General features: G+C 45.7%; 3 protein-coding genes and 1 long non-coding RNA gene across 7 annotated transcripts; 1 reads left to right on the top strand and 3 right to left on the bottom strand.

Moving 5' to 3' along the window:
• Positions 1-6,980: 6,980 nt before the first annotated feature.
• On the bottom strand, positions 6,981-21,355 carry LOC143770518 (FXYD domain-containing ion transport regulator 3-like). Its single transcript, XM_077260200.1, has 8 exons — positions 21,210-21,355; positions 12,070-12,131; positions 11,603-11,644; positions 11,113-11,133; positions 10,948-11,022; positions 9,259-9,292; positions 8,787-8,827; positions 6,981-7,426 (listed from the first exon to the last, which is right to left on the bottom strand). Exons 1-8 carry the CDS (start codon positions 21,338-21,340, stop codon positions 7,407-7,409), a joined length of 426 nt encoding a protein of 141 aa, XP_077116315.1. The 5' UTR covers positions 21,341-21,355; the 3' UTR covers positions 6,981-7,406.
• Positions 21,356-53,947: 32,592 nt separating this feature from the next.
• On the bottom strand, positions 53,948-92,764 carry HPN (hepsin). Of its 2 annotated transcripts, XM_077260190.1 has the most exons (15): positions 92,668-92,764; positions 91,224-91,297; positions 73,369-73,442; positions 72,524-72,604; positions 72,009-72,107; positions 71,647-71,688; positions 69,185-69,314; positions 68,875-68,997; positions 59,177-59,217; positions 58,452-58,617; positions 58,177-58,367; positions 56,781-56,876; positions 56,556-56,698; positions 56,134-56,298; positions 54,553-55,888 (listed from the first exon to the last, which is right to left on the bottom strand). In XM_077260190.1, the coding sequence occupies exons 4-15, from the start codon at positions 72,537-72,539 to the stop codon at positions 55,850-55,852; spliced, it is 1,251 nt and encodes a 416-aa protein (XP_077116305.1). In that variant the 5' UTR covers positions 72,540-72,604; positions 73,369-73,442; positions 91,224-91,297; positions 92,668-92,764; the 3' UTR covers positions 54,553-55,849. The 2 variants fall into 2 exon arrangements, with proteins under 2 accessions (XP_077116304.1, XP_077116305.1); XM_077260189.1 differs by lacking the exons at positions 91,224-91,297; positions 92,668-92,764 and adding an exon at positions 74,957-75,035 and having other exon boundaries at positions 53,948-55,888.
• LOC143770513 (uncharacterized) lies at positions 77,754-79,026 on the top strand. The gene is made up of 3 exons (XR_013214651.1): positions 77,754-77,885; positions 78,135-78,188; positions 79,008-79,026. It is a non-coding gene; the product is annotated as an uncharacterized LOC143770513 (long non-coding RNA).
• Positions 92,765-93,823: 1,059 nt separating the features above from the next.
• Positions 93,824-115,327, bottom strand: LOC143770511 (uncharacterized). Of its 3 annotated transcripts, XM_077260188.1 has the most exons (6): positions 115,015-115,327; positions 109,129-109,166; positions 100,675-101,036; positions 100,177-100,255; positions 97,274-97,346; positions 93,825-94,298 (listed from the first exon to the last, which is right to left on the bottom strand). In XM_077260188.1, exons 2-5 carry the CDS (start codon positions 109,149-109,151, stop codon positions 97,286-97,288), a joined length of 525 nt encoding a protein of 174 aa, XP_077116303.1. In that variant the 5' UTR covers positions 109,152-109,166; positions 115,015-115,327; the 3' UTR covers positions 93,825-94,298; positions 97,274-97,285. The 3 variants fall into 3 exon arrangements, 2 of the variants coding, with proteins under 2 accessions (XP_077116301.1, XP_077116303.1); XM_077260186.1 differs by lacking the exons at positions 109,129-109,166; positions 115,015-115,327 and adding an exon at positions 101,611-103,849 and having other exon boundaries at positions 93,824-94,298; XR_013214650.1 differs by lacking the exon at positions 109,129-109,166 and having other exon boundaries at positions 115,015-115,326.
• Between the last annotated feature and the right edge of the window lie 28,852 nt (positions 115,328-144,179).

The raw sequence follows: 144,179 nt of genomic DNA, 5'->3' as shown, positions 1-144,179 counted from the left end.
ACAGCAGAGCCACGTAGTATATTGCCCAGCCACGTAGTATATTGGCCAGTGACGTAGTATATTGCCCAGCCACGTAGTGTATTGCCCAGCCACGTATTATATTGCCCAGCCACGTATGTAGTATATTGCCCAGCCACGTAGTATATTGCCCAGCCACGTAGTATATTGCCCAGCCACGTAGTTTATTGCCCAGCCACGTAGTATATTGCACAGCCACGTAGTATATTGGCCAGTCACGTAGTATATTGCCAAGCCATGTATGTCACAGGTTAAAAAATAAACATATGCTCACCTTCCGAGGGCCCCTTTTAGTTCTGTTGCTTGTGTTCGGTGCAGGCGGCAGCTTCCGGTCCCAGGGTGTGATGACGTTGTGGTCACATGACCGTGACATCATGGCAGGTCCTTCTCGCGCAGGACTTGTGATGACGTCGCGGTCACATGACCGTGACGTCATGGCAGGTCCTTGTCGCATACCATCCTTAGCACCGGAACCTGCCGCTTGCACAGAGATGTCACCGGAGCGTCGCGAGGAGCGGGAAAGGCGGCGGAAGGTGAGTATATAATGATTTTTTATTTTTTTTATTATTTTTAACATTAGATGTCTTTACTATTGAGGCTGCATAGGCAGTGAATAACAGGTGTGGATGGGTGGATGATGGTGGTGATGGTGCGGTGCAGTAAATAACGAGGACACCAGGTTGCAGTCTCTTTACCTCTTTACTGACGATCTCTGGGTCCTCAGTCCGGAATACGGTTCACCAGGCTGCGCAAGTCCGGCCGGTCCAATGGCACCTCCAGAGTTCTCTTCACAGGTGGAAATCGGTGCCTTCCTACTAGCGCTATGTGTTGTGGTCCTTCCCTGCTGTGCTTACGGAAAGTCCCCCACAACTGTTGTGTCTGTTTCTTAAGTTCCCTCACAACTCGATTAGATGATGTTCTGCTAATCCTCCGTCCCTCCCTGGTGTTCTGGTCGGGACGGCACCCGTTTGACGGGTAGGCTCGGAGCTCTTCCGGGACCCTAGAGTCGCCCCTCTCCACAAGTTGCCCCCCAAGACTGCATAGGTGATATGTGTTAGACAGCCCACCTTAGACTGACTGTCCTGCCGCTGTTTGGAGTATTGCTTGAAGCTGAATGTTATTCTACTCCCTCGGCGTTCCGGCCACCGGTAGTGCGCCTCAGTAGGATGTTGCTTCGGTCTTACAGCACGACTCCTACTGGTATTTCTCCTTTGCGTGATCTCGTTTCTCACTCAGCACAATCTATCTTTCTTCTAATCCTTTCTTGGGCACCGCCGCTACCCGGAGCAGGCACGGTCCCGTTACGTTCGTTCTTGTTGCCAAGCCCCTGTCAGGATCCCACCCCTGACAGAGACCCTACTGTATCTTCCCCTACAACACCCTCTGCCACAAGGTGTTGCCTGGTTCCAACCCAGTCAGCTTTCTGATCTAACTTCCTGCCTGACCCCCAGTTTACCCACTATGGTGGGGAGTGGCCTAATGAATAGCACCCTTAGCTCCCCCCGGAGGCCCAGCTGTGAAATGTCTTGGTGTCTGTGATACCTGATCAGATGAACTCCTTCAGTGCCATCGGACACACCATAGCTCCCCATAGTGGCGGAGCCACAGTACTGCAACAACCAGGACTCTGGGGCGCTGCACTCCCCCCTGGTTAAACACAGTACTCCGGGACTGGGAAGAAAACAACAATACAAGTTAGCAAAAAGACATACAGTTTTGTTGAGTGCAATAACAATAAGTATACTTGAACAGGCTTCCCTTTATGGGAGGTAAGGACACTTGAACGTTACAAACATGGTTAAATATCATAGCAACATGCTATAAATAACTCTTCTTACCCAACCGGGTATTATACTAAGTGCAAAATTGTTGAACAATAATTTAACATTGCCTTTAAGGACATACACTCTGAATCCACTAAAGACCTTCCTATAATCACATTATAAGGTAATTTAACTTTTTCATTCTCCTTCTTTAGATCTGCAGGACCGCCTGTACTATCGGCACCAGACCTTCTGCCTCTCCTTTCGGTTACAGGACCGCCCCGTTCAGCCAGGGCCTACTGCCTTTTCAACTACTATACACAGTATAGAACATAACATTACTTTCAGTTTAAGAGCACTGAGCCATCTCTACATGACTCCTATGAGGACTCAGGGTTTACCTTCTATCCTAACTATCTATCAACATTATCAAAACATTTTCTATCGAACATTAAGCCTTCTCATTATCTTTCTTTCTATCATGCATGCTGGACACCACGTCTATCCCTACGGGCCCACTGCATCCTTCTTCTATCTTTCACCTTTTTCTTCTCAGAGAACATCATCAGTATTTCTTCACAATTAACTAATTAAATACATATAACTTTCTCATGTAAACATTATCATCTCTTTCTTTGGTCAAGACATTATTGCTTCCTATCTTAAAGCAATATCACGGTTTAAGCGCAACAAATGAACATCCCCTTTAAGAGGGGACCAAGTCTCTATGAGGTAGCACGCCTTCTCAAGCTACCAGTCCATACTCAGCAAAAGTTCCAGTGTGGTATCTTCACAAAGAGTCCTTCTTTAAGTAAAACCAGTAGGGAGCGCCTTTAATAAGGTGCAAACTATGTACAAGAAGTTCGGATCATGCACTGTTCATGATTTCAGCAGTTCTTTTTAACTAGAAACTTGTGCAAAACTTTAGAAAAACAAACAATTGGGATCCCAGGTCCACAGAAGGATCCCCTTAAGAGTTATCCCTGGACGGGTTCAGCAGCAAAAAATCAGGAACCAAACAGTTAAAAACTATGTACATCTTTAAAGCATTATGCTTACTCGTTCTTCGGTAGCCCCCACCGAGGCTTTACCTGGCAGGTGGCCCTCTGCGGCCCAGGCAGGTCGGTCTCCAAGTTCACTTCCGCGGCCAGGTGCACCCCGTGGGTTCGGGTCTCCTGCACGACCAGGTCGTGCGCTGCAATGAGGGTCTGTGTGGGCCGATGAATAATGCTGGCAGCAGCAGCAGCGGCAGCAGCGGCTTCAGCGGCAAGCTCCTCCCCCTCGGTGCGGGATACCGCCAGAACGGCGGTGCAGCGCTGCATGTCCCGAGCCCACCATCCGCTCCCCTTTAGGTGCCGACGGTAGGTGACTACATCCCCCGGCTTCAGGAAGGACTTGGCGCCGTCTCCACTCAGGCAGGGCTCCACTTCCTCCCGGGTGATGCGGACTCTTAGGGCGGTCCCGATCTCCTGCACGAAGCCCTTTCCCCTCTGGGGCAGGTATACAACCACCACGCCCCACTTCGGCAAGGAGCCCTCCAGCAGCTCACCTCGCGCCTCCCGCTCCACTTCACGCTGGAACTCTGCGATTAGATGGTTCCGATATTCCCCCCAGGGGAAGGGCCCAAGGTCATGCCCCCCCGGTGCATTGGTGCTAGACGGCGGGGACATCGGGGCGCCACCGGTCGCAGCAGTGACCGGGTCGTGTGCAGAAGTGAGGTGGCCATCCCGGGGATCGCGGCACTGGGTACCTCCACTTGCGGTAGCCCCTCCTGGGGAAGGCGTATGAGTAGGGGACCGTCCAGGCCCGGGATGCTCCAGCGGCAGCTCCCAAGGATCCAAATCCTCCAGCGGAGGCATGTCAGAATAATCCGCTGGTGACGGGGGTCGATGCGGAGCCATCCTTTTCTGTAGGCCTGTCCTGGTCTCCAGTTCCACCTCATCTGAGTCATAGTTTCGTTTCTTCGGTCTTCGCCCGCCATAGAAGATTAAGAGGCGGATCTCTCCTGTCGACGGGCCCGCCCTTAGGATGCAGCAATATTTAGACTGGGCGGCCATTACCCTTCGCGCTCTTGAGCTTGTCTACGCCCACTCCACGCCCCTCTTCTTCTCCGGCGCTCTCCTCAGCGCTGTAATGGCGGTGGATTTTGGCGGCAAGTGGCGCAGCACAGTCCTTGCAATAAAGTACAGTCCAAGCACAGTAAATCACAGTTCCAAGGCACACATGACCTGATCCTTCAGGCTTAAGTAAATCCTGTTCGTGACGCCAAGTTGCGGCGCCCCCACTGCCGCAGGGCCGAGGGGTTCCCGGTACCGGGCCTCCGAGTCTCTGCTCTGGGGTTGTCACGGCGGCTAGGCCCCGGTCCGTGACCCTGCTGTGGGGCGCTCAGTGAATAACAGGTGTGGATGGGTGGATAATGGTGGTGATGGTGCGGTGCGGTGCAGTAAATAACGAGGACACCAGGTTGCAGTCTCTTTACCTCTTTACTGACGATCTCTGGGTCCTCAGTCCGGAATACGGTTCACCAGGCTGCGCAAGTCCGGCCGGTCCAATGGCACCTCCAGAGTTCTCTTCACAGGTGGAAATCGGTGCCTTCCTACTAGCGCTATGTGTTGTGGTCCTTCCCTGCTGTGCTTACGGAAAGTCCCCCACAACTGTTGTGTCTGTTTCTTAAGTTCCCTCACAACTCGATTAGATGATGTTCTGCTAATCCTCCGTCCCTCCCTGGTGTTCTGGTCGGGACGGCACCCGTTTGACGGGTAGGCTCGGAGCTCTTCCGGGACCCTAGAGTCGCCCCTCTCCACAAGTTGCCCCCCAAGACTGCATAGGTGATATGTGTTAGACAGCCCGCCTTAGACTGACTGTCCTGCCGCTGTTTGGAGTATTGCTTGAAGCTGAATGTTATTCTACTCCCTCGGCGTTCCGGCCACCGGTAGTGCGCCTCAGTAGGATGTTGCTTCGGTCTTACAGCACGACTCCTACTGGTATTTCTCCTTTGCGTGATCTCGTTTCTCACTCAGCACAATCTCTCTCTCTTCTAATCCTTTCTTGGGCACCGCCGCTACCCGGAGCAGGCACGGTCCCGTTACGTTCGTTCTTGTTGCCAAGCCCCTGTCAGGATCCCACCCCTGACAGAGACCCTACTGTATCTTCCCCTACAACACCCTCTGCCACAAGGTGTTGCCTGGTTCCAACCCAGTCAGCTTTCTGATCTAACTTCCTGCCTGACCCCCAGTTTACCCACTATGGTGGGGAGTGGCCTAATGAATAGCACCCTTAGCTCCCCCCGGAGGCCCAGCTGTGAAATGTCTTGGTGTCTGTGATACCTGATCAGATGAACTCCTTCAGTGCCATCGGACACACCATAGCTCCCCATAGTGGCGGAGCCACAGTACTGCAACGACCAGGACTCTGGGGCGCTATATATATATATATATATATATATATATATATATATATATATATATATATATATATATATATATATATATATATATATATATATATATATATATACACATACATACATACATACATATATATATCACACACACACACACATACATACACACATATATACATATACATACACACACACAGTGGGTATGGAAAGTATTCAGACCCCTTGAAATTTTTACACTTTCATTGCAGCAGTTTGGCAAATTCAAAAAAAGTTCATTGTTTTTCACATTAATGTACACTCAGCACCCCGTCCTGACTAAAAAAAAAAAAAAAAATAAATCGTTTTGCGATGGTTCTACTCCTCCATTGGAGGCCAGCTGTGTGTAATTAAACTGATAGGACTTGGTTTGGAAAGGCGCACACCTGTCTATATAAGACCTCACAGCTCACAGTGCATGTCAGACCAAAGGAGAATCATGAGGTCAAAGGACCTGGCCAAGGAGCTCAGAGACAGAATTGTGGCAAGGCACAGATCTGGCCCAGGTTACAACAGAATTTCTGCAGTACTCAAGGTTCCTAAGAGCACAGTGGCCTCCATAATCGTTAAATCGAAGAAGTTTGGGACCACCAGAAGTCTTCCTAGACCTGGACGTCCAGCCAAACTGAGCAATCGTGGCCTTGGTGAGAGGTAATGAAGAACCCCAAGATCACTGTGGCTGAGCTCCAGAGATGGGAGAAGGGAGAAAGTTCCACAAAGTCAACTATCACTGCAGCCCTCCACCAGTCAGGCCTTTCTGGCAGAGTGGCTCGACGGAAACCTCTCCTCCAATTGAAAGCCCGCATAGAGTTTGCTAAAAAACACATGAAGGACTCCCAGACTATGAGAAATAAGATTCTCTGGTCTGATGAGACGAAGATAGACCTTTCTGGTGATAATTCTAAGCGGTTTGTGTGGAGAAAACCAGGCGGCACTGCTCATGTCCTGCCCAATACAATCCCTACAGTGAAACATGGTGGAGGCAGCATCATGCTATGGGGGTGTTTATCAGCTGCAGGGACAGGATGACTGGTTGTCATTGAAGGAAACATGAATGTGGCCAAGTACAGAGATATCCTGGATGAAAACCTCTTCCAGAGTGCTCTGGAACTCAGACTTGGCCGAAAGTTCACCTTCCAACAAGACAATGACCCTAAGCACTCAGCTAAAATAACAAAAGAGCGGCTTCAGAACAACTCTGACCATTCTTGACTGGGTCACCCAGAACCCTGCCCTAAACCCAATGGAGCATCTCTGGAGAGACCTGAAAATGGCGTCCACCAACGTTCACCATCCAACCTGACAGAACTGGAGAGGATCTGCAAGGAAGAATGGCCAAGGATCTGCAAATCCAGGGGAGGAAAAACTTGTTGCATCATTCACAAGAAGACTCATGGCTGTAGTAGCTCAAAAGGTGCGTCTCCTCAATACTGAGCAAAGGGTCTGAAGGGTCTTTCAGTTTTTCTTTTTTAATAAATTAGCAAAAAAATGTCTACATTTCTGTTTTTATCAGTCAAGATGGGGTGCAGAGTGCATATTAATGGGAAAAAAAATCTAACTTTATAGAATTTACCAAATGGCTGCAATGAAACAAAGAGTGAAAAATTTAAAGGGGTCTGAATACTTTCCGTACCCACTGTATATGTCTATGATTTTTTTAATACACACATTTTTATACATACACACATTGTGAGGAATGTAGCACAAGAAATAGTGAGAAACAAGAGACAAAATAAAAGTTGCAATTTCACACAAATATATATAATTAGAAGTTGTTTAATAAACAAACAGGAAGCAGATACAAATAAGGCAGTTTTCAGTTTTATTTACATTTTTTCTATTTAAAATATTTTTTTCTACAGTATCAATTTCAGGACATATATTTTAGTATTTAGCATTTTATTTCTGCTTTTGCTGCTCATTTTCTCAGATTTTGAAGCGTTTTGTCTTGTCCAAATATTAATAATGACCCCCCACCTCTCTGACTACATGAACAAAAAGCCTCAAACTGTGAGAAAACAAAACATTTTTATTGGATTAGCCGCCAAACACATTAAAGAAAAAGTGTTTATGTAACAAAAAGAAGGAGAAAGGCGACCGGGCGAGACGCAGTCGGGATCTTACGGCTTGGAAAAGATTAGGGGAAAAAAAAATTAAAAATCCTCCTCAGTTTGGATGATGGGTGTTCAGCAGCGACTGGCGCTCCCTGAAAGATAGAGGTGACAACGATCAGATATCAAGAGCAGAAAGTGTCAATACGAAATGTAAAGTCACCGTATTTCATTAACCCTGGACTAAGGGAACTTCAGAAAAATTCTATTAAAGTAGAATTTAGATTTAATTTTTCAGACATGTTTTGGGAGATTCAGACAAAATGCCCCTAAGAAAAAGTTGTGCAGGGAAAAAAAAAAATAACATTCCTCTAGTGCCACCTATGGGTAGCTAATCCAAAGTCTTTATACGACCCTTTAAGCCTTAATCCGTGCCTCGAAACACCTATCGCATCTCTGGTTTGGCTCTTCAAATATTTCTGTCCAGACCCCTACTCTCCTCTCCAATAAAGATCAGCAGAGCGTTGACCCATTAACCTTTCCCTCTGTTTTTTAATCAGCCAAAACGTCTTTTCTGTTACTTGGGACGTTAGAGCTTTATTTTTCCTGATGGAGCGGTCCTAGAAATCCCACCTATATATTAATATCCGGCTGTCTGCAGTCACCACTAGGGGGAGCTTCCCGAATACGGTTTATACATTAAAGTCAATAATAAAACTGTATGCACTCATCTCCCTCTAGTGGTGACTGTGACAGCTGCAATAACTTGCAACTTTGTGTCATTGCACAGAATTTCGATCTCTGGATCAGGAAAACAGAACACCTGCTCCTATAAAAAAGAAATTTGATTTATTTGAAGGGTGGACATTAGCTTTCACTAGGGGTTTAAGGACCCTTAATGTGTGGCTTGTGGCTCTCTGTGCAGCAAGTGCTCGAAGACAAGAGAGCAGCAAGCCATTGGCTTTCAATACTGTAGTCTCCGATCTCTTTAGACATGCAGCCTACATAATGAAGGGGATGAGAACGTATTGTCAGCAGGTCAGTACAGGGGAGCAATGGAGTCATCATTAATACTTTTAAACAGGCACTCTGGGGGCATTATTATAGGGGTACAGACGGGCCTTGTACTATTTCTATGCACAGACTGTCTCACGACCATCTATCAGGGCTGACTGTAGTTAAAGGTCACCTTATATCAGCCAAGATAATCATCTTTAAAGTGATTAACAAAATGAACCTTAAATTCATTATTAAAGTAAATATTTTAGACCCATTCAGGCTGTTGTATTTACTATGAAAAAAACAAGTCAGAATAGCTGCATAACCCATATATTGGGATGTGTATTTAATAGTTGTACGCAGCAGGAAAATAAATTTGAGAATCAACATTTATACATTTTTGCAGTAAGTACATCAGCTCCATCAGGTCTAAAACATATTGACTTTTCTACGGAGTTTGCAGTGAAAGAATCCACTAAATGTATCATAATCCACCATATAAATAAAACTCATCACCTGGAGTAATAAGCTGCGGGTCTTGGGATCTTCTCATTTGTCTGCAAGAAGAAAACAGAGATGCCCAATCAATGAATGAAGAGCGACCAACCATAAAACAAGATGACCGAAGAAGAGGGGCTACATGAGGATCCTGGTTTGGGATGCCCCCCAAAATGAAACAACCTTAGCAATGCTAAGTCTACGCATGATGGGTTCTGGGGGTCTCCGTATGTGGAGACCCTGCATCTCAGTCGGGTTCGTGTAGACCAAGGTCAAGGTTTGTTGGTGGCCAAATCTAAGTGACATCCATTGGCACCAGCAGTAGATGTGGCCCCGGGGCAGGTGGTCCTTCTCAGTGGGGGGGTGGGTAACAATGCCAGGTCTGGAAGCCTGAATACAATGTTTCCTCATCCCAACACTTGACTTTTGTATCCGTTTTGCCCCATTCTAAAGACCGACCCCACCATCGGCGAACAGCACAGAAACTTACTCCTTCTGGTTGAATTTACACCGGCATTTTCCACCTAAAGAAGAAAAGGATTAAAAAAAGTCAGATTATAAGAAATCGGTGCAGGAAATCAAAGATCTAAGAAAATGACAACAATTAGGAACATGTGAGGAGGCCGCTGAGCAGGGCAGGTGCAGGGGGCAATGTGCGCTCTCATAACAGGTCCCCAATGGAGATCGGAGGCCGCAGTGTTTACAATGTAACAGTCAGAGACCAAGAGGACGAACCCCCGCCGGACAAGACAGCCCAGCAAGGAGCCTAGTCATCAGTGCATGAAATGTCAGCGGCTCCGCTACATCCTGTACAGAAATCCTAAAGCAGAACAGATAGAAAAAGTAAAATGTCCACTAGTAAAAGGATATGTGATCAGTATATTGTTCTGTTACACAGCTCAAGATCCTCTGTATACACAATTACATAAGAATCTATGCCTGCTGCCACAAGGGGGCGCTCACCGCACACATTTATAATGGAGATCGGCCTGTATACAGAGAGCTCCCCCTAGTGGTAGCTGCAGACAGGATTTATCATGTATCTCTGTATACAGGGAGCTCCCCCTAGTGGTGACCGCAGACAGGATGTTATGTATCTCTGTATACAGGGAGCTCCCCCTAGTGGTGACTGCAGACAGGATCTTATCATGTATCTCTGTATACAGGGAGCTCCCCCTACTGGTGACTGCAGACAGGATCTTATCATGTATCTCTGTATACAGGGAGCTCCCCCTAGTGGTGACTGCAGACAGGATCTTATCGTGTATCTCTGTATATAGGGAGCTCCCCCTAGTGGTGGCTGCAGACAGGATCTTATCATGTATCTCTGTATACGGGGAGCTCCCACTAGTGGTGGCTGCAGACAGGATCTTATCATGTATCTCTGTATACGGGGAGCTCCCCCTACTGGTGACTGCAGACAGGATCTTATCATGTATCTCTGTATACAGGGAGCTCCCCCTAGTGGTAGCTACAGACAGAATCTTATCATGTATCTCTGTATACAGGGAGCTCCCCCTAGTGGTGGCTGCAGACAGGATCTTATCGTGTATCTCTGTATGCAGGTAGCTCCCCCTAGTGGTGGCTGCAGACAGGATCTTATGCATCTCTGTATACAGGGAGCTCCCCCTAGTGGTGGCTACAGTTAGGATCCTATGTATCTCTGTATACAGGGAGCTCCCCCTAGTGGACAATGCAGACAGGATCTTATCACGCATCTCTATACAGGGAGCTCCCCCTAGTAGTGGCTGCAGAAGATTTGGTGCAGTGAGACATACTATATATATATATATATATATATATTTTTTTTTTTTTAATTTATTAACCAGTGAATCAGAACAGAACATTAGATCTATTGTGAAGAACTTACACAAGTTAAAAAAAAAAAAATACTGAATCCTGCAGTTCTTGATGTACTAAAACTATGTATTTTTAGTTATATGGAGAATTCCATATAAATATTGTACACAATTAGAAAAATTGGCCATTTTCTTACATTAATGATGTCATGTCCCCCCCACGTCTGGAATTGCAGCCATGAAATACATAACCTGGATGTTTTGGGAGTGGTTTTTGTAGAAAGCAGACATTTTCCTATGCCTGGACTCCTTCTTTAATGTTTTATCAAGATAATGATGATATAAAAAATGATAATTACGGTTAACTTTGGACGACTCACTTATTAAAATGATGATTCCCATAGCGCACAACACTCCGGCCATAATGAGTCCGGCGATCTGCAGAGACTTGTAATCTAAGTGGAAAACCCAAGGATTAATCGACAGCCGATTAACAGGCAATTAGCAGCTCTGGGTTCCTGGAATGGGAGAGAATAGAAGCTTACCGTACTCAAATGGATTTCTCTCTAAAAACAGAAAAAAATAAAATAAAATAAATTACAAGAAAAGTTCCATAAGAAATATGAAACCGTTCATTATTTTATCATCTACCCCTAATCCAGAATATTAGAATTCAGTTGTTTAAAAGACCCCGTGAACTTCAGAATTGGGACCCTTGTAGTATCTGCCGGTGGTCCGTCCAATTCTGCCCTTAGCAATAGATAAAGCTTTGGTTTGGGGGAAATATTTGACTCTCATGAATCTGCACTGGAACTAAACTCCTAGAAACTCCAAATCGTTCTGACATTGTTGCAGAAGTCGATGTAAAGTATCATTTTATGTTGTTACAACTTTTCTTTACAGGTTTTTTTTTTTAAAAAAACAAACAAACAAAAAAACCTGGTAAATATTTTGAGTTGACGCAAAGAGTTGGCATTTTTACAACGTGGCCTCATTTCGGAGGACTTTATGTACTTGCACTTTGGAGACACTGACCTGGGGGTTCTGCACCTGACGTAGCGAGGAGAAGAGGCGCAGCTGAAACAGGAGGAGGAACAGATCAGATAAACAATGAATTAGACGACTCGGAATCTGGTAAAACAGGATGGGACGACCCGCGGCTTTATGGCTGCGCTACAAGTTAAAGAGAGAAATTGGAGTTTTTGGAGTAAATGTCACAAAAAAGTGTTTTTTTTATGTTGGCTTCTTGACATACTGCACCAATGACCATTGGGGAATGGTCGTATTCGACCATCGGGGTAATATGTGTATATTATGCCTGTGCTCCAGTGTTAGTCAGGTCTCTAAATTGTTCCACTTCTCTCCAGGACTCGCATCTTCCCACCCATTTATTTCCATTTTACACAAGTAATTTGGTCACTTGGATATTTAGGTTCCCGCCACATTGGGAAGGAAGTGAAAATTTTAGTATTTTTTTTCTTTCTCACCAGTTTCATACTTACAGGCCAACATCAGAAACAAAGCGACACAGACGTCCGGCATCTTCAGGTCAGGAGATTCCACCCTGCCAGGAGCGAAGCGGAGAGAGTGAGCGGAGGCGCCTTGTAATATGGAGGGACGTAAACTCCCAATGTGACACATTCCTTTAAAGTGCACCTTTGATTTTACCCTTGTCCCTCTTGGTTTTCGTCCCCTTCTAAACATTCTAAACATTGAGGTCATTGGAACTAGCATGGAGGGTGGGAGGTGTCCGGGGAACATGGGGGCCCCTAATGGGGGGAGATTCAGGACTGAAGCTGGAGTGTAAGAAGTTTTAGACGGCGCAGATGAACTTTAGGGGGAACATCACTTAAAAGACAACTTGTTCTGGACCGTGGCCAAATATCTGCAGCGATCAGAGGGGAAGAAAAATCTCTTGCCCGACGCTTCTCACCATTCTTGCTGTACCAGATATTGCAGCTCAACAGCAATTATTTTAATAAGCTGCAATACCAGACAGAACCTGCAGACAGGGGTGGCGCTGTTTCCTAATCCTGGGCAATCCCTTGTAGGAAAGGGGGCATGGAGAAAATCATAGGACTCACGTCCCCCCGCCACGGTGGGCATTTTATTCCATTTTTGCACAGTCTTGGCCGACAGTCAAGATATGACACAGCTGAAACATGTGCAACCAATTGATGAAGCAGAACCGAGGCGATACCATCGAGGGGTCAGGCGCAGTTCAGACAGATACTGACTCATCCAGAATATTCTGTGCAGGGTTCTCTTCTAGAAAGGGAACAGTCGGTGGCAGCCATCCAGAGAGCAATAGCTGCAGTGCCCAGGGAAGGATGTCAGCGATCGCCTATTCCCTGCAGGAGGGAACAATACAAAATAAATAAGGCCGACCTGCAGTACCGGACACATCCTGTGGGCAAAGGTGGGCGCTATTGGAAGTTATGTTTTTCTAATCCTATCAGTCTACATCATTTCTAATGGCGCCGTTTCAAAAATTATATTTATTTTTTTTTACTTTTCGAGGCACAGATAAGTCTTAGATGTTTTATGATCTGCCTTCCAGGGGGGCCAAAATTCTTTAGAGTAACGGAAGCGGCCGGAGAGGGACATGGGGTTGCTGCGGTAACACTGGCAAACGAATTAATAATGCACGGAGGAAGGAGAATAAGAAAGGAAACCGGCAAGTTCTGGATAAAGATGAATGAAAGACAAAGTTCTGCAGAGATGGACAACATTAGTATACAAGGCGGAAAGCGGACGGGACGTTGGGGGAGGGGGAACATGGCGGCACGCCAACTAGCAGAATGAGAACAAAACTTCTAAGAACAGAACTAATCGCCCCTATTGGGTTTCCGGAGAACCCGAATGACAAGTGACGAATTCCTGAACAAAGCTCTGAGCCACAAAGACGGATACAGGGCACCAGGAACTAGTACTCCCAGCAAGGCCCCTGGAACTACTACTCCCAGCAAGTATCGCCCCAGTGCCCCTAAGGGAGTCCTAATCTTCTGTATAATCCTAGTTTCTGATATCGGGATTACGCAGGATTACCGGAGATGTAACGAGTCTGTCTGCTGCTGTGTCCTCGCCTTGTGCAAACTTGTATCTATTGCAACATTGTTACCATTTATTGGGGCTGGTGCAGACTGGTTATGACTGGAGCCGCCACGATAATTGGTGTAAGGCAATAGGGGTTAATAAAGTATAGCAGCAGAAGAGAAAACATCAACATGCCTCCGAACGGTTAAGAATGGCTTTTGAGTACTTTAAGATGTTCCCATAGCTGGTGCCCTTTAAAGTGATATCATCACCACAAAATATAAATCAACTTAGCAACTTTCAAACTAGTAAAACAAACAAAAAATAAATTGTTTTTTAGTCTCCAACTTCTTGTTCTAGGAAATGCACATCATTATTAGAAGCAATAGCCTGACTGACCCTACAGTCTGTATAGAAGCATCTAATGAGCGTGTGCAACACCTCTATATACAGTAGATAACAGGATCCATCATTCACAATAGGTGATGTCACAGCTGACCTCCTCCTGTACAATGACTGATAACACCTCTATATACAGTAGATATCACAGGATCCACCATACACAATAGGTGATGTCACAGCTCACCTCCTCCTCCTGTACAATGACTGATAACACCTCTATATACAGTAGATATCACAGGATCCACCATACACAATAGGTGATGTCACAGCTCACCTCCTCCTCCTGTACAATGACTGATAACACCTCTATATACAGTAGATAACACAGGATCCACCATTCACAATAGGTGATGTCACAGCTCACCTCCTCCTCCTGTACAATGACTGATAACACCTCTATATACAGTATATAACACAGGATCCACCATTCACAATAGGTGATGTCACAGCTCACCTCCTCCTCCTCCTGTACAATGACTGATAACACCTCTATATACAGTAGATAACAGGATCCACCATTCACACTAGGTGATGTCACAGCTCACCTCCTCCTCTTCCTGTACAATGACTGATAACACCTCTATATACAGTATATAACACAGGATCCACCATTCACAATAGGTGATGTCACAGCTCACCTCCTCCTCCTCCTCCTGTACAATGACTGATAACACCTCTATATACAGTAGATAACAGGATCCACCATTCACACTAGGTGATGTCACAGCTCACCTCCTCCTCCTCTTCCTGTACAGTGACTGATAACACCTCTATATACAGTAGATAACACAGGATCCACCATTCACAATAGGTGATGTCACAGCTCACCTCCTCCTGTACAATGACTGATAACACCTCTATATACAGTAGATAACACAGGATCCACCATTCACAATAGGTGATGTCACAGCTCACCTCCTCCTGTACAATGACTGATAACACCTCTATATACAGTAGATAACACAGGATCCACCATTCACAATAGGTGATGTCACAGCTCACCTCCTCCTCCTGTACAATGACTGATAACACCTCTATATACAGTAAAAAAAAAAAAAAAAGTTTCAGTAATAATATAGCAGCTTTATACACTTAGGCTAGGGTCACATTGCGTTATGTGACCGCGTTTAACGGACTACGTTACACTGCGGCATAACGCGGTGTTAACGTAGTCCGTTAACGCCGCCATAGCCTGTAATGGAGAACGCGTCGCTAGCGCCCGCCCACATTGGGCGTGCGCTAGCGATGTGGCGTCATTTGAGTGACGGACCTCGGACGCTGCTCGCGCCCGAGGTCCGTTCCTTGCTAGTGCAGATCGGACCCTAGAGAAGCATTGCGTTAGCGCAATCCGCTAGCGCTATGCGCTTAACGGATTGCCCTAACGCAATGTGACCCTAGCCTTAGCCTGGATACTGACTGCGCGTCAACTAATATGTTGGGCCATGAATTGACCTCCCGATACCCCGGGCACCCCCCTGCATGTCTCCCCTTCCTCCAGCCCTGAGCCCTTTATTTCCAGGATCGGACACACAATATCTCCTTGCAGTAATTGAACACGGCGGCGTTCCGTGTCGCTGCCTCATACACATGAAATGCCGCAGGTAGCGGAGCCGGACACCTGTCCTAGGAAAACAGATGCCGACACATTGTAACAATTCTATTCTCTCTGCAAACATCTGAACAAGCAACAGAGAAGTGAAACCAGACACAGCGCCCCATAGACTCATCAGGAAGCACAGCAACAAGACGTCTAAAATAGAAGAGAGACTACAACCCCCAGCAGGACAGGGAGGAGATGACAGGAGGTGCGGTCCCTCTATAACACTGAGGACTAAAACAGATATGTCTCATCACCAACAGCGGAATCATGGATTTATGCTACATGTGTATATGGCCAAAGATGCACAGCACCAGCTAAGCTAGGTGACAGCACCAGCAGAAAAGTGAGTGCAGCTCTGGAGGATAATACAGGAGGTAACTCAGGATCAGTAATGTAATGTATGTACACAGTGACTGCACCAGCAGAATAGTGAGTGCAGCTCTGGAGTATAATACAGGATGTAACTCAGGATCAGTAATGTAATGTATGTACACAGTGACCACACCAGCAGAATAGTGAGTGCAGCTCTGGGGTATAATACAGGATTAACTCAGGATCAGTAATGTAATGTATGTACACAGTGACTGCACCAGCAGAATAGTGAGTGCAGCTCTGGAGTATAATACAGGATGTAACTCAGGATCAGTAATGTAATGTATGTACACAGTGACTGCACCAGCAGAACAGTGAGTGCAGCTCTGGGGTATAATACAGGATGTAACTCAGGATCAGTAATGTAATGTATGTACACAGTGACTGCACCAGCAGAATAGTGAGTGCAGCTCTGGAGTATAATACAGGATGTAACTCAGGATCAGTAATGTAATGTATGTACACAGTGACTGCACCAGCAGAATAGTGAGTGCAGCTCTGGAGTATAATACAGGATGTAACTCAGGATCAGTAATGTAATGTATGTACACAGTGACTGCACCAGCAGAACAGTGAGTGCAGCTCTGGGGTATAATACAGGATGTAACTCAGGATCAGTAATGTAATGTATGTACACAGAGACTGCACCAGCAGAACAGTGAGCGCAGCTCTTGAGTATAATACAGGATGTAACTCAGGATCAGTAATGTAATGTATGTACACAGTGACTGCACCAGCAGAATAGTGAGTGCAGCTCTGGAGTATAATACAGGATGTAACTCAGGATCAGTAATGTAATGTATGTACACAGTGACTGCACCAGCAGAATAGTGAGTGCCGCTCTGGAGTATAATACAGGATGTAACTCAGGATCAGTAATGTAATGTACACAGTGACTGCACCAGCAGAATAGTGAGTGCAGCTCTGGGGAATAATACAGGATACATAACTCAGGATCAGTAATGTATGTACACAGTGACTGCACCAGCAGAATAGTGAGTGCAGCTCTGGAGTATAATACAGGATGTAGCTCAGGATCAGTAATGTAATGTATGTACACAGTGACTGCACCAGCAGAATAGTGAGTGCAGCTCTGGAGTATAATACAGGATGTAACTCAGGATCAGTAATGTAATGTATGTACACAGTGACTGCACCAGCAGAATAGTGAGTGCAGCTCTGGAGTATAATACAGGATGTAGCTCAGGATCAGTAATGTAATGTATGTACACAGTGACTGCACCAGCAGAATAGTGAGTGCAGCTCTGGAGTATAATACAGGATGTAACTCAGGATCAGTAATGTAATGTACAGTGACTGCACCAGCAGAATAGTGAGTGCAGCTCTGGGGAATAATACAGGATACATAACTCAGGATCAGTAATGTATGTACACAGTGACTGCACCAGCAGAATAGTGAGTGCAGCTCTGGGGAATAATACAGGATGTAAGTCAGGATCAGTAATGTATGTACACAGTGACTGCACCAGCAGAATAGTGAGTGCAGCTCTGGGGAATAATACAGGATACATAACTCAGGATCAGTAATGTATGTACACAGTGACTGCACCAGCAGAATAGTGAGTGCAGCTCTGGGGAATAATACAGGATGTAAGTCAGGATCAGTAATGTATGTACACAGTGACTGCACCAGCAGAATAGTGAGTGCAGCTCTGGAGTATAATACAGGATGTAACTCAGGATCAGTAATGTAATGTATGTACACAGTGACTGCACCAGCAGAATAGTGAGTGCAGCTCTGGAGGATAATACAGGATGTGTATATTCTTTTACCACACTTTATAGTTCTCTCTGATCTTTAAGAGCCTGTTGAATTGCTGGAGAGGACTGAGGACAGCTCTGGAGGAAGCAGTGAGGGGGACACAGGCGGGGGCAGGTGACCCTTTCTCAGATGCCCAGTGTCCGTGGAGACGTTGCTCTCTGCCGATCAGTCGCCGCTTTGTTGAAGTTTCAGGACAGGATTTGGCATTTTCGGTTCTCGCCCCAGATAGATTTACAGTAGGAACATTCACTTTCCTCGTCTGATGGCGATCAGAGACCCCCGCACCTCGAGCTGGGGCAGACGGGGTGTCATTATTAGGTTTGGCAGTATTGGGGGGACACGGACATTTCTGAGGGGAATAGGACGACTCCTCTCATCAGATCTCTCCTGACTTTGAAGGGGCAATGTAAGCAATTCCCCACTGGTTTTATGGCCGATGTGTTCGGCCTCTAAGGGGTTAAATAATAAGGAATAGAGAACAATGTGAGGACACGTCTGCAGCGGAGGACGAGCGCGACACACCCAGCGCCAAATCCTGCAGGTGACGCCGAGAGAAGAAGGGTCTATGGGACCCCGGGAAAGAGGCCGCTGTATCTAAGCCACAGTGACTGCTGCGTATCTAATCCCATCATGTGTGATACTGGGAAGCAGATCCGCATGAAATTATTTGTGAGGTCCCCCTGGGTGCAGCCGGAGCGGGGGGGGGGGGGGGGGGGGGGTTCAGACACATGGTGCAGCTCCCCTCCATCCCCCCCCCCCCCCTTCATCACCCCAGACAGCAGGGCTGCAGACAGATAAGAAGCTGCTGACCCGGCTCATCTCCGCCACTTATCAGCAGGGTCCAGAGGCCGCTTAGCCCCCCCCAGACAGAAGATGAGGGGCTCAGCAGTGCGGCCCCCCCTTGTGACTCCAGCACAGATCTAAAGGGGGCTCCTACCCAGAACCAGGTCCAGACGGGGGCGAAACAGCAAAGACTGTCACTGGACCGAGTCGGAGAGCAACCGCCCCAGCGGACAGCACCCCTCCAGCGGACAGGACCCCTCCAGCGGACAGGACCCCCTCCCCCCAGCGTCATGCATTTGTTCTCAATGGGGGCGATAAACCAGCAATACAGGATGGGGCGCAGCACAGAGCATCACATCAGGAACCTACAGGGTGGGCTCAGATACACCAGCTCAGTCAGCACAGAGCACCCTACAATGTGGGCTCAGATACACCAGCTCAGCACCCTACGGGGTGGGCTCGGATACACCAGCTCCGCACACAGCACCCTATGGGGTGGGCTCAGATACACGAGCTCCGCACACAGCACCCTACGGGGTGGGCTCGGATACACCAGCTCAGTCAGCACACAGGACCCTACAATGTGGGCTCAGATACACCAGCTCACCACACAGCACCCTACGGGGTGGGCTCAGATACACCAGCTCAGCACACAGCACCCTACGGGTGGGCTCAGATACATGAGCTCAGCACACTACGGGGTGGGCTCAGATACACGAGCTCAGCACACAGCACCCTACGGGGTGGGCTCAGATACACCAGCTCAGCACACAGCACCCTACGGGGTGGGCTCAGATACACCAGCTCAGCACACAGCACCCTACGGGGTGGGCTCAGATACACCAGCTCCGCACACAGCACCCTACGGGGTGGGCTCAGATACACGAGCTCAGCACACAGCACCCTACGGGTGGGCTCAGATACACGAGCTCAGCACACAGCACCCTACGGGGTGGGCTCGGATACACCAGCTCAGCGCACAGCACCCTACAATGTGGGCTCGGATACACCAGCTCCGCACACAGCACCCTACGGGGTGGACTCAGATACACCAGCTCAGCACACAGCACCCTGCAGGGTGGGCTCAGATACACCAGCTCAGCACCCTACGGGGTGGGCTCGGATGCACCAGCTCAGCATACAGGACCCTACGGGGTGGGCTCAGATACACGAGCTCAGCACACAGCACCCTACGGGGTGGGCTCAGATACACCAGCTCCGCGCACAGCACCCTACGGGGTGGGCTCGGATACACGAGCTCAGCGCACAGCACCCTACGGGGTGGGCTCAGATACACGAGCTCAGCACACAGCACCCTACAGGGTGGGCTCAGATACACGAGCTCAGTCAGCACACAGCACCCTGCAGGGTGGGCTCAGATACACCAGCTCAGCACCCTACGGGGTGGGCTCGGATGCACCAGCTCAGCATACAGGACCCTACGGGGTGGGCTCAGATACACGAGCTCAGCACACAGCACCCTACGGGGTGGGCTCAGATACACCAGCTCCGCGCACAGCACCCTACGGGGTGGGCTCGGATACACGAGCTCAGCACACAGCACCCTACAGGGTGAGCTCAGATACACGAGCTCAGTCAGCACACAGCACCCTACAATGTGGGCTCAGATACACCAGCTCAGCACACAGCACCCTACGGGGTGGGCTCAGATACACCAGCTCAGTCAGCACACAGCACCCTACAATGTGGGCTCAGATACACCAGCTCCGCACACAGCACCCTACAGGGTGGGCTCAGATACACCAGCTCCGCACACAGCACCCTACAGGGTGGGCTCAGATACACCAGCTCAGCGCACAGTACCCTACAGGGTGGGCTCGGATACACCAGCTCCACACACAGCACCCTACGGGGTGGGCTCGGATACACCAGCTCAGCACACAGCACCCTACAGGGTGGGCTCAGATACACCAGCTCAGCACACAGCACCCTACGGGTGGGCTCAGATACACCAGCTCAGCATACAGCACCCTACGGGGTGGGCTCGGATACACCAGCTCAGCACTGTACCCCACAGGACAGGATTAGATGCAGTGGGTACAGTCTAACACAGATTGCGACGGGGATCTGCACAGTATGAGGGTCCGCTCCTCCATCTGACTGGTGGGCACAGATCCCTACAGACATTTTCTGCAGCCACAGAGCATTAACCCCTTCACTGTGCGGCTCCTGAATCCAACGTCCCAGAAAATCATCCTAAACCTTCATCCTGAGGAAACAACTCAGTTCTCAGGGTGAAATAAAGCCGGAGACAAGTGAGCAGGAACCGCAGGAGCCCAACACCCTGGGATAGCCCAACACCCTGGGATAGCCCAACACCCTGGGATAGCCCAACACCCTGGGATAGCCCAACACCCTGGGATAGCCCAACACCCTGGGATAGCCCAACACCCTGGGATAGCCCAACACCCTGGGATAGCCCAACACCCTGGGATAGCCCAACACCCTGGGATAGCCCAACACCCTGGGATAGCCCAACACCCTGGGATAGCCCAACACCCTGGGATAGCCCAACACCCTGGGATAGCCCAACACCCTGGGATAGCCCAACACCCTGGGATAGCCCAACACCCTGGGATAGCCCAACACCCTGGGATAGCCCAACACCCTGGGATAACCGTGCAGTGTGCACAGCGCGGACTCACCTGGGAGGAGATGAGCGGAGGTGGCAGCAGCGGTGGCCGAGGAGCAGCTCCAGACTGAGGCAGCGCCGCCCGGTGCAGGTGTGAACAAGCCCCGCAGCCGCCCCTCCCTGCCGGCGCCCCGCCCCCCGCATTAACCCCCGCGCCGCGGCCGCATCTCTGCGCTCATCTCCAAACCTTCTCACAGCTGAGGCTTTGTTACAATTGGATCAAGCGTCCTCTCTGCCCGGACTGATACATTGTAACAAACTGCACAGATGATTGTTTAGACTCGATACAATTGTAGCAAACCCTCAGCTGTGATAAGTCCAATCACACTGAGCTTTTCTGCCGTTTTTCCATGCGCTTTTGGTGCATTTTGGACCATTTTGATCTACGCTGTGATTGAAGGGATTGACATGTTGTGACTTAAAAAAAAAAAGTTTTTTTTTTCAAAATATTAAATATAAAAAAAACACAAATTGCATCAAACCGCGTGTTTTTAGCAATAACACAAAAACAATACAAATATAAAAACGCACTGTGTGAACAATCAGTTTTTGGTAAGTTTTTTTTTTACGCTGCGCATTTTTTAAAAACCCAAGAGACCTATTTTAGCCAATGGGTGCAGAAAATGGGCAACGTGAAAGGCTCGTCGTTAAGGATCTGTCTGCGTTCACACTCGTGTCAGCGGGGAACTTTCTTCCATCACTTTAGGACCTGGAGATTTTGGAAAAATTGCAGCAAAACAAACCCCACTCCCCTGTGTGTTTTGTCCTTAGAGGGTAAATATTGACTTTTAAAAAACGCAACACGTGCACAAAAATCGCGGAATGCATTATAAATGATGGGATGCATAATGGATGCGTTTTTTAAGAGTTTTTATAGCGAAAAAAGCGCGAAAAATCCTGAACGTGTGCACGCAGCCTTAGGATTTTGCTGTGTCCAGTAGGTGGCGCTAGAGGCCCCATATGGAGGGTCCTGAGAAGGTGGGGTGTGGAGTTCAATCGCACTGGGGCCCTGGACACCTGGGGGCCCAAAGTCCCTTTAGCCTATATACAAGACTTAAGGCCCCGTCTCACTTAGCGACGCTAAAGCGATCCCGACAACGATACGACCTGTCAGGGATCGTTGCTGCGTCGCTATGTGGTCGCTGGTGAGATGTCAAACAGTGAGATCTTACTAACGATCGCAGCTGCGATCTCACTGTTTGACATCTCACCAGCGACCTGTAGCGACCTGTACAACGATCTCACATGGGAGCTATTATGACGATTCAGTGTCTGAGTTGTCAACGAGGTCGTTGGTAAGGTGTCAAACACAGCGATGTGTGCTACCCAGCGGGACCTCAACGATCAAAAAAAGGTCCAGGCCATTCCGACACGACCAGCGATCTCACAGCAGGGGCCTGGTCGCTGCTACGTGTCACACAAAGCGAGATCGCTACTGAGGTCGCTGTTGCGTCACGAAACTTGTGACTCAGCAGCGATCTCGCTAGCGATCTCGCTTAGTGAGACGGGGGCTTTAATTGGGGGCCCCGCTGGAGCTTTTGCATTGGGGTCCACGAGCTTCATACTCAGAAGTATGACTGTGGCTGTGCGTTGGCGGTGATCACGGTGCGGCACAGTTTTGGGGGGGGCACTATCCCGAGGGCACCGTACCTCACCGTCATACACACCCACACCTGGCACTGCTGTACGTACACGGTGTGCTCGCGGCACACCCACACCGCGCCGTCCGGACATGCCCACGATAATGAGTCTTCAAAATGAAGAACAGAGAAAATGGGGGGTTTCAGGATTTATGACCCCGGTATCACCGACCAAACAGGGTCCATAGTGCAAGTTATGGGGGGCAGTCATAGAGGAAGGTAGAAGAAGCCCCCCATTATCAGTGCAGGCTGCAACAATGGGACCCAGGGAGATCCTGAGACATTTCCATCCAGTGACTGATAGCAGCTTCCACTGGTCCTCCTCCTCCTGTTTGTTTCTCCTCCTCCTGTTTGTTTCTCCTCTTTGATGGTCTGAGAGTCATTGTATGCAGCCCCCAGACGGAGTGCGAGCTCCTCTGCTATTGTTGTAAGGGATCATTAGATTATATGGAGGGAAAATCCCAAACAATGACCCCCCCCCCCAAGGTGACCCCCTGATGGATCCGCAGATTATCATCTGATGGGACAGTAAACGCTGGTGACAGGCATCCATGTAGCATCCGAATCACCGTCCACATCAGCACCCACAAAATGAGGGCATCCATGGATGATGCACTGTTATGGGGGATCTGTGGATGACGCACTGTTATGGGGGATCTGTGGAGGACGCACTGTTATGGAGATCTGTGGATGACGCACTGTTATGGGAGATCTGTGGATGACGCTCTGTTATGGGGGATCTGTGGATGACGCACTGTTATGGGGGATCTGTGGATGACGCACTGTTATGGGGATCTGTGGATGACGCACTGTTATGGGGGATCTGTGGAGGACGCACTGTTATGGGGGATCTGTGGATGACGCACTGTTATGGAGATCTGTGGATGACGCACTGTTATGGGAGATCTGTGGATGACGCTCTGTTATGGGGGATCTGTGGATGACGCACTGTTATGGGGGATCTGTGAATGACGCACTGTTATGGGGGATCTGTGGAGGACGCACTGTTATGGGGGATCTGTGGATGACGCACTGTTATGGGGGATCTGTGGAGGACGCACTGTTATGGGGGATCTGTGGATGACGCACTGTTATGGGGGATCTGTGGAGGACGCACTGTTATGGGGTATCTGTGGAGGACGCACTGTTATGGGGGATCTGTGGATGACGCACTGTTATGGGAGATCTGTGGATGACGCACTGTTATGGTGGATCTGTGGATGACGCACTGTTATGGGGGATCTGTGGATGACGCACTGTTATGGGGGATCTGTGGATGACGCACTGTTATGAGGGATATGTGGAGGACGCACTGTTATGGGGGATCTGTGGATGACGCGCTGTTATGGGAGATCTGTGGATGACGCACTGTTATGGGGGATCTGTGGAGGACGCACTGTTATGGGGGATCTGTGGAGGATGCACTGTTATGGGGGATCTGTGGATGACGCACTGTTATGGGGGATCTGTGGATGACGCACTGTTATGGGGGATCTGTGGATGACGCACTGTTATGGGGGATCTGTGGAGGACGCACTGTTATGGGGGATCTGTGGAGGACGCACTGTTATGGGGGATCTGTGGATGATGCACTGTTATGGGGGATCTGGGGATGAGGCACTGTTATGGGGGATCTCTGGATGATGCACTGTTATGGGGGATCTGTGGATGACGCACTGTTATGGGGGATCTGTGGATGACGCACTGTTATGGGGGATCTGTGGATGACGCACTGTTATGGGGGATCTATGGATGATGCACTGTTATGGAGAATCTGTGGATGACGCACTGTCATGGGGGATCTGTGGATGACGCGCTGTTATGGGGGATCTATGGATGATGCACTGTTATGGAGGATCTGTGGGTGATGCACTGTTATGGGGGATCTGTGGATGACGCACTGTTATGGGGGATCTATGGATGATGCACTGTTATGGAGGATCTGTGGGTGATGCACTGTTATGGGGGACCTGTGGATGACGCACTGTTATGGGGTATCTGTGAATGACGCACTATTATGGGGGATCTGTGGATGACGCACTGTTATGGGGGATCTGTGGATGACGCACTGTTATGGGGGATCTGTGGATGACGCACTGTTATGGGTAATCTGTGAGTGACGCACTGTTATGGGGGATCTGTGGATGACACACTGTTATGGGGATCTGTGGATGACACACTGTTATGGGGGATCTGTGGATGACGCACTGTTATGGGGGATCTGTGGATGATGCACTGTTATGGGGGATCTGTGGATAACGCACTGTTATGGGGATCTGAGGTTGACGCACTGTTATGGGGGATCTGTGGATGACGCACTGTTATGGGGATCTGTGGATGATGCACTGTTATGGGGATCTGTGGATGACGCACTGTTATGGGGGATCTGTGGATGATGCACTGTTATGGGGATCTGTGGATGACACACTGTTATGGGGATCTGTGGATGACGCACTGTTATGGGGGATCTGTGGATGACGCACTGTTATGGGGATCTGTGGATGACGCTCTGTTGTGGGGATCTGCAGGCTGTATGTGGAACACTTTGGATCTCTGGCAGTATATGAGGGGGGTCTTGGTGCTGTGCGAGCGGCAGACCCTCTTCTCTCTCTCAGTATCGGTGCGCTCAGTGTCAGTCTGCTGCTGCTAAGCTTCCTTCCTGCTGTGTCTGATCTCTTCTGGATTGCTCAGGTTACCTTTTATTTATGGACTATTTGATTTTCTTTGTGGTATTTTGCTTCCCACTGATTTCGGCTCTGTATCCACCCAGATCTGGTCGTCTCCTGTTCCCGGAGCCCGGGGCAACCTGTGTGATAACTGGAAGAGTCAGTTGTGGTATCCTTAGTGCAGCGATGGCGCAGCTGTCACCTCAGGAACAATCTGTTACGTTATTTGTTCTACATGGAATTTAAAGTAAAGTTTTATGGCCCATTATTCACCCACCCTAATTGTGTAAGGAAAGGGCACAAATACAGTACAGTAAAGAATCCATAGTGTCACTACTCGTACAGTAAAGAATCCATAGTCGCACTGCTCGTACAGTAAAGAATCCATACAGTCAATGCTCGTTCAGTAAAGAATCCATAGTCTCACTGCTCGTACAGTAAAGAGTCCGTAGTGTCACTGCTCGTACAGGAGAGAATCCATAGTGTCACTGCTCATACAGTAAAGAATCCATGGTGTCACTGCTCGTACAGTAGAGAATCCATAGTGTCACTGCTCGTACAGTAAAGAATCCATAGTCTCACTGCTCGTACAGTAAATAATCCATAGTGTCACTGCTTGTACAGTAGAGAATCCATAGTGTCACTGCTCGTACAGTAAAGAATCCATAGAGTCACTGCTCATACAGTAGAGAATCCATAGTGTCGCTGCTCGTACAATAAAGAATCCATAGAGTCACTGCTCGTACAGTAAAAAATCCATAGTCACTGCTTGTACAGTAAAGTATCCATAGTGTCACTGCTCGTACAGTACAGAATCCATAGAGTCACTGCTCGTACAGTGAAGAATCCATAGTGTCACTGCTCCTACAGTAAAGAATCCATAGTGTCACTGCTCGTACAGTAGAGAATCCATAGTGTCACTGCTCGTACAGTAAAGAATCCATAGAGTTACTGCTCATTCAGTAAGGAATCCATAGTCTCACTGCTCTTACAGTAAAGAATCCATAGAGTCACTGCTCTTACATTAAAGAATCCATAGTGTCACTCCTCGAACAGTAAAGAATCCGTAGTGTCACTGATTATACAGTAAAGAATCAATAGTGTCTCTGCTCGTACAGTAATGAATCCATAGTCTCACTGCTCGTACAGTAAAGAATCCATAGAGTCACTGCTCCTACAGTAAAGAATCCATAGAGTCACGGCTCGTACAGTAGAGAATCCATAGTGTCACTGCTCGTACAGTAAAGAATCCATAGAGTTACTGCTCATACAGTAAGGAATCCATAGTCTCACTGCTCTTACAGTAAAGAATCCATAGAGTCACTGCTCGTACTGTAAAGAATCCATAGTGTCACTGCTTGTACAGAAAATAATCCATAGTCTCACTGCTCTTACATTAAAGAATCCATAGTGTCACTCCTCGAACAGTAAAGAATCCGTAGTGTCACTGCTCGTACAGTAAAGAAACCATAGAGTCACTGCTCATACAGGAAAGAATCCATGTTCTCACTGCTCTTACAGAAAAGAATCCATAGAGTCACTGCTCTTACAGTAAAGAATCCATAGTGTCACTGCTCGTACAGTAAAGAATCCATAGTGTCTCTGCTCGTACAGTAAAGAATCCATAGTCTCACTGCCCTTACAGTAAAGAATCCGTAGTGTCACACCTCAAAGAGTAAAGAATTCGTAGTGCCACTGATCGTACAGTAAAGAATCCATAGTCTCACTGCTCATACCGTAAAGAATCCATAGTCTCACTGTTCATATAGTAAAGAATCCGTAGTTTCACTGCTCGTACAGTAAAGAATCCATAGTCTCACTGTTCATATAGTAAAGAATCCGTAATGTCACTGCTCGTACAGTAAAGAATCCATAGTGTCACTGATCGTACAGTAAAGAATCCGTAATGTCACTGCTCGTACAGTAAAGAATCCAGTCTCACAGTTCATATAGTAGAGAATCCATAGTCTCACTGGTCGTACAGTAAAGAATCCGTAGTCTCACTGATCGTACAGTAAAGAATCCGTAGCGTCACTGTTCATATAGTAAAGAATCCGTAATGTCACTGCTCGTACAGTAAAGAATCCGTAATGTCACTGCTCGTACAGTAAAGAATCCAGTCTCACAGTTCATATAGTAGAGAATCCATAGTCTCACTGGTCGTACAGTAAAGAATCCGTAGTCTCACTGATCGTACAGTAAAGAATCCGTAGCGTCACTGTTCATATAGTAAAGAATCCGTAATGTCACTGCTCGTACAGTAAAGAATCCAGTCTCACAGTTCATATAGTAGAGAATCCATAGTCTCACTGGTCGTACAGTAAAGAATCCGTAGTCTCACTGATCGTACAGTAATGAATCCATAGTGTCACTGATCGTACAGTAATGAATCCGTAGTTTCACTGCTCTTATAGTAAAGAATCCGTAATGTCACTGCTCTTACAGTAAAGAATCCAGTCTCACAGTTCATATAGTAGAGAATCCATAGTCTCACTGGTCGTACAGTAAAGAATCCATATTGTCACTGCTCGTACAGTAAAGAATCCATAGAGTCACGGCTCGTACAGTAGAGAATCCATAGTGTCACTGCTCGTACAGTAAAGAATCCATAGAGTTACTGCTCATACAGTAAGGAATCCATAGTCTCACTGCTCTTACAGTAAAGAATCCATAGAGTCACTGCTCGTACTGTAAAGAATCCATAGTGTCACTGCTTGTACAGAAAATAATCCATAGTCTCACTGCTCTTACATTAAAGAATCCATAGTGTCACTCCTCGAACAGTAAAGAATCCGTAGTGTCACTGCTCGTACAGTAAAGAAACCATAGAGTCACTGCTCATACAGGAAAGAATCCATGTTCTCACTGCTCTTACAGAAAAGAATCCATAGAGTCACTGCTCTTACAGTAAAGAATCCATAGTGTCACTGCTCGTACAGTAAAGAATCCATAGTGTCTCTGCTCGTACAGTAAAGAATCCATAGTCTCACTGCCCTTACAGTAAAGAATCCGTAGTGTCACACCTCAAAGAGTAAAGAATTCGTAGTGCCACTGATCGTACAGTAAAGAATCCATAGTCTCACTGCTCATACCGTAAAGAATCCATAGTCTCACTGTTCATATAGTAAAGAATCCGTAGTTTCACTGCTCGTACAGTAAAGAATCCATAGTCTCACTGTTCATATAGTAAAGAATCCGTAATGTCACTGCTCGTACAGTAAAGAATCCATAGTGTCACTGATCGTACAGTAAAGAATCCGTAATGTCACTGCTCGTACAGTAAAGAATCCAGTCTCACAGTTCATATAGTAGAGAATCCATAGTCTCACTGGTCGTACAGTAAAGAATCCGTAGTCTCACTGATCGTACAGTAAAGAATCCGTAGCGTCACTGTTCATATAGTAAAGAATCCGTAATGTCACTGCTCGTACAGTAAAGAATCCGTAATGTCACTGCTCGTACAGTAAAGAATCCAGTCTCACAGTTCATATAGTAGAGAATCCATAGTCTCACTGGTCGTACAGTAAAGAATCCGTAGTCTCACTGATCGTACAGTAAAGAATCCGTAGCGTCACTGTTCATATAGTAAAGAATCCGTAATGTCACTGCTCGTACAGTAAAGAATCCAGTCTCACAGTTCATATAGTAGAGAATCCATAGTCTCACTGGTCGTACAGTAAAGAATCCGTAGTCTCACTGATCGTACAGTAATGAATCCATAGTGTCACTGATCGTACAGTAATGAATCCGTAGTTTCACTACTCTTATAGTAAAGAATCCGTAATGTCACTGCTCTTACAGTAAAGAATCCAGTCTCACAGTTCATATAGTAGAGAATCCATAGTCTCACTGGTCGTACAGTAAAGAATCCATATTGTCACTGCTCGTACAGTAAAGAATCCATAGAGTCACGGCTCGTACAGTAGAGAATCCATAGTGTCACTGCTCGTACAGTAAAGAATCCATAGAGTTACTGCTCATACAGTAAGGAATCCATAGTCTCACTGCTCTTACAGTAAAGAATCCATAGAGTCACTGCTCGTACTGTAAAGAATCCATAGTGTCACTGCTTGTACAGAAAATAATCCATAGTCTCACTGCTCTTACATTAAAGAATCCATAGTGTCACTCCTCGAACAGTAAAGAATCCGTAGTGTCACTGCTCGTACAGTAAAGAAACCATAGAGTCACTGCTCATACAGGAAAGAATCCATGTTCTCACTGCTCTTACAGAAAAGAATCCATAGAGTCACTGCTCTTACAGTAAAGAATCCATAGTGTCACTGCTCGTACAGTAAAGAATCCATAGTGTCTCTGCTCGTACAGTAAAGAATCCATAGTCTCACTGCCCTTACAGTAAAGAATCCGTAGTGTCACACCTCAAAGAGTAAAGAATTCGTAGTGCCACTGATCGTACAGTAAAGAATCCATAGTCTCACTGCTCATACCGTAAAGAATCCATAGTCTCACTGTTCATATAGTAAAGAATCCGTAGTTTCACTGCTCGTACAGTAAAGAATCCATAGTCTCACTGTTCATATAGTAAAGAATCCGTAATGTCACTGCTCGTACAGTAAAGAATCCATAGTGTCACTGATCGTACAGTAAAGAATCCGTAATGTCACTGCTCGTACAGTAAAGAATCCAGTCTCACAGTTCATATAGTAGAGAATCCATAGTCTCACTGGTCGTACAGTAAAGAATCCGTAGTCTCACTGATCGTACAGTAAAGAATCCGTAGCGTCACTGTTCATATAGTAAAGAATCCGTAATGTCACTGCTCGTACAGTAAAGAATCCAGTCTCACAGTTCATATAGTAGAGAATCCATAGTCTCACTGGTCGTACAGTAAAGAATCCGTAGTCTCACTGATCGTACAGTAATGAATCCATAGTGTCACTGATCGTACAGTAATGAATCCGTAGTTTCACTGCTCTTAAAGTAAAGAATCCGTAATGTCACTGCTCTTACAGTAAAGAATCCAGTCTCACAGTTCATATAGTAGAGAATCCATAGTCTCACTGGTCGTACAGTAAAGAATCCATAGTGTCACTGATCGTACAGTAATGAATCCGTAGTTTCACTGCTCTTATAGTAAAGAATCCGTAATGTCACTGCTCTTACAGTAAAGAATCCGTAGCGTCACTGCTAGTAAAGAATCCGTAGTCCCACTGTTCATATAGTAAAGAACCTGTATTGTTATTGCTCGTACAGTAAAGAATCCATGGTGTCACTGATTGTACAGTAAAGAATCCATAGTGTCACTGCTCATGCAGTAAAGTATCCGTAGTGTCACTGCTCATGCAGTAAAGTATCCGCAATGTCACACTGCTCTTACAGTATAGAATCCATAGTCTCACAGTCCATATAGTAAAGAATCCATAGTGTCACTGCTCATATAGTAAAGAATCCGTAGTCTCAATGCTCATACAGTAAAGAATCCGTAATGTCACTGTTCATATAGTACAGAATCCATAGTGTCACTGCTCGTATGGTAAAGAATCCGTAGTGTCACTGTTCATATATTAAAGAATCCATAGTGTCACTGCTTGTACAGTAAACAATCCGTAGTGTCACTGTTCAAATAGTAGAGAATCCGTAGTGTCACTGCTCGTACAGAAAAGAGTCTGTAGTGTCACTGTTCATATAGTAAAGAATCCGTAACATCACTGCTCGTACAGTAAAGAGTCCATTGTGTCAATGTTCATATAGTAAAGAATACATAACGTCACTGCTCATACAGTAAAGAATCCATAGTGTCACTGCTAGTACAGTAAAGAGTCCGTAGTGTCACTGCTCATACAGTAAAGAATCCATAGTGTCACTGCTAGTACAGTAAAGAGTCCGTAGTGTCACTGTTCATATAGTAAAGAATCCGGAACGTCACTGCTCGTACAGTAAAGAGTCCGTAGTGTCGCTGTTCATATAGTAAAGAATCCGTAGTGTCACTGCTCGTACAGTAAAGAATCCATAGTGTCTCTGCTCGTACAGTAAAGAATCCATAGTGTTACTCCTCGTACAGTAAAGAGATCGTTATGTCACTGTTCATATAGTAAAGAATCCGTAACGTCACTGCTCGTACAGTAAAGAGTCCGTAGTGTGACTGTTCGTATAGAAAAGAATCCGTAATATCACTGTTCATACAGTAAAGAATCTGTAGTGTCACTGTTCATATAGTAAAGAATCCGTAGTGTCACTACTCGTACAGTACGGAATCCGTAGTGTCACTGTTCATATAGTAAAGAATCCGAAGTGTCACTGTTCATATAGTAAAGAATCCATAGTGTTACTGCTTGTACAGTAAAGAGTCCGTAGTGTCACTGTTCATATAGTAAAGAATCCATAGTGTCACTGCTTGTACAGTAAAGAATTCGTAATGTCACTGCTCTTACAGTATAGAATCCATAGTCTCACAGTCCATATAGTAAAGAACCCGTAATGTTACTGCTCATACAGTAAAGAATCCAAAGTGTCACTGATTGTACAGTAAAGTATCCGTAGTGTCACTCCTCTTATAGTAAAGAATCTGTAATGTCACTGCTCTTACAGTAAAGAATCCATAGTGTCACTGCTCATATAGTAAAAATCCGTAGTCTCACTGTTCATATAGTGAAGAATCCGTAGTCTCAATGCTCGTACAGTAAAGAATCTGTAATGTCACTGTTCATATAGTACAGAATCCATAGTGTCACTGTTCGTATGGTAAAGAATCCATAGTGTCACTGCTCGTATAGTTAAGAATCCTTAGTCTCACTGATCATATAGTAGAGAATCCGTAGTGTCACTGCTCGTACAGTAAAGAGTCCATAGTGTCACTGTTCATATAGTAAAGAATCCGTAACGTCACTGCTCGTACAGTAAAGAGTCCATTGTGTCACTGTTCATATAGTAAAGAATCCGTTACATCACTGATCTTACAATAAAGAATCCATAGTGTCACTGCTCGTACAGTAAAGAGTCCGTAGTGTCACTGTTCATATAGTAAAGAAGCTGTAGTGTCACTGCTCGTACAGTAAAGAATCCATAGTGTCACTGCTAGTACAGTAAAGAGTCCGTAGTGTCACTGTTCATATAGTAAAGAATCCGGAACGTCACTGCTCGTACAGTAAAGAGTCCGTAGTGTCACTATTCATATAGTAAAGAATCCGTAACGTCACTACTCGTACAGTAAAGAGTCCGTAGTCTCACTGTTCATATAGTAAAGAATCCGTAATATCACTGTTCGTACAGTAAAGAATCTGTAGTGTCACTGTTCATATAGTAAAGAATCCGTAGTGTCACTACTCGTACAGTAAGGAATCCGTAGTGTCACTGTGCATATAGTAAAGAATCCGTAGTGTCACTGTTCATATAGTAAAGAATCCATAACGTTATTGCTCGTACAGTAAAGAATCCATAGTGTCACTTTACGTACAGTAAAGAGTCCGTAGTGTCACTGTTCATATAGTAAAGAATCCGTAACGTCACTGTTCGTACAGTAAAAATCCATAGTGTCACTGTTCATATAGTAAAAATCCGTAACGTCACTGCTCGTACAGTAAAGAGTCCGTAGTGTCACTGTTCATATAGTAAAGAATCCATAACGTCACTGCTCGTACAGTAAATAATCCATAGTCTCAATGCTCGTACAGTAAAGAATCTGTAATGTCACTGTTCATATAGTACAGAATCCATAGTGTCACTGCTCGTATGGTAAAGAATCCATAGTGTCACTGTTCATATAGTAAAGAATCCGTAACGTCACTGCTCGTACAGTAAAGAGTCCGTAGTGTCACTATTCATATAGTAAAGAATCCGTAACGTCACTGTTCGTACAGTAAAAATCCATAGTGTCACTGTTCATATAGTAAAAATCCGTAACGTCACTGCTCGTACAGTAAAGAGTCCGTAGTGTCACTGTTCATATAGTAAAGAATCCATAACGTCACTGCTCGTACAGTAAATAATCCATAGTCTCAATGCTCGTACAGTAAAGAATCTGTAATGTCACTGTTCATATAGTACAGAATCCATAGTGTCACTGCTCGTATGGTAAAGAATCCATAGTGTCACTGTTCATATAGTAAAGAATCCGGAACGTCACTGCTCGTACAGTAAAGAGTCCGTAGTGTCACTATTCATATAGTAAAGAATCCGTAACGTCACTGTTCGTACAGTAAAAATCCATAGTGTCACTGTTCATATAGTAAAAATCCGTAACGTCACTGCTCGTACAGTAAAGAGTCCGTAGTGTCACTGTTCATATAGTAAAGAATCCATAACGTCACTGCTCGTACAGTAAATAATCCATAGTCTCAATGCTCGTACAGTAAAGAATCTGTAATGTCACTGTTCATATAGTACAGAATCCATAGTGTCACTGCTCGTATGGTAAAGAATCCATAGTGTCACTGTTCATATAGTAAAGAATCCGTAACGTCACTGCTCGTACAGTAAGAGTCCATTGTGTCACTGTTAATATAGTAAAGAATCCGTTACGTCACTAATCGTACAGTAAAGAATCCATAGTGTCACTGCTCGTACAGTAAAGAATCCATAGTGTCACTGCTAGTACAGTAAAGAGTCCGTAGTGTCCCTGTTCATATAGTAAAGAATCCGGAATGTCACTGCTCGTACACTAAAGAGTCCGTAGTGTCACTGTTCATATAGTAAAGAATCCGTAACATCACTGCTCGTACAGTAAAGAATCCATAGTGTCACTGCTCGTGCAGTAAAGAATCCATAGTGTCACTCCTCGTACAGTAAAGAGTCCGTAGTGTCACTGTTCATATAGTAAAGAATCCATAACGTCACTGCTTGTAAAGAGTCCGTTGTGTCACTGTTCATATAGTAAAGAATCCGTAACGTCACTAGTCGTACAAAAAAGAGTCTGTAGTGTCACTGTTAATATAGTAAAGAATCCGTAATATCACTGTTCGTACAGTAAAGAATCTGTAGTGTCACTATTCGTACAGTAAGGAATCCGTAGTGTCACTGTTCGTATAGTAAAGAATCCTTAGTGTCACTGTGCATATAGTAAAGAATCCGTAGTGTCACTGTTCATATAGTAAAGAATCCATAACATTACTGCTCATACAGTAAAGAATCCATAGTGTCACTATAAGTACAGTAAAGAGTCCGTAGTGTCACTGTTCATATAATAAAGAATTTATAACGTCACTGCTCGTACAGTAAATAATCCATAGTCTCATTTTTCATATAGTAAGGAATCCGTAGTGTCACTGCTTGTACAGTAAAGAATCTGTAATGTCACTGTTCATATAGTAAAGAATCTGTAGTGTCACTGTTCATATAGTAAAGAATCCATAATGTCACTGCTCGTGCAGTAAAGAATCCGTAGTGTCACTGTTCATATAGTAAAGAATCCGTAGTGTCACTACTCGTACAGTAAAGAATCCGTAGTGTCACTGTTCATATAGTAAAGAATCTGTAGTGTCACTGTTCATATAGTAAAGAATCTGTAGTGTCACTGTTCATATAGTAAAGAATCCATAGTGTCACTGCTCGTACAGTAAAGAGTCCGTAGTGTCACTGTTCATATAGTAAAGAATCCATAACGTCACTGATCGTACAGTAAAGAGTCCCTAGTGTCACTGTTCATACAGTAAAGAATCCGTAACGTCTCTGTTCGTACAGTAAAAATCCATAGTGTCACTGTTCATTTAGTAAAGAATCCGTATCGTCAGTGCTCGTACAGTAAAGAGTCCGTAGTGTCACTGTTCATATAGTAAAGAATCCATAGTGTCACTGCTCATACAGTAAAGACTCCGTAGTGTCACTGTTCATATAGTAAAAAATCCATCACGTCACTGCTCGTACAGTAAAGAATCCGTAGTGTCACTGTTCGTATAGTAAAGAATCCGTAATGTCACTGATCGTACAGTAAAGAGTCCGTAGTCTCAATGTTCATATAGTAAAGAATCCGTAACGTCGCTGTTCGTACAGTAAAGAGTCCGTAGTGTCACTGTTCATATAGTAAAGAATCCGTAATGTCACTGCTCGTACAGTAAAGAATCCGTAGTGTCACTGTTCATATAGTAAAGAATCCGTCACGTTACTGCTCGTACAGAAAAGAATCCATAGTGTAATTGCTCGTACAGTAAAGAATCCGTAGTGTCACTGTTCATATAGTAAAGAATCCGTAGTGTTACTGTTCATATAGTAAAGAATCCATAGTGAAACTGCTCGTACAGTAAAGAGTCCGTAGTGTCACGGTTCATATAGTAAAGAATCCATAACGTCACTGCTCGTACAGTAAAGAATCCGTAGTCTCACTGTCCATATAATAAAGAATCTGGAACGTCACTGCTCGTACAGTAAAGAATCCATAATGTCACTGTTCATATAGTAAAGAATCCATAACGTCACTGCTTGTACAGTAAAGAGTCCATAGTGTCACTGGTCATATAGTAAAGAATCCATAGTGTAACTGCTCGTACAGTAAAGAGTCCGTAGTGTAACTGCTCGTACAGTAAAGAGTCCGTAGTGTCACTGTTCATATAGTAAAGAATCCATAACGTCACTGCTTGTGCAGTAAAGAGTCCATAGTGTCACTGTTCATATAGTAAAGAATTCATAGTGTCACTGTTCGTACAGTAAAGAGTCCGTAGTGTCACTGTTCATATAGTAAAGAATCCGTAACGTCACTGTTCGTACAGTAAAAATCCGTAGTGTTACTGTTCTTCTAGTAAAGAATCTGTAAATTCACTGCTCGTACAGTAAAGAGTCCGTCGTGTCACTGTTCATATATTAAAGAATCCATAGTGTCACTGCTTGTACAGTAAACAATCTGTAGTGTCACTGTTCAAATAGTAAAGAATCCATAGTCTCACTGCTCGTACAGTTAAGAATCCTTAGTCTCACTGTACATATAATAGAGAATCCGTAGTGTCACTGCTCGTACAGTAAAGAGTCCATTGTGTCAATGTTCATATAGTAAAGAAGCCGTAGTGTCACTGCTCGTACAGTAAAGAATCCATAGTGTCACTGCTAGTACAGTAAAGAGTCCATAGTGTCACTGTTCATATAGTAAAGAATCCGTAACATCACTGCTCGTACAGTAAAGAGTCCGTAGTGTCACTGCTCATATAGTAAAGAATCCGTAATGTCACTGCTCGTACAGTAAAGAATCCATAGTGTCACTGCTCGTACAGTAAAGAATCCATAGTGTCACTGTTCATATAGTAAAGAATCCGTAATGTCACTGCTCGTACAGTAAAGAATTTGGAACGTCACTGCTCGTACAGTAAAGAGTCCGTAGTGTCACTGTTCATATAGTAAAGAATCCGTAACATCACTGCTGGTACAGTAAAGAGTCCGTAGTGTCACTGTTCATATAGTAAAGAATCCGTAATGTCACTGCTCGTACAGTAAAGAATCCGTAATGTCACTGCTCGTACAGTAAAGAGTCCGTAGTGTCACTGCTCATATAGTAAAGAATCCGTAATGTCACTGCTCGTACAGTAAAGAATCCATAGTGTCACTGCTCGTACAGTAAAGAATCCATAGTGTCACTGTTCATATAGTAAAGAATCCGTAATGTCACTGCTCGCACAGTAAAGAATTCGGAACGTCACTGCTCGTACAGTAAAGAGTCCGTAGTGTCACTGTTCATATAGTAAAGAATCCGTAACATCACTGCTGGTACAGTAAAGAGTCCGTAGTGTCACTGTTCATATAGTAAAGAATCCGTAATGTCAATGCTCGTACAGTAAAGAATCCGTAACGTCACTGCTCGTACAGTAAAGAATCCGTAACGTCACTGCTCGTACAGTAAAGAGTCCGTAGTGTCACTGTTCATATAGTGAAGAATCCGTAATGTCACTGCTCGTACAGTAAAGAATTCGGAACGTCACTGCTCGTACAGTAAAGAGTCCGTATTGTCACTGTTCATATAGTAAACAATCCGTAATATCACTGCTGGTACAGTAAAGACTCCGTAGTGTCACTGTTCATATAGTAAAGAATCCGTAATGTCACTGCTCGTACAGTAAAGAATCCGTAACATCACTGCTCGTACAGTAAAGAATCCGTAATGTCACTGCTCGTACAGTAAAGAGTCCGTAGTGTCACTGTTCATATCGTAAAGAATCCGTAACGTCACTGTTCGTTCAGTAAAGAATCTGTAGTGTCATTGTTCATATAGTAAAGAATCTGCAGTGTCACTGTTCATATAGTAAAGAATTTATAGTGTCACTGCTCGTACAGTAAAGAGTCCGTAGCGCCACTGTTCATATAGTAAAGAATCCATAACGTCACTCCTCGTACAGTAAAGAATCCATAGTGTCACTGTTCATATAGTAAAGAGTCCGTAGTATCACTGTTCATATAGTAAAGAATCCGTTTTGTCTGTTCGTACAGTAAAAATCCATAGTGTCACTGTTAATATAGTAAAGAATCCGTGTCGTCACTGCTCGTACAGTAAAGAGTCCGTAGTGTCACTGTTCATATATTAAAGAATCCATAATGTCACTGCTCATACAGTAAAGAATCCGTAGTGTCACTGTTCATATAGTAAAGAATCCATCACGTCACTGCTCGTACAGTAAAGAATCCGTAGTGTTACTGTTCGTATAGTAAAGAATCCGTAATGTCACTGATCGTACAGTAAAGTGTCCATAGTCTCACTGTTCATATAGTAAAGAATCCGTAACGTCGCTGTTCGTACAGTAAAGAGTCCGTAGTGTCACTTTTCATATAGTAAAGAATCCGTAATGTCACTGCTCGTACAGTAAAGAATTCGTAGTGTCACTGTTCATATAGTAAAGAATCCGTCACGTTACTGCTCGTACAGAAAAGAATCCATAGTGTAATTGCTCGTACAGTAAAGAATCCGTAGTGTCACTGTTCATATAGTAAATAATCCGTAGTGTCACTGTTCATATAGTAAAGAATCCATAGTGTAACTGCTCGTACAGTAAAGAGTCCGTAGTGTCACTGTTCATATAGTAAATAATCCGTAGTGTCACTGTTCATATAGTAAAGAATCCATAACGTCACTGTTCGTACAGTAAAGAATCCATAGTCTCACTGTCCATATAATAAAGAATCCGGAACGTCACTGCTCATACAGTAAAGAATCTATAATGTCACTGTTCATATAGTAAATAATCCATAACGTCACTGCTGGTACAGTAAAGAGTCCGTAGTGTAACTGCTCGTTCAGTAAAGAGTCCGTAGTGTAACTGCTCGTTCAGTAAAGAGTCCGTAGTGTCACTGTTCATATAGTAAAGAATCCATAACGTCACTGCTTGTGCAGTTAGAGTCCATAGTGTCACTGTTCATATAGTTAAGAATCCATAGTGTAACTGCTCGTACAGTAAAGAGTCCGTAGTGTCACTGTTCATATAGTAAAGAATCCATAACGTCACTGTTCGTACAGTAAAGAATCCATAGTCTCACTGTCCATATAATAAAGAATCCGGAACGTCACTGTTCATGTAGTAAAGAATCAATAACATCACTGATCGTACAGTAAAGAATCCATAGTGTCACTGTTCGTACAGTAAAGAGTCCGTAGTGTCACTGTTCATATAGTAAAAATGTCAGTATCTAGTCCTGGAATCTGTTTCTCTTGCCCTTAGACTTGCCCTTAGTTAACATGGATCTTGATGTTTCACGTCGGCCATCTTGCTTCCTGCCACAGTTGTATATAAAGCCAGCACCTGCTCTGTTTCATTGCTTGTGTATTATGTTTTGGACCTTGTTCCTCTGCAGTCCCAAGCCTGGATTTACAATCCCTATGGGTCCTTTCCTAACGGCGGAGTCCTCTGCCAACCTGCACGTCTGGATCCCTGCCTGCTGACCAAGTGATTGCTAACACCTGACTTCAGAAACCTCTGCCTGACCACACCTGCGGTGAAGTAAGAACTCCAGCCAGCTAGTGTGTTCCTCTGCTCTGCAAGAGACTGTGTCTTGTGCACTCATTGCTCAGTGACTTTGCATGCTGTGCCGCAGAATATCAGCTCTGCTATTACTGTTTATTAGATTGACTGAACATTTATCTGGACTTACATGCTATATTGCATTCAGATCACAAATACAATCTTGCTTGTGAAAACCATTGTGTCTGCAGTCTCTTTGACCTAGCCACTGGTGTCCAGTTGTATCCACTAGTATCGTGACAGGATACACAAGCCTAAAAAATGGATGCCGCTGGGTCAGAGACTTTAGAGGTGCGTGTTAAGAAGCTAAATAATATCACTGCCACTGTACACGCTGAAGTGCAGACATGGAAGAGCAGAATAGAAGGCCTAGAGGGGCAGACTAAATATGATATTCAAGTGCTCAGTCAGACCCTTCAGGAATTGCGTGGTCGAGTTGCGGCTCTGGAGGCACAATCTCAGACTTCTGTTCCTGCCATCCCCAAACTACCGCCATTTAGGTTTGGTGGCGACCGAGACAAATACCGTGGGTTTCTGAACCAGTGTCGTTTATACTTTGCTGCACATGTCACACAGTTTCCTACGGACCGATCCAAAGTATTGACTATTATCATGTTGCTGACTAACAAGGCTCTTGCCTGGGCAAACCCTCTGATAGAATCGCAGGATGCATGTCTCAATGACTTTAATATGTTTATTGCCGCCATGGGGCAGATGTTTGATGATCCGAACCGTTGCCTTACAGCGGAGACGGCCCTGCTGAATTTGCGTCAAGGTAAACGCCCAGTGACTGAGTATGCTATGGACTTTAGAAGGTGGGCTCAGGATACCACCTGGAATAGTGCGGCAAAGTACTCAATATTTAAGAAGGGGTTGTCCAGTTCTATCAAGGACGAGCTTGCACGTGCGGAGGCTCCCACTGCTCTAGGAGATTTCATCAATCACTGTATTCGCCTAGACGCTCGCATCTCCGAACGAAAACTAGAAAGGTGGACTGAGATGAACCGCAGCAATAAATCGCTTCTTCCTTTTCTTCCTAAGGAGATTCCAGACTCAAGTCCTCAGGAGTCCGCACCCGAACCGATGCAGGTAAATTCCCTACGAAGTCGAGTAAGTGACGAACGGAAGGAATTTCGTTTCAAGGAGAATTTATGTTTTTACTGCGGGAAGTCAGGACATTTTATTATCAACTGCCCCAGTCGTTCTCGCAGGACAACCGCAGCCGTGGTAGAACGCGACTTCTCTGAATCATACTCCGTGACTTCCGAATCAGGGCCACCCGAAATTGCAGCAACTGTTCCGGATTATGACTTTTCAGATATGAACTCTGTTACATCCGAAACTGTACTACCCATCAATGCTGTTATTCTATCTTCTGCAGTTTCATACCCTGTCAATAAAAGAAAAGACTCACATTGTTACCTCCCTATCAAGATCTGGATTGACTCCCATTGGGTGAACAGTTCCGCCATGATAGACTCTGGGGCCAGCGGTAACTTCATGGACACTTCTTTTGCTAAGAAATATGGAATCCGATCACAGAGAAGAGTATCTTCAATTCTGATGGAGACTGTGGATGGATCCCCATTGACCTCGGGGCCAGTAGACCAGCAGACTGAATCACTGAAGGTCATCATGGGAGATGATCACCAGGAGAAATTGCCCTTCCTTCTGATTTCCTCTCCACATTTTCCTATTATCTTGGGTTTACCCTGGTTGCAGGCTCAAAATCCCATCATTGACTGGGAGACTAAGAGATTGCGCTTCCCAGCTAAGGAGGTAATTTCTGGGAATTCAATTGATCCATCTCCGGGCGACCCATCATCGGACCTAAGGTTACCGACAGTTTATAAAGAATTTTCGGATGTGTGCGATAAAAAGAATGCAGACAAATTGCCACCACACCGCTCTTATGACTGCCCAATCGAGCTTCTGCCTGCTGCTACCATTCCTTTTGGAAATATTTATCCATTGTCCGGTCCTGAGCTCAAGACTCTCAAAGAATATATCGACGAGAACCTGTCTAAGGGGTTCATACGCCCCTCGCCCTCTCCAGCTGGTGCACCCATTTTTTTCGTTAAAAAGAAGGATGGATCTCTCAGACCCTGTGTTGATTACCGGGAAATTAACAAGGTAACCATCAAGAACCGCTACCCCCTGCCATTAATTCCGGAGCTTCTCGAGAGAGTTCGGCAGGCCAAGGTCTTTTCAAAATTGGACCTACGCGGGGCATACAATTTAGTCCGTATAAGACCTGGAGACGAATGGAAAACAGCATTTAGGTCTCGATATGGGCACTTTGAGTATTTGGTCATGCCATTTGGACTTTGCAATGCCCCAGCAACTTTCCAACACCTAGTAAATGATATTTTTAGAGACATTCTTGATATTTTTGTCGTAATCTATTTGGATGACATTCTGATTTTTTTTCTAGCTCCATGGAGGAACATCAGCAACATGTCAAGACTGTCTTGCAGCGTTTGAGGGAACATCATCTGTACATCAAGCTGGGGAAGTGTGAATTTCACAAGTCAGAGATCCAATTCCTAGGTTATGTAATTTCTCCACAGGGTCTGAGTATGGATAACAGCAAGATCAGGGCGATTCAGGAGTGGCCAATCCCCAAGAACGTCAAGGAAGTCCAACGTTTCATCGGATTTGCTAACTTCTACAGACGTTTCATCAAGAACTTCTCTGACATCGTCTCGCCCATCACCCGGTTGACACAGAAGAAGACAGCATTTATTTGGTCCCCTCAAGCCCAAGAAGCATTCTCTCGGCTTAAGACCAAGTTCACGTCAGCACCAGTACTGATCCATCCTGACCCGGAACTCGCCTTCATTATTGAAGTAGATGCCTCAAACTGTGCCGTCGGGGCTATACTGTCCCAAAGAACAGGTGAGAAGAATTTACTTCATCCTTGTGCTTTTCTTTCCAAGCGACTGTCTCCTGCCGAAAAGAACTATGATGTAGGAAATAAAGAATTACTGGCTATCATCGCCGCCTTCAAGGAGTGGAGACATCTTTTGCAAGGAGCTTCACAGCCGATCGTTGTCCTCGCGGATCACCGCAACCTTGAGTTCATCAGGTCAGCAAGATGCCTGACCCCACGGCAGGCCCGTTGGAGTCTTTTCCTCAACCAATTCAATTTTACAATCTCTTATAGACCAGGTTCTCGCAATGGAAAAGCAGATGCTCTATCCCGGATGTACTCTACTGACACTGTTCCAGATGCTCCACCTAAGACCATACTTTCTGATTGCAATTTTGTAGGTGTCATTCATAACCAAGATTTGTTGCAGGTCATCAAAGAAGCTTACAACTCTGATCTTTTCCTGTCTCAGCCATCTGATGAGGTAAGCCTTCTTTTTAGGAATGGAGTTTGGACCCGGGAACGGCGCCTCTACATTCCTGAAGCCGTGAGGTTAAGAGTGTTGAGAATGGTTCATGACTCTAAGGTTGCAGGGCACAGAGGAATTCAGAAGACTCAAGAATTCTTATCTCGCTTCTTCTGGTGGCCAGGTTTTCGGAAGGATGTTCAGAAGTACGTTTCATCTTGCGAGGTATGTGCCAAATTCAAGGTCCCACGTACCTCCCCTACTGGTCTGTTACAGCCTTTGCCGGTGCCGTCTCGCCCGTGGGGATCCATTTCTATGGACTTTATTGTAGAACTGCCCCTTTCCGAGGGAAAGAGTACAATTTTGGTGGTGGTCGATCGCCTGACCAAGGCGGCCAATTTCATCCCTTGTTCCGGTTTACCCTCTGCAAAGGACACTGCTGATCTAATTATCCAGAACATCTTTCGTCTGCACGGGGTTCCGGATGAAGTGGTTTCAGACCGTGGAGTTCAATTTACTTCAAAGTTTTGGCGAAGTTTTTGTTCGGCATTAGGCATAGAAGTTAACTTATCTTCTGCTTTCCACCCACAGTCCAACGGGCAGACAGAGCGTACCAATCAAACACTGGAGCAATACCTTCGCTGCTACATTTGCCATTTGCAAGATGATTGGGTAAGGCTACTCCCATTGGCTGAATTTTCTTATAACAACTCCCAGAGTGCCTCCACCAAGCAGTCTCCATTCTACGCTAACCTGGGATATCACCCTAGCATTCTTCCCAGATTACCGGTAGATACATCTTTACCAGCAGTTGCCGACAGGATCTCTTCACTTCAACAGAACCTTGAACTTCTGAAAGAGACTTTGGGTTCTGCACAAGATAGGTACAAGAATGCAGCTGACAGATTTCGCAAACCAACACCAAAATTTAAGGTAGGAGATTTAGTCTGGTTATCCACAAAGAATTTAAAGATGAAGATCCCTTCTCCTAAGTTGGGACAGAAGTACATTGGTCCTTATAGGATCAGTGGTCTGGTAGGTGCTGTTGCATGTCGCTTAAAACTCTCAAGAACAATGAAGATACATCCTGTCTTTCATACTTCCCTACTAAAGGCTGTAGCACCAAATCCTTTTCCAGGACGTTCATCTCCTCCTCCCGATCCCGTTCTTGTGGATGGTCAAGAGCAGTTAATCGTTGAGAGGATTCTGGATTCAAGAATCTACAGAAATCGATTGCAGTATCTGATTAAATGGCAAGGCTATTCTTCAGAGGAGAATTCCTGGGAACCCGTGAACAATATTAACGCCTCCCGACTGATTGAGCAGTTCCATCAAAGGTACCCTGGCAAACCTGGTTTTGGGTCGTCCGGAGGCCGTTCTTGAGGTGGGAGTAATGTCAGTATCTAGTCCTGGAATCTGTTTCTCTTGCCCTTAGACTTGCCCTTAGTTAACATGGATCTTGATGTTTCACGTCGGCCATCTTGCTTCCTGCCACAGTTGTATATAAAGCCAGCACCTGCTCTGTTTCATTGCTTGTGTATTATGTTTTGGACCTTGTTCCTCTGCAGTCCCAAGCCTGGACTTACTATCCCTGTGGGTCCTTTCCTAACGGCGGAGTCCTCTGCCAACCTGCACGTCTGGATCCCTGCCTGCTGACCAAGTGATTGCTAACACCTGACTTCAGAAACCTCTGCCTGACCACACCTGCGGTGAAGTAAGAACTCCAGCCAGCTAGTGTGTTCCTCTGCTCTGCAAGAGACTGTGTCTTGTGCACTCATTGCTCAGTGACTTTGCATGCTGTGCCGCAGAATATCAGCTCTGCTATTACTGTTTATCAGATTGACTGAACATTTATCTGGACTTACATGCTATATTGCATTCAGATCACAAATACAATCTTGCTTGTGAAAACCATTGTGTCTGCAGTCTCTTTGACCTAGCCACTGGTGTCCAGTTGTATCCACTAGTATCATGACAAAAGAATCCGTAACGTCACTGTTCGTACAGTAAAAATCCGTAGTGTTACTGTTCTTCTAGTAAAGAATCCGTAAATTCACTGCTTGTACAGTAAAGAGTCCGTCGTGTCACTGTTCATATATTAAAGAATCCATAGTGTCACTGCTTGTACAGTAAACAATCCGTAGTGTCACTGTTCAAATAGTAAAGAATCCATAGTGTCACTGCTAGTACAGAAAAGAATCCATGGTGTCACTCATCGTACAGTAAAGAGTACGTAGTGTCACTGTTCATATAGTAAAGAATCCGTAATGTCACTGCTCGTGCAGTAAAGAATTCGGAACGTCACTGCTCGTGCAGTAAAGAATTCGGAACGTCACTGCTGGTACAGTAAAGAGTCCGTAGTGTCACTGTTCATATAGTAAAGAATCCATAACGTCACTGCTCGTACAGTAAAGAGTCCGTAGTGTCACTGTTCATATAGTAAAGAATCCATAGTGTAACTGCTTTTACAGTAAAGAGTCCGTAGTATCACTGTTCATATAGTAAAGAATCCATAACATCACTGCTCGTACAGTAAAGAATCCATAGTGTCACTGTTCGTACAGTAAAGAGTCCGTAGTGTCACTGTTCATATAGTAAAGAATCCGTAACATCACTTCTCGTACAGTAAAGAGTCCGTAGTGTCACTGTTCATATAGTAAAGAATCCGTAATGTCACTGCTCGTACAGTAAAGAATCCGTAACATCACTGCTCGTACAGTAAAGAATCCGTAACGTCACTGCTCGTACAGTAAAGAGTCCGTCGTCTCACTGTTCATATAGTAAAGAATCCATAACATCACTGCTCGTACAGTAAAGAATCCATAGTGTCACTGTTCGTACAGTAAAGAGTCCGTAGTGTCACTGTTCATATAGTAAAGAATCCATAGTGTAACTGCTTTTACAGTAAAGAGTCCGTAGTATCACTGTTCATATAGTAAAGAATCCATAACATCACTGCTCGTACAGTAAAGAATCCATAGTGTCACTGTTCGTACAGTAAAGAGTCCGTAGTGTCACTGTTCATATAGTAAAGAATCCGTAATGTCACTGCTCGTACAGTAAAGAATCCGTAACATCACTGCTCGTACAGTAAAGAATCCGTAACGTCACTGCTCGTACAGTAAAGAGTCCGTCGTCTCACTGTTCATATAGTAAAGAATCCGTAACGTCACTGCTCATGCAGTAAAGAATCCATAATATCACTGTTCATATAGTAAAGAATCCATCACGTCACTGCTCGTACAGTAAAGAATCCGTAGTGTCACTGTTCATATAGTAAAGAATCCGTAATGTCACTGCTCGTACAGTAAAGAGTCCGTAGTGTCACTGTTCATATAGTAAAGAGTCCGTAACATCACTGCTTGTACAGTAAAGAATCCATAGTGTAATTGCTCGTACAGTAAAGAGTCCGTCGTCTCACTGTTCATATAGTAAAGAATCCATAAAGTCACTGCTCGTGCAGTAAAGAATCCATAATATCACTGTTCATATAGTAAAGAATCCATCATGTCACTGCTCATACAGTAAAGAATCCGTAGTGTCACTGTTCATATAGTAAAGAATCCGTCACGTCACTGCTCGTACAGAAAAGAATCCATAGTGTAATTGCTCGTACAGTAAAGAATCCGTAGTGTCACTCTTCATATAGTAAAGAATCCATAGTGTCTCTGATCGTACAGTAAAGAGTCCGTAGTGTCACTGTTCATATAGTAAAGAATCTGTAACGTCACTGCTCGTACAGTAAAGAGTCCGTAGTGTCACTGTTCATATAGTAAAGAATCCATAACGTCACTGCTCGTACAGTAAAGAATCCATAGTGTCACTGTTCGTACAGTAAAGAGTCCATAGTGTCACTGTTCATATAGTAAAGAATCCATAACGTCACTGCTCGTACAGTAAAGAGTCCGTAGTGTCACTGTTCGTACAGTAAAGAGTCCATAGTGTCACTGTTCATATAGTAAAGAATCCATAGTGTCACTGCTTGTACAGTAAACAATCCGTAGTGTCACTGTTCAAATAGTAAAGAATCCATAGTGTCACTGCTAGTACAGTAAAGAATCCATAGTGTCACTCATCGTACAGTAAAGAGTCCGTAGTGTCACTGTTCATATAGTAAAGAATCCGTAACATCACTTCTCGTACAGTAAAGAGTCCGTAGTGTCACTGTTCATATAGTAAAGAATCCGTAACATCACTTCTCGTACAGTAAAGAGTCCATAGTGTCACTGTTCATATAGTAAAGAATCCATAGTGTCACTGCTTGTACAGTAAACAATCCGTAGTGTCACTGTTCAAATAGTAAAGAATCCATAGTGTCACTGCTAGTACAGTAAAGAATCCATAGTGTCACTGTTCGTACAGTAAAGAGTCCGTAGTGTCACTGTTCATATAGTAAAGAATCCGTAACATCACTTCTCGTACAGTAAAGAGTCCGTAGTGTCACTGTTCATATAGTAAAGAATCCGTAATGTCACTGCTCGTACAGTAAAGAATCCGTAACGTCACTGCTCGTACAGTAAAGAATCCGTAACGTCACTGCTCGTACAGTAAAGAGTCCGTCGTCTCACTGTTCATATAGTAAAGAATCCGTAACGTCACTGCTCGTACTGTAAAGTGTCCGTAGTCTCACTGTTCATATAGTAAAGAATCCGTCACGTCACTGCTCGTACAGAAAAGAATCCATAGTGTAATTGCTCGTACAGTAAAGAATCCGGAGTGTCACTGTTCATATAGTAAAGAATCCGTAGTGTCAATGTTCATATAGTAAAGAATCCATAGTGTAACTGCTCGTATAGTAAAGAGTCTGTAGTGTCACTGTTCATATAGTAAAGAATCCATAACGTCACTGCTCGTATAGTAAAGAATCCATAGTGTATCTGATCGTACAGTAAAGAGTCCGTAGTGTCACTGTTCATATAGTAAAGAATCCGTAACATCACTGTTCGTAGAGTAAAAATCCATAGTGTCACTGTTCATATAGTAAAGAATCCATAACGTTACCGCTTGTGCAGTTAAGAGTCCATAGTGTCACTGTTCATATAGTAAAGAATCCATAGTGTAACTGCTTTTACAGTAAAGAGTCCGTAGTATCACTGTTCATATAGTAAAGAATCCATAACATCACTGCTCGTACAGTAAAGAATCCATAGTGTCACTGTTCGTACAGTAAAGAGTCCGTAGTGTCACTGTTCGTACAGTAAAGAGTCCATAGTGTCACTGTTCATATAGTAAAGAATCCATAGTGTCACTGCTTGTACAGTAAACAATCCGTAGTGTCACTGTTCAAATAGTAAAGAATCCATAGTGTCACTGCTAGTACAGTAAATAATCCATAGTGTCACTCATCGTACAGTAAAGAGTCCGTAGTGTCACTGTTCATATAGTAAAGAATCCGTAACATCACTTCTCGTACAGTAAAGAGTCCGTAGTGTCACTGTTCATATAGTAAAGAATCCGTAATGTCACTGCTCGTACAGTAAAGAATCCGTAACGTCACTGCTCGTACAGTAAAGAATCCGTAACGTCACTGCTCGTACTGTAAAGAGTCCGTCGTCTCACTGTTCATATAGTAAAGAATCCGTAACGTCACTGCTCGTACTGTAAAGTGTCCGTAGTATCACTGTTCATATAGTAAAGAATCCATAATGTCACTGCTCGTGCAGTAAAGAATCCATAATATCACTGTTCATATAGTAAAGAATCCATCACGTCACTGCTCGTACAGTAAAGAATCCGTAGTGTCACTCTTCATATAGTAAAGAATCCATAGTGTCTCTGATCGTACAGTAAAGAGTCCGTAGTGTCACTGTTCATATAGTAAAGAATCCGTAACGTCACTGTTCGTACAGTAAAAATCCATAGTGTCACTGTTCATATAGTAAAGAATCTGTAACGTCACTGCTCGTACAGTAAAGAGTCCGTAGTGTCACTGTTCATATAGTAAAGAGTCCGTAGTGTCACTGTTCATATAGTAAAGAATCCGTAACGTCACGGCTCGTACAGTAAAGAGTCCATTGTGTCAATGTTCATATAGTAAAGAAGCCGTAGTGTCACTGCTCGTACAGTAAAGAATCCATAGTGTCACTGTTCATATAGTAAATAATCCATAACGTCACTGCTCGTGCAGTAAAGAATCCATAGTGTCACTGTTCATATAGTAAAGAATCCGTATCGTCAGTGCTCGTACAGTAAAGAGTCCGTAGTGTCACTGTTCATATAGTAAAGAGTCCGTAACGTCACTGCTTGTACAATAAAGAGTCCGTAGTGTCACTGTTTATATAGTACAGGGGCAGCACGGTGGCACAGTTGTTAGCACTGCAGCCTTGCAGCGCTGGAGTCCTGGGTTCAAACCCCACCAAGGACAACATCTGCAAAGAGTTTGTATGTTCTCTCCGTGTTTGCGTGCGTTTCCTTCAGGTTCTCTGGTTTCCTCCCACATTCCAAAGACATACTGATAGGGAATTTAGATTGTGAGCCCCATCGGGGACAGTGATGATAATGTGTGCAAACTGTAAAGCGCTGCGGAATATGTTAGCGCTATATAAAAATAAAGATTATTAGTAAAGAATCCATAGTGTCACTGCTCATACAGTAAAGAGGCCATAGTGTCACTGCTTGTACAGTAAAGAGTCCGTAGTGTCACTGTACATATAGTAAAGAATCCATAGTGTCACTGCTCTTACAGTAAAGAATCCATAGTGTCACTGCTCTTACAGTAAAGAATCCATAGTGTCACTGCTCATACAGTAAAGAGGCCATAGTGTCACTGCTTGTACAGTAAAGAGTCCGTAGTGTCACTGTACATATAGTAAAGAATCCATAGTGTCACTGCTCGTACAGTAAAGAATCCATAGTGTCACTGCTCTTACAGTAAAGAATCCATAGTGTCACTGCTCGTACAGTAATTTTCCTTTGGAATCTGAGACCCATCCGCGATCTTACTAGCAGCTCTTTGCCTCCTCCATGCTTTAGGCCACGTTCACGTGTTCAGTATTTTACATCAGTATTTGTAATCCAAGACCAGGAGAGGAACAATCAGAGAATAATAGAAACTTTTCACCACTTCTGCATTTATCACCTCTCCTGGTTTGTGTTACAAATACTGATGTACAACACTGACCCAATTCTGAACATGTGAACGGGGCCTTATGAGCTGGGAAACATCTGCAGCAAAAACGCATGTGAAATAACAAAAATGCTGCAAAAAGGCGCATATTTTACACTGCGTTTCCTGCCAAGAGATGCAGAAATGTCTGCAGCAAATACGTAACGTGTGCACAGACCCTAAAGGTGAAATTCTGCAATCTGAAATGTGGCTACGCACACACACCGGCTCACCTCGTACCACAGGAAAATTAGACGAGGCGCACGCAAGCAGGGTGGGGCAGTAACACAAACTTGTCAAATACGTACAAATCAACTCCCTACTACACTGGAACCAAATACAGACACATGTGACACATCAGGGACTTGATGTCCAATCATAATACTTTTAATTTGTTGATATTATTAATAAACCTCATAAAATAGATTATTAGATTAGCAAATCAGCAAAATAGATTCTGTCCAGCAGGTGGTGTTAGAGAGATATGAAGATTGACAATTACGGTAAATAAAAAACAAAAAGGTTTTTGGAATGCAGCTGTGGATGTGACTAGAGTTCAAAAAATAAAGTTTCTGAAAAGTCTCTGTCCACAGGATTAAGTCTAGAAAACTCTGCTAAGTATTTATGTAGTTTTTTGAAACTAACAAATAGCTGAGGTGAGAGGCGTCCCCACCTTCAGGACTTGTTCTAGATCGTCGGACACTTTGGTATAAAGATAATTGATAATGTTACAATGTTTCTAGGTCATTTTTTGGTTATATAAACAATGTATCTGTTTTTGAAATGTTCTCTGTGATGTTGCCCTCTTGTGGCCACGAGCTGTAGGTGCAAGCACCAATCTTCTATAATGCCACATTGTGTCCTTATTTAACCATTGGAAATCTGCAACCCCCATACACAGGAGTGTATAAAGTTACATTAGTGCCCCCTATGTACCATGTGCCACAATATTGTCTTCAAGAATGGGGGCTACCCCCTCTGTACCCCCAATTGTCATAGATCCTCATGGTTCTGCAGGACCACAAAGGTCAATATGATGTTCCGCCCGTATCTGTAGGACCAGGGAAGACATAGAAGTCAAGGGCACGGGAAAAAGTTTTATTTTTAAACTGTACATTTATTAGAAGTTCAGGACATTCATAGTTACTAAGTATCGACCCATGACAGTGTGAATTACAGAGTGGATATGAGCACAGTCTGGATCACGGACCGACACGGAAAAATCAGTATCGTGCGAGGACGTATAAAACTTATACCCCACGCTCCAATCACATCCAAAGCTGCACTCACAATTCTGCTGCCTGCTTGGAATCCATCTCTGTCCTTCGTTCCGGCTCAGCTTGCGTTCTGGTTCATTTTTGCATCTTTCACAGTGAATAAGTTGGCAGGAGGTTCCAGCAGAGAGACATGAGGCTACGAAGAAGCCAGCGGTTTTTCAAATGCAGCTCTGGATGTGACTAGAGTCTAACAAGTTTTATACGTAGATTGTAAATTGCTACATATAGAGGAGCATACATTATAACAAGGGCAGTATACATTGTATCAACATGGACTTAATACAGCCTTAGGCCGGTTTCACATGTCAGTGGCTCCAGTACGTGAGGTGACAGTTTCCTCACGTACCGGAGCCACTGACACACGTAGACACATTAAAATCAATGCATCTGTGCAGATGTCATTGATTTTTTGCGGACCGTGTCTCCGTGTGCCAAACACGGAGACATGTCAGTGTTCGTGGGAGCGCACGGATTACACGGACCCATTAAAGTCAATGGGTCCGTGTAAAACACGTACCGCACACGGACGTTCTCCGTGTGCCGTGCAGGAGACAGCGCTTACAGTAAGCGCTGTCCCCCCCACATGGTGCTGAAGCCGCGATTCATATCTTCTGTGCAGCAGCGTTTGCTGTAAAGAAGATATGAATAATCCATTTTTTTAGTGGTATTTCGTGTTTAAAATAAAGCTCCATGTCCCCACCCCCTGTGCGCCCCCCCGCTGTTCTGAAAATACTCACCCAGCTCCCTCGTTGGCTGTTGCTGCTTCCTGTCCTGGCCGCACCTTCTACTGTATGCGGTCACGTGGGGCCGCCGATTACAGTCATGAATATGCGGCTCCACCTCCCATAGGGGTGGAGCCGCATATTCATTACTGTAAATGAGCGGCCCCACGTGACCGCATACAGGAGAAGCTGCGGCCGGGACAGGACACTGCGAGGGAGGCGGGTGAGTATTTTCAGAACAGCGGGGGGGGGGGGGGGGGCGCACAGGGGGTGGGGACATGGAGCTTTATTTTAAACACGAAATACCACTAAAAAAATGGATTATTCATATCTTCTTTACAGCAAACGCTGCTGCGCAGAAGATATGAATCGCGGCTTCAGCACGATGCAGGGGACAGCGCTAAACTTTAGCGCTGTCTCTCCTGCACGGTCCGTGTGGTACCCAGGCGGCACACGGCTGCCACACGTGTGCCACACGGATGGCCTACGTGAGCTCACGGACACACGGATAACTCCGGTACCGATTTTTTCCGGTACCGGAATTATCTGGACATGTGAGACTGGCCTTAGGCCCGGTGCAGTGACACATTGAACCAAAAGCATAAAGAGGTCCTCCAGAATTAATTTGATACCAGATTATCGAAGATCTGACTCTCTGCACCCCCGGCTGATCAAATGGGGCTCATTTCTGTAAAAACAAGCAAAGACACCAACAAAGTACAAAACAGTGCTCGTTAAAAAATAACTGGGTGATTATGGCCAAACAATCTGACATCCTCTGGACAGTTCATCAAGTCATCTTCCTGGAGAAACCCTCAACTTTCCTTTATACAAATCATAATGAGGCACCACTATCTCCTTGATTTTCTTGCACCATTTCAGCCATATGAAGGACTATCTTCTGTATTCGTGTAAGGTTACTTCTGCTTCAGGATAACTCAACTAGAAGAAGACATTTTTCTTTCCAAATCAATAAAGTGCTTCAATTGGTTGGCGCAGTGCTCATCCCATAGATTCTACCTGGGAAATTGCGATTGCACTGGAGATCCCAGGACTGTGGCAGGAACCTAGGTGTTGGAGCAGGATGGAGCAGGAGACATAGATTGGTCAGAAGGCACCATGCTCACCTACAAAATATCATCATTGCCTACAAGACCTCAACGAGAGATAGATCCAAGAAATCACAGCACGCTTTTCTCCATTCAAGACCAAGACAACCCATGTCTGCCCAAATTCAAGTCCCCCACAGGCTTCATATGGCTGACCAAGTTCAATACCATCCATGCATGATGTAGTCCAAGGCCACCTATGTCTTACCAAGTTCAGGATCACCCATGTCTCACCTAGTCCAAGACCACCTTTTTCTGACCATGCCCAAGATCACCCATGTCTAACCAATACCTTCTATGTCAGACAAAGTTCAAGACCACAAATATCAGACCAGAAATGCCTGACCAAGTTCAAGACTATACATGTCTGACCAAGTACAAGTCCACCCATGGCTGACCTAGCTCAAGGCTACACATGGGTGACCAAGTACAAGACCATCCATGCATGATCTAGTCCAGGGCTACCCACGTCTTACCAAATTCATGATCACCCATGTTTCACCTAGTCCAAGACCACCCCTGTATTACCTAGTCCAAGACTAACCATATCTGACCAAGTTCAAGGCCGCTCATCTCTGACCTGATCCAAGACCACCCCTGTGTGACCAAGTTCAAGGCCACGCATGTCTGGCCTAGCCCAAGGCCACCCATGTCTGACCAAGCCTAAGGCCACCCATATCTGACCTAGCCCAAGCCCGTGTCTGTCTGACCTAGCCCAAAGTCACCCATGTCTGACCTAACAAAAGGCCACTCATATCTGACCTAGCCCAAGGCTAACCATGTCTGACTTAGCCTAAGACCATCCATGTCTGACCTAGCCCAAGGCCACACATATCTGACCTAGCCCAAGGCCACCAATGTCTGGCCGAGCCCAAGGCCACACATATCTGACCTAGCCCAAGGCCACCAATGTCTGGCCTAGCCCAAGGCCACCCATATCTGACCTAGCCCAAGGCCACCCATGTCTGGCCTAGCCCAAGGCCACCCATATCTGACTTAGCCCAAGGCCACCCATGTCTGACCTAGCCCAAGGCAACCCATATCTGACCTAGCCCAAGGCCACCCATATCTGACGTAGAACAAGGACACCAATTTCTGACCTAGCTCAATACTACCCATGTCTGACCTAGTCCAAGACCACCTGTTTATGACCTATCCCAAGATCACCCATGTCTAACCAAAACCACCTATGTCAGACCAAGTTCAAGACCACCCATATGTGGCCAAGTCCAAGTCAACCAATGTCCACTCTAAGACTATCCATCAAACGACAGCTATTCTTGTTCTATTTCTTATAGTTTAAGACATTTGTTGATGAAACATCTCCTTCCATGATGACCCAAATAAACAGTGGCCATTGGATCTGAGATTATTCTTGGATCTGATCCAATGTTTAGGCAGAATAGACAGAGGATACAATTAAGGTCAAATTCAATAGATTCACAAAAAGCATAAAATACCAGTTTGTTGAGAAATTCCAAATGTCAGTAATAGTTTTTCAAACCCTAAGTCCAAGACCATCTACCAGAAAACATCCATTTTGTATCTCTGCCTCGTTGTTTCAGGCAGAACAGGGAGCTGTTAGAATTAATGTGAAGTCTAATACGTTCAACATAAATGTAAAATATGAGTTTATCTAAACATTCTCAAAGTCAGCAATAGTTTTTTCCATACTTGTAGCATTGATGACCACAAAACCTGCATAGGAAAATAGTTTTCTAGAGAAGTGGTCCTGTTGAAAAAGAAGGTCAAAAAGGTTTGATTGAACATACCCATGAAATCAACTGGAAGCATCTAAATTGGCTATAAGAAGAGCCAGGTAGTCCCAGTCCACAGTGACACAACTGAGTTGACCACAGTCAACCACTTCACTTCATCGTCTTTCTCAACCAATATGTCCAATCAATTCACTCAACCATTGGCCAGTAGATAAGTCAAAGCCAATTATGACCCAACTCAAGTCATAGACTATCCATCAGACCATAAGAGTTTCTTGAGATCCAACCACCCAGTTCAGTCCAGTCCAGTCCAGTCCAGTAGATAAGGGAAAGCCAATTATGACCCAACTCCAGTCACAGACTATCCATCAGACCATAAGAGTTTCTTGAGATCCAAGCACTCAGTTCAGTCCAGTCCAGTAGCTAAGTCAAAGCCAATTATGACCCAACTCAAGTCACAGACTATCCATCAGACCTTAAGGGTTTCCTGAGATCCAACTACCCAGTTCAGTCCAGTCCAGTAGATAAGTCAAAGCCAATTATGACCCAACTCAAGTCATAGACTATCCATCAGACCATAAGGGTTCCTTGAGATCCAACCACCCAGTTCTGTCCAGTCCAGTAGATAAGTCAAAGCCAATTATGACCCAACTCAAGTCACAGACTATCCATCAGATGTTAAGGGTTTCTTGAGATCCAACCACCCAGTTCATTCAACCATCTTGAGTCAAGGCAGAAGATGCCACTGTCTGGATACAATCACATTCGTTTTGTAGCCTTCTCATCTACATCAAGGCAAAGTTCTCGTACAAAGTTCTTGAAGAAGGTCAACTACAGATGAGTAATATTGGAAAAAGTAATGAACCTTACTGAAAGGAACACTATAGAAGTACTAAAGTATCCTCAGCTCCAAAGGTAAAGTGTATATGTGCTTTCCGATACACTGGAAAATGATGGCGGTGGTGGCTCGACGGGTAATCAAACTCCTGAGTTCTGCGATTCTAATTTCGTAACATTGTAGCAGCGTATAGAGTTTTTACTCAATCTCATCATGGCATAACATGGGGTAATAGACATGGTGGGCTGGTGGTCATTGCCCCCACTAAAAGTTTGTCAGATGATGCAAAAAAAAAAAAAAAGGTCGTCCTATACCAGAATGGTCTTGTCTCGCCAATCCATAGATCTTCATGAGTTTTCATTGCATTTCGAAGATTCCAGTGTCTCCTGATTTGGTCTAAAATTTTGGGAAGAAGATCAAAACAAAGTTAACGAAAATGCTTTCAACTTCAGATAATCTGGTCCTTCTGGGATTTTTAGTTGATGGGTCTTCATGTCTAAATGTGGTGGGCATCACAACCAAAAGTTAGAAAGTACCCACCAGAACACTGGATTATGGACCCACTGGATATTTCCAAAAATATTCAACACCTACAGATAACTTAGATGTTACATAAAATAAACCACCGCCAAGTTACTGACCTTCATGGCTCTGTAAATCCAGCTTTGGTACTGGTCCACTTTGGCATATACGCCGGGCTTGTTTGGCAAAGCACAGCCTATTCCCCAGCTGACAATTCCACATAGACGCCATCTTGAAGTGCGGGAGATGGTGTCTTCACAAACGAAAGGGCCTCCGCTGTCTCCCTGCATAAATATGTCCATGATAGGAACACAAGGAAAACAAATATATGAGGCCTATATGACACAGATGAAAGGAGAGGGAGGAAGGGGATGCAGCTGCAGAATCACCTCTGTGAGAAAGGAGGATGAAGATCTGACATCTGATTGGCTTACAGCACACAGCATAACTCTGACATCACACCAGGTAGAACTTGCTCATCTACATACAATATATACACCATTGTATCCAAGGAATACAGGAGTATAAGAGGGTCACCTACCTGACAGGCGTCAATCCCCCCGTCAGAATATCCAGCGCAGAACATCTTCCCCGTGATCTGATTGTTGTAATACTCTGGCTGGTTGCAGACGGCATTACTTATTATCGGCACCGATGCTTCCTGCAGAATGTCCGACTGCTGACCTGAATAGAAAGAGGAATGATCTGTAAGCGAGAGATGAGAAGAGTATATACAGTATATACAGAGTGTACACACATCACTCACCATAATACTGCGTGTTACCCCATCCAGTCACTGTGCACACCTTGCCATCTACAATCTGCTGCCCCAAAGCAGGGAGACAAGCTGGCTGTATGTATTCTAGAAAAGCACAGGATGGCATACTGTTATACAAAGCAAAATTAAAGAGCTGCGCTCACTGTTCTGCTGGTGCAGTCACTGTGTACATACATACATTACTGATCCTGAGTTACATCCTGTATTATACCCCAGAGCTGCACTCACTATTCTGCTGGTGCAGTCACTGTGTACATACATTACATTACTGATCCTGAGTTACATCCTGTATTATACTCCAGAGCTGCACTCACTATTCTGCGGGTGCAGTCACTGTGTACATACATTACATTACTGATCCTGAGTTACATCCTGTATTATACCCCAGAGCTGCACTCACTATTCTGCTGGTGCAGTCACTGTGTACATACATTACATTACTGATCCTGAGTTACCTTCTGTATTATACCCCAGAGCTGCACTCACTATTCTGCTGGTGCAGTTACTGTGTACATACATTACTGATCCTGAGTTACCTCCTGTATTATACTCCAGATCTGCACTCACTATTCTGCTGGTGCAGTCACTGTGTACATACATTACATTACTGATCCTGAGTTACATCCTGTATTATACCCCAGAGCTGCACTCACTATTCTGCTGGTGCAGTCACTGTGTACATACATTACATTACTGATCCTGAGTTACATCCTGTATTATACCCCAGAGCTGCACTCTCTATTCTGCTGGTGCAGTCACTGTGTACATACATTACTGATCCTGAGTTACATCCTGTATTATACCCCAGAGCTGCACTCACTATTCTGCTGGTGCAGTCACTGTGTACATACATTACTGATCCTGAGTTACATCCTGTATTATACCCCAGAGCTGCACTCACTATTCTGCTGGTGCAGTCACTGTATACATACATTACACTACTGATCCTGAGTTACCTCCTGTATTATACCCCAGAGCTGCACTCACTATTCTGCTGGTGCAGTCACTATGTACATACATTACATTACTGATCCTGAGTTACATCCTGTATTATACCCCAGAGCTGCACTCACTATTCTGCTGGTGTAGTCACTGTGTACATACATTACACTACTGATCCTGAGTTACCTCCTGTATTATACCCCAGAGCTGCACTCACTATTCTGCTGGTGCAGTCACTATGTACATACATTACATTACTGATCCTGAGTTACATCCTGAATTATACTCCAGAGCTGCACTCACTATTCTGCTGATGCAGTCACTCTGTACATACATATATTGACACATTTCTCATTTTTGTTGGTTTTTCGTGGATCCAGGGCTTTTCTCATCCTTCCTGACTTGGTGACGGTTTCTCGCAGGTCGTAGTGCTCAGTGTTACCTGTGAGTGTGAGTGGGGTCAGCAGATGCACCAGGGCGATGTCATTGCTGTTTTCCTCACTGTCTGTGTATATGAAGGGTAAGTATCCGGCGTGGTATATCACACTCTTCACACTGTGCACAAATCCGCGGGGCGAGAGATGCGAGACGCCCCCCGCAAACACGGTCCACAGACTCACCACACGGTTTCTCCTGAGGATACAGAGATGTACAGTGATCATCTCCTGCCCTGAATTCTCATGTCGCTGTTCTCCGTGCCGTGGTCCGGTCACTTACTCTGGGAAGCAGTGGGCAGCGGTGAGGACCCACTCACTGGAGATCAACGAGCCACCACAGAGATGGGTGCCATCATATCTCAAGCTGACCTGCCACGGCCACTGGCCTAGGGCGGCGTCCTGCCCCCCCACGATTCTGTCCACGGCCATCTTCCTCCGTCCACAATCTGCAGAGAGGTCACAATTGAGGAGATCACCCTTGAAAAGTCTCCCCCCTCCCTCAGCTGCTTTTTCCTACATATTTTCCATTTCTGGTCCTCACAACTGGACTATTCTCTGCCTGGTTTACAAGTTGATACATTGTAACAAACTGTTTATATTTGGAATTGTATCCAAATAAAACACATTCCTGCCCAGACACATATTACAATGTATCAGTCTGCAGTCCTGGGTGTTTATATCACAGAGGATTGTCCACAGTGGATACATTTGTAGCTGCCAGAAATATAAGGATCCGCACAGATTATTAACCTCTGGGAGTAAAAGGAATTCTCCATTCATTTACATCAAACAGAAATATTACAAATGTAAAAAGAATGCAAACAATGCAAAACATCATTCTGCAAAATTCCTCTAAGTGAAGATATTCTCTTCTTATTACAGTAAATATTTTGTATCTAAATGTTAAAACTTTGATGATTTAAATGTTATCTGGACTTTCATCTGATCAAAGCTAAAACCCTCTGTGTACCAAGACCGGGTACAGGTGACTTATCAGGACATTACCTTGACACTGAACAGAGAGAAACTGACCACTCGGACACTCACTGTGGAGGAAGAAAAAAAAGCAGAATTAATTTCTATGAATCACTCTACAGACTGGAACATTGTAATATATTAAGATTTGGGGTTTCTGCATGACAGCCCTTGTGGGAGAGGTCCAGTAACTGACCAGCTTATTCTGCTTGTTGTGACACTGTCATGAGGTTTATCTCCAGCCACCACTAGGGGGAGCTCACTACATGCTGATTTATACAGCCACCACTAGAGGGAGCTCATTATATACAGATGTATACAGCCACCACTAGGAGAAGCGCACTACATACAGATTTATACAGCCACCACTGGGGGACATCACTACATACAGATTTATACAGCCACAGCTAGAGGGATCTCACAACATACAGATTTATACAGCATCACTAGAGGGAGCTCACTACATACAGATTTATACAGCCACCACTAGGAGCCTGTAGTCTGTGGAGGAAGGTGCTGGTTTGTTTGCTCCAGGAGAGTAACCAGTTTTTTTCACCCAGTAATTTCCCCCCTCTCTGACCCAGGAAAGAGAGGGGTGTAGTGGATGGACTGTGGGGCTGAGTCCCCGTCTCCCACCCCTCGGTCTAAGCCGGCGAGGGGTGGGAGCTCATTGCTACCGGCAAAGAGGGTCACCAGATCCGGCAAGGCCCAAAACATGGAGGAGCCCAGGAAGACCCAGGAGGGCTGCAAAGCCCCTAAGGCTGAGGCGAGGGCCACTGCGGTGTCTCCTCCCGGAGGTGAGCGGAGTACTCGCAGAGGTGCAGCGGCGGCGGTGCAGAAGGATTGGGGCACTAGGGCCGCACGGGAGCCGGTTACCAGCTATGGCTCCCGCGTCCATGCGTACCTCAGCGAGTATGATGAGGCTGGGAAGACCATCAGGAGACTCCGGGAGGAGCTGAAGGAGTTGAGGCAAGCTGCAAGCAGAGCCTCCCGCACAGAGAAGTCTGCCCTGACAGCCAGGATATCCAGCCTGGGGATATGCATTGAGGGCATGGAAGCCCGGAGAGCGGCAATATTAAACAACAGCGGGCCCTTCCGGGAAAAACTGGAAAACGAGGACCGATTCCACAACATGGCTGCTGCAAAGGAGCCAGGGGGGTCTCGGCGTCCGACCCAGGTGGAGGAGGTGGACCATGAGGAGATGGAGGAGGCGCCGTACCCACCTGGGGGCTTGGTAAGTGATCTCCAGGCCACACACAGCGGGATAGATCCAGTGCAGGTCCCACTCCCATCAGACAACAGCATTTCAGAGGATGATGGGGGTGATGCGGATGATAGCAGCAGCGATAACAGCAGTAGTGGGGGTTGCCTCGTCTTGCAGCAGATCCGTCAGCTGGAGTCCCCAGTAAATTATGCCCACCTGAAGTTTGGGGATGAGGTCTGCGGGGACGAGGCAACCAGGAGGGGGAAAAAGAAAAGCAAAAAAAGGAAGAAAACATCGGAGGAGAGGTTGGTGTTTGTCCCCCTTCCTGGGACCCCCCGGTCCCGCTGTGTGGAGCCCGCTACCCACCCCGGCCCGGGACCTGCAGTGGGTCCGGTGCGAGGGAGCGGGGAGAGTACAAGTCGTATGGCGCAGGTCGCCGTCTCTGCTGGCAGTAGCAGAGGGGGCGAGAGTGGGCATGCGGCTGCAGAGCCGGACAGTGTGCATGGTCTGGAGTGTGGCCCTGTGGCGGGCGGTAATAAAATCTGTGGAGGTGTCCAGGCCCGATCCTCTGTGGAAACGGGGGACGGCCTGGTGCCTGCTGCACCTGCTGGCGCTCGGGGGGTGGAGGCTGTGGGTACCTTACCGGTGGTCACCGCTCCCCGCAGTGTTAGCGGTGTGCTGTCAGCCGGGGCCGCATCATCGGCGGCGTGTGCTGTGGTGTCGGGGTCCCCCACATGCAGATCCGATGCTGGGTCAAAATCCGGGACCCCGGCACCGCTTATCATCTCGGGTGCAGCTGTAATGGCTGCGGTAATGCCGGACCGGATCGCACCCTCGCCGGAGGGGGTCGCACCGCCGGGGTCCTCTGCATGTGTGTCACCTGTATCTGCGGGGGACCCGGCGGTGAAATGCACACAGGAGCGTGGAGATGGTCTGCAGGAGAGGCTGGAGCAACAGTCTGCAGCTGCCAGCACATGCTCTGCTGAAAAGCAGGGTGTGGTAATCAAACCCTGCAGTATCGATCTTAAAGGGGCAGCTGCACTGCAAATAGCAACAACCCCAGCAGAAAGCAGAAAAAAAAATGCTAACAAAAATGTAAATGTACATAAGAATGGAATTGGTGCAAGTGGTGTGAATAGTGTCTGTGATAATGGTGACGGGTCAGGGGTGGTTTCTGCTGGAGGTATGGTTGGTGTGAATGGTGCCAGTGCGGTGATTTCTACCAGTGAAAATGGTGAGGCTGAGGTAAGTGAGGTGGAGATGGTTGACTGTGAGGTTGAGGGTTCAGGGAATATAGGGGCTGGTCCATCGTCCCCCTCACCTGCAGCCGCCATTAGTTATGCGGCTGCTGCCGCTGGGGTTCCACAGGGGTCTTCCTCATCTCCGAACCCAGGGAATGAAGCTTTTCGCCGCTGTTTCCTGGAGGCCCTCAAAAAAGGTGAGCGGACGATCAATGTAGAGGGAAGAGAGGTGGCGTTGTCCTACTGGCTAGATAAGTTTGGTCTAGCTGCCTTCCAAGAGAAAAAGGGGGGGGAGACCGTGTGGTCCCTCCCGACAGCCGGGCAGGGGGTCTCCAGGAGAAATGTGGTTCGTCTTCGCTGGAGGGGCGATGAGGCGTGTCCATCCAGGACAAATGTAGTGAAGCTCCTCATGAAGATGGACTTCAGAGCTATTGACATCTTTGCTCTGATACATCCTTTTGGGACCTCCACCTTTGATATCAGCTTTGTTCGGCCAGAGGGCTTGGAGCTCTTTTGGTCGAATTATGAGCTGGTAAAAGAGGAGCCCGGCTGGCGAGGGTTCGCCGTGGAAGCAATTTCTCGCCAAAGTGGGCCAAAGAAAGTGACCGTTTTAACATGTAATGAGTCTCTTTCTGGCGTTGACATAATGACCTGGTTGAGCCGGTACGGCGAGGTTGTGGAGGTCCCTAAGAAGAACCGGGACGATTTTGGTATCTGGTCAGGAGGCTGGACCTTCATGGTAAAGTTGAAGCGTTCAGGTGGCACTGTCACCCACATCCCTTCCTCGGCTTTCCTGGGAAGGGATCGGATTCTGGTCTTCTACCAGGGGCAGCCGAAGGTATGCCACAGGTGCGGTGATCCTCGCCACTTCAGCGCGGGCTGCAAGGTGCAGAAATGTGCCTTGTGTGGCGAGGTGGGTCACCTCGCCGCATCCTGTGGTGTCATTCGATGTCACCTGTGTGGTGATCTAGGTCACCCGTTCAGCCGCTGCCCTCGTTCCTTCTCTAATGCCATGGCCGGCCGGGCGGAGGGGAGCCGTGAGGAAGTTCCTGGCGGTGCAACTTCTGCAGAGGTTGGAGGTGGCAGCGGGGGAGGAGCTGAGGGGCCGATGAGGAATGGCAGGGCGAGGGGCCCCTCTTACCAGCGGAGGCAGGCAAGGCGTCAGGAGGGCAGGGGGCAGGAGGAGCCTCGGGAAACTGGGGTAATGGCTGCCCCCTCCTCCGAGGCGACAGCTCATGTCACTGAGGCCCCGGGGGAGGAAGCGGTGAATGAGGAGATCAGACGGATGGAGAATGAGGAAGTGGCTGATCTCTCAGATGCCTCTCAATATGAAAGTTTTGATGAGGATGGAGGGGAACAGCCAAAAGAAATGGGTGACAAGGGTACCAAGAGTGCCAAGAGTGCCAAAAGTAAAAAAAAGAAGAAAAAAGGTGGAAAATCTTCTTCCCTGACCAAGGTGCCTAAGGAAGGTCCCACCGACTCCCCTCTGATCCCCCTCTCCAATCGGTTCCAAGCCCTTGACGATCCTGCTGAGACGGGAGTCGGGGGTGAGGTTCCGGAGGTAACATCGGGAGGGCCTTTGGGAGGCGGGGGAGTCCCTTCTCCAGGGGGTGTGTCTTCCTCGGGAGGTAGGGACGACCCTGGGTCCGGAGATGAGAAAGAGGTGGGAGGGATGGATACCTCTGTCTCTCTGAAAAGAAGAGGGGGGGCTTCATCGTCCGGAGATGAGCGGGCTAAGAAAAAGGGTGGGGGGAAGAAAAAGGCCATCTAACTTGATCACTCATGATGGCGGCACCCACCCCGTTGACTCTAGCGACCATTAATGTTGCTAGTATAAAGTCTGATGCGGCTAGATTTGCGGCCTTTGATTTTCTCACCCGATTTGAGGCTGAAATTTTGTTTTTGCAGGAGACCAGGCTTACCGATATGGGGGCCATACGCAAGGCGAAGAGCGAGTGGAGGTGCGGGTCTTCGTACTGGTCTCTTGCGGCCGAGCCGTGTAGCGGGGTGGCAGTCCTTTTTAAGACTGCATCGGTTGAATGCCGGAGAGTTATCGAGGTAGAAATGGGGAGGTGCCTGGTCTTAGACGTCTTCATGAGGGGACAGGAGCTTCGGCTCATTAACATCTATGGTCCGCAGTCAAAGTGGGACCGTAAATGTCTCTTCCTGAAGATTAAGCCCTATCTTTTTACGAGTCGGCAGGTGGTCTTTGGAGGTGACTTTAACACTGTCACAAGGCTTCGTGATAGGGGAGGCTCCATTGACCGGCTGGCTTATGATAGTAATACTCTTAATAGCATAGCTAGTGAGGCTCGCCTGGTGGATGTCCACATCCGGCACACCCCAGGTCACTGTGGTTTCACCTTTCATAGAGGTAATTGTAGGTCTAGGATAGACAGGTTTTTTTTAAAGGAGGATGCCATCTCTTCAGCAGTGTCCGCTGTTGAGGTGGAGTTCTCCGATCACTGTCTGATTTCTTTTTCTCTGAATGTTTCAGAAACCCCTCGGATGGGAAGGGGACTATGGAAGCTGAATTCGTCCCTCTTGGAAGAAGCAGAGATAAGACAATCCTTTGAGGACTTTCTTCAGAGCCAGGTACCGCTTTTGGATCTCTGTAGCGATAAGTCAGAGTGGTGGGAGATGTTCAAGGATCGGGTTGCGAGTTTCTTCCGCCGGCTCTCGAGCCTCAGGAGCCTGAGCAGGTACCGCCTGTATCAGGAACTGAGGAGGAAACTCGAACATCTCGTCTCGGCTGGAGGTGACCGTGAGGAGATCTCCAGAGTGAAGTCTTTACTCAAGAGGTGTCAGTACGATAGGCACACATCTTTGGTTTTTGAGAGGGATTTCGGGAGGTACCGCTCGCCTGACCCCTACAGAAACTGTAAGATGTCAGTGAGTTGTAAGGTGGTGACAGGTTTGGTCGACGATACGGGTTCCCTGAACAGATCCAAATCAGGGATCCTGGAGGTGATCAGATCTTTCTACTCACACCTCTTGGGGAAGAGGGATCTGGATCGGAACGTGATGTCGGCTTTCCTGGCCGAGGCCATCCCTGAGCCAGGAGATGACCCCTCGCTTCACGTTTTGACAGAACCAATCAGGGAAGAGGAAGTGCGACTGGCCATTGATGGGCTTCGGCCTAAGAAATCGCCAGGTCCGGATGGCTTAACATCCGAGTTTTATAAGACCTTTAGGGACTCCTTGGTCCCTCTCTTGACTGAGGTGTTTAACGAGTGTCTCTCCTCGGGCGCTCTTTCCCAGTCAATGAGGCAGTCTGCCCTGATTATCCTGTCAAAGGGTAAGGACCCGTCCCGTATTGAGAATTGGCGTCCCATAGCGCTTCTCAATACGGACCGGAAGGTTCTGGCAAAGGTGCTGTTCAAACGGCTGGTGAAGTTTGCACCCCGGCTCCTTTCGGGGGCCCAGCACTGCTCTGTTCCAGGCCGCAGTACGTTTAGTGCTGTGCTCGGTGTCCGAGAGGCAGTGGAGCAGGGCAGGGCAGGTCACTGGAAGGGGTACTTGCTGTCCTTAGACCAGGCGAAGGCTTTTGATCGGGTTAACCATGAGTACCTCTGGTCCGTCCTTCTGAGGTACGGTCTGCCTGGGGGGTTTGTAAATTGGCTAAAGATCTTGTACGCGGGGGCAGAGACTTTCCCGCTCGTGAATGGTTGGTCTGGCCGCCCTTTTGAGGTTGGGTCTGGGGTCCGCCAGGGCTGTCCATTGAGCCCGCTGTTATACGTGTTCGCGATAGATCCCCTTTTAAGGAGGATTGAGCGTGGGCCGTTGGCGGGAGTCAGGATGGACCAGGTGGCCCCGGAAGCCACTCTGAGGGTGGTAGCGTATGCCGATGACGTCTCCCTTTTCGTGTCCTCGGGTGAAGAGGCGGAGTGGGTCATGTCTGAGGTTGATCGCTACTCGGAGGCTTCTGGGTCCAGAATTAATCAGGAAAAGTGTGAGAGTCTCTGGCTGGGAGGGGGTGACCCTAGTTTTGGTCTCCCGGACACTCTTCCAGAGCCCCAGGCATCGGCAAAAATCCTAGGCATCGAATTTGGCCCTGGGGACTACCCCCAGCAAAATTGGGAGGGCAGACTTAAGATCGCCGCCCAGAAGGTGGACCAATGGAAGGGTTGGTCTTTGACCCTGAGGGAAAGGGTTAGCCTGGTTAAGGGTTTTTTGCTACCCTTGTTAATATACCTGGGCAGTGTCTGCATGTTGCCAGAGCCGCTCTGGACACGGGTCTACAGCCTGTTTTTCCAGATGTTATGGGGAAATAGGCTGAACCTAGTCAAGCGGGAGGTCACGTACCGCACGAGGAGACTAGGAGGGTTGGGTATGGTCAACCCAGTGGTGTTTCTAATAAACACTTTTGTCAAGACTAACATCGCCAACCTCTGGTCAGAGAGGGCTCCTCCGTGGGTATTCTCCTGCAGGGGATGGCTTCGACCCTTCTTCCAGGAATGGGAGACAGGAGGGCAAGTGAAGGACCTGCGCACACCGCACGGGCATCTCCCGGCTTACGCTACCCCGGTTCTGAAGGTGATCCGCCGGTGGGGTCTGGGAATGTGGGAGATCAGGACCATGTCGAGGAAATTCCTTGACAGGAGGGTCCTGTTGACCCATTTCCAGAAGCCTCTGGTGCTCAAAGATTGCCCAAGTCGGGATCTGGAGGGTGGGCTGAGGTTATTGAATTCTACACGGGTCCCCTTGAAGTTTTGGGACTTGGCTTGGCGCTGCTTCCATGGGAAACTGTATGTAAGGGACAACCTGAAGTGTAGGAACTCCGATGATCGGGGTTGTCCCCATGAGGGGTGTTGCGACACGCTGGAAAGCATGGAGCACTTCCTCCTTCAGTGTCCTTTTAATACAGGGGTCTACAACAGGGTGGGTGCTTCCATAGGCTGGCCTCGGCTGGCACACCTTTCCTATGCGGAGTGGGCGTATGGGGCCTTCGGATCCCTGGGTGGCCGAGATCGGGGCACTTTATTTCTAGTCAGTTTAGTGGTCAGGTTTTACACGTGGAACGCACGGTGCTTAGTGTCAACTCAGCAGAAAATCCTCCCCAGGGACGAGGTTGTTAGGAACATTCTGGGTGGCCTGGTGAAGGTGCGCTCTCTGGAGTATGACAGGCTGGGTGCAGCGAGGGCCTCTCTTCTCTGGAGAGGGTTCTCATTTAATGTACCTAGGGCTTAGATAAGCAGGTAAATGATAGGGACAGGTAGATAGCTTCAGTAGGGACAGGTAGATAGGTAGGGACAGGATAGGGACAGCCCAGGGACAGTTAGGTAGGCACGCGGTGAGTTAGGTAGGGTCGTAGGGTCAGGCAGGGAGAGACAGGGAAAGGTAGGCAGATAAATAGGGGCAGATGTCTAGACAGGTAGGGACGGCTGGTAGGGTAAGGATTGTTAGGGTAGAAGCCTGTCATCTCCGGTTTCCCGGTGGCGGGCTGGGGCTTTTCACTATCAGATTTTTGTTTTGCAGAAGTGAATTATTGATATAGGGCTTACAGGCACCAATCCTGGCTCTGGGTAAGTGTTGTATATAGAGTTATGTAGCATTGTATTGTAATGTGATGATCCTGTCTTGTAGGCAAGAGGATATAAGTTCCTTGGTGAGCTAATTTTTGTATTGTGTGGGTTTGGTGGTAGGTTGTTTATAGTTGTGTTTGCTGTGTAAAAAAAAAAAAAAATGTGTGTATGTGTATATATATATATATATATATATATATATATATATATATATATATATATATATATGTATGTATATATATATATATATATATATATATATATATATATATATATATATATATATATGTGTGTATGTTAAAAAAAAAAAAAAAAAAAATTATAAAATAGATAAAAAGGAAAAAAAATGTGTTTTGTGTGATTTAGATAGATGTGTTTAAGCCAGGTGGCTATAATGTTTCTTTTTGGGCGATGGACCAGAGTTTTCTTTGTCAGGTTTGGTATGAAGTGTGTATGTGCGTGTGTATTAATAAAATGTTTCTTCTCTCCTTGGGTGATGTAACCTGGGGAGGAGGAGATCTGGATGGATAAAAAGTGAAAAGACGAGTAAAGGACGGAAAACAACATAAGAAAGAAAGATGGAGGAAGCTTCTCTGAGAAAGAAGAAGGCAGTTTTGTTTTCTTTTGCGGGGTTGCTTTGACTGGGGGCAGTTATGCTGGACTTGGACTTTGCTTTGGACTGGGGGGGGTGGTAATGTTGGACTCGGACAGTTGCTTTTGCTGGGGTTTTGATTTGTGCTATTTATTGATTGTAAGTTTTGTATTTTTATAATAAAAGAGTTCACTACATGCTGATTTATACAGCCACCACTAGAGGGAGCTCATTATATACAGATGTATACAGCCACCACTAGGAGAAGCTCACTACATACAGATTTATACAGCCACCACTGGGGGACATCACTACATACAGATTTATACAGCCACAGCTAGAGGGATCTCACAACATACAGATTTATACAGCATCACTAGAGGGAGCTCACTACATACAGATTTATACAGCCACCACTGGGGGACATCACTACATACAGATATATACAGCCACCACTAGAGGGATCTCACAACATACAGATTTATACAGCATCACTAGAGGGAGCTCACTACATACAGATTTATACAGCCACCACTGGGGGACATCACTACATACAGATTTATACAGCCACCACTAGAGGGATCTCACAACATACAGATTTATACAGCATCACTAGAGGGAGCCCACTACATACAGATTTATACAGCCACCACTAGAGGGAGCTCATTATATACAGATGTATACAGCCACCACTAGGAGAAGCTCACTACATACAGATTTATACAGCCACCACTGGGGGACATCACTATATACAAATATATACAGCCACAGCTAGAGGGATCTCACAACATACAGATTTATACAGCCACCACTAGAGGGTCCTCACTACATACAGATTTATACAGCCACCACTAGGGGAGCTCACTACATACAGATTTATACAGCCACCACTAGAGGGAGCTCACTACATACAGATTTATACAGCCACCACTAGGGGAGCTCACTACATACAGATTTATACAGCCACCAAGAGAGGGATCTCACAACATACAGATTTGCGGTGAGCTCCCCCTAGTGTAGACTACAGGGAGTCAGAAATAAATTACTTATCAGGTCACAAAAAGCAAATCTTTAAACACAGATATTTTAGGACTTTCTTAGAGGACATTGAAACCAAAGAGGTTTTGTGACTATATCCTTAGCTGATAGATATTATAGGCACTTACCACACGGTCAGCACATCATGAAGTCTTTTGGCACTGCCTAATAGCGATCTCTGCACACAGTAGTACCCTGATGTGCCGTTCGTTCCTGCCACCTCCACTCGAAGCACCTGGTGGCTCATAGACCTAAGAAGACAATAGAGAGACTGATATAACATGCACCAAAATTCCTATGTATTGTAATTGATACAGTGTTGCAACAATATCAAACAGGGCCATAAATACAAATATGGGACCCCATAATAACATCTCTAGTAACATTACCCTCTATATAAAGTTTGGAAAAACTTTTGACTTGGAGAAATCTTTGTACCTGATGAAGCCCATATCTTCACAGCTTAGCGCGGCCACTGCTGCGTTCACCAAGGAAGAGCAAACCAGCCGCCATGTTTGTTCTTTCTCATCGTACACAGTGAGCCGATGATCGGGAGAGTTCACCTGGACTAAAACATTGAATAAAAAAATTGCCTTAATGAGACCCACAAAAAATCTTGTCTGGAGTCATTAATTTTGTAGCTATATCCATACAGTAAAGGGCTCTAACAACCACCTAGTCGGTTTCATGACAAAAATGTGAATACTTTTGTCGCTGTGTGAACACAAATATCTTGTAGTGATGGAAATTGATGTATAGGTAAATAATATATTACATGTTCAGAAGCAGCAGCATGGAGGACATTATACAACAGTACTAAGCAGTGTAGCTGTAAATCTAAAACTGGTGTGAGATAAAACACTAACTAGAGAGTGACAACAGCATGCATGATGTTATACTGAGCGGTGTAGTTGTAGATAGTATCAACAGCAAGGAGAACGTTATATGACAGTACTGAGCAGTGTAGCTGTGAATGTAGCACTGTAATGAGATAGACCACTAACTAGATAGTAACAACAATGTGGAGGACATTATATAGTAGTACTGAGCAGTGTAGCTGTGAATGTAGCACTGTGATGAGATAGACCACTAACTAGATAGTAACAACAATGTGGAGGACATTATATAGTAGTACTGAGCAGTGCAGCTCTGAATATAGCACTGTGATGAGATAGATCACTAACTAGATAGTAACAACAATGTGGAGGACATTATATAGTAGTTCTGAGCAGTGAAGCTATGAATATAGCACTGTGATGAGATAGATCACTAACTAGATAGTAACAACAATGTGGAGGACATTATATAGTAGTACTGAGCAGTGCAGCTCTGAATATAGCACTGTGATGAGATAGATCACTAACTAGATAGTAACAACAATGTGGAGGACATTATATAGTAGTTCTGAGCAGTGAAGCTATGAATATAGCACTGTGATGAGATAGATCACTAACTAGATAGTAACAACAATGTGGAGGACATTATATAGTAGTACTGAGCAGTGCAGCTCTGAATATAGCACTGTGATGAGATAGATCACTAACTAGATAGTAACAACAATGTGGAGGACATTATATAGTAGTTCTGAGCAGTGAAGCTGTGAATGTAGAGCAATGTGAGATAAAACACTGACTAGATAGTAACAACAAGGAGGATGTTATACAGGAGTACTGAGCGCAATAGTCGTGAATGTAGCACTGCGATGAGACAAAGCACTAACTAGATAGTAACAACAGCAAGGAGGAAGTTATACAGCAGTACTAAGCAGTGTTGCTGTGAATCTATAAACGGTGTGAGATAAAACACTAATGAGATAACAACAGCATGGAGAATGTTATACAGCTGTACTGAGCATTGTAGATGTGAATCTAGCACTGTGAAGAGATAAAATACTTACTAGAAAATAGCAGCAGTATGAGGATATTATATAACAGCATTGAGCAGTGCATCTATGAATCCAGCAGTGGAGTGAGATAATACACAAACTAGAAATCAACAGCAAAGTCTTTTTGCATCTTTCTCTTACTGTATTCATCCTCCAACCCTCTCCATAATATTAACTGTACAACTGTAATCTGCTCCCTCATTGAAGCTGCAGTGTATTGCTAGAATCATTAGCAGCATGAGGACAATATACTGACATACTGAGCAATGTAGCACTGAATCCAGCTCTGGAGAGAAACAATACACTAACTAGAAAGCACAGCAGAGATCTATGAGTCTGTTTGCCTCTTTCTCCCACTCCATTACTCCCTTCTCTTACGACTCCTCCCTGTATCCCTGATGGCTGTAAACTGATCCCTCAGTGATCTGCAAGTGTCTTCTTATAAGCAGGGCAGATTTTAGCCATTTTTCAATGAATTGTGTTCAGAAGTAAAGGAAAGAAGGAGAATAAGTGGCTTAAAAGTGGATAAAGAAGGATATTTTTCTGCTAAGATATTATACAAGCTTTTTCATGTTTGCCAGTACCATTGTTTGTCCAAAGTTTGTTGAACCAACAATGGACATAAAAAATGAACAATGTATAATTTGGATCATATCAGTCAATTTAAGTTTGTTTGCGCCCTGACAAACAGAATCTGTAAATTTAAAGAGATTCTCCTTCCCTTTTTTGTTAGAAAGGTCCTCCGACAAGTTATCACCGGCGATCACCTGTGATCTGTAGGGTGCTGTAAAAGCACAATTTCCCTGCAGCACCCCCACAGGAGAAAAGAAGAATTACAAGCTGCGTATTGCAATCACTACACGTTGGGTCCTCCAGAGAGAAATCTGCTTATTATAACTGCTCTCTTCTTCGCATAAGCCCAGAATAAGGAACTCTGAACTAAAAAAAAGCCAGAGGTCCTCTTTATACCAAATTCTTTCCATGCATTCCACCCGACTCATACATGATTAATTACCTGCATAGAGGTTTGAGTTTTCATTTGTCAGTACATATGTCACTGTGAAGAAAGAACACAACAGGTGGGTGATGGGATCAGATAAGACCCTCAGCGGGGGAGATAGTTACATTATAACCCAGTGATATCAGGAGGTTCCCACACTAATCATATGTCGCAATGCAGTTTACCAAAAAGCTGAAAAACCTTCAGCCAGTAATATATCCAGTCATCTATGGTCAGGGACATCAAAAACTTGAGTAGAACATGTTCCCTGACCATTGGGGGGCTGCATATGGGTCAATTATGGAGCTCAAGTTGGACATCAAATATATAGATTCCATAAACATTTTACTAGCTCCCCTTAGAAGCCTTTTTCTTACCTATAGCCCAAATGGTGACCCCGATTCCAGCCAGCGACATGATAATACAGATGGTCACTCCAAAAATCCTCAGAGGGGTCCAGTGACAGCGTTTGCCCACTGCAGCCCGAAGAACAAAGCAAAATGGAATGTAAAAATGTAACAAGTGTAAATGAAAAAAACTTCTTACCCAGAATACCTGTTGGAGATGACTTATGGACCATTTTATGGTTAGGGGTTAAGAAAGGAGGTCCTAAGACTTAATGGTTTTGTCAGGAGCTGGAATAATTAATGAACTTCTTAGTTTCTGATTTTTAGGTGGAAAATTAATAATAAGATTCTAACAGCTTATAACAGATAATCTTGACAACACGCCGCAAAGCAAGATGGTTTTCTTAGGAAGCGAGTTGATTGTGCTGACATCTAGTGGCCAATATGATACTTGCAATATTTCAAAATTCATGGATGTTGATAAAATAAAGTGATAAAAAAAATACACAAATATTCAAAAACGGAATAAAGCCCCAGTAACTTACCGTCCTTCTGTACCATTTCTGAGGACCGGTCAGGTAGGTTCACAAGAATGTACAATATGTCCGTCTGGATGTCCGCACGCCCTGAAACCAAGACAAGAGTTAGCTGTCCACCTGCTGAGCATCTATAAAGGAGCCTTTGTCTTCTGTTCGGCACAAATTAATGACATCGCGACATACTCCTCCGATTATTCATCTCCAAGCCACAAATTAGAAACTAAAGACGAGATGAAGATCCCGCATATAACGCAGCAGGGATCAACTTCTAAGGAACTTTCGACCTAAGAAACTTTGAGAAGTTGAATTTAACTAACAGTATCTGTCGTGCGCATGCGCAGGAGGAGCTGCTACATGTTTTTGCATTTTGCACCAGTTTTTCCCTCTGCAAACTCGATATATCTAATTTTCAGTTGTCTCTGAGCTGGTGGGGAGAGACAAGATGCTGTGCTATCTTCCATACACAGCACACACAAACATGAAGGATTCCTACTCTACTGTCTCTACATAATACATGTTTAGAATCAGCAGCTTGGAGGACATTATACAGCACTACTGAGCAGTGTAGCTGGGAATCCAGGTCTGGGGGGGTGAAACAAACACTTACTAGAAATCACAGAATGGAGGACAGCAGTACTGAGCTGAGCCAGACATTTATTAGATATTCATATGGATTTGTTGTTCCCGCCATTGCAATGACTGTAGGCTCATCGGCTGCCGTATATGGTGGCCTGAAGATATTATATCGGGGGCATCATAGAGGCTACATAGGATTCCACCCTTGTTACTAGTTGACCACTTTTTCTACACATTGTATCATTTTGAGGTCTCAATAGAGATCGTTCTCTTACCTTACTGGATCTCTGCTGCCTGTACCCCCTCAAATCTTAGGTGAGGAGGTCGCGCGTCGTCGGAGACCATTCCACTGGAAAGACAGAGAAAGATATGAAATAACAGAGGTGTAAGGAAGGGACTGTATGTAAGGAAGATGGAGATGGAAGGAGGAAGGAGGAAGTGAAGAAAAAAGGGGACAGGGGAGATAGAGAAGGAAGGGGACATAGAAGTGGAACATAATAAGTCATATATATAATATCATATATATATATATATATATATATATATATATATATATATATATATAATATCATCAATAACAGAGGATGTGGAGAAGAAGGGAGGAAAGGAGAGATGGAAAAGAAAAGGGGAAGTGGGAGACAGAAAAGAAAGGGGACAAGGGAAATGAAGAAGGAAGATGGATGGGAGATGGAGGAGGAACAAGTAAGGAAACAGGAGATAGAGAAGAAAGGTTAATAGGGGAGATAGATGAGATAGGGCACAGGGAAGGTGGAGAAAGAGGACGGGGACATGGAGAAAGAAGCAGGGGAGATGGAGAAGGAAGAGGGAAGGGTTGATGGAGAAAGAAGGAGAAAGGGGACATGGAAAAGGAAGGGGACATGGGAGATGGAGAAGGAAGAGAGAAGGGGAGATGGAAAAGGAAGAGGGCAGGGGAGATGGAGAAGAAAGGAGGCAGGGGAGATGGAGAAGGAAGAGAGAAGGGGAGATGGAAAAGGAAGAGGGCAGGAGAGATGAAGAAAGAAGCAGGGGAGATGGAGAAGGAAGGGGAAGAGGAGATGGAGAAGAAAGGAGGCAAGGGAGATGGAGAAGGAAGAGGGAAGGGGAGATGGAGAAAGAAGGGGAAGAGGAGAAGGATAAAGAAGGGGAAAAGGGAGATGGAAAAGGAAGGAGGCAGGGGAGATGGAGAAGAAAGGGAGAAGGGGAAATGGAGAAAGAAGGAGGCAGGCGAGATGGAAAAAGAAGGAGGCAGGGGAAATGGAGAAGATAGGGGACAGGGAGATGGAGAAGGAAGGTAAAAGGGAAATGTAGAAGTAAGGGGAAGGGGAGAAGGAGAAGGAGAAGGCAGGGGAAAGGGGAAATGGAGAAGGAAGGGGGAAAGGTAAATGGAGAAAGGGGAAGAGGAGAAGGAGAAGGAAGGGGAAAGGGAGGTGGAGAGGAAAGGGAGAAGTGGAAATGGAGAAAGAAGGAGGCAGGGGAGATGGAAAAGGAAGGAGACAGGGAAATAGAGAAGGAAGGGGAAAAAGGAAATGTAGAAGGAAGGAGATGGGAAATGGGGAAAATAGGGGAAAGGGAGATCGAGAAGTAAGGGCAAGGGGAGAAGGAGAAGGCAGGAGAAATGGAGAAAGAAGGGGATGGGGAAGATGCAGAAGGATGGGGAAGGACAGATCGTGAAGGAAGAAAAGAAATAGAGAAGAAAGGAAAATAGTGATTATAAGGAAGAAGGACTCAGGAGAGAAGAATGGAAGGGGACGGTGTAGATGGAAAAGGAAAGAATGGGAATAGAGAGTATGGAAGATGGAGAAGGGAAGTAGAAGAAAAGTTCTGAAAGTTTCCAAAACTTTGAGAACAAAGAAGATCTTGAACCTGGAGGGAGCGACAGTCAGTGTAAGGAGACAGACAAGTCACTGTGTCCTGTAGGGATCAGGTGAGGAAGGAATGCGGTGTATGGAGGGGGCGATGAGAGGCCGCATGACACGGGGAGGGCCAACACACCTTGATCCCATCCCCTTCCCGGTTATCAGTTATCACACAAGACTTCCTGATCCTGCGACTGCAGATCCCACCTGCCGGTCCCCCGCCTGTCCAGCATGGGGAACCCTATCACAGGCTATGCCCTAAATTACAGAGGATTTCCTTTCACTTCAGTGGCACTGAGCCACAGATTAATGCCCACGTCTCCTCCGATATGGAATGCTGGGACTTGTTTTATCAGTAAATCCCCACCTAGTGCTAGACAATCAGGTACGGCTGAGACTTATAGTTCATATACCACCATGCAGTTATTTTTGCAGTGGCAGCTGGAATCTGTAGTGCTATCACAGCAGGAGGGTCGGCCATTTTCAGTATCTCAGGGCATGCTGGGACTTGTAGTTTCTGGCCTGATACAATTCCATTAGGTAGAAGATCATTGGGACAACGGTTTATTGTACAGGACGGAGATGTCGTTCCATGAGAACAGATCGGAGATTAGCCTTTTTGTTTGGGAAAGGGATCAGACAATGGGATTAGTCAGAATACAGATCTGCTCCCACACTCACATTTCGCCAGCTAAAGGAAGAAAATCAGTGCAAGTCTGAATTTACTGAAATCTACTATTTACTGACACGTTCACAAACTTCCAAAACAATAGTAACATGGCAAAAAAGATCTCAAAATAAGGTTTTAGTGTGCAAAAAAAACAAGGGGGTTCCAGGAAACAGACCCCAAATCTCTCAGGTTTCCATGATAAACCCCTTTAATAAACTATGGTCACTTAGTGCATTGATAGTTAGAGGAACATTACTGCTGCCATCTGGTGGTAGAAGGTGATATTACACATGTGAATGCTCCGGATTTAAAGGGGGGCAGCATCAAATGTTCCGAGGAGCCTACTCACGCCCATGTTCCGACATAATTAAACAAATACAGCTTTTAATGGTGGGTGAAAATACACTCCTGATCTCACAGTTCTGCTGCATATGCACAGCTTGTGAGCATTCTTTTTTCATAAATGTAAAAAAAAAAAGCTCACCATTTTGACTCTTTGTTTATTTGCACTTTGAGTTAACTAAGAATCCATCAGTGAGCTCATTCTGCTGGAGAGATTGTAACTCTTATCTGTCTTTTTCTGGACTCCGGTGCTGATTTACATTGGGGTTAGATGTAAGCTCTGCCCATGACACAGGTTGCTTGGCCTACGATTGCTCTGTGAAACTGCTACATTGCAGCGTAATGCAGGTCAATGAGGTCACTTTGCGATTTGGAGACTATTGTGACTGCAATATGAAAGTTGCAAAAAATAAAACTGGTTCTCATTTTTAGCAATTTTCTTTATTGGATACCAATACAACACTGTTCATCTGCATTACGTTGCAATCTGCATCACTGCCAAATTCTCTGTGGAATTGAAGTTGTAAGAATGTCTCTGATGATGAATGATATCAAGGAACTTAGAGAGAGATCATCATTGAAGCTCTCTTATTTATACTCACACATAATTTCTTTCTGTTCAAGGACTCCCTCTACCTGCAACTCCAGGGCACCGCAATGGGGACTGCCTGCGCGCCTTCATTTGCAAATTTGTTCCTGGGGCTGTGGGAGAGGGAGATCCATTGATTCAACAGGCTCAATTTTGGGGCAGGTATATCGATGATATATCCCTGATTTTGCAAGGCACTAAACAAGATACCTTTGTCTCAAAGCTCAACCACAATAAATATAATATTAATCTTCAGTCTTCTTCATAATTGATTAACCTGTTTTGAGATATCGAGGAAATTAATTTGACTACCTGCAAACTGACGTTTATAGAAAGGAGACTGAGACCAACACTCTCTTACATTCCTCTTCCTCACATCCAGCTCATCTAATCAGAAATATTCAGAAGGATCAGTTCTTCCAGGATCTGCTCCGATGATGCAAGATATGGCTGGCAGGAGCTGGATTTGACCCATCATTTCTTGGAATGTAGTTATATTCGCAGATGTATAGAGAAGGCCAAGAATCAAAATCAAAATACCAAACGTCCAGATGTCCTTGTGTCCAAAAGAAATCGGACTAACGACATGGATAAAATTTGTTTCATTTGTGACTTTCAATCGCGACACTACCGGGTAAGAGATATCTTACCTAGACATTGGTCCATTTTATTATGTGACCTCACTTTGAGTAAACATCTTTCGAACCACCCATCGATGTCCTTTAGGAGATCTAAAAATCTCCGTGACGTTAGTACATAGTCATCATCAGAACAATGACAGGAAGCTGTCACATATTTTTGGATCACGTGGACCAAAATGAGGATTGCTCAGCATGTGGCCGCTGCGTTGCTTGCCCCAATATGATTAATGCTGTGGACTTTCAAAACTCTACTGGTACCATCAACTCTAAGATTACCCACTCGATTAAATGTAACACAACAGGGGTAATATATTATGTGACGAGCCCCTTATCAAAATATATACTGTATATCGGGAAGACCACAAGGGAATTAAAAAGGAGAATTTGAGAACATGTAGGCTACATTACTGCAGCAAAAGAGGCAACTACAAATTGTGATTTAAAGCCAATACCTCAACGTTTTTGGTCAGTTCATGGCTGTAATGAGACACTTTTCAAGGTACGAGGTATTGACCATGTAATAACAGGTCCAAGATGTGGCGACTGAAAGCAAAGACTAGCCCAAAAGGAAGTACAATGGATACATAGACTCAAGACGCAGACCTCGTTGGGACTTAAGGAATATACTTCTTGTGCTCTGTTTCTATAGACTTACATGACTCTGTGAATCTCCCTGTGGCCCTCATCTCGTGAGGTTGGTTTCATCCATCTTTTAGCCTGTCACATATATATGCTAATGTTTGTTGTCTATTTTAGATTCATTTACAGCCATTGATCAAGAATAGAGTATACTTACCAGTGAAACTCACGCTAAAGAAAAAAGAGAAATCACCCTTGACACTTATTGTGTTGCTTCATTCCCAGTCTTTATTGTTATAATATAAACAATGTGCATATCTATTTGACCCCAAGACTTAGTGGACTATGTTGTCCTTGGATGTAGGCGCTACATGATTATTGATGAAGCAACTGTGAAACGCGCGTCGGTGCCTGGCGGGTAAGCACCCCTATTTATGTCCATATCATATATCTGATATACTTTGTTATTAATCATATGGGCATTCTTATAACCTCTTAAATAATGATTCACATATATATTTTGTGCATTCAGTAATGTGATATACTATATTATCTGTACAACTGTGGGATACATTCTTAATTATTTGATGCCTTTTAAATATATTCTTATGGTGGCTATTGGATCATTGACTTTGGAGACTTTTTCTTTCCATCTAAATTACTATTTTCCCGTGTCTCCTGTTAACACTGTATCTCTGAATAAACACAGTACCCACGATTGGTTTGGGATTTCTTGCCCACCGGGCTGTTCCTTGTGTGTCTGTAATTTTGGGAATCTTTTATCTTTTTATGTGTATTTCGGCATTCAAGATAATCAATATGTATATTTTTAAACTTTACAAATTGTGTCCTGACATTTCTTTTTTGCTATTGCTATTTGCTGTACGTGCTTCATGGGACATAGTACCCCTACAGGGATCTAGTGGTCTTTGATGTTTCTATAAATTCTCCCTGTAGCCCCAACCTTCTGACTACAGACTACATGAAAGCTGATCTGATCACTGATCATAAATCAGCAATGAGGAGTTCAGAAAAAAATAAGAGAGTTGCGAACTCCCTGTAAAGGCGAGCTCACTCACGGATATATTCATGACCCATCCTACGAAATGGTCCTCCTCATCTAAGCCCTTTACACCCCTTTAAGGTTTTATCATCAATAATGATTTGCCTGTTGAGTTATTATAGATTGTATTGTCAGTGTTTTGTATGTTGTTACTTTTACCTTCTGTTGTCTCAGTTCCTTTAGACCCTTGGTAAGAAGTCACTGTCTGGAGCACAAGAGACCCCGGAGGACGGAGAGGGTAAAGGACTTGTCGGGGGGCAGCACTGTTTTCCCAGTGTCAGATAATCCCAGACAGACGTCCGCACCGAGCTGTCCAGTTCTTCTATGGGTAATAATTAGCTGATGGTGAAGAGATTCTGCAGGACTTTACCCTCTGCTGCGTGCGGTCACCCTGCCATATATCCATGAACACACAACATGACACACCACACCGAGCCCAGAGCCCCTGAGAGGCGCAAGGCACAACCATGGCTCAAATAGTCATGAGAAACCTATATGTAGTGGGGTATAGCAGAGAAAAGCAAAATAGTGAGTGCAGCTCTGGAGTATAATACAGGATGTAACTCGGGATCAGTAATGTAATGTATGTACACAGTGACTGCACCAGCAGAATAGTGAGTGCAGCTCTAGAGTATAATACAGGATGTAACTCAGGATCAGTAATGTGATGTATGTACACAGTGACTGCACCAGCAGAATAGTGAGTGCAGCTCAGGAGTATAATACAGGATGTAAATCGGGAGCAGTAATGAAATATATGTACACAGTGACTGCATCAGCAGAATATTGAGTGCAGCTCTGGGGTATGATACAGGAGGTAACTAAGGATCAGTAATGTAATATATGTACACAGTGACTGCACCAGCAGAATAGTGAGTGCAGCTCTGGGGTATAAAACAGGATGTAACTCAGGATCAGTAATGTAATGTATGTACACAGTGACTGCACCAGCAGAATAGTGAGTGCAGCTCTGGAGTATAGTACAGGATGTAACTCAGGATCAGTAATGTAATGTATGTACACAGTGACTGCACCAGCAGAATAGTGAGTGCAGCTCTGGAGTATAATACAAGATGTAACTCAGGATCAGTAATGTAAAGTATGTACACAGTGACTGCACCAGCAGAACAGTGAGTGCAGCTCTGGAGTAGAATACAGGATGTAACTCAGAATCAGTAATATAATGTAAGTACACAGTGACTGCACCAGCAGAATAGTGAGTGCAGCTCTGGGGTATAATACAGGATGTAACTCAGGATCAGTAATGTAATGTATGTACACAGTGACTGCACCAGCAGAATAGTGAGTGCAGCTCTGGGGTATAATACAGGATGTAACTCAGGATCAGTAATGTAATGCATGTACTACAGTGTCTGCACCAGCAGAATAGTGAGTGCATCTCTGGAGTTTAATATTGGCTGTAACTCAGGATCAGTAATGTAATGTATGTACACAGTGACTGCACCAGCAGAATAGTGAGTGCAGCTCTGGGGTATAATACAGGATGTAACTCAGGATCAGTAATGTAATGTATGTACCCAGTGACTGCACCAGCAGAATAGTGAGTGCAGCTCTGGGGTATAATACAGGATGTAACTCAGGATCAGTAATGTAATGTATGTACACAGTGACTGCACCAGCAGAATAGTGAGTGCAGCTCTGGGGTATAATACAGGAGGTAACTCAGGATCAGTAATGTAATGTATGTACACAGTGAATGCACCAGCAGAATAGTGAGTGCAGCTCTGAAGTATAATACAGGAGGTAACTCAGGATCAGTAATGTAATTTATATACACAGTGACTGCACCAGCAGAATAGTGAGTGCAGCTCTGGAGTATAATATAGGATGTAACTCGGGATCAGTAATGTAATATATGTACACAGTGACTGCACCAGCAGAATAGTGAGTGCAGCTCTGGAGTATAATACAGGAGGTAACTCAGGATCAGTATTGTAATGTATGTACACAGTGACTGCACCAGCAGAATAGTGAGTGCAGCTCTGGAGTATAATACAGGATGTAAATTGGGATCAGTAATGAAATATATGTACACAGTGACTGCATCAGCAGAATATTGAGTGCAGCTCTGGGGTATGATACAGGAGGTAACTCAGGATCAGTAATGTAATATATGTACACAGTGACTGCACCAGCAGAATAGTGAGTGCAGCTCTGGGGTATAAAACAGGATGTAACTCAGGATCAGTAATGTAAAGTATGTACACAGTGACTGCACCAGCAGAATAGTGAGTGCAGCTCTGGAGTAGAATACAGGATGTAACTCAGGATCAGTAATGTAATGTATGTGCACAGTGACTGCACCAGCAGAATAGTGGGTGCAGCTCTGCTCAGCTGCTACTCACTGTGCTGATTGTGGGTGCGGTCGCTGCTGAACCTGCAGTGTGCTCCTGAGCTCCTGAGAACCACCACCTCTCCACCCGGGGACCTGCTCTCTCTCTTACCCAGGGAGGGAGTGGGTTTCCTGGGATGAGTGAAGGAGCCAAGTCCCAGGCTTCTGCTTCCCGGACCAGGCTGGCGGGGGGCAGAAGGAACCAGCAACCAGCCTGCACATCAGAGGATTCGGGGGTGAGACGCTCCACCAGGAGTCGCAGCAATGTGGCTCCTACTCCCCCCAGGTCTGCAGAGACCCAGAGAAGCCGCAAGGCTTCCATGGAGGAGAAGCCTGCTAGTGTGCAAGATGGCGGTCCTTCTGGAGGAAAGCTGAGTGCTCACGGAGGTGAAGCCGACCTCACTGAAGAGGGTTGGGCGCTGCAGAGCCCCCGGGAGTCTGTGTCCACCTATGCCTCCCGGGTCATGAGCCACCTCCGTGAGTATGAAGACGCAAGCAAGACCATCACGAGGCTCCGAGAGGAGCTGCACTGCACAAGCAACAAAGCTGCAGGTTCCTCCAAACCGAGGAAGAATCAGCTCCAGGCGGAGGTAAGGAGACTGAAGGATGACATCAATGAGCTTGAAGTCAGAAAAGCTTTCATCAGAGAAAAAAGTGGACCATTTAAGGAAAAACTTATTAATGAAGATCGATTCAGAGAAATGGCTGATAACAGAGAGCAAAGGCAGATGGGGCTGCAGCCTGAGTGCCAGGTGGATGATGATGATGAGGAGGAGGATGATGACCAGCAGAAAGCTCCACCTGGCAGCCTGCTTAGTCACTCACAGGCCACGTGCAGCGAGGTCCCTGCTGGACAGGCGACAATGACATCTCGTCGCAGTTCTGCTGGCTCTGGGGAGGACAGTGACATCGACCAGGGAGGGGCACTAATGGCAGAGATCAAGCTCCTGGAGTCCCCAGTGTGCCTTCAGAACTTCCATCTTGGTGATGATTTGCCAGAGGAGGCACCTGGGGGCCGGAAAAAAAAGGGTGAAGAAGATCAAACCTAAGCTGCAGGAAGCGGTAAGCTATGTATATGCCCCCCTCCCTGTACCCCCTGAGTCGGCTGCAGGGTCAGCTCGCTGTATAAGCCCCGTTGCCCAGCCCAGCCCGGGTTCTGCTGTGGATCCGGTGCAAAGGCGCGGGGAGACTACAAAGCAATGTAGTGAGGCGCAGAGCTCCGTTTCTGCTTGTAGTAGCAGGGACGTAGCAGCAGGTGCATCAGCCGAGAGGCTGGACAGTGAGGGCGGCCCGGCGGCGGGCGAAAAATCAGGCCACGATACTGTGGTGCGCTCCCCAGTGGGAGGGGGGAGCAGCCCGGTGTCAGGGGCAGCTCCGGTAGCCTCGGTGCCCCTGAATGCTGTTGCCGCTGATCACTTAGTTGAGAAGCGGCGGCAGTGTGAGGGGGTTACCGGGGCTGGGCGTTCCGGTCCTCCCACCAAAGTCCTGTTCTGTGTTGGCGCCGCTGGTCAACAAGATCCTGATGCTAAGGATCAGCGGTGCCTCACAACAGCGAAAGAACAGCGGCGCCTGGTAGCAACCATGAAGCAGCGGAAAATATCAACTGATGATGCGGAGGGCACACATAAAACCAGGGGTGAGGTCACCTCCAGTTCTGTGGAGGAGACTCAGCCCCTTGTGCCTGATGATGCGGAGGCCAAAATGTCACCCCCTGTTGTCACTGGTCCAGCAGGAGTGAATGTGGTGGTGGGTATGGATGAGGAAAACTCTTTGTCTAGTGGTGTGGTTGCTGGTTTGGTGGAGGGTGAGGAGGTTATGGAGGTGGGTAATGGTGATACTGTTGGTGTGGATGTGGTCACTGGTCCGGTTGCCCCCCCGGTGGTGGCAGCACCTGTCAGGAGTTATGCCGCTGTCACCTCCGGGGGAAATAGGGCGTCCTCCTCGTCTCTGGGCTCTGGGGACGGCATGTTGCAACGGCGTCTCCTGGAGGCTCTAAAGAAGGGAGAGAGATCACTAATGGTAGAGGGTCGAGAGGTTGATCTATCCTTCTGGATAGAGAGGCATGGCCTCGGGGCCTTCCGAGAGCAAAGAGGGGGGGATACAGTGTGGTCCCTCCCAACAGCCGGGCCGGGTAGTGTGCGTAGGAATGTGGTCCGTCTTCGGTGGAGGGGCAGTGATGCGTGTCCTCCAAGGTCGAAGGTTGTGGAGCTCCTGCTGAGGATGGGCTTCAAGGCGATTGACATCTACGCCTTGATACATCCCTATTCCACACCTGAGTTTGATGTCAGCTTTGTTCGGCCGGAGGGGCTTGAACTTTTCTGGTCGAACTATGAGTTGGCAAAAAATGAGCCCGGCTGGCGAGACTTTGCCGTTCAGGCGGTGTCTCGCCAAAATCAAGTCAAGAAAGTGACCGTGATGACATGTAACGAGTCGCTTTCTTGTTATGACATCATGACGTGGCTTGGCCGGTATGGAGAGGTAGTGGAGATGCCAAAGAAAAACCGTGACGAGTTTGGTATCTGGTCAGGGGCCTGGACGTTTATGGTAAAACTTAAGCGTTCAGGTGGTACGGTTGCCCACATACCATCATCTGCCTTCCTGGGTAGGGATCGTATCCTGGTCTTCTACCAGGGGCAACCGAAGCTCTGTCACAAGTGCGGCGACCCCACACACTTCAGCGCAAACTGCACTGTGCAGAAGTGTGCATTGTGTGGGGATGTCGGCCATCTTGCTGCATCTTGTGTGGAGATTAGGTGCCACCTGTGTGGTGAGTTAGGTCACCCATTCAGCCGTTGTCCTCGCTCCTTCGCTAACGCAGTCGTGACCCCGGTGGGAGAAAGCCGTGAGGCTGATTCTGCTGGGGAAGGGACTAGCAAGGGTGAGGGAGCTGAGGGGCCAAGGAAGAAAAGCAATAAAAAGACGCCTGCCCAGCTAAGGCGTCTAGACAAGCGCAGACAGGATAGGGAGCTGGGCGAGCCTCGGGCTACTGGGGCGGCCCCTGTCCTGGATGCCAGTCTTGCTGCTGAGGCCCCAAGGGATGATGAGTTGGATGAGGAGGTCAGGAGGATCCACAGGGAGGAGAGTGCCACTGCCTCAGAGTCCTCCCATTATGAAAGTATGGATGAGGATAATAGGCAGTGGCTAGAGGACAAGCGTAAGCTCGGCACCAAAAAGAAGAGAAAGAAGGGAGATAAAAAATCTTCTCTCACTCTGACCAAGGTACCTAAGGAAGGAAAAACCGACTCCCCTCTGGTTGGTCTTTCTAACCGGTTCCAAGCCCTTGAAAACATCTCTTCCTCTGAGGAGGAAGCTGAGGGTGAGGTTCTGGCTTCGGCGGGGCTCACAGGGGGCGCCGAGTCTCCTCCTTCTGGGAACGTAAGATCCTTGGAGGGAGGGACTGGCCCAGAGTCCGGAGACGAGGACGAAAAAAATAAAAAACGCGTGGAAATGGATACCTCCATGTCATTAAAGAGGGGGAAGGATTCCTCCTCTGAGGCAGAGGATAAGGGGAGTGGGAAAAAGAAAGCCATCTAACTCAATCACCAATGATGGCGGAACCCACTCCGTTGACGCTGGCGTCCATTAATGTCGCCAGCATAAAGTCAAATACAGCTAGATTTGCGGCCTTTGATTTTCTCAGCCGGGTTGAAGCTGACATTTTCTTTTTGCAAGAGACCAGGCTGCCAAACATGGCAGATGTGTTTAAAGCTAAGAGGGAGTGGAGACTCGGGCCCTCCTATTGGTCTCTTGCGGCCGAGCCGTATAGCGGAGTGGCGGTCCTTTTTACCGCACCGGTGGAATGCCGACGGGTTATTGAGTTAGAAATGGGGAGGTGCCTGATCTTAGATGTCCTCATGAAGGGACAAGAGCTCCGGCTCATTAACATCTATGGTCCCCAATCTAAGTGGGACCGGAAGTGTCTCTTTATGAGGATCAAGCCCTACCTTTTTACAAGTCGGCAGGTTGTCTTTGGAGGGGACTTCAATGCTGTCACGAGGCCCCGAGATAGAGGAGGTTCCAGAGACAAGCTGACTTATGATAGCGTCGCCCTTAATAGTATAGCTAGTGAGGCTCGCCTGGTGGATGTCCACATTCGGCACACCCCAGGCCACGAGGGGTTCACCTATCATAGAGGTAACTGTAGGTCCAGAATAGATAGGTTTTATTTAAAGGAGGAAGCTGTCTCTTCAGCAGTGTCTGTTGTTGAGGTGGAGTTCTCCGACCACTGTTTAATTTTGTTTTCTCTGAATGTTACAGAGACCCTCCGGGTGGGAAGAGGCTTTTGGAGGCTCAATTCGTCTCTCTTGGAAGAAGCGGAGATAAGACAGTCCTTTGAGGATTTTCTTCAGAGCCAGGTACCCTTACTGGATCTTTGTAGTAGTAGGTCAGAGTGGTGGGAGATGTTCAAGGAAAGGGTGGCGAGATTCTTCCGCCAGCTCTCGAGCCTCAGGAGTCTGAGCAGGTACCGCCTGTATCAGGGTCTGAGGAGGAAACTCGAGCATCTTGTCTCAACTGGAGGTAGCCGCGAGGAGATCTCCAGAGTGAAATCTTTGCTTATGAGGTGTCAGTACGATAGACACGCATCTTTGGTTTTTGAGAGGGATTACGGGAAGTACCGCTCACCCGACCCTTACAGAAACTGCAAGATGTCAGTGAATAGTAAAGTGGTTACAGGACTGGTCGACACTACGGGGTCCCTGAGGCGATCCAGATCAGGGATCCTGGAGGTTGTCAGATCCTTCTACTCGCACCTCTTGGGGAAGAGGGATCTTGATTGGGATGAGATGTCGGCTTTCCTGGCAGAAGCTGTCCCCGAACCAGGGGTAGACCCCTCTCTTGACGTTTTGACAGAAATGATCAGGGAAGAGGAAGTTCAGTTGGCGATTGAAGGGCTTGCTCCCAAAAAATCGCCTGGTCCAGATGGCTTAACATCTGAATTCTATAAGACCTTTAAGGACGTTTTGGTTCCCCTCTTGACTGAGGTATTCAATGAGTGTCTTTCCTCGGGCACTCTGCCGAAGTCAATGAGGAGGTCTGCTCTGATCATCTTGTCAAAGGGTAAGGACCCGTCTTGCATTGAGAATTGGCGTCCCATAGCGCTTCTCAATGCAGACAGGAAGGTTCTAGCAAAGGTGCTGTTTAATCGGCTGGTGAAATTTGCACCCCGACTCCTTTCGGGGGCCCAGCATTGCTCTGTTCCAGGCCGCAGCACATTTAGTGCTGTGCTCTGTGTCCGAGAGGCAGTGGAGCAGGGTAGGGCTGGTCACTGGAAGGGGTACATGCTGTCACTGGACCAGGCAAAAGCGTTTGATCGGGTTAATCACGAGTACCTCTGGTCCGTCCTTCTGAGATATGGCCTGCCGGGGGGGTTTGTTGATTGGCTTAAGACCTTGTACAGTGGGGCAGAGAGTTTCCCGCTTGTGAATGGTTGGATTGGTAGCTCTTTTGAGGTTGGGTCCGGTGTTCGCCAGGGTTGTCCCTTGAGCCCGCTGCTGTACGTGTTTGCGATTGACCCTCTTCTTAGGAGGGTGGAGCGTGGACCGTTGGCCGGGTTCAGGATGGATCAGGCAGCACCGGAAGCCACTCTGAGGGTGGTGGCGTATGCCGATGATGTCACTGTGTTTGCTTCCTCTCACGAGGAGGCAGGGTGGCTGATGTCAGAGGTAGATCGCTACTCGGAGGCATCCGGGTCCAAGATCAACCGGGATAAGTGTGAGAGTCTCTGGCTGGGAGGAGGAGATCCTGGTTTTGATCTCCCGGACACCCTTCCAGGACCCAAAGTCTCTGCAAAAGTCCATGGCATCGAATTTGGCCAGGGGGATTACCCCAAACAAAATTGGGACAGCAGGCTAGAGATCGCCACTCAGAAGGTGAACCAATGGAAGGGTTGGTCTTTGACCCTAAGGGAAAGGGTAAACCTGAGCAAAACTTACCTGCTCCCTTTACTGATTTATCTGGGCAGTGTGTGCATCTTGCCGGAATCTCTCTGGACTCGGGTCTACAGTTTGTTCTTCCAACTGTTATGGGGGAATAGACTGAACCTGGTCAAGAGGGAGGTTACTTACCGTACGAGGAGACTAGGAGGGTTGGGTATGGTCAACCCTGTGGTATTCCTTGTGGATACCTTCATTAAGATCAATATCGCAAACCTCTGGAAACAGAGGGCTCCTCCGTGGGTATTCTCCTGTAGGGGATGGTTTCAGCCTTTCTTCCAGGAATGGGAGACAGGAGGGCAAGTGAAGGATCTTCGCACACCGCATGGACATCTTCCGGCTTACGCTACCTTGGTTCTGAAGGTAATTCGTCGGTGGGGTCTGGGAATGTGGGAGATCAGGACTCTGCCAAGGAAACTACTTGACAGTAGGGTTCTGTTGACCCATTTCCAGAGGCCTCTGGCGCTCAGGGACTGCCCAAGTCGGGATCTTGGGGTGGGTTTGCATCTTTTGAATTCTATCAGGATCCCCTCGAAGTTTTGGGACTTGGCTTGGCGCTGCTTCCATGGGAAACTGTGTGTGAGGGACAATCTGAAGTGTAGGAGCTCTGAGGACAGGAATTGTCCTCGGGAGCATTGTGGTACCTTGCTGGAAAGCATGGACCACTTCCTGCTTCATTGTCCCTTCAACACAGAGGTGTACAACAGGGTGGGCGCCTTCATTGGCTGGTCTCGGCTGGCCGGTCTCTCCTATGCGGAATGGGCCTATGGAGCATTCGGAGACCTGGGTGGTCGGGACCGCTGCACCTTATTTCTAGTTAGCGCAGTGGTTAGGTATCACACGTGGAACGCACGGTGCTTAGTATCGACGCAACGAAAAATCCTCCCAGTGGACGATGTGTTTAGGACCATACTCGGTGACCTGGTGAAGGTGCGCTCTCTGGAGTATGGGAGACTGGGCGCACGGAGGGCCGCGCTCCTCTGGAGGGGCTTTTCTTTTAGTGTGCCCTAGTCTGGTCATCTCCTTTCCTGGTGGTGGGCTGCTGCTGACACTGTAGATTTTTGTTTTGTTTGATCATTATACAGTGATGTAGGGCTGCAGGCGCCGAACTTGGGCTTCGTGTTTTGTAATTATTGTGGTGTGTGCTGCTGTATATAATGTATATATTGTAAAAAAAATGGGGATATAGATTTGGGTGTAGGTGTTAGGTTGGGTGGTGGGAAAAGGGGGGAGGTGGGATTATCTTGTGGGACTATGGGACACCGGGTTGTTTGGGGGAAAAACTGGCACTGCCTGATCTGGCCTATGGACGTGGACATGGACTGAGGCATGAGATGCAGGACCAGCTCTCAGGTCAGTGCGGGGGGTTGGGAATGGAGGATAGCTTGTAGTATTGTATATATTTGTTTAATTTGTAGTTATTTTATTTAAAACTAAAAAAAAATAAAAAAAAAAATAAAAAATTTTCATGTATATAGTCTTTGTTTTCCATTGTTTATTTTATTTGTTATTATTATTTTGTTTGGTGACCGGACCTGAAGTTATTGTTCTGTATATACTGTATAATATGTGTGAGAGGAGAGAATGAGCGGCTGGACCAGTGTTCAGTATACTGATTATTTTCTGGCTAATATTTTTGTTATGTTTTCTGCTATTATTGTTATGTTTTTCATTTTTATAATAAAAGATCTACAGGATGTAACTCGGGATCAGTAATGTAATGTATGTACACAGTCACTGCACCAGCAGAATAGTGAGCGCAGCTCTGGAGTATAATACAGGATGTAACTTAGAATCAGTAATGTAATGTATGTACACAGAAGCATTTCTCCGTGAACAGAGACTAAAATAATACAAAATTCAGCAGCTTGAAACCAAAATCCCTTCCTCAACAATGTAAATAGAGCAACAAGGAGGAAAAGTGGTGAAGAATGGAAATCACAGGATCGATAGACATGTTAATGATTTGCAAACAATGAAAATATGAAAATAAAATCTTCACAACCTCAGGATTTGGCTGCTATCACTGAGGTTATCAATTGTTGATTACAGAAGATTCTGCCACTGAATGTACAATTCATCAAGATCCGTTGCTGGCCAGCTCCTGTGTAATTACCAACTAATGTTGTGTCCTATGCCCCTCTATGGAGACAAGTCCGGAGATGCTGCAGCCACGGGAGACAAGTCCGGAGACGCTGCAGACACGGGAGACAAGTCCAGAGACGCTGCAGCCATGGGAGACAAGTCCGGAGAAGCTGCAGCCATGGGAAACAAATCCAGGGACGCTGCAGCAACTGGAGACAAGACCGGAGACACTGCAGCCACGGGAGACAAGTACGGAGACACTGCAGCCACGGAAGACAGGAAGACAAGTCCGGAGATGCTGCAGCCACGGGAGACAAGTCCAGAGATGCTGCAGCCACGGGAGACAAGTCCAGAGATGCTGCAGCCACATGAGACAAGTCCATAGACGCTGCAGCCATGGGAGACAACTCCAGAGACATTGCAGCCACAGGAGACAAGTCCGGAGACGTTGCAGCCACAGGAGACAAGTCCGGATATGCTAAAGCCACGGGAGACAAGTCCAGAGACACTGCAGCCATGGGGTTAAGTCCGGAGATGCTGCAGCCATGAGTGCAGGTTTAGGGAAAGAAGCACAAGTAACATGCGGCCTGGCATTGTCATGTTGGAATGGTTCCTGGGACACTTTGGAGAATTGGCCGCACCACTTGTTCCACCATTAATTGAACGCTGAGCTGTTATCTACCCTACTTTATGCCACCTTCCACCATCAGAAGGCATTTGTACATATTTTGGGCTACGAGTCAGATTACAATTGACTTTACGCCATTGACCTCAAAGGCTGTCATGGCACAGAGCAAGATGCCAATGAAAGCTGGAATGGAGGTCTGTCCTTTTCAGTGATGAGTCCCACTTTTGTCTTCGATGCATTGATAGCTGGAGATTGGTCTGGAGACCAAGTGGGCAACACCATGAAGAGCAAAGAAAAAAGAAAAAAATCTGCACCGCTGCTGTGCTGACCCTGTTGTACCTCTGTCTCTATTACCATCCACTGCTGCTAGTGCTTATATGCTTCCAAAAATACGGGATATAGGGTGCAACACCTGTAGTGACATGCAAAGTTCAAACAGTAGAAAAAATGGTGTGCACTCACCTTCCCGATAAAAAATTCCTTTATTGAGACATTAGCAGTTCAGACAGGGAGAACATGTAGTGAAGCAGGATGACAGCTGTTTCGCGCGAGCAGCGCTTCCACAGATCCTGATGTCTCAATAAAGGAATTTTTTATCGGGAAGGTGAGTGCACACCATTTTTTCTAATGTTTGAACACCATGAAGAGGTCTTCACGAGGGAGCGTCACACCAGTCCTACTACTTGGATTATGGTGTGGGATGGTATAACATACAGAAGCCGGACCCCTCTAGTCTTTGTTCCCGGTGCACTAAGAGCTCAGTTGCATTGATTTGATTGTGCAACTATTGGGAGAAGCCAATTCTCCAAAATGTCCCAGGAGCCGATCTTCTCTCTCATTGAGAGACTTCATTGGCCGCTGATTACACAGGAGCTGCCAGCAGTGGATCTTGATGATTTTCACAAGTGCATTCAGCAGCAGAACGTTCCTCAGACAATCATTAATAACCTCACTGATAGCAGACGAGGCTGGAGGTGCCGGGATTCCTGCACGAGGCTCAAACTCCAGAAATAGAGTTTGTGAACATGTTGTTTCCATTTTCCATAATTTGGAGATTGGTAATGTCTCCATCTAGTGATTTCAATCATTCCAAAACGTTTCCGGGTCTACTTGTCAGGAGAGCAACCAGGGATGGTGGCAGGTAGAAGTAGACTTGTAGAGTTCCACCAATGTGGTTGCTCGATCAGGGTCCTGTGAATTCATTAGGTCAACCGTAGTATGTATTTTAATGGCCACAATGTAGGACTGGCTGTGGACCTTCCCAGACTTTACCTTTTGGTTGTCAGAGGTGTCAAGAGCAGGATCCCATTTTAAAAATGTTTCTCAGTTGAGACATCCACTTTATGGGATAATTGCCTTCTTGCATAAAGTTCCTCAAAGTCATGACCCACCTGGAATCCAGAGTTGATATGACCCAGAGGACCCCGTGTCATCTTGCACCCCAGGGCTTCATCTCACATCACTCCTGTAAGAATAGAGTCTTTAATGATGCAAAGAACCGAACACCAGACAGTATTACCAAAAACACAGCTCTAATTGTATCCGAATCTTCTCCATGTTCCTAGTCATGTCCCGCACTTACGAGCCTCAAATCAACCTTACAAATGGCCTTTAAATCTAGAACGTGGAAGGAAGTAGAAAAAAACTGTATTCCAACCAATATATTTGGTAATCCGGATAAAAAAAACCCTAACAGTTTGAGAAATTTAGTTTAAATATTAGGACTACTTTTCAATAAGCTTCCTGAAATAAAAACCACCATAGATGTAAAGATTCTCCATCAATCCTATATTTCATTGCATCTTCATCTAGATGACTATTGATAAGAATGGGAATTATTTATGGAAACCAAGGAAAAACAGATGTGAGATGCCACAAAAAAAAGTCTGTTTTATGCCTGATACATAAAAACTATTGCATGAGGAGGTAGCTTGGTTGGGGTTAAAGAAACGTTCATGAAGAAAGGTCCCGTGAGTTTGGTCGGGGATAGTCAAAGCTCAACATGGTCAACATGTTCTTCAGCTTATCCATGGCACTAAGCACAATCTTTTGAGCAGCATCCAGGAACGCACCTCAAGTGGGTCAAGTCCCGCAACCCCTGCCTTTCAAGTTCTTCTCTGAGTACAGAGCTGGACAAACTCAAGAAGCCAAGCTGCCCAAACTTCTAGAGATTTGTAACTTGTGTCAAGGTCTTTGGGTTTTTTCTACTGTGTTTTCTCGAGTTCTTACGCCCTGGCCACCAAGGAAGTCAAATATCTCTTCTGAAATAATTCGCTGAGTTTTAAAGACTGAAATAGACTGAGGCACCGCAATGACTGTTGACCCCTATTAACCAACAGCTGGCCCGCGGTTTGCGTGGGACGAGTCACATACGTCATAAGTACAACCAAAAGTGAAGACCATATCACAGAGCTTATAGATTGATGTGGACTGTTCCTTACACAGAGCCCTGAAATTACCACCAGAAGTGTAGCTTAAAGGCTCTGTGGGAAAAATTGGTAACATACCTCTTCAACTAACCTGGTGCTCTTTTATCTGGAAGGAGGGTTCTAGCAGGCAACAAGGTCTAGTTGTGACTGCTAATTCTGCACCCTCTATTGCCCCAGGTTGTGATTGGACATCTTTTGTGTTACTCCTTAAATTTCATGTCCACTGTAGATTGAGGAGATGGATGGACACAACCAGCACCCTATGACTCTTCATCGTCATCATATTCTCCTATGCCCTCTAAATTTATGACGTCACGTAGACCCAACTCAACACATTTTCCATCAACCGGTCAATAGTCATGGGTCTACGTATCGAAGACCTAACATTTGGAGATCTCTTACTTACCATGAAAGTCTCCAGTCAACTCAGGAGGGTAAATCAGAAATATTAGGGCAGGTGTTACGCAGATATTCTTTCCCTCTCGAGAGAGTTTGGTAAATCTGATGGGAAATCAGCGATGACCCTTCTACCGGACTCTGTCACTGATTAACCAGACAGAGGTACAGTCAGTGTTCTGTGTTCTTCCTAATTTTCTGGCTAATCTTTAAAAAGTTCATGTATTCCCCGTATGGACGAGATCAAAGCAAGAAGAAAGGTCTTTGATGGTCAATAGTTTTGAAGCAGTTTTCTTTCTGTTGGATTGACTTTGACCGTGACTCTCCGTAGGTCTACATCAACCTTTTTCTTTAGATCCTAGTATATTTTTGTACCTTATTAGCCAGCAGATAGAAAACTATTACAATTTGAGAGTTCTCAGTGGTTTATACTTTTTAATGGCTAACGGAAAAGATGGCAACAAATAGCAATCTTTTGAGAATACTAACAGCTCTTTATCAGGCACATACTGGATGAAGATATCAGAGTAGCCTCGAAAGCTACCTCGAAATTAATAAAAAATATATCCCCTGTTGGGGATAAATTGCCTCATTCTGTCCATCAGTGTGGGTCCCAGAGATTAGACCCCCAACAATCTACATGTTATCACCTATCCAGTGACCTCTACTCGGATTCCTGTTGAAAGTGGAGGAAGAACCAAGTCTGGGCACTTCTGCTCCATTCAAGATGGGGCTGAAGGACCCCAATTTTCAAAATATTTAGCATTCCGCACCGGGATCGATGCTGATGGCACTGCCTGCAGAACCTTCATCGCATCACCTCCAGTCCTGGCTTTGTGGTTGCAGAGCTGATGGCTTTCTACTGTGGATCTGGTGTTTAATAAAGGGTCCTCTGACCGATCCTGTGCAAGCCCCCATTGGGTCATAATTCTCTCTTGGGGCATATTTTGGTCCATTTATTTCCATGGGAGTTTGGAAAATAAATGATAACATTTGCACAGAGCTTTTTGGGAGTGAGTGGAGAGTACTTGACGTGTGAGGTCACAGTAGCCCTGTTCTTGAGATAGAAGCAGGTCCGAAAGATGGCACTGACATCTATAAACATTCCCTAAATGTCCTACATGAGAATGCACATTTACACTAAAATACCAAAAAAGAAAAACATAACCAAATTTATAATTTGAAAAAAATAGTTTAATTTTATAAAACTCTAAAATAATAAAAGACGTACAAGGGAGACGTCATAAAATCGCAAAAACGCGAATAATAAAGTTATTTTGTACAGAAAGGAAATTGCTGTAGAATAAGGGTTGGTTCCATGTGCACCAAGGACCACATGCAAAGACCATGTAATAGCCACGGACCACACACAGAGACCATGTTATAGCCACGGACCACATGGATGACTTTTTAGTTGGACAGATGGCTTGCTTGGCAAAATTCACGCCATGTAAAGGCAGGTCATGTCCACAATGCGGATAGGCAGATGGTGGTGCACGCGGAGCCTGAAATTTCCAAAATTTGCCGTTGCAATTGGCTCAGTTTTCAATACAGGGATCAGAACCCAGTCTAAGGCATGAGGAAGTTCTAAAGTGCTGTTCAATCTTCTCCAGAGTCTTAACAAGACAATTCCACTTCATGCTAAAAAAAAATGAAGACAATTTATTATTATTGTATCACATGGTCTAGTTTCTTATACAGCTGCACTCACAATTATCCCCTTCAATTGTAAATTTGTTTTATTAATACATTCTACCAACGTTCTGCTGTTGGCCACAAACACGACTAATATAACAAGCCCAATTCAGCGCAGTCTCAGGATTATTCCTCCCTTCATGACCAGAACCTTTGGATCATAGTAGAACCCTCTGGCTGTTATAACCTGCTGCAACCGTGATTTATCGCCGGACACCGTCTTATGGCAGTTCCTGAGGAACCCGAGCCCAGTCCTCATGGGTGATGGCCTCCAGGTCACTAGCATTCTGGGGTTTGGTGCTTCATCTGCCTTCCTCACATCCTAACAAAGATTTTCTTTGGGATCCAAGTCAGATGTCTGTGATGTCCGCTCCAAAACCTTTTAGGACTTCTTTTGACACCAAAACTTGATGGACTGTGAGATGCTGTGATCATTGTTCTGTTGAAAGGTCCAATGACAAAGCTTCAGCTACTCACAGAAAGCCGGACAAGATCTCCTAGGATCTTTTGATACTTAATTGAATCCATTTTCAAACATTATAGGTTTCCAGAGGCAGAGGAAGGAAAGCTTCCTCAGAGTTATCAGTGAGACACCACTATGCTTCATTGTTGATATTACCGAGCCTTCAAGATGCATCAATGTAGAATCACTAAGCATCGCCATGCTTCACTGTAGATATAACCAAGCCTCCAGCATGCTTCACTGTAGACATCACTGGGCCCCTCCATGCTTCACTGTAGACATCACCAAGTTCCCACCGTGCTTCACTGTAGACATCACCAAACCCCTACCGTGCTTCACTGTAGACATCACCGAGCTTCCACCGTGCTTCACTGTAGGCATCACCGAGCCGTCACCGTGCTTCATTGTAGACATCACCGAGCCACTACCGTGCTTCACTGTAGAAATTAATGAGCCACTACTGTGCTTCACTGTAGGCATCACTGAGCCTCCACCATGCTTCACTGTAGGCATCACTGAGCCTCCACCATGCTTCATTGTATACATCACAGAGCCTCCACCATGCTTCACTGTATACATCACAGGGCCTCCACCATGCTTCACTGTATATATCACAGAACCTCCACCATGCTTCATTGCATACATCACAGAGCCTCCACCATGCTTCACTGTAGACATCACCGAGCTTCCACCGTGCTTCACTGTAGGCATCACCGAGCCATCACCATGCTTCATTGTAGACATCACCGAGCCACTACCGTGCTTCACTGTAGAAATTACCGAGCCACTACCATGCTTCACTGTAGGCATCACCGAGCCTCCACCATGCTTCACTCTAGGCATCACCGAGCCTCCACCATACTTTACTGTAGGCATCACCGAGCCTCCACCGTGCTTCACTATAGGCAACACTGAGCCCCCCCATGTTTCATTGTAGACATCACCAAGCCCCAGCCATGCTTCACTGTAGACACTACCGAGCCTGCACTGTGCTTCACTGTAGCTGGGTGGCCCATTTGAATGTGTGCTTCATCCTTCCTGCATTTAGCCGATGAATAAGCCTGAATAGTTTCAGTTTTGTTTTCTTAATCCACAGAACATAATCCCAAAACGTCTGTGCCTTAGTTATATGGATCAAGCAAATTGAAGTCGACTTTCCTTGTACTTTTATGTCTGTAGAGGTGACATCCTGGAGTTCAGGCATGAAGACCTTCAACATTTTGCATGCATCTTACTGTACAAACTGAGTCTTGAGCATCGGCTGCCATCTCTGGAGGGTTTCTGACCACCCATCTCCTCAAGAATCTGGTGACAGACGGTAACAGCTTCCTCGATCTGCAGTCAATGACCTCAGCTTTCAGCTGTATCTCTAGGAGCATTCAATGACATTGAATCTTTTTGTTTCCACAAAGCAATATCTCAAATCTTTGGACCTCTCTTCATGCACAATCCCCCCAGCTAGTCCAAGTATTTGATGCGTTTTATCTCAAGCACCTGATGTGGCTAATGAAGCCCTGGATTATTATATCGGGTGCTGGAGACACATTTGTGCTGAGAGATTCAATTTTGGGTGTGAATAATTCTGAAACTGCAGCAAACAGTCAAAAGTGTCCTTTGGCGCCGAACTTGGACACCACTTGTTATTTTCATTGGGTCCAGATATTTACATTGTTCCTGTCTCATTGGTTTATTGCAAACAGCAGAAAGTTTAGAAATTTTCATAATAAACCAAATTTATTTGCTGCCGGAAACTGAATATGAGGCCAAAATCATGAACGGCTCCGAAACAGACAAGGTGCGAATCATTCAATACTAATTTTTCGCTCTGTAGTTTCAATTCCTGATTTTGGCGTACAGATACTGACATGAGAATAAGGCCCAATAGAGATGATCAGGTTGTTACATGTAAAACGGAATTTCCTAATCTAGTCTGCAATGTTGTGTATTGACCACTAGGTGTGAGCACATGTAAATGTGATACAAATGTAACCGCATACACTGTAAGAGCAGTGATCAGAGCTCCAATCACTACTGTTTAACCATTTGAATGCTGATGACTGATTTAAATGGCTGGTTTATTAGCGTGCATTTGCATAGGTTGAAATCGGACCTTGCAATTGATTATCATGGCAGTCGCATGCCATCTTCGCCCTCCTAAGAAGCCCAGTCCATCTCTGCACTTGCTAGTTTTTCAATGTCTTTTTTACAATGTGGAGCCCAGAACTGGACTCAGTATCCAGATGACGTCAGACCAAGGAGGAGTAGAGGGGGAGAATTACTTCACGTGATCTGGACTATGCTTCTCTTATACATCCTACAACTGTATTTGTCTTTTTTGCTGCTGCATAAATCTGTTGACTCCTGTGCAATCTGTGATCTAATAGTATATCTAAGTGTTTTTCACACGTGCTGTTGCTTCGTTCCTCACTACCCCTTTAAATCCGCCCTCCTTACTTACACACTCAGCTCTTCATATAGTTTCCAGAGGTTGATCCCCATCAATCAGTATCCTTGTCTCATCTGGATCAGTGCTGAAAGTGACAAATCGAGACAAATAACTATTTTGTAGTTGTTTTGCTGTAGGTCTCCATGACTCTCTATAGCATAATCTAATACATAATTGCCTAGAATACTACTTCCTGCAATTTGTGCCAACTTCCGTGGCTTTGTCCGGAGCTAATGTCCGGAGCTAATGTCCGGAGCTAATGTCCGGAGCTAATGTCCGGAGATAAGTGACGTCACCAGTGTCCTACACCCAGGCAGAGCACAGGGGCCCCAGGCAGCATATGGGGCCCCAGGCAGAGCACAGGGGCCCCAGGCAGCATATGGGGCCCCAGGCAGAGCACAGTGGTCCCAGGCAGAGCACAGGGGCCCCAGGCAGCCTATGGGGCCCCAGGCAGAGCACAGTGGCCCCAGGCAGAGCACAGGGGCCCCAGGCAGCATATGGGGCCCCAGGCAGAGCACAGGGGCCCCAGGCAGCATATGGGGCCCCAGGCAGAGCACAGTGGCCCCAGGCAGAGCACAGTGGCCCCAGGCAGAACATGGGGCCCCAGGCAGAGCACAGGGGCCCCAGGCAGCATATGGGCCCCCAGGCAGCATATGGGGCCCCAGGCAGAGCACAGGGGCCCCAGGCAGCATATGGGGCCCCAGGCAGAGCACAGGGGCCCCAGGCAGCATATGGGGCCCCAGGCAGAACATGGGGCCCCAGGCAGAACATGGGGCCCCAGGCAGAGCACAGGGGCCCCAGGCAGCATATGGGGCCCCAGGCAGAGCACAGGGGCCCCAGGCAGCATATGGGGCCCCAGGCAGAGCACAGTGGCCCCAGGCAGCATATGGGGCCCCAGGCAGAGCACAGTGGCCCCAGGCAGAGCACAGGGGCCCCAGGCAGCATATGGGGCCCCAGGCAGAGCACAGGGGCCCCAGGCAGCATATGGGGCCCCAGGCAGAGCACAGGGGCCCCAGGCAGCATATGGGGCCCCAGGCAGAACATGGGGCCCCAGGCAGAACATGGGGCCCCAGGCAGAGCACAGGGGCCCCAGGCAGCATATGGGGCCCCAGGAAGAGCACAGGGGCCCCAGGCAGCATATGGGGCCCCAGGCAGAGCACAGTGGCCCCAGGCAGCATATGGGGCCCCAGGCAGAGCACAGTGGCCCCAGGCAGAGCACAGGGGCCCCAGGCAGCATATGGGGCCCCAGGCAGAGCACAGTGGTCCCAGGCAGAGCACAGGGGCCCCAGGCAGAGCACAGTGGCCCCAGGCAGAGCACAGTGGCCCCAGGCAGAGCACAGGGGCCCCAGGCAGAACATGGGGCCCCAGGCAGAGTACAGGGGCCCCAGGCAGCATATGGGGCCCCAGGCAGAGCACAGTGGCCCCAGGCAGAGCACACACCAAATCGGAGGCCGAGGGGCCCCGCCAACCAAATCGGAGGCCGAGGGGCCCCGCCAACCAAATCGGAGGCCGAGGAGCCCCGCCCACCAAATCGAAGGCCGAGCAGCCCCGCCCACCAAAGCGGAGGCCGAGGGGCCCGGCCCCACCCACCAAAGCGGAGGCCGAGGGGCCCCGCCCACCACATCGGAGGCCGAGGGGCCCCGCCCACCAAATCGGAGGCCGAGGGGCCCCGCCCACCAAATCGGAGGCCGAGGGGCCCCGCCCACCAAATTGGAGGCCGAGGGGCCCCGCCCACCAAATCGGAGGCCGAGGGGCCCCGCCCACCAAATCGGAGGCCGAGGGGCCCCGCCCACCAAATTGGAGGCCGAGGGGCCCCGCCCACCAAATCGGAGGCCGAGGGGCCCCGCCCACCAAATCGGAGGCCGAGGTGCCCCGCCCACCAAATCGGAGGCCGAGGGGCCCCGCCCACCAAATCGGAGGCCGAGGGGCCCCGCCCACCAAAGCGGAGGCAGAGGGACCCCGCCCACCAAATCGGAGGCCGTGGGGCCCCGCCAACCAAATCGGAGGCCGAGGGTCCCCGCCTACCAAATTATTCTTACATTTGAATAAATAAAGTATATATGGATTCTAGACTCCTGATTCTTTAGAATCGGGCTGCCATCTAGTAATAATAATCTTTATATGGCGCTAACATATTCCGCAGCGCTTTACAGTTTTGCACACATTATCATCGCTGTTCCCCATTGGGGCTCACAATCTAGATTCCCTATCAGTATGTCTTTGGAATGTGGGAGGAAACCGGAGAACCCGGAGGAAACCCATGCAAACACGGGGAGAACATACAGACTCCTTGCAGATGTTGTCCTTGGTGGGATTTGAACCCAGGACCCCAGCACTGCAAGGCTGCAGTGCTATCCACTGCGCCACCGTGCTGCCCTGGGAGCTGTAGTTTATTGTCAGGGAACTACAATCGATATCAGTGTATGATGCTGCAATCTGAAGTCACAACAGACATACAGGTAAAAAAGTCATATGGATTAGTGTGGACACTGCGCAGCGGCACAAATCTCTCTCCCATCCTGCCATTGATGTAGAATGCAGTCACAGCTGTGTGTGTGTGTGTGTGTGTGCAGCAGAGCTGTATGTGAGTGTGTGTATGTACAGCAGAGCTGTGTGTATGTGCAGCAGAGCTGTGTGTATGTGCAGCAGAGCTGTGTGTATGTGCAGCAGAGCTGTGTGTATGTGCAGCAGAGCTGTGTGTATGTGCAGCAGAGCTGTGTGTATGTGCAGCAGAGCTGTGTGTATGTACAGCAGTGCTGTGTGTATGTACAGCAGTGCTGTGTGTATGTGCAGTTGTGTGTGGGAAGAGCCAATCTGCCAAAATGCTAAGTCAGCAGATCGCTCCTATTTGTTTGCGGTGAGACTCCTCCGGTCGTGTCCCTGATTGTAACAACTTTGTATCAGTAAGAACTTACCCCTGGAATGTCCGGAGATTTTGGCGTACCTTTCTCTTTGTAAAATGGGACAGGGAAGAAACCAATCGGCTTTTTTTAACTAAAATATAGAAAGAAAAAAAAACAATTGGAATTGTTTTAAAGGCGTTCTCCACTGCTCAGACAACCTCTAAAAAGTCGTTAGGTTTCCTCCTTGTAAAATAATGACACCTACACTCACCTCCGGTGCTGGCGCTGTTCCAGCGGTGTCGGCCTGCTCAGGCGATCACTGCAGCCGATCAATGCTGGCGTTACTTTCCCCGCCTTCGGACAAATCACTTACATCCGGTGGAAGAGCGTGCTGTTTTCTTACTTCTGCCGGATGCATGTGATTTGTCCGCAGACGGTGAGAGTAAAGCTACATTGTTATGTCATGCGATCCCCGGGAGAGCCGGTGTTGACACCGCTGGAACAGCGCAGACACCGGAGAGGAGTATAAGTGTGATTATTTGACAAGGGCAGAATTCTTGAAATACTGACCTAATCTGAGAATGTGTCCTGGTGCGACCACGATGAGTTTACACGACCACTTCATGCTGGAGCAGCAGTGGTACACCAGCATCACTAGCATCTCCCAGAAATTCGGATCCTCAAGGCAACAATTGTAAACACGAAGGGAAAGGCCACGGATTGTCCGGAACATCTCTCCAAAACTCTTGGTTACATTTCTCCAGGTCTTTGATAAAGCTTCATCCTGGTACCGGGCTCCTCTCGATTGGTTCCTGACTTCTTCATGGGAGGGTTCAAGAATTCCGACTCCTCCATCGTTCCTCCCTTCAGGTCTTCTGTCCTTCCACAGATCAATAAAGTCATCGCTTTCTTCGACACTGAAGCGGATGTTCCTGTAGAGAAACATATTTACAGATTCACTTCATTTGAAGCAAAAAAGTTGCAAAAAAAAAGTAAAAAAATTGTTCATCAATCATGAGACCAGGATTGAGCTGGATGAATGAAATCTGTATCCCATAATGTCTCAAAATATGCCCCATAAGTGCTCTTAACCCTTCATATGACGATTTGAAGGGATGGTATGTATCTCTTTTTTTTTCTGGGCCACTGACCACGTCAAAGTTGAATGTGTAGGAAACAAAGAACCTTTAAAAGCCAAATTATTATTTATTTTAAATAAGACCCAATTGCAAAAATTATTTTTAGCCTCATACTCATTCAATTAAATAAAGTCTCCAATGGTGATCACAATTAAAGGATCGATTTATCAATTGTGTTTCCCCAGAATGACTTGTGCATAGACGATGAGCTATTACGTTGTATTTTATTTGTCTCTTGTTTTGTATTGTTAAATAATTGTTATCTTTTGTAAACCTCAAATTTTATGTAACTAGAGACAACTAAAAGAAGAAAAGGCTTTGTGGTGAAGGACATCCAAACTCAGTATATACCATAAATGAAACATACCCCAAGCCAAAAAAATCAGCAGAATGTCGTGAATGCAAGATGTGCGCCATTACTTATGTTGTGCAGTGATCTCGGAGGACTGGAGACGGACAAAGTACTGACCTATAGTAAAGAAGCCAGAGATGAGCTCAATAGTGGAAAGAATAGGATTGGACGGTGGGCAGCGGGATGGCGAGTAAATTAGGTATTTTTTTTATATCATGTACCAGAAAACTATATACTTATATACTATATAAACTTATATATCAATTTGAGACCAAAGTTTTCTTGTACATGACACAGTATATATATAGTTAGTTATTTACATTTTCAAACTTACCAAAGAAAAAACCTCTTCTGAGGAAGTTGTCAAATATCCCGGAAAATGTTGCGTTCACACATTGCACTTTTTTTTTTTTGCTGCTTTTTTAATGCAAATTTTAAAGCTGTGTTTTACAGCACCAGCAAAAGCTATGAGATTTCAGAAATCTCCTGCACACACATTGTTTTTTTCCTGACTGATTGGGAAAACTGCTGCGTTTGCGTTTTTTTTTCACCCATAGAAAGCAATGACTAAGTGCAAAAACACAGCAAAAACACAGGTGTGATATGGTGTGTTGGGGTATCATTCTGTCTATGTTCATATTTTTACTGATTTCAGGAGTTTTGTCTTGTTGCTCTGTATCGTTCTGTGTATTCACTCTAATGTGACGACACAACATTTAATCTTAATTATCTAGAAGTCTACTTTCAGTTGGTCAAGAACCATAGACTGCTGTCATATGAGTCTTAAAAGTTGACTCTTGATATTTTTGAATGGCTGCTATATGTCAGTTCCTACAGCGTACTGTCTGTTATCTTTGCGAGACGCAGGGTCATTGAACAATCGATGTTTGATATGTTGACTGACCATTGTGGGGGACCCTGTAACTTGTTGACCTGCAGAGCAGACGACAAGCTTATGCACAGAGAGAGTTCTGCAACATCCTAGTCAGATAAATAGATTTTTCCATTGCAGAAATGACTGCAACAAAATCTGCACGGGCAGAGATGCAGGGACCCATTTAATCGGTCCCTGCTCTTTGATCAGATCACTGTGATTGGTCAGTGAGTTTGTCTGACCGATCACAGCACATGGTCGCTGGAAATATCACATCCCTGCACAATCACAGCAGGAGCTCGGCACAGCTGACAGCCGAGCTCCTATGGTAACAGCCAGGGATGGTGCCAGCGCTGACCCTGGCTGATTAACCCTCCAGACACCGTGATCGATAACGTTCGTGGCATTTGTAAGGTTGAGAGAGGGAGTGGGCTTCATTTCTCATCTTAATCACGAGGAGCCGATGGCTGTCATTGTGTGCCAAGAAAAGAGGCCTGTGAGACCCAGCCGTAGGCAGGGTGTAACAGGCAATTTGTCTGTGTAATATCACAAATTTCATGCATTGCAATGTATGAGATTGCTTATCAAACTAAGAAAAGTTAATGTTCCGTAGGGGAACTAACCAAAAAAGTTTTAAAAAAAAGAAGAGAATTAAAAAAGTATTTAAAAAAAACAAACAAAAAATACACAAAATAAAGAGCAAAAAATATTACACCAATAAATACACATACTTATGTAAGAACAAAAATGAACAAAAAAGTACACATATTTGCTATTGCTGCATCCAGAACAATCCAATCTATAAGACCGTCACACTAGTTTACACCTACAGTGAACACCGTAAAAAAAAAGTGGCAAAAAACTATGTTTTTTTATCATACTGCTGGAAAAAAGTGGAATAAAATACGATCAAAAAGGTCCATGTAAATAAAAATGCTACCGCTAAAACCGTCATCTTGTCCCACAAAAATAAAGCTGCCATGCAGAAAAATAAAAAAAAGTTATAGCTCTCAGAAGGAAGGGATGCAAAATCAACATTTTTTCTATAAAATAGATTTTTATTGTGTGAAAGCGATAAAACATAAAAATGACATAAATGAGGTATCGCTGTCATCGTACTGACCCGAAAAATAAATCTGATTTATCAATTTTACCACACACGGAGTGGTATAAAAAAAACTTCAAAAAATAATTCCTGAATTGCAAGTTTGTGTTTATTCTGCCTCACAAAAGTCATAATAGAAAGCGATCAAAAAATGTCATGTGCCTGAAAATGGGACCACGAAAAATGTCAGCCCTTGCATGATTCAGGAGGAAACCCATGCAAACTCGGGGAGAACAAAAACTCCTCGCAGATGTTGTCCTTGCTGTAATCACACCAACCTGAAGAATTAAGTAGCCTAATAACTTACACCACAAAAGGAATAGCATAAAAAATAAATATAACCAATTCTTTACCTGCTGTTGATTTTTTAATTCTGCCTCCCAAAGATCGCAGTAAGGCTCGGCTCACATTTATCCTGCGCTCTGCGCTGAGCGCTTACAACGGAGTTTCCATGTAAATCTCTGAAATACGTGATTCAGAGGGAACCTCTGGCAGAACATTCACTATAATGAGGCAGATGGAAGCACTGTGGACACCGTCTGACCTGTGATCCGGCGGTGTCCGTCTTTTTAGGATTGCATAAAAGTGCCGTCGGCCACAGTTTTGCGATGAAAGGGAAAAGACGTGCACTCTGGGATTTATGGAATTGGTGCTGGTTGAACCCGGAGAAATCCAGACCATTCAGAAATAGAAGAAAACAACCGCACTCAAATTATGGATTTGCGTCATAAATGTGAGGATTTTAATAGGAACACCACAGTGATATAATCAATTGTTGAGGTAACGTTTCGACCCTTTCATGGGCCTTTATCAAACCTCACTTCAAGAGGGAAAACAGGGGAGGTGAGCAATGTCAAGAAGGACACAGTGGCTCCACTACAGAAGGTAGTGTACAGAAACTGGGTGCATCCGGAACAGCACGGATAGGGAATGGGGTCCCTGTAAGAACTGTGGGTCCTATAGCAGGAGGAACGGCGGTGGTGTCGGCCACAGTTTTACGCACTTCTGAAAAGAAGGACAATACTGAACAGGGGCCAGATGGAGTCCAGAGTAACTCTGCTGCCCCATTATATGAGTGGATCACTCAGGGGTTTCATCTGAATCACGTCACTCAGAGATTTAGATGTAAACCCAGATTTAAGTGCTCAGCGCAGAGCGTTGGATAAATGTAATCCCAAAATGAATCCAATAAAAGCTTCCACTTAAACCACAAAAAACAAATCCTCACTCAGGTTCGTCATCTGTTAACAGAAATATAGGGGGCTTCCGTGTTACTGGCAGAGCAAAGGCTCTGGAAAAGTGACGTGGCTCCCACCATGAGAAATCCAGCAAAATCTGCGATCACAAATTACCCTCCTCATGAGCCTCACATTAGGCCTACACCGCAGTTAGTGTCCACATGTTTTGCATTACTGTAGCAAGAGGAGCTCACCTAATTAACGGGACATGTGTCTCGAGAGGCACAAGCAGGGCACAATGTACTAGGCACTATAACTTACTGGGCACTACAACGTACTGGGACTACAACGTACTGGAACTACAATGTACTGGAACTACAACGTACTGGAACTATGACGTACTGGAACTACAACGTACTGGGAACTACAGCGTACTAGGCACTACAACTTACTGGGCACTACAACGTACTAGAACTACAACGTACTGGGAACTACAACGTACTAGGCACTACATCTTACTGGGCACTACAACGTACTGGGAACTACAACGTACTGGAACTACAACGTACTGGAACTACAACGTACTGGGCACTACAATGTACTGGGAACTACAATGTACTGGGAACTACAATGTACTGGGAACTACAACATACTGGGAACTACAACATACTGGGAACTACAACGTACTGGAAACTACAACGTATTGGGAACTACAACTTACTGGGAACTACAACGTACTGGGAACTACAACGTACTGGGAACTACAACGTACTGGGAACTACAACGTACTAGGCACTACATCTTACTGGGCACTACAACATACTGGGCACTACAACGTACTGGGAACTACAACGTACTGGGCACTACAACGGACTGGGAACTACAACGTACTGGGCACTACAACGTACTGGGAACTACAACGTACTGGGAACTGCAATGTACTGGGAACTGCAACGTACTGGGCACTACAATGTCAGATTTGCATTTTCACTTAGCAACATCCATTGCTAGCAAAATAATCATGACACTTGTAGATGAATTCCCGATGGGTTTAATTTACAAAATGGGGTCACTTGAGGGGGATTCCGCTCTTCTATGACTTATGGGCTCCGTATATTAGACCTGCAAACTATTCTACAATGATTTGTTCTCCAAGAGTCAAATAGCACTCCGTCCCTCCTTGTTTCCAAAAAGTACTGTACAGCCACATATGTATTGCGACTCTAACAAGAAATTGTGCAACATCATGTGGTCCATTTTCTCCTATTATCCCATTTGAAAGTTTAAAAAATGTAAAATGGGGTAACTTTTGGGGGTTTCACCTGTTTAGGCACACCAGGGGCTCTCCAAACGCGACATGGAGTCCGCTACCAATTCCAGACAATTTTGTATTCTAAAAGTCAGATGCCGCTCCTTCCATTCCAAGCTCTGCCGTGCACCAAAACAGTAGTTTTCCACAAGGTATGGGGAATCATCGTTCTTTGGAGATATTGCACAAGAAATTGTATTGTCCATTTTCTCCTGTTACCCTTGTAAAAATGAAAACTGCGGGGCTAAATCAACATTTTTGGGGTAGAAAGTAAACTGTTCATTTTTTTCTTACACATTCCTTTAATTCCTGTGATGCATCTAAAGGGTTAAAAAAATATTGAATGTGGTTTTCAGCACCTAAAGGCGTGCAGTTTTGAGAATGGTGTCATTTTGGGGTATTTTCTGTCATATAGACCCCTCAAAGTCACTTCAAATGTGATGTGTTCACTAAAAAAAAATGGTTTTGAAAATTTTGTTGGAAAAATGGAAAATTGCGGATAAACTTTTAAACCTTATAACTTCCTAACAAAAAAAAATAAAGTTTTAAAAATGATGCAAATACAAAGTAGACATGTGGGAAATGTTATTAATCGAGCATTCTGTGTGATATAACTCTCTGATTTAAGGACATAAAAATGTAAAGTTTGAAAATTGCAAAATGTTTACATTTTTGGTCAAATTTTCGATATTTTCTTAATCCTAGACTTAATCCTATCATTAGTCCTAGACCTAATCCTAAGGCCGGGGTCACACTAGAGAGGAATGCGAACGTATGAGAGGCTCAAAAACAACGTATTGCACACGGACCAATGATTCTCTATGGGGCAGCTCCTATCTGCCGTATATTTCTCGGCCGTATTTTACGGGCTTAGAAAATCGCAGCATGCCGCGTTTGTCAGCGTATTGTGCAGAAAATCCGCCAATGAAAGTCTGTGGGGGTGAGAAAAATTGTGTGTATATATATATATATATATATATATATATATATATATATATATATAATAATAATAATAATAATAATAATTTTATTTATATAGCGCCAACATATTCCGCAGCGCTTTACAACTTATAGAGGGGACTTATACAGACAACAGACATTACAGCATAACAGAAATCACAGTTCAAAACAGATACCAGGAGGAATGAGGGCCCTGCTGCTCGCAAGCTTACAAACTATGAGGAAAAGGGGAGACACGAGAGGTGGATGGTAACAATTGCTTTAGTTATTTGGACCAGCCATAGTGTAAGGCTCGGGTGTTCATGTAAAGCTGCATGAACCAGTTAACTGCCTAAGTATGTAACAGTACAGACACAGAGGCTATTAACTGCATATATATAAAGAGAGAGAGAGACAAAAAAAGGAACAGCACAGTATGATACTTATCTTCGGGTGCAATCTGTCCAATGATTATCCAAACTTCATAGAATTCCAAGAAAGAGGCAGCACTCCATTGTTTCAGTGGGAAAATGCGCAGGATTTTAATCAACCCACATGTCTGGGCGACGTTTCGGCTACAAATGAGCCTTTCTCAAGGCAGAAAGGCTCATTTGTAGCCGAGACGTCGCCCAGACATGTGGGTTGATTAAAATCCTGCACATTTTCCCACTGAAAAAATGGAGTGCTGCCTCTTTCTTGGAATTCTCGCTCTCTCTCTCTCTATATATATACCGGTAGATATGTTGTTAGCCGGGGGGGCCAATAACCATGGTCCTCTCTAAGCTATTAATATCTGCTCTCAGTCACTGGCTTTCACACTCTGGCGGAGAAAATTGCGTGGGAGCCCACGCCAGTTTTTTCCATAATTTAACCCTTTATTTTAACACCTAGAGCTCACAAATTTTGCACACACACACTACTAACACTATAAGTGAGGAATATGTAAGGAGATAGGAAAAGCCGACAATTGAATTACCAGCTCTTCTGCTATCTAGCTCTGTATTAAATATAAATATATATATGTGTCTCACTGACACACACATATATATATATATATATATATATATATATATATATATATATATATATATATATATATATATATATAGACTGTATATATGTTTTCACGAATATTTGAGTCCATGGATCCATTCTATGTCCATTTTGCAAGCCGGTGAGAAAATCTCGCCGTACGGATGCCATAAGGAGGTTTACATGCGCAAAATACGCAGCCACACCTTGCCTACGGATGACATACGGATCACTGTTCAGGGAACATTTCTGTGTATTTGGTCTGTAAAAAACGGACAGTATTTTTATACGTTGTGTGTGACTCCAGCCTAACCCTAGTCCTAGACCTAATCCTAACCCTAATCCTAATCTCCTAGTCCTAATCCTATCCCTAACCCTAATCCTAGTTATGGTTAGAAAAACTACCGTATGTAAAATGTAATGTTTATTATAATGATATGATAGTGTTTTTTTTGTAATGGACAGTTTTTGTTAAACATAACATCATATGAAGAAATAAAAGGTACTCCAGTGTAGAAAAATATAAAACTTCATCTTTAATGGAAGAAAAATCATAAAAACAGGCACAATGCGGACAATCTATAGATCCCAGAGAGCTACCAATCGAGGTGTAACCATGATTAAGACCGGAGTGTCGAAACGCTTCGGTTGGTAGCTCTCTGGAATCTTAGGTTGTCCGCATTGTGTGTGTTTTTATGATTTTTTTCCATTAAAGACGAAGTTTTATATTATTCTACGCTGGAGTACCTTTTTTTCTTTATTCTTTGGAACTTGCAGGCCCAATCCAAGGCAGGCCCGAGCATGGAACTCATTAAACATTAAAATTAAAAATCCCTATTATACTACATATACTAAAATGGAAAGAATTAGAATTAGCGGACAGGATACATTTGAGCTGCTTCTCTCCCTAGTGTTGAAAAAGTTGAAATATCAAAATGTTGTAATTTCTTTTAAATGTTATTAAATAAAAGTTAACCATTAATACTATAATTTCTTACAATTTTTTTTTTTTTTTGGTGGGGGGGGGGGGTGATACATTGCCTTTAAGGGGTCAATATACGCCCAACTCTGGAGGCTACATACAGGATATACTTACTCGTCACAGCCTGTCTCCATCATCTCCAGAGACTTTTCCTGCAAACAGAGAGAAATTGAACGTCTGATATCCCAGAATATTTATCGATAGACGTCACACTTTACACTTCATCAATGTCATATGATTGGAGTAACTACGAGTACATTCCCCGACTCATGGCTGCCGTCCATCGCAGATTGTGCTCAAGCAAATTAGAATTTTGCATTAATTTTCATTTAATTAGTCTAAACTACAAAAAAAAAGCAATTTTGCAAAAATTAATCAAATGCAGAACTATGTACTTACAGATACAAAATAAATATTTTCTGCTGTCTAATCCTGTTCTACTGCATTCCCTTTGACCCTTCCCCCCCCTGCTGATGACTCTGTGCGCCCGTCTGAAAAAAAAAAATGTCTTGTGCAATACAGAATACGGCTTATTAGGGGAATTTTTCATCCTGCCCTTGTCTTTTTCACACAGCCGCAGATTTGTTTCAGTCATTTCCAGGGTGCAAAAACATCTGTGGTTAGCACAAGTTCCGCATCCCTGCTCCTTTAATGATTTATTACAATGCATCAGTCTGGAGTTCAAGATCTTTATCTTTTCAGAAGTTTGACTAAGGCCATGATCACACATTGCATTTTTTGCAGCATTTTTTCCTGCAGGCAAAACCTTCTCTATTAACAGTAAAGAAGCAAGTTTTGCTGTGTTTCTTGCTGCATTTTTGCTGTTTTATTTTTTTTGCTGTTTTTCAGGTACAGTTTTGTGCCTGTTGTTCCTGAGTTTTCTGCACCAAAAAAGCAGCAAAACCTGATTCCTGCATTTTTTTTGCACTTACTCATTGCTTTCTATGGTTGAAAAAACTCTGAAATAAGTGACGTTCTGCAGTTTGCAAAAACGCAGTGGTTTTCCAATTCCGTTAGGAAAAAAAATAAATTATGTGCAGGAGATTTCTGAAATCTTACTGTAAAACGCAGGTTGCATAAAAAAAGTAGCAAAAACATAACGTGTGAACATAGCCTAAAAGCTCCAGGGACCAAATGCCAAATGTGACATTTATTATACACATTAAATACAATATAATATATATGTATAATAATGTATAAATATATATATACGGTACATTATACATTATTATACATTTCTTTGGTTCAGCAAAGATAGGAGAATCCCTGACGCCGTATTTCTATAAAAGAACCTTCTAATTGCAAACACTGTCGGAATCTGCGTGTTTATAAACATAAAATAAACAAAAGGTAAATAAAAGCATAAACCATGCGCCTGTGCTATGATAACTGACATGTTTGCTCCATCATGAAGGGATCTCCTTGTTTTCTCCACCCTTCGTCTTTTAATATCAGCACTATTATTTTTTAATTATGATACTTTTGTCTTATCATCTGTAAAGGGAGCGTTAGAAACAAAAAACACCCCGAGGTTCTCCACCTGGCATTCTGATGGTTATGATCTGCATGTTCGGACACCTTGCCATTATCATCGTCAGGAATTGCATTCTCTGATTGTCTTCTTACTCCTGAGGATATATTATCCATCCATTTTTGGGTTTGTGGATTCGTTAGAAATGGAAGAAAACGGATGACTAATTAACCGATCTGTTGTCCATAGACTTCAATGTAAAAAAAAACGGATTCAGCAGAGATCAGTTTTTGAAAAACGAACTGAAAAGTTGGGTCTGCGCAACTTTTTTTGACAATAGATTGCTATTGGATGATTGCGGACATGAGAACAGAGTCTTACATGTACACCATAGATGCAGCAGACACTGTGTGCAGCCAGATTAGGGCTAGCGCTGAATATGTGAGCTATGCCATGACACCTATTTATTCTAAATGCTGGATCCTTTCTGTCCTTAACGGTTAATTATGGGTGAGTCACAGCAGGACCAACAAATTTAGCACCTCTGAAATACAAACTTAGAAAAACAAGGGATACAGTGGATTTAGCCCCTATCACTATATATTTTATTAATGCAATTTGTTACAAAACTCTTTATATTCTATATGAGGGGTCTTTGTTGCACCATTGACGCAGCCAAGAGCTTGGTGCACCGTTACGACCCCTCTAATTGCATACGGACCAGTTCTCTGTCCGTTCTTGAGAAACGAGAGAATTCTTAATACGAGGTGAATATCAGATTTCCATAAAGCAATGCGACTGCTGGTTTTAGCAAAACATTCCTTAGCCCTGGCCGAGCCTGAAGGGCTTATACAGCCTGTGCTGCACACCTCGCCTTCTACCACCGTGCCTGCATAATACTTAGGACAGGGTCCAGAAATTGTGGAGGCAGAGGCGCAATGTTAAACTTTTCCTCCCTATAACATGCAGAGGTCGGGAATGTACAGCTCTGGCAAAAACTAAGAGACCCCTGCACAGTTTTATAAAAATCCGCTTCTCTCCCTGTCTGATAGCCATTCCATCCCAGTGTCAGGTGTACAGTGTTCATTTTAGGACATGATCAGGTATCAAAGTCAAGTGTCAAAGTCAGGTATCAGACTCAAGTATGAATCCGGTATCAGACTCAGGTATCAGAGTCAGGTATCAGAGTCAGGTATCAAAGTCTGGTATCAAAGTCAAGTATCAAAGTCAGGTATCAGACTCAAGTATCAGAATCGGGTATCAGAGTCAGGCATCAGAGTCAGGCATCAGAGTCAGGCATCAGAGTCAGGCATCAGAGTCAGGCATCAGAGTCAGGCATCAGAGTCAGGCATCAGAGTCAAGTATCAAACTCAAGTATCAGAATCAGGTATCGGAGTTATTTCTGATGTTTGACTTTGATATGTGAAAGTCAGGTATTAGAATCAAGTATCAGAATTAGGTATCAGACAGAGTATTTCTGATGTTTGACTTGGATATGTGACAATGTCCTAAAATGAACACTGTACAGGTGAATTCAACCAGAGTACACCTCATTCTACTTAATGTTCTTCTGATTAGGTGATCACCTGAACCAAATCTTATTTAACAAAGGAAAGTATAAAAAACCCTGCTGTGGTGTTCACAATCCTCTTGCAATAGGAGAAGCTGGATGGCAAAACAAGTGCTAGTAATATCCCAAAAGTAATAGGAATGAAAAAATAACTTTTAACCATGCCAAAGGAGATGAAAAGAAAAGTCTTGAGTGAGGAAAAGAAGGGCTCAATTCTGGCTTTTTTAGCAGAGGGGCACAGTGAGCATCATGTTGCCTCCATCCTTAAAATTTCTAAGACGGCAGTCCATTACAACAAGGTCAAGCAGCAAAGATTGGGGACAACGAAGCTACAGACCGGCAGAGGGCAAAAACGACTCTCCACTGACCGAGATGACCATCATCTTATTCGAATGTCACTCAGCAACCGCAGGATGACATCAAGTGACCTACAAAAGGAATAGCAAATGTCAGCTGGGGTAAAGTGCACAGCAAGAATAGTCATAACAGGCTCCTAGAGGCAGGACTCACGTCATGTAAAGCTAGAAAAAAGCCTTTCATCAATGAGAAGCAAAGGAGAGCCAGGCTGAAGTTTGCCAAAGACCACAAGGATTGGACCATAGAGGACAGGAGTAAGGTAATCTTCAATGATGAGTCTAATTTTCAGCTTTGCCCAACACCTGGTCGTCTAATGGTTAGACGGAGACCTGGAAAGGCGTACAAGCCACAGAGTCTTGCACCCACTGTGAAATTTGGTGGAGGATCGGTGATGATCTGGGGATGCTTCAGCAAGGCTGGAATTAGGCAGGTTAACCTTTGAGAAGGATGTAGGAATCAAGCAGCATACAAGGTTATCCTGGAAAAACAGTTGGTTCCTTCTGCTCAGGCAATATTCCCCAACTCTGAGGACTGGATTTTCCAGCAGGACAATGCGCCATGCCACACAGCTAGGTCAATCAAGATGTGGATGAAGGACCATCACATCAAATCCCAGTCATGGGCAGCCCAATCTCCAGAACTGAACCCCACTGAAAACCCCTGGAATGTAATCAAGAGGAAGATGGATAGTCACAAGCCATCAAACAGAGAAGAACTGCTTACATTATTGTACCATGAGTGGCATAAGGTCACCCAAAATCAGTGTGAAAGACTGGCGGAAAGTATGCCAAGACGCAGGAAAGCTGGGATTAAACATCATGGTTATTCCACAAAATATTGATTTCTGAACTCTTCCTGAGTTTAAAACATTAGTATTGTTGTTTCTAAATGATAATGAACTTGTTTTCTTTGCATTATTTGAGGTCTGCAAGCAATGCATTATTTTGTTATTTTGACCATTTCTCTTTGACCATTAAATACAAAATTTATTGCTTGGAACTTCGGAGACATGTTGTCAGTAGTTTATAGAATAAAAGAACAATTTACATTTTACTCAAAAATATACCTATAAAGAGAAATATCAAACTGAACATTTTGCAGTGGTCTCTTAATTTTTGCCAGAGCAGTATATTCAGAACACCCCAGAAGACCTTCCATAGTGCAAGAACATCCCACAAGACCCACCATATACTGAGAATATGCAACAAGAGCCGTCATATACTGGGAACACCCCACAAGACTTGACGTTTTGGAGATGCTCTGACCAGTTGTCTAGATATTACAATTTAGCACTTTAGTAAAAACTAAAAGGACGAAAAATGCAATAGGGTCTGGATAAAGGATGGGAAACAAACGAACAGTCATGCTCACCAGGCGAGGTTGTATGCTCATCTGGCCAGGTTCTATGCTCGCCTGGTCAAGTTATGTGCTCACAATCAGTGGAAAATGCAGGCTTCTGCAGACACATGGAGAAGGAAACAAATGGGTTAAACCTGCGCTGCCGTCAGAAGGATGATGAGAAGACAGAGATCCACAGAAGGTGACATATTGGTCAACGCATTTTGAAGTTTCAAGCTTCTTCAAAAGGACAACCCTGGTGATCACCCGTTTATTTAACCCATTTGTTTCCAGCTCTCCCCAATTTGGAACTTGCCATAGTCACCCAGATTTTTCTCCTTCTCGCTGACGGCCCTCTTGCTGCCTAATACAATCCCCTCCCTCGTTCTTCCTCGAGAGGAGCCACTATCACCAGATAATCCATCCTATAGATCGTTGGACAAGCAGGAGCACCCGAAAAGACCCCATAACCTAGAGTCAGCCGGCACAGTGCAACCACACAGACATAGCAGCGGTAATCTTACCCTGTCCTGTAGCAGGTTGCTGCAGCTCTCCGACTGGAAGGTGTAAACTATCTGTAAACTTTCCTGATGACCAAAAAGAATCGAGGAGGTACAATCAACGTCACCTGGCTCTGAAGAAGGATATTAGTGGTCGTGATGCTTAATCAGATGACTGCCCTCTGATAGGAGGGTGCCCATACTATGAGTCATGGCTGGTGAGGGCCACGCCACGCCTTACAATATGTTCCCGAAGTGACATCTGCATCCACACCATTGACACCAACACTACCAGTTACATTCTTACAATGCTGAGTTACGGCACTCGAGACGTATAGAAAAATGGCCGATATTATTGCCGGCCCTGATGGTTGACTATGTCCTCCTTCCTTGTCCTAGTCGTGGTCACTAGACCTTCCTGGGAAGCAAGAAAAGGGGACGGGTAGTTCTAGGCTGCCACCAGTGTCGGGAATTGTTTTGTAAAAGATTTGACCCCTTCCCTCTTCAGAAAACTCAGAATTAGGGAAGATTCTGAAAACATCTCAGTAGGAATAGGGTCACCAAGAGAATGAACGTTTTTATGCAAAAGGGACCGAACGCTCCTCCAGACCATGCATGAGGGACCCTCTCTGCAAAATGAGTCAGCAATATACGAAACCCCATTTAAGAGTTTTAAGGACATACATAGGATATCCAGAGGAGGGGCAGAGAGGCTACATGGCCACTCTGCCTCAGCCATCTGTAGACCACACCAAGAACCTTACCTGTATGATCACTGTCCATCCGCAAGGAATGGGGGAATAAAAACATCTTCAAGGTCAAATAACAAAGACGTATGTCCACTCTTCCGATCCGGCCACTTCTGCTCCATTGTAGAGGTCACAGCTCCCATTCTTGATCTAAGGAGCCAAAGGACAAAAAGCAAATAGTAACACAAAACCCCAAAACTGCAAATCCTCCAAGCTCCTGTGATGGGTGACGTGTCAGTAATCCATCTCAAAGGTTTTCCTAAAAAAAAACTTTGGTAAATTCCTAGTAAAACTTTGTTTCCTACAGATGGTCTCCGTGACACTGGTGGGAGATCTTACTTTCTGAAGTTTGCTGGGGTTACAAAAGAATTTCAGGGTGTGATTAGCTGAAGGCAGTTATGCTGTTTACTTCCTCTTTGTAAACTTCCTGCCTGATATTCTAACTTGCTCCTACTTAACCCTTAAACTTTCACTGAGCAATTCCTCTAGACTGCACCATAAACAAGAAGACTTGGCTCTATGTATTCTCACCAAGAAACGGGAAATTGTGACTGTCAAAACCTCTGTCCCTTTCAAACTCAGGTTTTACATACATATGTAATGTATGTACACAGCGACTGCACCAGCAGAATAGTAAGTGCAGCTCTGGAGTATAATACAGGATGTAACTCAGGAACAGTAATGTAATGTATGTACACAGTGACTGCACCAGCAGAATAGTGAGTGCAGCTCTGGAGTATAATACAGGCTGTAACTCAGGATCAGTAATGTAATGTATGTACACAGTGACTGCACCAGCAGAATAGTGAGTGCAGCTCGAGTATAATACAGGATGTAACTCAGGATCAGTGATGTGATGTATGTACACAGTGACTGCACCAGCAGAATAGTGAGTGCAGCTCTGGAGTATAATACAGGATGTAACTCAGGATCTGTAATGTATGTACACAGTGACCGCACCAGCAGAATAGTGAGTGCAGCTCTGGAGTATAATACAGGATGTAACTCAGGATCAGTAATGTAATGTATGTACACAGTGACTGCACCAGCAGAATAGTGAGTGCAGCTATGGAGTATAATGAAGAATGTAACTAAGGATCAGTAATGTATGTACACAGTGACTGCACAGCAGAATAGTGAGTGCAGCTCTGGAGTATAATACAGGATGTAACTCAGGATCAGTAATGTAATGTATGTACACAGTGACTGCACCAGCAGAATAGTGAGTGCAGCTCTGGGGTATAATACAGTAGGTAACTCAGGATCAGTAATGTAATGTATGTACACAGTGACTGCACCAGCAGAATAGTGAGTGCAGCTCTGGAGTATAAAACAGGATGTAACTCAGGATCAGTAATGTAATGTATGTACACAGTGACTGCACCAGCAGAATAGTGACTGCTGCTCTGGAGTATAATACAGGATGTAACTCAGGATCAGTAATGTAATGTATGCACACAGTGACTGCACCAGCAGAATAGTGAGGGCAGCTCTGGAGTGTAATACAGGAGGTAACTCATTTTCTGTATTATATGTACACAGTAACTGCACCAGCAGAATACAGTAGTGAGCGCCTGGTCACAGTTCCCCTCTGAGCCCCTTTGTCTTCCACTGTGCTGCTTTCCTCAGTAGCTCCACCACACTCAACCCCTTGGGTTCTTCCTCTCTCCTGGAGCTGCAGCTCAAACCTGGCTGCCAGCTCCACTGTCTGCTCTCTGTTCCAGACTTCCTTCTCCCTTGGCCTCCCTGGGCCAACTCACTAACTCCTCCTGCAGGCCAGAATACACATATCTGAATCCACAATAATAGCATAAAACGGGCGGCACAGTCTATTTCGTCAGGGTTGTCTCCAGACCGCTACCCTCTGTGTGGGTGCTCAGCAGTGATTGCTACAGCCTTGCAATGCTCGACTTAGGGTGCTCCTCTGAAAAAAGTGACCATCTGTGTAATCCATAAATGAGAAGAAACGAGGACACTCACCAGTCTTCAAAAATTCAAGCTTTTATTGGCAACGTTTCCAGATAAAACTCATGGCCGGGAACGACGGAGCCGAAGCTCGTGTGAGCAGGGGAGAACGGGGACGACGGCCGTTTCGCGCTGTGCTTGCGCTTCTACGGGTCACTTAGTGCAAGAGCAAGACAGCGGAAATATAGTGCCGGCCACGACACCTCCCTCCACCTTCAAAGCCCTCCCACCAAACCTAAAACACTCTTAATATAAAAAGCACAATTTAAAACAATCTCACATCATGAATATTTTCTCATAATCTATGAACAATGGCTAGAAATATAAACCAGGTTACTAAACTTGCATGTATAACATCTGCATACGTTCACAAAAACGGCATAGAAATGGCACAACACTCCCAGAATTGTTTATATCAAAACCGAAAATATCTCATCTATAATTAATTCTTAACAAAATGTCATCTTATTTTCCTGCCAAATGGGTCAGAGAAATATTGAAAGGTCCACCCTATCATTAAAGCCCAGGGGCCCCATCGCATTACTGCGCATAATCCACTTCGCCTCGGCTCTAAGTAGCAAGTTATCCAGATCGCCCCCTCTTACAGGTAAACTAACCTTCTCGATCCCCACAAAGGTAAGACATTCCGCATTACCCCCATGTTTTTCTTTTACATGGGTAATCAGGCGCGGTACCCCCTTACCTGTTAATACCGACCTGCAGTGCTCGCGGAACCGGACATACATCGATCTTATAGTCTTTCCGATGTAGTAATATCTACAAGGACAGAAAACCACATATACTACGTGGTCTGTCCTCCATGTTATAAAATCGTTCACCACATGTCTCAATGCTCCTATATGAAGGGTCCGTTCTGTTACATGCTGCCTACACATAGAGCAATGTCCACACTTGAAATTGCCTTTCGGCACCGCAGCATTCAACCAATTCTGATCAGACTTAGTGATCCGGTTCCTCACTAATTTATCTCTTAGTCTATTACTTCTTCTGTTGGCTATCAAAGGACCTCTGGCTACTACACCCGCCAGTTCCTTGTCCTGGCCCAGAATGTGCCAATTTCTCTTGATAGCCAACCTAATCTGCCGATCCATATTGTTATATGCAAAGCAAAAGGTGAATCTTTTTCCTTTGTCAGTACTCTGTATTATTGGCTCACACTCGCTCCCCATTATTCTTTCTCTTGTTACCCTCTCTTTTGCTGACAATACCAATTTCTCTGGGTAACCCCTCTCTTTAAATCTCTGCGACATCTCCTCTGATTGGCGTTTAAATCCCTCTTCGGTATTATTGACTATTCACCCTCATAAACTGACTCCGGGGCAACGCTTGCTTGTGCGCAGGATGAAAACTCTTGTAATGCATCATTGTGTTCGCTGCCACAGGTTTACGGTATAAAGATGTACATATTCCGTCTCCCACAATTTCTACTAAAACGTCCAAGAATTCCAAACGCCGCCCTCCAAACACGGACGTGAAAACCATATTCATCTTATTAGTCTCATTCAGATAGGACACAAATCTATCAAAAACCTCCTCTGCACTGTCCCAGACCACTACTACATCATCTATATATCTTTGGTAGAATTTGATGTGCCGCAAGAAAGTATTACTATCCGCATAAATGTATTTTTCCTCAAAAAGGCTTAAAAACAAATTAGTGAAAGCACAAGCTGCCGGAGTCCCCATCGCAGTCCCCACCTTTTGTACATACCACTCATCCAAAAACATAAACGCATTATGCGTGAGAATGAACTCCAAACCTTCGCATACAAATCCAATGAATTCGCGACTTTTATCTGTGGTGCTCAAAATCTGCTCAACGGCCCCCACACCTATTTTCTGAGGGATCCTCGTGTACAGACTTTCCACGTCTATTGAGGCCAAGGAATAATTTTCCTGCCATTCAAAATTTTTTATACTGTCGAGGAAAGAATTCGTATCCCTCAGATAGGCGGGAATATCTTTCAACATTGGGCGCAACAACCAATCAATGTACTGGGACAGGGGCTAAGTGAGCGACCCTATCCCAGACACAATCGGTCGCCCTGGGGGACACTGAACAGACTTGTGCACCTTCGGGATGTGGTACCAGTGGGGTCTGGTGATAGTAGGCTCACATCGATTCAAGCTAATGTCAAACAGAGGAAAAGGGACAAATTTGTCCGGGATAAAACTGATTTTGACACATGGCGTGTCTTTACGTATAGTAAGGAAGGAGCCATTGGAAGCAAAAATCTTCTTAATCGGAGAAGGAGGTTGGGAAGTAAGAACAAATATCGGAAGAATGAGTATTTAACCACTGAGTCTGAATCTAGTCTGAGTGACGGAGCAGGCACTTCGGCCGGTTCACTGGAGTTGTTGCCAACGGGAGAGACTGAGATTATTCAGAGGCCGATCCCTTTAGGAGAAAGACCCGGAGGAGCAGAAGGAAGAGCCGGCATGAGCAAACAGCACAAACGGAAGCATGTGGCGTGGACACGCAGATATTAAGTGTTCCGGGTGGAGATACTGTTATTAATCTGACCGATCATGTATTGACAGCAGCGCATTTGTCCTTATTGGCCAAAGGTTTGGGGTTTTGTGTGCCACAGGAATTTGATATGACTGATTTTAAAATTGACCTTTTCAAGTCTATTAGAAAGATCCATCTTTATAAAGCGTTTAATAATAAAGCTACTGTTAGCAACGCTCCAGAAGGAGAGATTCTGTGCTCCATCGGACCATTGGGGTTCATGGCAGGTACAGGGGCATTAGCCGATATGGGGGAGGAAGCCAGATTATTGCTAGGCATTAATGAAAATGTCAGTAGTAGCAATCATTGGGATAGGGAGAAGGTGTTCCCCTTTAGTGGAGGCGTTCCTTCAAGGTTTATGCCCATGGTGTCTCTCGGGAATGTAGTGGATTTATTTGAAGCGCAGGTTATTAAGGATGTGGAGGCACTAATATATCAAAAATCTCCTAATAATTTGACTAAAGAAGAATTGAGGGCCCTCCATGAGATACGGACATGGGAGGATACGGTAGCACGGGCCGCCGATAAGGGGGGCAAAACGGTATTACTTCCCAGATCCTACTACATCGCTGAAGCGAGGAGACAATTGGCAGATAGCACGGTATATAAATTTTTACCTAGCAGTCCGCTACACAAATATAAATTGGAATTAAGGTCTTATTTGAGAAAGTATGTAGAGTTGGGGGTCATTACGCAGAAAAAGGCGGAGAAGTTGCTGCCGGAGTTCCCCACCAGACCCCACTGGTACCACATCCCGAAGGTGCACAAGTCTGTTCAGTGTCCCCCAGGGCGACCGATTGTGTCTGGGATAGGGTCGCTCACTTAGCCCCTGTCCCAGTACATTGATTGGTTGTTGCGCCCAATGTTGAAAGATATTCCCGCCTATCTGAGGGATACGAATTCTTTCCTCGACAGTATAAAAAATTTTGAATGGCAGGAAAATTATTCCTTGGCCTCAATAGACGTGGAAAGTCTGTACACGAGGATCCCTCAGAAAATAGGTGTGGGGGCCGTTGAGCAGATTTTGAGCACCACAGATAAAAGTCGCGAATTCATTGGATTTGTATGCGAAGGTTTGGAGTTCATTCTCACGCATAATGCGTTTATGTTTTTGGATGAGTGGTATGTACAAAAGGTGGGGACTGCGATGGGGACTCCGGCAGCTTGTACTTTCACTAATTTGTTTTTAAGCCTTTTTGAGGAAAAATACATTTATGCGGATAGTAATACTTTCTTGCGGCACATCAAATTCTACCAAAGATATATAGATGATGTAGTAGTGGTCTGGGACAGTGCAGAGGAGGTTTTTGATAGATTTGTGTCCTATCTGAATGAGACTAATAAGATGAATATGGTTTTCACGTCCGTGTTTGGAGGGCGGCGTTTGGAATTCTTGGACGTTTTAGTAGAAATTGTGGGAGACGGAATATGTACATCTTTATACCGTAAACCTGTGGCAGCGAACACAATGATGCATTACAAGAGTTTTCATCCTGCGCACACAAAGCAAGCGTTGCCCCGGAGTCAGTTTATGAGGGTGAATAGAGTCAATAATACCGAAGAGGGATTTAAACGCCAATCAGAGGAGATGTCGCAGAGATTTAAAGAGAGGGGTTACCCAGAGAAATTGGTATTGTCAGCAAAAGAGAGGGTAACAAGAGAAAGGATAATGGAGAGCGAGTGTGAGCCAATAATACAGAGTACTGACAAAGGAAAAAGATTCACCTTTTGCTTTGCATATAACAATATGGATCGGCAGATTAGGTTGGCTATCAAGAGAAATTGGCACATTCTGGGCCAGGACAAGGAACTGGCGGGTGTAGTAGCCAGAGGTCCTTTGATAGCCAACAGAAGAAGTAATAGACTAAGAGATAAATTAGTGAGGAACCGGATCACTAAGTCTGATCAGAATTGGTTGAATGCTGCGGTGCCGAAAGGCAATTTCAAGTGTGGACATTGCTCTATGTGTAGGCAGCATGTAACAGAACGGACCCTTCATATAGGAGCATTGAGACATGTGGTGAACGATTTTATAACATGGAGGACAGACCACGTAGTATATGTGGTTTTCTGTCCTTGTAGATATTACTACATCGGAAAGACTATAAGATCGATGTATGTCCGGTTCCGCGAGCACTGCAGGTCGGTAGTAACAGGTAAGGGGGTACCGCGCCTGATTACCCATGTAAAAGAAAAACATGGGGGTAATGCGGAATGTCTTACCTTTGCGGGGATCGAGAAGGTAAGTTTACCTGTAAGAGGGGGCGATCTGGATAACTTGCTACTTAGAGCCGAGGCGAAGTGGATTATGCGCAGTAATGCGATGGGGCCCCTGGGCTTTAATGATAGGGTGGACCTTTCAATATTTCTCTGACCCATTTGGCAGGAAAATAAGATGACATTTTGTTAAGAATTAATTATAGAGGAGATATTATCGGTTTTGATATAAACAATTCTGGGAGTGTTGTGCCATTTCTATGCCGTTTTTGTGAACGTATGCAGATGTTATACATGCAAGTTTAGTAACCTGGTTTATATTTCTAGCCATTGTTCATAGATTATGAGAAAATATTCATGATGTGAGATTGTTTTAAATTGTGCTTTTTATATTAAGAGTGTTTTAGGTTTGGTGGGAGGGCTTTGAAGGTGGAGGGAGGTGTCGTGGCCGGCACTATATTTCCGCTGTCTTGCTCTTGCACTAAGTGACCCATAGAAGCGCAAGCACAGCGCGAAACGGCCGTCGTCCCCGTTCTCCCCTGCTCACACGAGCTTCGGCTCCGTCGTTCCCGGCCATGAGTTTTATCTGGAAACGTTGCCAATAAAAGCTTGAATTTTTGAAGACTGGTGAGTGCCCTCGTTTCTTCTCATTTATGGATTATACACATATCTGAGGGAAGCTCCCCTGAATCCGGGTACTGAGCTCCCCCTTCTGGCCTGGATTCAGAATGTGTTTAATGTGAGTGCGCTACCTGTAAAGAGAATCCTCCTTGCCTCCAAGCATGACATCACCCTCCCCAAAAGGAAGGCAACAGCACTGTAACAACTGGTTACCTGGGGTGTTACAAATGTAATAAATGTATACAGTGACTGCACCAGCAGAATAGTGAGTGCAGCTCTGGAGTATAATACAGGAGGTGTTAGGGCTAGCGGAACGCACCGAGTATAGGTAGGAAGCTACAAGGTGCGTTCTCAGCCCAAGGTCCACTATGCAGAGATATCCGCTGCAAAGTAATGGCGGATAAACTCTGAGCTCACACGTGGGTTAAGCCTCACCCCGTGTGAACAGAAAGCAATCTCTGTTTCCGCACAGAGTCACGCTGTACACAAAAACTATTGCCCTAACTAGGGTTGTGCTTGCAAGCAAGCCAACGGCTAATGCGAACCTTTTATAGTTGCAGCTCTTTCAGGACCTTCCTGGAGGACCAATAGGAGCTGCTACAGGGCCTGAGCGTGTGACCTCCGACCTCCAGTGAGAGGTCCTCCCGTGGGCATGCTCAATGTGTGCAAAGCAGTACAGTCCCAGAAAAGCCTGCTCACAGCTGACCAGTGCTGGCTACAAAGGGAGAGCCTGGAAAGGCAGAAGTAACTTTTCGCACAGTATCAGGCTGAGCCAGACGCTGGGACCGACTTCTCCGCTGAGCAGGCTCCACTGCGGCTGATGTACAATGGGAGACCGCAGCAGACATGGTTCGAGATTCCCCCTGTGCAGCGTCGGGAACTCGACACCTAACATTACCCTCCGTGGGCCTCGCTACGCTCAAAGGCTGCAATGAGCAGCGGAGCCCGAATGTGCTCCACAGGTTCCCAGGTTCTGTCCTCTGGGCCGTGGCTCTTCCAGTCCACCAGCTAGTATTTTTTGCCACGCACCACCTAGCACCCCAAGATAGAGTTCACCTCGTACTCATCCGTGGACGAACCCGATGTCCCAGCAGATGACTCGGAAAACCGGGACAAATAGACAGGCTTTAAGAGGGATACATGGAAAGTGTTGGTGATACTTAGGTGCAGAGAAATAGCCAAACGGTAGACCACAGGGTTAACCTGTTCCAAAACCTTGAAAGGGCCTATGTAGCGAGGCACAAACTTAGTGGACTCATCTCACAGCCTGATGTTACGGGCAGAGAGCCACACTAAGTTGCCAGGAGCAAAGGTCGGAGCGGGGTGCCGGTGTGCATCGGCAGAAACCCTCATTCTCTCCTTGGAGGCCCGGATGGCATCCTGTGTGCGGTCCCAAATGTCATGTGCCTCCACCACCCAGTCTGCCACCCTAGAATCGGTGGATGACACGGTCATGGACACAAGTACACGCGGATGCGGGCCATAATTAAGGAAAAATGGAGTCTGCCTAGTGGAGTCGGCTACGGCGTTGTTCAAAGCAAATTCTGCCCAAGGTAGCCAAGATGCCCAGTCATCCTGCCTAGCAGAGACAAAATGTCGCAAGTATGTCACCAGAGTCTGGTTGGCCCTCTCTACCAACCCATTCATCTCGGGATGATATGCAGAAGAGAGATTCAGTTCTATGCTGAGTAAACGACAGAGCTCTCTCCAAAACCGAGACGCGAACTGGGGACCCCGGTCACTGACAATTTTGTCAGGCATGCCATGTAGACGGAAAATATGTTTCATTATTATTATTATTATTACAGCGCCATTTATTCCATGGTGCTTTACATGTGAGGAGGGGTATACATAATAAAAACAGGTACAATAATTTTGAACAATACAAGTCACAACTGGTACAGGAGGAGAGAGGACCCTGCCCGCGAGGGCTCACAATCTACAAGGGATGGGTGAGGATACAGTAGGTGAGGGTAGAGCTGGTCGTGCAGTGGTTTGGTCGATCGGTGGTTACTGCAGGTTGTAGGCTTGCCGGAAGAGGTAGGTCTTCAGGTTCTTTTTGAAGGTTTCGATGGTAGGTGAGAGTCTGATATGTTGTGGTAGAGAGTTCCAGAGTTTGGGTGATGCGCGAGAGAAATCTTGTATGCGATTGTGGGAAGAGGAGATAAGAGGGGAGTAGAGAAGGAGATCTTGAGAGGATCGGATGTTGCATGCAGGAAAGTACCGGGAGACGAGGTCACAGATGTATGGAGGAGACTAGGGTTGAGCGAAACGGATCGGTCATTTTCACAAGTCGCCGACTTTTGGCAAAGTCGGCGTCTCATGAAACCCGACCCGATCCCTGTATGGAGTCGGCCATGCGGTATGCGACTTTCGCGCCAAAGTCGCGTTTCAATGACGCTAAAAACGCCATTTCTCAGCCAATGAAGGTGGATGCAGAGTGTGGGCAGCGTGATGACATAGATCTCAGTCCCCACCATCTTAGAGAAGGGCATTGCAGTGATTGGCTTGCTTTCTGCGGCGTCACAGGGGCTATAAAGCGGCGTTCCCGCCGACCGCCATCTTACTGCTGCTGATCTGAGCGTAGGGAGAGGTTGCTGCCGCTTCGTCAGAAGCAGGGATAGTGTTAGGCAGGGTACATTCACCCCCAAACCGCTTGTGCTGTAGCGATTTCCACTGTCCAACACCACCTTTTGTTTGCAGGGACAGTGGAAGCTACATTTTTTTTCCTCAGCGCTGTAGCTCATTGGGCTGCCCTAGAAGGCTCCCTGATAGCTGCGTTGCTGTGTGTGTACGCCGCTGTGCAAACCAACTGCTTTTTTCAAAGCACAAATCCTGTTGTTCCTTCCTTTCTGCACAGCTATCTTGTTTGTTTGTCCACACTTTTGTGTGCAGCAGTCCTTTTTATAGCTGCCTGCCATACTTTTCTGAGATTACTGCAGGGAGATAAAGATTGGCAAGTCTGCCTCTGTGCCAGTGCTGTGTGTGGCATCTGTCTCTCATTGTGTGCCACAGAAAATCTAGTGTGTAATACTGGGCCATTTTTTTTTTTTTTTTTTTTTTTTTTTTTTTTAATTCTCCCTGAAAAAAAAAAAATAAATAGTGGGAGATAAAGATTGGCAAGTCTGCCTCTGTGCCAGTGCTATGTGTGGCATCTGTCTCTCATTGTGTGCCACAGAAAACCTAATGTGTAATACTGGGCCATTTTTTTTTTTAATTCTCCCTGAAAAAAAAAAAATAAATAGTGGGAGATAAGGATTGGCAAGTCTGCCTCTGTGCCAGTGCTGTGTGTGGCATCTGTCTCTCATTGTGTGCCACAGAAAACCTAGTGTGTAATACTGGGCCATTTTTATTTTTTTTTTAATTCTCCCTGAAAAAAAAAAAAAGTAGTGGGAGATAAAGATTGGCAAGTCTGCCTCTGTGCCAGTGCTGTGTGTGGCATCTGTCTCTCATTGTGTGCCACAGAAAACCTAGTGTGTAATACTGGGCCATTTTTTTTTTAATTCTCCCTGAAAAAAAATAAATAAATAGTGGGAGATAAAGATTGGCAAGTCTGCCTCTGTGCCAGTGCTGTGTGTGGCATCTGTCTCTCATTGTGTGCCACAGAAAACCTAGTATGTAATACTGGGCCATTTTATTTTTTTTTAATTCTCCCTGAAATAAATAAATAAATAGTGGGAGATAAAGATTGGCAAGTCTGCCTCTGTGCCAGTGCTGTGTGTGGCATCTGTCTCTCATTATGTGCCACAGAAAACCTAGTGTGTAATACTGGGCCATTTATTTTTTATTTTTTTTTAATTCTCCCTGAAAAAAATAAATAAATAGTGGGAGATAAAGATTGGCAAGTCTGCCTCTGTGCCAGTGCTGTGTGTGGCATCTGTCTCTCATTATGTGCCACAGAAAACTGTTATGACCCCAGTGGACAGGGTCTCAGAGGAACGTGTAAGTCTGCGAGATTCAAAAATCCAGCTCATAGGGCTGTGGTAACTGGGTTGACCAAATAGCTACTCCTAACGCCAACACTAGAAGTAGCCGGGGATCATGCCTACGGTGATCGCTAGATGACTCGCGCCAGCCGGAGAATCTAACTACCCCTAGGAGAAGAAAACAAAGACCTCTCTTGCCTCCAGAGAAAGGGACCCCAAAGCAAGATACAAGCCCCCCACAAATAATAACAGTGAGGTAAGAGGAAATGACAAACACAGAAATGAACCAGGTTCAGCAAAGAGAGGCCAGCTTACTAATAGCAGAATATAGCAAGATAACTTATCTGGTCAACAAAAACCCTATAAAAATCCACGCTGGAGATTCAAGAACCCCCGAACCGTCTAACGGTCCGGGGGGAGAACACCAGCCCCCTAGAGCTTCCAGCAAAGGTCAGGATACAGATTGGAACAAGCTGGACAAAAATACCAAACAAAACAAAAGCAAAAAGCAAGGAAGCAGACTTAGCTTGAAATACAGGAACCCGGATCATAGGACAAGAGCACAACAGATTAGCTCTGATTTCAACGATGCCAGGCATTGAACTGAAGGTCCAGGGAGCTTATATAGCAACGCCCCTGAACTAACGGCCCAGGTGAGGATATAGGAAAAAACAGAAGCTCCAGAGTCAAATCACTAATGACCACTAGAGGGAGCAAAAAGCAAAATCACAACAGTACCCCCCCCTTAGTGAGGGGTCACCGAACCCTCACCACGACCACCAGAGCGATCAGGACGAGCGGCGTGAAAGGCACGAACTAAATCGGCCGCATGAACATCAGAGGCGACCACCCAGGAATTATCTTCCTGACCATAGCCCTTCCACTTGACCAGGTACTGAAGCCTCCGCCTGGAGAGACGAGAATCCAAGATCTTCTCCACCATGTACTCCAACTCGCCCTCAACCAACACCGGAGCAGGAGGCTCAGCAGAAGGAACCACAGGCACAACGTACCGCCGCAACAAGGACCTATGAAACACGTTGTGGATAGCAAACGACACAGGAAGATCCAGGCGAAAGGATACAGGATTAAGGATTTCCAATATCTTGTAAGGACCAATAAAACGAGGTTTAAATTTGGGAGAGGAAACCTTCATAGGAACAAAGCGGGAAGAAAGCCACACCAAATCCCCAACACGTAGTCGGGGACCCACACCGCGGCGGCGGTTGGCAAAGCGCTGAGCCCTCTCCTGTGACAACTTCAAGTTGTCCACCACAAGATTCCAGATCCGCTGCAACCTATCCACCACAGAATCCACCCGAGGGCAGTCAGAAGGTTCCACATGACCCGAAGAAAAACGAGGGTGGAAACCAGAGTTGCAGAAAAACGGCGAAACCAAGGTGGCGGAACTAGCCCGATTATTAAGGGCAAACTCAGCCAACGGCAAGAAGGTCACCCAATCGTCCTGATCAGCAGAGACAAAACACCTCAAATAAGCCTCCAAAGTCTGATTAGTTCGCTCCGTCTGTCCATTAGTCTGAGGATGGAAAGCAGACGAAAACGACAAGTCAATGCCCATCCTACTACAAAAGGATCGCCAGAATCTGGAAACGAACTGGGATCCTCTGTCTGACACAATATTCTCAGGGATGCCGTGCAAACGAACCACGTTCTGGAAAAACACAGGAACCAGATCGGAAGAGGAAGGCAGCTTAGGCAAAGGAACCAAATGGACCATCTTGGAGAAGCGATCACATATCACCCAGATAACAGACATGCCTTGAGACACCGGAAGATCAGAAATGAAATCCATGGAGATATGTGTCCAAGGTCTCTTAGGGACAGGCAAGGGCAAGAGCAACCCGCTGGCACGAGAACAGCAAGGCTTAGCTCGAGCACAAGTCCCACAGGACTGTACAAATGACCGCACATCCCTAGACAAGGAAGGCCACCAAAAGGATCTGGCCACCAGATCTCTGGTGCCAAAAATTCCTGGGTGACCTGCCAACACCGAGGAATGAACCTCGGAAATGACTCTGCTGGTCCACTTATCAGGCACAAACAGTCTGTCAGGTGGACAAGAATCAGGCCTATCAGCCTGAAATCTCTGCAACACACGTCGCAGATCAGGAGAAATAGCTGACAAGATAATACCATCCTTAAGAATACCAACAGGTTCAGCGACTCCAGGAGCATCAGGCACAAAGCTCCTGGAAAGAGCATCGGCCTTCACATTTTTTGAACCTGGTAAATACGAGACAACAAAGTCAAAACGGGAGAAAAACAATGACCAGCGGGCCTGTCTAGGATTCAGGCGTTTAGCAGACTCGAGATACATCAGATTTTTGTGATCAGTCAAGACCACCACACGATGCTTAGCACCCTCGAGCCAATGACGCCACTCCTCAAATGCCCATTTCATGGCCAACAACTCCCGATTGCCCACATCATAATTTCGCTCCGCAGGCGAAAACTTCCTAGAGAAAAAGGCGCAAGGTCTCATAACAGAGCAACCAGGGCCTCTCTGCGACAAAACGGCCCCTGCTCCAATCTCTGAAGCATCCACCTCAACCTGAAAGGGAAGCGAGACATCAGGCTGGCACAAAACAGGCGCCGAAGTAAACCGACGTTTCAACTCCTGGAAAGCCTCCACGGCAGCAGGAGCCCAATTAACCACATCGGAGCCCTTCTTGGTCATATCCGTCAAAGGTTTCACAATGCTAGAAAAGTTAGCGATAAAACGACGGTAGAAGTTAGCGAAACCCAAGAACTTCTGAAGACTCTTAACTGACGAGGGCTGAGTCCAATCAAGAATAGCTCGGACCTTGACTGGGTCCATCTCCACACCAGAAGGGGAAAAAATGAACCCCAAAAAGGGAACCTTCTGTACACCAAAAAGACACTTTGAGCCCTTGACAAACAAAGAATTTTCACGCAAAATTTTAAAGACCATCCTGACCTGCTCCACATGCGAGTCCCAATTATCAGAAAAAAACAGAATATCATCCAGATAAACGATCAGAAATTTATCCAGATAGTTCCGGAAAATGTCATGCATAAAGGACTGAAAAACTGAAGGGGCATTAGAGAGCCCAAAAGGCATCACCAAGTACTCAAAATGACCTTCGGGCGTATTGAATGCGGTTTTCCATTCATCCCCTTGCTTAATGCGCACAAGGTTGTACGCACCACGAAGGTCTATCTTGGTAAACCACTTGGCACCTTTAATCCGGGCAAACAAGTCAGACAACAGCGGCAAAGGATACTGAAATTTGACAGTGATCTTATTTAAAAGCCGATAGTCAATACAAGGCCTCAAAGATCCGTCCTTTTTAGCCACAAAAAAGAATCCCGCACCAAGAGGGGAAGAAGACGGACGGATGTGTCCTTTCTCCAGAGACTCCTTGATATATGAACGCATAGCGGTATGTTCAGGTATCGACAGATTAAACAGTCTTCCCTTAGGAAATTTACTGCCTGGAATCAAATCTATTGCAGTCACATTCCCTATGAGGAGGCAATGCACTGGACCTGGACTCGCTAAAGACATCCTGATAATCAGACAAATACTCAGGAACTTCCGAAGGCGTAGAAGAAGCAATAGACACAGGCAGGGAATCCTCATGAATACCACGACAGCCCCAACTAGACACTGACATAGCCTTCCAGTCAAGGACTGGATTATGGGTCTGTAACCATGGCAGCCCCAAAACAACCAAATCATGCATTTTATGTAGAACGAGAAAACGTATCACCTCGCGGTGTTCAGGAGTCATGCACATGGTAACCTGTGTCCAATACTGCGGTTTATTTTCTGCTAATGGCGTAGCATCAATACCCCTAAGAGGGATAGGATTTTCTAATGGTTCAAGAATAAAACCACAGCGCTTAGCAAATGAGAGATCCATAAGACTCAGGGCAGCACCTGAATCTACAAACGCCATGACAGGATAAGATGACAGTGAGCAAATCAAAGTTACAGACAGAATAAACTTAGGATGCAAATTACCAACGGTGACAGGACTAACAACCTTAGATATACGTTTAGAGCATGCTGAGATAACATGTGTAGAATCACCACAGTAGTAGCACAAGCCATTCCGGCGTCTATGAATTTTCCTCTCATTTCTAGTCAGGATTCTATCACATTGCATCAAATCAGGTGTCCGTTCAGACAACACCATGAGGGAATTTGCGGTTTTTCTATCACATTGCATCACATCAGGTGTCTGTTCAGACAACAACATGAGGGAATTTGCGGTTTTGCGCTCCCGCAACCGCCGGTCAATTTGAATAGCCAGGGACATGGTATCATTCAGACCTGTGGGAATGGGAAAACCCACCATAACATTCTTAATGGCCTCAGAAAGGCCATTTCTAAAATTAGCGGCCAGTGCACACTCGTTCCAATGTGTCAGCACGGACCATTTCCGAAATTTTTGGCAATACACCTCAGCCTCGTCCTGGCCCTGAGACATAGCCAGCAAGGCTTTCTCTGCCTGAATCTCAAGATTGGGTTCCTCATAAAGTAAACCGAGCGCCAGAAAAAACGCATCAATATCAGCCAATGCCGGATCTCCTGGCGCCAACGAAAAAGCCCAATCTTGAGGGTCACCCCGTAAGAATGAAATAACAATTTTTACTTGTTGAGCAGAGTCTCCAGACGAACAAGGTTTCAGGGACAAAAACAATTTACAATTATTCCTGAAATTCCTAAACTTAAATCGGTCTCCTGAAAACAGTTCAGGAATCGGAATCTTGGGTTCAGACCTAGGATTTCTGGTAACATAATCTTGTATACCCTGCACACGAGCGGCAAGCTGGTCCACACTTGTAATCAAGGTCTGGACATTCATGTCTGCAGCAAGCTTAAGCCACTCTGAGGTAAAGGAGAAAAGAAAAAAAAAATAAATAAATAAAAAAAATGAGAGAGGGAAAAAAAAACCTCAAAATGTTCTTTCTTATAATCCCACTTCTGCAATGCATTAAACATTTAATACTGGCCTGGCATACTGTTATGACCCCAGTGGACAGGGTCTCAGAGGAACGTGTAAGTCTGCGAGATTCAAAAATCCAGCTCATAGGGCTGTGGTAACTGGGTTGACCAAATAGCTACTCCTAACGCCAACACTAGAAGTAGCCGGGGATCATGCCTACGGTGATCGCTAGATGACTCGCGCCAGCCGGAGAATCTAACTACCCCTAGGAGAAGAAAACAAAGACCTCTCTTGCCTCCAGAGAAAGGGACCCCAAAGCAAGATACAAGCCCCCCACAAATAATAACGGTGAGGTAAGAGGAAATGACAAACACAGAAATGAACCAGGTTCAGCAAAGAGAGGCCAGCTTACTAATAGCAGAATATAGCAAGATAACTTATCTGGTCAACAAAAACCCTATAAAAATCCATGCTGGAGATTCAAGAACCCCCGAACCGTCTAACAGTCCGGGGGGAGAACACCAGCCCCCTAGAGCTTCCAGCAAAGGTCAGGATACAGATTGGAACAAGCTGGACAAAAATACCAAACAAAACAAAAGCAAAAAGCAAGGAAGCAGACTTAGCTTGAAATACAGGAACCCGGATCATAGGACAAGAGCACAACAGATTAGCTCTGATTTCAACGATGCCAGGCATTGAACTGAAGGTCCAGGGAGCTTATATAGCAACGCCCCTGAACTAACGGCCCAGGTGAGGATATAGGAAAAGACAGAAGCTCCAGAGTCAAATCACTAATGACCACTAGAGGGAGCAAAAAGCAAAATCACAACAGAAAACCTAGTGTGTAATACTGGGCCATTTATTTTTTATTTTTTTTTAATTCTCCCTGAAAAAAATAAATAAATAGTGGGAGATAAAGATTGGCAAGTCTGCCTCTGTGCCAGTGCTGTGTGTGGCATCTGTCTCTCATTGTGTGCCACAGAAAACCTAGTGTGTAATACTGGCCATTTTTTTTTTTTTTTAATTCTCCCTGAAAAAAAAAAAAAATAGTGGGAGATTAAGATTGGCATTTCTGCTTGAGTGCCGGTCGTGTGTGTGCCATCTGTCTCAAATTATTGGGGCACAGAAAACCTAGTGTGTAACATTGGGCCTGATTTTCCTTTCAGTGTCAGCCACCTATAAAGGTATATATAAATCATACAGAAGTTTGAGTTCACCTTATAAGTTGTTTTACAGTAACAAATACCGTTACTTTGGTTACGTTTTGCAAACAATGAGGAAGTCTGGTGGAAGAGGTCGTGGCTGTGGGCGGTCATTGTCAGCTGGTAATGATGGTAGTGGTGGTGGAGCATCAGGTGGTCGTGGTAAAAGCAGTACAGCACCTAAGTCTCGAGTTGTTGAGCCAGGTTCGTCATCTGGCTACACAAGGCCTCGAACGCTCCCTTTTCTGTGAGTAGGAAAACCACTTTTAAAGCCGGAGCAGCAAGAACAAGTTTTGGCTTTCCTTGCTGACTCATCCTCTAGCTCTTTTGCCTCCTCTTCTGAAAGTGCTAAATGTAAAAGCAGCATGTTGTTCGTGGATGTTCACGGTCAGGGACAAGTCGCTTCCTTGTCTTCTTCACCCAGAACAAGAGAGAAGGATGCGTCAGGAGACACAACGGGTTACTGCATGGAGCTCTTTACACATACTGTTCCTGGGTTAGACAGTGAAACAGTTAACAGGCCATGCCCATTAGAAGTTGAATCGGACATGGAGTGCACTGATGCACAGCCACAGCCAGATTACTATGCTGTTCCTTTGACTTAGACCAGAACATTGCCCTCGCAGTGTACTGAGCCAGAATCAAACCCAGCTGAGACTATGGTGCCCCGTCACGAACTATCTACCACCGGCTTACACGGTGACACAAACGAAGTTGCACACGAGATAGAAGAGGAGGTCATAGATGACCCAGTTGTTGACCCCGATTGGCAGCCATTGGGGGAACAGGGTGCGGGCAGCAGTAGTTCTAAAGTGGAGGAGGAGGAGCCGCAGCAGGCATCAACATCACAACAGGTTCCATCTGCCGGGCCCGTATCTGGCCAAAAACGCGTGGCAAAACCAAAACCAGTTGGAGGACAGCGTGGCCATCCGGTTAAAGAAGCTCAGTCTGCAATGCCTGAAAAGGTATCTGATAGTAGAAAGAGTGCAGTCTGGCATTTTTTTAAACAACATCCAAATGATCAGCGCAAAGTCATCTGTCAAAAATGTTCAACTACCTTAAGCAGAGGTCAGAATCTTAAAAGTCTAAATACAAGTTGCATGCATAGACATTTATCCACCATGCATTTGCAAGCCTGGACTAACTACCAAACGTGCCTAAAGGTTGCAGCACCCTCGGCCAATGAAGCTAGTCAGCAACGCTACATCCCTTCCCTCACTGTAAGCCCACCATTTCCCGCAACACCTGCAGTATCTGTGCAGCTTTTGTTTCCAGGCCAAAGCAGTCAGGGAATCACCAGGTTCGTAGTAGGAAACACTGCATGTAGGGCACCGGCAAGAATACCATCTCCAACCCTCTCTCAGTCTGCCATGTCCACCGGCACCACCGCTAGTTCCACGATCTCCAGCTCTCCAGTCCAGCTCACCCTACATGAGACTCTTGTTAGGAAAAGGAAGTACTCATCCTTGCATCCGCGTACACAGGGTTTGAACGCCCACATTGCTAGACTAATCTCATTAGAGATGATGCCCTACCGGTTAGTTGAAAGCGAAGCTTTCAAAGCGCTGATGGACTACGCTGTACCACGCTACGAGCTACCCAGTCGACACTTCTTTTCTAGAAAAGCCATCCCAGCCCCCCAACAGCATGTTAAAGACCGCATCGTCCATGCACTCAGGCAGTCTGTGACTACAAAGGTGCACCTGACAACAGATGCATGGACCAGTAGGCATGGCCAGGGACGTTACGTGTCCATCACGGCACACTGGGTGAATGTGGTGGATGCAGGGTCCACAGGGGACAGCAATATTGGGACAGTTCTGCCTAGCCCACGGTCAAGGAAACAGTTGGCTGTAGGCGTTCGCCCCCCCTCCTCCTCTTCCTCGTCCTCCTGCAGAAGCGAGAGCTCGTCCACAGACCGCAGTCGCACATCCACTCCATCCGCAGCTGCCACTATTGCACACCACGTGTGCCATTATGGGACAGCTAGTGGCAAGCGTCATCAGGCTGTATTGGCAATGAAGTGTTTGGGCGACATCAGACACACCGCGGAAGTTCTGTCCGAGTTCTTGCAGAAAGAAACTCAGTCATGGCTGGGCACTGTACATCTTGAGGCAGGCAAGGTAGTGAGTGATAACGGAAGGAATTTCATGGCTGCCATAGCCCTTTCCCAACTGAAACACATTCCTTGCCTGGCTCACACCTTAAACCTGGTGGTGCAGTGCTTCCTTAAAACGTTTTCCGGGGTTACCCGACCTGCTCCTCAAAGTGCGCAGACTTTGCTCGCATATCTGCTGTTCGCCCGTACACTCCAGCCGTATGCAGAACTATCACCGGTCTTTGAACATTCCCCAGCATCGCCTAATCATCGACGTTGCAACAAGGTGGAACTCCACACTGCACATGCTTCAGAGACTGTGCGAACAGAGGCGTGCTGTTATGTATTTGTGGGAGGATACACGGGCAGGCAGTTGGATGGCAGACATGGAGTTGTCAGGTGTGCAGTGGTCGAAGCTACAAGACCTGTGTCAAGTCCTTCAGTGTTTTGAGGAATGCACACGGCTGGTTAGTGCAGACAACGCCATAATAAGCATGAGCATCCCCCTAATGCGTCTGCTGATGCAAAGTTTGACGCACATAAAGGAGCAGGCGTCTGCAGCCGAGGAAGAGGAAAGCCTTGATGACAGTCAGCCATTGTCTGGTCAGGGCCGTGTAGAGGACGCGGTAGCGGGCGAAGAGGATGAGGAGGACGAGGAGGATGATGGGGATGAGTACTTTTTTAATGAGGAAGCTTCTCCTGGGCCAACAGAAATTAGTGGCGTTGCAAGGCCGGGTTCTGGTTTTTAAGGGAGACAAGTGACGTAGATTTGCCTGTAACTGCCCCTCAAACCAGCACAACTGCAGATTTGACAACTGGAACTTTGGCCCACATGGCGGATTATGCCTTACGTATCCTCAAAAGGGACCCACGCATTATTAAAATGATGACCGATGACGATTACTGGTTGGCCTGCATCCTTGACCCTCGCTATAAAGGCAAATTGCTAAATATTATGCCACATGAGAACCTCGAACAAATATTAGCAACCAAACAAGCAACTCTTGTAGACCGTTTGATTCAGGCATTCCCAGCACACAGCGCCGGTGATGGTTCTCACACGAGCTGCAGGGGGCTACAGGGCAGAGGTGTTAGAGGTGCACAAATCAGAAGTGGCGTTGGACAGAGGGGTTTTCTGACCAGGTTGTGGAGTGATTTCGCAATGACCGCAGACAGGACAGGTACTGCAGCGTCTATTCAAAGTGACAGGAGACAACATTTGTCCAGTATGGTTACTAACTATTTTTCATCCCTTATCGATGTTCTCCCTCAACCGTCATTCCCATTTGATTACTGGGCATCCAAATTAGACACCTGGCCTGAATTGGCAGAATATGCATTGCAGGAGCTTGCTTGCCCAGCAGCTAGTGTGCTATCAGAAAGAGTATTCAGTGCTGCTGGTTCAATATTAACTGAAAAAATGACTCGTCTGGCTACCCAAAATGTGGATGATCTAACCTTCATTAAAATGAACCACTCCTGGATTTCAAATTATTTTGCCCCACCTTTCCCGGCTGACACCTAGCTTTCCTATAAAAAGGTCTTGCTTGTGGACTGGTCTTACTGAGTGTTCCAATCTCTTAATTTGCAGCAGCTGTTTGTCCAGCATACGACATGTTTACACCTCCCTCAATGGGAAAACTCCCCCCACGGGGCCGTGGACTCGCCACTTGGCGCAAGCACCCGTTAGAGTGCCGTTTGTCTGAAGAGGTGGGTGTGCCCACTTTTGGTCGACGGCACTGCCACTGGGTGCCTCATAGTACAATAAAGTGTCTCTGGTGGTGGTGGCGCGCACCCAACGTCAGACACACCGTTGTAACATGAGGGGCCCTGGGACGGTACTGCCGGCCCCCCCCAGCTCAAACTGTGCTCTACCACGTGCAAAATTATCTCTCACAGCTCCACCAATGTTTAGTCTATGCGCTGACATCATTCAATGCCTGGCACTGACAATACCAATTTGTTGACATCTATGATGCTAGTTAAAATAGTCTGGGTCAGTGTCCTATATTGACACCAGTAAATACTGCCAAATTACTATGTCAGAAACTCAGCAGATGAGCCCACCCCTGTACCTAAGTATGCCACACTTTTGTTTTTTTGTTTTGTTGTTTTGCGAGACATTAACATCTATTTATTTTTTGGGAGTACTAACTGTGTCAGACACTCCTTGCAATCGTCCTCCGCTGACCACACCAATGCTGCCTGTGTACCCCTGCGAGATAACTCTAAGTGCCTATTTTTACTTATTTTAGGCCTAGTAAGCCTGTCTGCGGTCCCTCCTTGCAATCCTCCTCCACTGACCACACCAATGCTGCCTGTGTACCCATGTAACCTATTTAAAACTGCATAGAGCCTATTTTTATTTATTTTAGGCCCAGTAAGCCTGTCTGCGGTCCCTCCTCGCAATCGTCCTCCGCTGACCACACCAATGCTGCCCGTGTACCCATGTAACCTATTTAAAACTGCATAGAGCCTATTTTTATTTATTTTAGGCCCAGTAAGCCTGTCTGCGGTCCCTCCTCGCAATCGTCCTCCGCTGACCACACCAATGCTGACTGTGTACCCATGTAACCTATTTAAAACTGCATAGAGCCTTTTTATTTATTTTAGGCCCAGTAAGCCTGTCTGCGGTCCCTCCTCGCAATCGTCCTCCGCTGACCACACCAATGCTGCCTGTGTACCCATGTAACCTATTTAAAACTGCATAGAGCCTATTTTTATTTATTTTAGGCCCAGTAAGCCTGTCTGCGGTCCCTCCTCGCAATCGTCCTCCGCTGACCACACCAATGCTGCCTGTGTACCCATGTAACCTATTTAAAACTGCATAGAGCCTATTTTTATTTATTTTAGGCCCAGTAAGCCTGTCTGCGGTACCTCCTCGCAATCGTCCTCCGCTGACCACACCAGTGCTGCCCGTGTACCCATGTAACCTATTTAAAACTGCATAGAGCCTATTTTTATTTATTTTAGGCCCAGTAAGCCTGTCTCCAGACCCTCCTCGCAATCGTCCTCTGCTGACCACACCAATGCTGCCTGTGTACCCATGTTACCTATTTAAAACTGCATAGAGCCTATTTTTATTTATTTTAGGCCCAGTAAGCCTGTCTGCGGTACCTCCTCGCAATCGTCCTCCGCTGACCACACCAATGCTGCCCGGGTACCCCTGGAACCTATTTAAAACTGCATAGAGCCTATTTATATATTTTATTTAATATTAATAAAGCCATGATGGACTACGCTGTACCACGCTACAAGCTAACCAGTCGACACTTCTTTTGCGAGAAAAGCCATCCCAACCCTCCACCAGCATGTAAAAGACCGCATTGCCCATGCACTCTGGCAATCTGTGAGTACAAAGGTGCACCTGACAACAGACGCATGGACCTGTAGGCATGGCCACGGAAGGTTACGTGTCCATTACGGCGCAATGGGTTAATGTGGTGGATGCATGGTCCACAGGGGACAGCCTACTAAGTCTGTCTGCAGTCCCTAATTAAAATTGTCCTCAATTCAGGTTTTCGGGCTTTTTAAAAAAATAGGAAACTGCATTTGGGCTACTAGTTTGGTTGGGGCCTAATAGTGATGTCTGCCGCTCCTGGGTGTTCTCCTCCTCCTTGGTGTTCTCCTCCAGGTTTCCTTGTCTGAGCTTCAACCTTCAGGCTCTCATTAAGTATTTTTAAATGTAACACTACAGTTGCCATACTACTTGGGTTGGGGCCTAGTAATGGTGTTCTCCTCCTCCTTGGTGTTCTCCTCCAGGTTTTCTTGTCTGAGCTTCAACCTTCTGGCTCTCATTAAGTATTTGTTGGTAAAAATTGGTGGTTGGGGCCTACTAACGGTGTCTGCCGCTCCTGGGTGTTCTCCTCCTCCTGAGTGTTCTCCTCCTCCTTGGTGTTCTCCTCCAGGTTTCCTTGTCTGAGCTTCAACCTTCAGGCTCTCATTAAGTATTTTTAAATGTAACACTACAGTTGCCATACTACGTGGGTTGGGGCCTAGTAACGGTGTTCTCCTCCTCCTTGGTGTTCTCCTCCTCCTTGGTGTTCTCCTCCAGGTTTCCTTGTCTGAGCTTCAACCTTCTGGCTCTCATTAAGTATTTGTTGGTTAAAATTGGTGGTTGGGGCCTACTAACGGTGTCTGCCGCTCCTGGGTGTTCTCCTCCTCCTGAGTGTTCTCCTCCAGGTTTCCTTGTCTGAGCTTCAACCTTCAGGCTCTCATTAAGTATTTTTAAATGTAACACTACAGTTGCCATACTACTTGGGTTGGGGCCTAGTAACGGTGTTCTCCTCCTCCTTGGTGTTCTCCTCCTCCTTGGTGTTCTCCTCCAGGTTTCCTTGTCTGAGCTTCAACCTTCTGGCTCTCATTAAGTATTTGTTGGTAAAAATTGGTGGTTGGGGCCTACTAACGGTGTCTGCCGCTCCCTGTTGTTGTCCTCCACTGTATAAATCTGAGCTTCAACCTTCTGGCTCTCATTAAATATTTGTTGGTAAAAATTGGTGGTTGGGGCCTACTAACGGTGTGTGCCGCTCCCTGGTGTTGTCCTCCACTGTATAAATCTGAGCTTCAACCTTCTGGCTCTCATTAAGTATTTGTTGGTAAAAATTGGTGGTTGGGGCCTACTAACGGTGTCTGCCGCTCCTGGGTGTTCTCCTCCTCCTGAGTGTTCTCCTCTTCCTTGGTGTTCTCCTCCAGGTTTCCTTGTCTGAGCTTCAACCTTCAGGCTCTCATTAAGTATTTTTAAATGTAACACTACAGTTGCCATACTACTTGGGTTGGGGCCTAGTAACGGTGTTCTCCTCCTCCTTGGTGTTCTCCTCCAGGTTTCCTTGTCTGAGCTTCAACCTTCTGGCTCTCATTAAGTATTTGTTAGTTAAAATTGGTGGTTGGGGCCTACTAACGGTGTCTGCCGCTCCTGGGTGTTCTCCTCCTCCTGAGTGTTCTCCTCCTCCTTGGTGTTCTCCTCCAGGTTTCCTTGTCTGAGCTTCAACCTTCTGGCTCTCATTAAGTATTTGTTGGTAAAAATTGGTGGTTGGGGCCTACTAACGGTGTCTGCCGCTCCTGGGTGTTCTCCTCCTCCTGAGTGTTCTCCTCCTCCTTGGTGTTCTCCTCCAGGTTTCCTTGTCTGAGCTTTAACCTTCTGGCTCTCATTAAGTATTTTTAAATGTAACACTACAGTTGCCATACTACTTGGGTTGGGGCCTAGTAACGGTGTTCTCCTCCTCCTTGGTGTTCTCCTCCTCCTTGGTGTTCTCCTCCAGGTTTCCTTGTCTGAGCTTCAACCGTCTGGCTCTCATTAAGTATTTGTTGGTAAAAAATTGGTGGTTGGGGCCTACTAACGGTGTCTGCCGCTCCCTGGTGTTGTCCTCCACTGTATAAATCTGAGCTTCAACCTTCTGGCTCTCATTAAGTATTTGTTGGTAAAAATTGGTGGTTGGGGCCTACTAACGGTGTGTGCCGCTCCCTGGTGTTGTCCTCCACTGTATAAATCTGAGCTTCAACCTTCTGGCTCTCATTAAGTATTTGTTGGTAAAAATTGGTGGTTGGGGCCTACTAACGGTGTGTGCCGCTCCCTGGTGTTGTCCTCCACTGTATAAATCTGAGCTTCAACCTTCTGGCTTTCATTAAGTATTTGTTGGTAAAAATTGGTGGTTGGGGCCTACTAACGGTGTCTGCCGCTCCCTGGTGTTGTCCTCCACTGTATAAAGCTGAGCTTCAACCTTTTGGCTTTCGGCCTATAGTGGCAGATATTAAACTGCATTTGGCCTTCAACTTTGGTTGGGCCCTACTAACGGTGTGTGCCGCTCCCTGGTGTTGTCCTCCACTGTATAAAGCTGAGCTTCAACCTTCTGGCTCTCATTAAGTATTTGTTGGTAAAAATTGGTGGTTGGTGCCTACTAACGGTGTGTGCCGCTCCATGGTGTTGTCCTCCACTGTATAAAGCTGAGCTTCAATCTTAAAGCTCTCGTTAAGTAGTTGTTTTTAAAATGTGTGGTTGGGCCCTTAAAACGGTGTCTGACGCTACTGGGTTTTCTCCTGTTTTGTTGTCCCGACCTTCAATGTTCAGGCTTTCGGCTTACATTTTAAATAATTAAACTGCAGTTGGCCTACTACTTTGGTTGGGCCTAGTAACGGTGTGTGCCGCACCTTGGTGTTGTCCTGTGTTATTTTCCTGACCTTTAATCTTCAGGCTTTCGGCCTTCATTTGTAATATTAAACTGCATAGGGCCTACTAGTGTGGTTCGGCCCTACTAATGGTGTCTGTCTGCCGCTCCTGGGTTTTCTACTCCACTGAACTAAGCAATGCCACCTGGTTAGTACTGTTACCAATTTTGACCTGCATTTTACCCACTTTATTATTTGGGCCTATATCAGTGTTTCCGCTTCATCCTGCCCATTGCCCAGCCGGTGCTAGATGAGTCTTGTGGTACTTTGACCCAGACCACTACATTCCCCTTGCACGCTACACAGCCACAATCTGACCCTGCTGAAAGTCAGGTTCCCCTTCCTGTCATGATTCTCAATGGCGAGAGAACATAGCCCAGCATATATGAGAACTAGCTCTTGGAAGATGGAAACTATACTGACCATGAACTAAACCTGCCGCACAACTAGAAGTGGCCGGGTAGCATGCCTACGTCTTTTAACCCTAGATGCCCAGCGCCAGCCGGAGAACTACCTAATCCTAGCAGAGGAAAAGACAGTCCTGGCTCACCTCTAGAGAAATTTTCCCAAAAGGCAGACAGAGGCCCCCACATATATTGGCGGTGATTTTAGATGAAATGACAAACGTAGTATGAAAATAGGTTTAGCAAAATCGAGGTCCGCTTTCTAGATAGCAGGAAGACAGAAAGGACACTTTCATGGTCAGCAGAAAACCCTATCAAAACACCATCCAGAAATTCCTTTAAGACTCTAGCATTAACTCATAACACCAGAGTGGCAATTTCCGATCACAAGAGCTTTCCAGACACAGTAACGAAACAGCAGCTGTGAACAGGAACAAAATGCAAAAACACACAAGGACAAAAGTCCAACTTAGCTGGGAGTTGTCTAGTAGCAGGAACAAGCACAGAAGGCTTCTGATTACATTGTTGACCGGCAAGAAACTGACAGAGGAGCAAGGTTATATAGCGACTCCCACATCCTGATAGGAGCAGGTGAACAGAGGGGATGATGCACACAAGTTCAATTCCACAAGTGGCCACCGGGGGAGCCCAGAATCCAATTTCACAACAGTACCCCCCCCTCAAGGAGGGGGCACCGAACCCTCACCAGAACCACCAGGGCGATCAGGATGAGCCCTATGAAAGGCACGGACAAGATCGGAGGCATGAACATCAGAGGCAGTGACCCAAGAATTATCCTCCTGACCGTATCCCTTCCATTTGACCAGATACTGGAGTCTCCGTCTGGAAACACGAGAGTCTAAGATCTTTTCCACAACGTACTCCAACTCACCCTCAACCAACACCGGAGCAGGAGGCTCAACGGAAGGCACAACCGGTACCTCATACCTGCACAACAATGACCGATGAAAAACATTATGAATCGAAAAGGATGCAGGGAGGTCCAAACGGAAGGACACAGGGTTAAGAATCTCCAATATCTTGTACGGGCCGATGAACCGAGGCTTAAACTTAGGAGAAGAAACCCTCATAGGGACAAAACGAGAAGACAACCACACCAAGTCCCCAACACAAAGCCGAGGACCAACACGACGACGGCGGTTGGCAAAAAGCTGAGTCTTCTCCTGGGACAACTTCAAATTGTCCACCACCTGCCCCCAAATCTGATGCAACCTCTCCACCACAGCATCCACTCCAGGACAATCCGAAGATTCCACTTAACCGGAGGAAAATCGAGGATGAAACCCCAAATTACAGAAAAACGGGGACACCAAGGTGGCAGAGCTGGCCCGATTATTGAGGGCGAACTCCGCCAAAGGCAAAAAAGCAACCCAATCATCCTGATCCGCAGACACAAAACACCTCAAATATGTCTCCAAGGTCTGATTAGTCCGCTCGGTCTGGCCATTAGTCTGAGGATGGAAAGCAGACGAAAAAGACAAATCTATGCCCATCCTAGCACAGAATGCCCGCCAAAATCTAGACACGAATTGGGTCCCTCTGTCAGAAACGATATTCTCAGGAATACCATGCAAACGAACAACATTTTGAAAAAACAGAGGAACCAACTCGGAAGAAGAAGGCAACTTAGGCAAGGGAACCAGATGGACCATCTTAGAGAAACGGTCACACACCACCCAGATGACAGACATCTTCTGAGAAACAGGCAGATCCGAAATAAAATCCATCGAGATGTGCGTCCAAGGCCTCTTCGGGATAGGCAAGGGCAACAACAATCCACTAGCCCGAGAACAACAAGGCTTGGCCCGAGCACAAACGTCACAAGACTGCACAAAGCCTCGCACATCTCGTGACAGGGAAGGCCACCAGAAGGACCTTGCCACCAAATCCCTGGTACCAAAGATTCCAGGATGACCTGCCAACGCAGAAGAATGAACCTCAGAGATGACTCTACTGGTCCAATCATCAGGAACAAACAGTCTACCAGGTGGGCAACGATCAGGTCTATCCGCCTGAAACTCCTGCAAGGCCCGCCGCAGGTCTGGAGAAACGGCAGACAATATCACTCCATCTTTAAGGATACCTGTGGGCTCAGAATTACCAGGGGAGTCAGGCTCAAAACTCCTAGAAAGGGCATCCGCCTTAACATTCTTAGAACCCGGTAGGTACGACACCACAAAATTAAACCGAGAGAAAAACAACAACCAGCGCGCCTGTCTAGGATTCAGGCGCCTGGCAGACTCAAGGTAAATTAAATTTTTGTGGTCAGTCAATACCACCACCTGATGTCTGGCCCCCTCAAGCCAGTGACGCCACTCCTCAAAAGCCCACTTCATGGCCAAAAGCTCCCGATTCCCAATATCATAATTCCGCTCGGCGGGCGAAAATTTACGGGAAAAAAAAGCACAAGGTCTCATCACGGAGCAGTCGGAACTTCTCTGCGACAACACCGCCCCAGCTCCGATTTCAGAAGCGTCGACCTCAACCTGAAAAGGAAGAGCAACATCAGGCTGACGCAACACTGGGGCGGAAGAAAAGCGGCGCTTGAGCTCCCGAAAGGCCTCCACAGCATCAGGGGACCAATCAGCAACATCAGCACCCTTCTTAGTCAAATCAGTCAATGGTTTTACAACATCAGAAAAACCAGCAATAAATCGACGATAAAAGTTAGCAAAGCCCAAAAATTTCTGAAGACTCTTAAGAGAAGAGGGTTGCGTCCAATCACCAATAGCCTGAACCTTGACAGGATCCATCTCGATGGAAGAGGGGGAAAAAATGTATCCCAAGAAAGAAATCTTTTGAACCCCAAAAACACACTTAGAACCCTTCACACACAAGGAATTAGACCGCAAAACCTGAAAACCCTCCTGACCTGCTGGACATGAGAGTCCCAGTCATCCGAAAAAATCAGAATATCATCCAGATACACAATCATAAATTTATCCAAATAATCGCGGAAAATGTCATGCATAAAGGACTGGAAGACTGAAGGGGCATTTGAAAGACCAAAAGGCATCACCAAATACTCAAAATGGCCCTCGGGCGTATTAAATGCGGTTTTCCACTCATCCCCCTGCTTGATTCGCACCAAATT

Source organism: Ranitomeya variabilis, chromosome 4 (assembly GCF_051348905.1).
Source record: "Ranitomeya variabilis isolate aRanVar5 chromosome 4, aRanVar5.hap1, whole genome shotgun sequence".
Classification (NCBI taxonomy): Eukaryota; Metazoa; Chordata; class Amphibia; order Anura; family Dendrobatidae; genus Ranitomeya; species Ranitomeya variabilis.
Note: the sequence above shows the minus strand (reverse complement) of the source record. Positions and strands in the feature narration are given on the sequence as shown.

Coding starts and splice junctions, on each gene's coding strand:
- LOC143770518 (XM_077260200.1), bottom strand. CDS start 21,340: ATGCGGGGGGCGGGGCGCCGGCAGGGAGGGGCGGCTGCGGGGCTTGTT. Junction 12,132..21,209: donor CTCCGCTCATCTCCTCCCAG/GTGAGTCCGCGC, acceptor CGCTCCTGGCAG/GGTGGAATCTCCTGACCTGA. Junction 11,645..12,069: donor TTTGTTTCTGATGTTGGCCT/GTAAGTATGAAA, acceptor CTCCTGTTTCAG/CTGCGCCTCTTCTCCTCGCT.
- HPN (XM_077260190.1), bottom strand. Junction 58,368..58,451: donor GCTGCCCACTGCTTCCCAGA/GTAAGTGACCGG, acceptor CTGTATCCTCAG/GAGAAACCGTGTGGTGAGTC. Junction 56,299..56,555: donor GGGGGATTGACGCCTGTCAG/GTAGGTGACCCT, acceptor ATATTTATGCAG/GGAGACAGCGGAGGCCCTTT.
- LOC143770511 (XM_077260186.1), bottom strand. CDS start 101,660: ATGGCGCACATCTTGCATTCACGACATTCTGCTGATTTTTTTGGCTTG. Junction 101,037..101,610: donor GCTGATTTTTTTGGCTTGGG/GTATGTTTCATT, acceptor GTTTCTCTACAG/GAACATCCGCTTCAGTGTCG. Junction 97,347..100,176: donor AATCTCCGGACATTCCAGGG/GTAAGTTCTTAC, acceptor TGTCACTTTCAG/CACTGATCCAGATGAGACAA.